Genomic DNA, 126,077 nt, shown 5'->3' on the forward strand with positions numbered 1-126,077 from the left:
TTGCAGATGTTGCACGCTGTGGCACAGGGGGCTTGGTTGCCCCGAAGCCTGCAGAATATGAGTTCCCGGACCAAGGATCAAACCTGCATCCCTTGCATTGGCAGGTGGATTCTTAACCCCTGGACTGCCAGGGAAGTCCCCATTTTTATCTCTTTTGCTAGCTTTTTTTGTTGGCCAATTCTGTTATCTGTTTTTATAGATGTCACATGAGTTTATCACTGAGAATTAAGGAAGCAATACAACTACATGCTTTGCTATCTGTACATAAACTGAGTAACAGCAGGCCAGTGACCAATCACTTATAGATTGTAAGAGAAGTGACGTGATTGGCCACAAAATCATGCTGGTAACAGCATAATAATTTTGTAGACTGAAAAGCTAGCAGCAAAGTTTATACTTATCCAGTTACTCACAGTTGGTATACTGTGGTAACAGTTTTGAACTGTGTTGTAGGGGACTGATGTTATTAAACTATACTGAAATGTGTAGTTTTTGTATATGGTGCCTGAAATATATGCTGACACCGTGCACAACAAGGAAAGTGCTGTGCTTAAGCAGTGCCTGGCATGTGGTTAGCATACAGTACATAACAGATTGTTTCATTTCTATCGTTTTCATTACATTACTACTGTTTCTACTCATCCTGAGCTATAGGACGGAGGGAGGGGCTGGTGCCGAGAGGCGGCAGACAGTGCAGTATTTTCAGTTAAGAGTGTAAAATTGCCGTGTCCAAGGGACACCTTAATCTCAATCGAGGACTCAAGCCAAGGGCTTATTGGCAGCAGTCTGAGCTGGGTTTTGAGGAGCGCCAGCAGGTGGGCAGAGCTCAACAGCAGAGAGCATGGGCAGGCACTGTTCCCACCATGAAGGAGGCAGATGGTGTTTGAGAGGTCTGCTCCCGGATCACAGGACTCCAGCCATGGCTAGAGCAGCAGCCAAGGCCTGCAGAGGGAGGGCACTGGCAGGACCAATGCAGGACTCCGGCTAGGGAGAGCCCACACCTATGACCAGAGCAAGGAACTGGCACAGAAGCCAAAGAGGGAAAGCAGTCATCTCATGGGGAGAAGGAGACCCCAGCATGCTAAGAGTCAAGCATAGGCACAATTGCCGCAGCTAAGGGAGTGGCAGAGAAGAGACAGAGTGTCTGAGCTCCAGACAAGGAGATGACCCATCACTGAGTCCCCATCAGCCAGGGAGAGGGAACTGAAGCCCTCAAAGTCATATTTCCTGCCCCCATGCAGTTGATCTTGGAGCCCAGCCCAGGGAGACCAAGGCCATAAATAGAGCTCGTTAGCCTGTCCCAGGGCTGTAAGTCACTGCTACTGCCCAATGCTGCTGCTCCCTTTCCTTCCAGTCATGTTTATCAGCTTTTATAGACTTTATCTTACCTACTTATATACAAAGTAAAACATTCAAACAAGGCAGGCCCATTGGGTAAAAAATGATAAACATTTGGCTTTCAACCAATAAGAAATAAACATGGAATAATAATAACTCAGATAATTGGAGTTGTGTTGACTAATGACAGCACAAATGGAAAATGCATATAGATCGCATAGGGCTTCATTCAAGCAAGTAACTGAAACCAGACCAGAGCAACTTAACTGGATCCAGGTTTATCTTCCTCACATGGTTATATGCCCCATAAATAGCTCAGGCTGCTATGGTGACTCCTAGAGTCATCAGGACTGAGGCTCCTCCTGTGTTCTTTCTTGTTGTACTTGTTTAGTCGCTAAGTCATGTCCAACCCTTTGCAGAACCTGTGGACTGTAGCCTTCCTGGCTTCTCGGTCCCAGGCAAGAATATTGGAGTGGATTGCCCTTTCCTTCTCCAGGGATCTTTCCAACCCAGGAATTGATCCCGTGTCTCCCAAGTCTCCTGCATTGGCAGGTGGATTCTTTACTGCTGAGCCACCAGGGAAGCCCCATTTTTGCTCAATTCAGTTCTGTTCAGTTCCTTAGTCCTGTTCGACCCTTTGCAACCCCATGGACTGCAGCATGCCAGGCCTCCCTGTCCATCACCAACTCCCAGAGCTTGCTGAAGCTCATGTCCACTGAGTCAGTGATGCCATCCAACCATCTCATTCTCTGTCGACCCTTTCTCCTCCTGCCTTCAATCTTTCCCAGCATCAGGGTCTTTCCAATGAGTCCGTTCTTTGCATCAGGTGGCCAAAGTATTGGGGCTTCAGCTTCAGCATTAGTCCTTCCAGTGAACACCCAGGACTGATCTCCTTTAGGATAGACTGGTTGGGTCTCCTTGCAGTCCAAGGGACTCTCAAGAGCCTTCTCCAGCACCACAGTTCAAAAGCATCAATTCTTCAGTGCTCAGCCTTCTTTATGGTCCAGCTCTCACATCCATACACTCTTGCTCTGTCCTTCTTAATTATCATGTTCAGGGCCACTGAATCACGCAATGCCAGGTCACAGATATTTTCCATTTGCTCATTTGGATCTACACTCCTCTTTAACTTGCTCAGTGCCCTGAGATTGACCTAAATGTATTGCATCACCTCAACTCTCCAGGTCTCTGGCGTCCAGTTGGGTTTGGCCAATGGAAGGCACTACCCACAGAAAATTGTGAGGTTGGGGTAATGAACCTCCTCATCCCTTTCTTGGGGTGAACAGAGGCTGCTTCTCTCAGGCAGCCCTTCCCCCCAGCTGTTTTCTCTTGGTCCTGGTAACCACTCCCTTCTGCCCACAGAACTGGAAATGCTCCCTGCATTGCTAACCCCAGGCTACAGCCTTGACTCTTAACTATGTTCCCTAACACCGACTACACCTTTTCAAATAGCACCTGTTTTCCAAGTCTCCACCATCAGCCCACTGGAGTGAGCTGTGTGTGTCCTGTTGGGGCCCTGGCTGATTCAACATGGTGGTCTCTGCGCACAGCCAGCAGGACCATGGGCAGCAACACAGGGTGGTCCTTTCAGCCACGGGGTGTTGAGATGCCTACTCCACCTCCAGGCTCCAAGGTTGGATTTCAGACAGGAGGAAAGGGCAAAAGGCACCAAACGGCTCTTTGCCAGGAAAACAGTAGCTTTCCAGGAAGTCCCAGACAGCCAGCTTCAGCTCACATGCTGCTCTGGCCGCAGGACCTTGGAGGAGGTGTGAGTACTTTTCACCGGACAATCACCGCTTCAAATGAGTTGGCCAAAAAGTTCCTTCAGTTTTTAAGTAAAAATGAAAGACACATTTTTCATTTTCCCCAAGAACTTTATTGAACAACATATTCCATGTAGGTTTGTTGCACTCCCTTCTACCATTTTTTAGCCAAGTTCATAATTCTGTTTTCCCAAAACTTTTATATTTGAAGGGAAGAAGCAGAGAGGTTACTAAGTAGTACCAGGCTATCAATGTTGGCAACAGTGTATAACAAATGTGGACTTTAAAACAAAAAGTCACCACTCACTCACTGTTACAATGTCTTTCTTTTGTTCATACTTTGAAGTGTGAACACTGCAACAACACTAATAATAGCTTATACCCTAACCCTAGCCCTTAGTGCTTTACATGCATGATGTTTTTTAACCTTCACAAGAAGCTTCTTCATTTAATAGATGAGGAAATTGGGCTTTTTCAGGAATGTGTAAGTATAACACCTGAGCTGACACCTAGATCTCTGTCAGTCTCCAGAGCCCAGGCTGGTAACCACTGCACTTCTCAGGGTGCTCCTATATCCTGCATCTCTTTCTATTCTTGTTTCTTCCACAGGGGAGAATCTATGCATCCAGTGTGGAAATCCATGTCATAGATAATAAGCCTCTTGCTTCCTCAGAACATGGCCCAGCAGAAATAAAGGAGAATCTGCAGTTGGAGGCAGTAAGGGATCAGGCAGAAAGTGTACCAAGAACAATGATAGAGAGATTTGGCTCCATATGGAAGTTAGTATGATCAGCAAGCAGGGTCTATGAAACAACATGATCATTATTTTGGTTCTGAGTCCCCTTCTTGGGTGCTTTGTTCTCATACTCTCTGAACCTCCTTATTCACCACCTCTTCCACTGGGTCAGGCATTTGGCTAAGTGGATGAGAGATGGGAAGGAGAGGAAAACCCAGCCTTTGGAGAAAACTGGACTCAGCAGGTGTGGAGCTTGGAGCTTCTGAAATGGCAGTGGCCAGCCCTGACCCAGGAAATGTTGGTATTTTGTTCATGTAGTTGCAGTGAGGGTTGGAGCAAGAGAACTTAGCCCACAGTACCCCAAGCTATCACCCAGAATCTTCTAACTTCCTGCAGGTGATCAATATATAAAATGTATCTTTGCTGCAACCAAAGATAAATATCTTACAACCACACCTGTTAGCTGAAACATCGAGGAGAGTTGTGGTTTAAAACAGGTTCCTGGAAGTAAAGAGAGAAGAGGAATAGTGTGAAGTCAAGTCTGCTCCAAAAAAAGGTGGCACACTTGCTGGTGATGTAAAGGCTCTTTGCTGTTGTTTACTTACTAACTCTTGTCGGACTCCTTTGCAACCTCATGGGCTGTAGCCCACCAGGCTCCTCAGTCCATGGAATTTTCCAGGCAGAGATACTAGAGCAGATTGCCATTTTCTACTCCAGGGGATCTTCCCAACCCAGGGATTGAACCCAGGTCCTGTGTTTCCTGCATTGGCAGGCAGATTCTTTACTGCTGAGCCACCAGGGAGGCCCTAGTATAGAGTATACAAGAGAATGACACAGGGCTGCCAGTCATTCTCTACAGTGCTTCTGAAGGATGACCTTGTTGGCTTTTTTTTTTTTTTTTTTTAATTTTTGGCCATGCCATGCTGTCTGCAGGATCTTAGTTCCCCGGGCCTTTGGCAGTGAAGATGCTGAGTCCCAACCACTGGACTGCCCAGTAATTCACTTGAAGAATGACCAAGTGAAGAAATAATTATGGATACAATTTAACCCCAGAGTTGCTGCCCCAAATCCTAGTATTTGAAACACTTCTCAAGTAAGAAGCATTTGCAAAGTGCTGAACAGAAATTCCAGTCCCTGCTTCCTTACTATATTGCTGTGGGAGCTTGGACTTTAACTTGCTCAAAGACTCAGCTTGCTCATTTGCAGACTGGGCAAAAGATATCTGTTCAACTTACCTAACAAGAATGTTATACAGATAAAACAAAATAGAAGATATGAAAATGCTTTGTTAATGTTCGAAGTTCTATACAAATAGATCTGGTCTAGATACTCTGACTCTGCAAGTTCAAGTCTGAAACCAGCCCCCACTAAATCCTTCAGAGCCACAGTGTTCCTTATAGTAGCCACTAGCAACACTGACTATGAGAACTTAAAATGTGACTAGTGCCACTGAGGAACTGAATTTTAAATTGTACCTAGTCTTAATCAATTTCAGTTGAGAAACTGATTCATGATCCAGTTACTGGAAAAGTTTGAAGTGTGTTTGGAGCAACCTGAGCCTGCAAATCTATTTTTTAAATCATAAATTTTATAAAATCTAAATACATATCAGTTGTTTCTGATGAAATTTAGTGTTGGAATTGAGATATGTTGCAAATGTAAAAGACACACCAGATTTTAAAGGCTTCATGCAAAACAAAAAGTGTAAAAGGTCTTGTTAATAAGTTTTCTGCCAATTAAATGTTGAAATAATATTTCTAATATATTGAGTTAAATAAAATGTATCATTAAAATTAATTTGACCTCTTTGTGTTTTTCTTTTTTGTGAAGGATTTCTAAAATGCTTTATTTTTAAGTTGGAGGGCAACTGCATTACATGTTACTTTAGTTTCTGCTTTGCAGCAGTGCAAGTCAGCTATATGTACACATAGATGCCCTCCCTCTTAGACCTCCCTTCCAGTCCCCCACCACATGCCACCCCTCTGGGTCATCAGAGAGCAGCAGGCTGAGCTCCCTGTGCTATAGAGCAGCTTCCCACCAGCTATCTGTCTTCCACACGCTAGTGCATGTGTGTCAGTGCTCTTCTCTCAATTCGTCCCACGCTTTCCTTCCCCCACTACGTCCACAAGTCCGTTCTGTGCATCGGCATCTCTGTCCCTGCACTGCAAATAGGTCCATCAGTTCCATTTTTCTAGATTCCACATATACCCGTTATCATACAATATTTGTTTTTCTCTGACTTACTTCACTATACTTTTTTTAAACCAAGAGCTTTTATTTTTTAATTATTGGAAGATCGTGGCTTTACAATATTGTGTTAGTTTCTGCTGCGCATCAACATGAATCAGCCATAGGTATACATATGTCCCCTCCCTCCTGAACATCCTTCCCACCTCCCATCCTATCCCACCCCTCTAGGTTGTCACAGAGTACCAGATTAGAGCTCCCTGTTTAATACAGCAATTCCCTTTGGCTATCCATTTTACACATGGTAATGTATATTTTTCATTCTTACTCTTCCAGTTTGTCCCTCCTCCACCTTCCCCCACTGTATTAACGCACATACATGGAATCTAGAAAGATGGCACTGATGAACCTGTTTGCAGGACAGCAGTGGAGACGCTGACATAGAGAAAAGACTTGTGGACACAATATTTTTCTTAAAGTGACTACTGGAAAATTTTAAATGGCAATGTGGCTTGCATTATATTTCTGTTGGGCAATATCATTTTAGATGGAGGCAGTGAGCAGAGGCAGACTCATTTCCTTGTAGGAACTAGGGAGAGAAGCCGCTGCTGAATACATTCCATGATCCCAGGCAAAGTGCTGGCATGGTTTCCTGGGTTTCTGAGAATAAATGGCAGGAACACAGAACAGCACAGAACTGGGTGGGGCTGATGCACTGCCTGATTCCTTTCCATGTTCAGGCACAAAACACACCATCTAGAAACTTTCTGTCACTATCATTGCCTTGGCAGAGGATACGACAGTTGTTATCTGGGTTTTGACTTGGAGATGAATGCATTCTAATGACAAGGGCATTTCAGGCGACTCTAGTGGCCATGAAGACAGTCTTAAAACTGGTATGCACTTAATTTCTTCACTTCTGCCCTCTCAACATTTACCTGAGACCCAATGTGTGGTGGAAATTCACCCTCCAAGCATTTGCTTTTTTCCAGTTTTGCATCTTTACCTCCAGAGCAGCCTTGTTTTCAAAATGATTTGCGGGCTGCCGGAGGAGGCTGCAAAAGGAAGTCTGGCCCATCGGAGCCAGCCAGCCAAGCACATCTGGAAGTGGTTTCAGAGGCCTCCTCACTCGGCCAGCACAGCGCCTGGATTCCCAGCTGCTTGGAGCAGGGGTGGAAGAAACCCGACCCACTCCAAAGTCGACGCAAGCAAGGGAGGTGCAGTGGGGGAGCAGGACTCTCTTGGAAACGGAATATTGGCCTCGAGGCTCTCCAGCCCTTTGAGATTTCCAATGGGATCTTAGAAGCAGCTGAAGCACCATGAAGGGCAGTACCCTGGGGCCAGCCACGATTTGAACGCTCTGCCCTGCAGCTCTTTGGACGGAGGAACCCAGAACCCTGACCTCACCGCTCACCAGGTAAACAGAAATTTACAACAGGGTGACAGCCTGTCTATTTCACTCTGGCCTGCTGGCAGCTGTCCTTTATTTTGCTGTAGACGCAAGAAAGTAGATCTGAGGTGGACTGTCCCACGCAAACCGCCTTCAGGCGCCCCCAGCTGATGTTTGTAGCATGGCAGCGGAATCTTCATTTTTTTTGCCATCGCCGCAAATCCAAAATAGTGTGCAAGTTTTTCACATCCTGCATTGCTTTTCCAGACCTGGATTTATCTCCATCTCCCTACCCGCCAAAAAGTGTTGATTTACTGTTTTCCTCATATTTTCAGTGTGGAAATCATCGGCTAGCTAGGACTTGATAAATGCTAGCATTTAAAGCAGGTATGTTTCTGAGCCACAAAAGATTTAATTGAGTTATGAATCTTGTTTTCGGAATCCATCCTAGGAAGCTGTTCTGAGAGCTCCAAGCACCCCACCCCCTTCCCCTGCAAAGAACTAGCAATCATATGAAATCTAAATAAGAGCTTATTGTAAATACAGTAGTCGTAGTGTTCAGGCTGAGAAATGCTTTTTAATGTTCAAAAAATGTCCTCTTATGTTCACTTTATGAGCAAGAATAATACATTGGCTAAGGCTGATAAAGACTGATATGTAACTTATGACATAAGTTAAGAAGGGATACTTAATATAAGAGGAAAAAGAGAAAAAGAAAATATGATATCCAAACATCTGAATGTGCTGTGGAAAAGGCAGTCCCTAGCTGTTTGGCCCTGTGCAGCCAAATATCCCAAGCGACACTGGTTTGTTTGTCTTTTTCCTCCGAATGTTTTGGTGTTGCATTCATACACAGAGTGCTTTTGCATGCTGCATGATGGAATTCTGGGTCTCTATCTGACTCAGAGCTGTGCAGGGCAGTGGTGAGAACATGGGCTCTGGGGTCTGACTCACAGAGATAAGTCTTTGCACTGCCACTTAGCAACTTTGACTCTGGGTGACTCTTCTTATTGGTAAAATAGGAATTAAGCGACATCATATGTGTGAATGTGTTGTGTGCTCAGTCTCTCAGTTGTGTCCGACTCTCTGTGGTCCCATGCACTGTCCATGCTCCTCTGTTTGTAGAATTTTCCAGGCAAGAATATATTCCAGGGTATCTTCCTGACCCAGGGATTGAACCCATGTCTCCAGAGTCTCCTGCACTGGCGGTCGCTCAGTCGTGTCTGATTCTTTGTGACTTCATGGACTATAGCCCGCCAGGCTACTCTGTCCATGGGATTCTCCAGGCAAGAATACTGCAGTTGGCAGTCATTCCCTTCTCCAGGGGATCTTCCCAACCCAGGCATCAAATCCAGTTCTCCTGCATTGCTGGCAGATTCGTTACCAGCTGAGCCATCAGGGAAACACCAAGGCTTTGTCAAGTGACAAGTGACTAACACTTTTACTTTCTTGTGTCTGGAAGGACATAATGAGGATCCGCAGAGCAGTGAGCCCTCAGGGAGGGAGGGAAGCTTCTCTAGAGGTGCTGCTGATGATGCTGGGGCTGGTGAACGTGACCACACACCCTGCACTGGGCCATAGCCCCGCTTTGGATACACGGTTCCCCCCAATAGTCCAGTCACCAGATGTTCCTTACATCCACCCAAGTTGTCTCTCCAGGGCCCAACATTCTTCCTTCTCTTCAAACACCTCTCCTTCTTTTTTCCACTCTGCCTCTCTTTAGTTCTCTTGCCTCTTCCCTTGATGAGAGAAAGACACGCTCACCAAGCCACAGCCCTCACCGTTTCATTCCTAGTTCCCAGGGAGCTTGATTCCAAAGCCTTCTTTTATTTCAGCATCTGCCAAAGAATGTTCCAAAGAAGATAGTCCCATGAGGAAAATATGTTCTGTGAGCCACGTCCTCCTCTCAGCACGCTCAAGTCGTGACGGCATTTTAAAAGTCTTAAGAAGTTCCGCAGAAATCTGCTTGCTTGTTTAACACTGCAGTTCCCAGTTGATGCCAAGCCATTTTATCACATCACATAGCTTAACATGTTATTACTCTGCAATATACTATTTTTTAATTTAATTTTTATTTTTGGGCCTTGCCACATGGCATGTGGGATCTTAGTTCCTCGACCAGGTACTGAACCTGTGCCCCCTGCAATGGACACTTGGAGCATTAACCCCTGGACTTCCAGGGAAGCCTTGCAATATCCTCTTCTGCCCACACCTGTGTTTATCTTGGTTCCTCTTGTGGACGTCCCACTTGCTACCTCCCCTGGTGAACACCCAAGATGATTGGTCATACGTGACATATTGATATGTACAAAGTCTGGCCTAAGGTGGGCAGCAGAAATCAGCAAACGGTCATTGCAAAGGGCCATATAAGGGGCTTTGCAGGCCAGGTGGCCTCCATCATGATGGCTCTGTTCTGCAGAAGTAGTGTGGAATCGGCCATGGAAAAAACATCAAACATCAACATCAAAGAATAAGCCTGGCTATGTTCCCACAAAACGTTATTTAGAAAAAAAAACAAACAATGATGGGCAGGATCTGACTGTAGTTTGTCAACACCTGATCTAAGGCCACGTTGTAAAAGAATGCTTGAATCCAATGCAGGAGAAAGCAGGATGGGTCCTCTGCAAAATGAAGACTTCCCTATCCTGTGTATTTTGGTGGATCTGGAGTAAGACCTTCATGCTCCAGCAAAACATAAAAACGCCAGAGGTGTCTTATTGAAGGTCAAATTCTTAAGTCCTGGTTTTGTCCCTTTTCTTCTCTTCAAGTGAACCCCTTGCTCCTGTCCTGTTGATGGCTCTGCAGCCTGCCTGGTTTAAGCTGAAGAGCCCTACTGTGTTTTATGCACCTGTGAACTTCAGAGTCGAGTCTTATAGAATTCTGTGAAATCACAGATCTTCTTGGCAGTTCTCTTTACCTCTCTGAGATTCAGTTTCCTGGGATAAACTAGGAAGAATAACCTTTTAGGGTTGTGGTGGGAATCAATTTAATTAATTTACATGCAAAGGTCTTAGACCAATGTCTGGTTCATGGAAATTACTATGTAAGTAATTATTTTTGTAATGCATTATTTTATCTAATCTGCAAAACAGTCCCATTTCACAGATTGGGTTTTGTAAATTGCCCAAGATTACACAGTAAGAAATGAGGCAGAACCAGTATTCAAAGTCACAAAGCCTGTGTTGTTTCCACTCAGATATATGCTCTGCTGGATTTAAGTCATTCAAAAGTACATTTTAGGAGCCCTAACTTTTTTCTTCCTTTTGATTCTCAGGTCCTTTCCCATTACTCTTTACCTGAACCCATGGCAGACATGATTAATCAATCACAGTGCTCTCTTTCTTTCTTTCTTTCTTCCTTCCTTCCTTCTTTTCTCTCTCTCTCTTTCTTTTACTGAGTCTGGTGATGGCTTTAGACGCCATCTCCATTTATCAATTCTGAAAACTCCTACCAACTGATTAGATTTGGCATGTAAAATAAAACTTATGGGCTCTGATTTTTGGAATACTTTTCTGGAGTCTTTCCCAGTTTTGCCTTTTCTTCTAAGGCAGAGCTAATCCCCTTAGCAACTGCCAGGTCTCAAAACATTCTTTCCAGATTTGGCCACAGCCCCAAACTCTGGCATCTGGTAAACAGTTCTCTATGCAAGATTCTCCTTGCCACCATTCAGGGCCTTTCCTAAGGATTCCCTCTTTCCAACACCGACTGTGAGGTGACACTCCAGCTGCCTCTTTCTTGCCGTCCTGTAGTCAGGTCTATGGGCTCTGAATGTTCAAGGCTTGACTGTTACTATAGGGAAACCACAACACAGAAGTCACTCAGCCTAGGAAAGCTTACAGACGTGCAGAGGATACAGTTCTGGGCATCCCTGTTGTGAAGGTAAGAGAAAGGCCAAGAATAAAAGCAGAGGGTTTGGGTCTTCTTCTTGGCCTTTCTCTTATTTTTCTTAGGTGTGATAATGGCATTGTGATTATACAGGAGGATGTCCTTGTCCTTGAGAATCGCATGATGAAGTATTTAGGGCTGAAGAGCCGTGTGTGTGTGCCTGTGTGCATGTGTGTGTGTGTGTGTGTGTGTGTGTGTGTGTGTGTGAGGGGGGAGGCAGGAAGTGGGGAGAAAGAGAGAAAGGAAATATGGCAACATGTTACCAATTGGTAAATCTGGTGTAGGGTATATGAACATTAATTCTTTCAGCTTTTTGTAGACTTGAAATGTTTCAAGTGATAAGGAAAAGGAAAATCAAACAAAAAATAAGGATATTAAAGCTGAGTGTATGTTTCCAATTAATTTGATATAATTATTAAACAATAAAGATAGTCACTGTGACCACTGTGCCAATGATGGATTGGGGAAGGGGAGGGAGCAGAGATTCCAGAGGTAGAAAGTCCAGGCGGGAAGTTCCTACAGAGGTAATGAGTGAGATGAGGCAGGATAGAAAGGAGAGGGGTTGAGAAACACGAGGTGGAACTGTCAGAATCAGAGGTTGGTTGGATGAGGGGTTGGGAGGAAGCAGAAGAGGATGCTCAGAGAACACCAGAGGAGCTTCTGTGGGGCAGGTGCTGATTTCAGGTGAGAACAGATGATGTTTGATGTTCTTGTGCAGCTTCCTGGAGGAGAGGGCCACTTGTTCATCCCTCCAGTCTGTAATTATTTTTGAGAGTTTATATCTCTGGGCACTTGTGCTGGGCATATGGCAATGAACAAAAACAGACAAAATACCCTACATCTATGGAACTTGTAGCCTATTGTTGGATGTTGGTGGTTTAGTCGCTAAGTCGGTGTCCAACTTTTGCAACCCCATAGACTGTAGCCTGCCAGGCTCCTCTGTCTATGGGATTCTACAGGCAAGAATACTGGAGTGGGTTGCCATTTCCTTCTCCAGAGGATCTTTCTGATCCAGGATTCAAACTCAAATCTCCTGCATTGCAGGCAGATTCTTTACCAACTGAGCTATGAGGAAATCCCCTACTGTTGGAGGGGAAAGACAATAAACCAGTGAAAAATGGGCAGTATGTTGGATGGTTGTCATTGCTGAGAAGAATATAGACTTTCCTGGCAGTCCAGTGGTTAAGACTCTGTGCTCCCAATGCAGGGGGTATTCAGTCCCTGATTGGGGAACTAAGAAGTAATACATATAACTGGGGTTAGGGGTTTTGCCTGAGTCTGAGCAAAGTGAAGAAGTGAGCCACGTGGATATCTGGGAGGAGTGTTCTGGGTAAAGGGAACATCATGCCATGTGCCAGGAGTATAAAGGGCTCTGAGGCAGAAGAGTATCTGGCAAGGAGGGCAGTGTGATCAGGTGAGATCTTATAGGACACTGATTGGACTTCAGCTTCTACTCTAAGAGAAATAGAGAGGCCTTGGAGAATTCTGAACAGAAATCTAATATAAAAAATATTCAACTAAAGGGGGACAAAGACAGTATCATCCTATCAAAGGATGATGCTGATCAGACCAGGGCGAAGGCAGTACAGGTGGTGAAGATTCTGGATGTATTTTGAAGGTGGAACTGACAGGCTTTGTTGTCAGTCCATCTGTAGGGAAGGAGAAACAGAGAAGAGTCAAGGACAAAACCAAGCTTATTTTCATGGAGCAATTATAAGAATGGAGTTGGGAAAGATGATGGTGTGGGAACATCAGGAGCTAAGATTTCGACATGAGGATGCCTCCAAGTGGAGATGCCCACAGACACTTAGCTTTAGGAGTCTAGAGTCCACATGAGAGAAATGGGCTGCAGACAGTAATTTGGGAGTAATCAGCATGTAAATGGTATCTCAAGCCAGGAGGGGCTTCCCAGGTGTGAGGTGGTAAAGAATCCACCTGCCAACGCAGGAGACATAGGAGACAAAGTTTCAGTTCCTGGGTCAGGAAGATCCCCTGGAGAAGGAAATGGCAACCTGCTCCAGGATTCTTGCCTGGGGAATCCCTTGGACAGAGGAACCTGGTGAGTTTATAGTCCACAGGGTTGCAAGGTTTATATGTCCTCAGTTTCGGACATAACTGAGCTACTGAGCACGCATGCATTCAATCCAGGAAACAGGGTGAGACTGCCTAAGGCAAGAGTTTAGAGAGAGAAGAAATAAAAAATTGAATCCTGAGGTGTTCCACCATTTAGAAGTTCTGGAGATGAGGAAATAGCCGAAGAATCTGAGAATGAGCGATCACACAGTGGGTGGGAAAGCAGGCAAGTGTGGGGTTCCATAGGCTATACACAGGTTGTGTGTAGAGTGGGAGAGAGCTGGCAGGTGGTCTGCACGGCCGTGCATCGGGTCCTCGTCCGTGCAGGAATGAGTCTTGTGATGCATTTCCTCACAGGCAGGAGCCATGTTAGCTCAGAAGAGCTCTCTCAGCCTCTGCCCCAGTTTCTCTTGGCCCCAGATCTCTGCTTCTTACTCTGTGTCTTCTTAAGTATCCTGCAGCTGTTCTCTCTAGCTCTTGTCCCTGATCTCTCCCATTGTTCTTCTACCCCTTTACCCTTCTGCTCCCTCTGCCAAATCCACGCCATCAGCTCCTCTCTAGAAGATGCAAACATCTCTGTACCTACTTAATTAGAACGCTTTTGCCTGTAAATATTGGAAACACCACTTTACAGCAGCTTAAATGGAATGTGCCACCGTCAGAGATGAGATGGAATTGTAAAGACAGGGAGAAAGATGCCAATCAGGCATACTGAATCTCTATAACAATCTCATATTCTTTTAAAAAAGTAAACAAAACAGGTTTTTTCTTGGAAACCTTCTCAAGAACTCCTCTCAGCCTTGCATTTCAAAATCACCTTAGAAGTTTTCCTATAAGAATTTGTTTCAGGAATTCCCTTCCTTGACTCACCACTGCTGTACCTTGCAGTTAGATGTGCCATATCAGGTTTCTGAAGCCTCTTATTTTATCTTAAACAGAGTTTAGAGTTGACAACATGCTGGACAGGAAAAGATAGCACCCTTTTCAGATGCATCGATACTTACTCTTTGGTATGACCTTAATAGTTAGAGTAACTGAGCACTCAGGGGAAAGTGGACCAACTTTCCTGGGAGCTGTGAATTTTATCAACACACAGTGACATCTGTTACCTGCAGCCCACCTCCCCTGCCTCTAGGGGAGCCAAAATAGCTCTTCAAGAGTCCTAAAGAGTGGTTAAAGGGCATCAGCTTTGAAGTCAGAAAGCCCTAATTTCAAATCCCTGCCCCACCATTTAAATACTAGCTGTGTGATTTTGAGCAAGTTACTCTCTCTGAGTCACAATTTCCTCGTTTAAAAAATGGAGTTAGTAATATAATCCATCTGAGTTTGTTCATAAGAATTAAAGAAGATAACAATGTACCTAAATGGTCAACATAGATCTGGGCACAAATTAAGCTCTGTAAATTGTACCTGTTATTATCATCTGGCCCCTGCAAGCTTCTCTGTGTATGTGCACACTGTTTTGGTTACAAGGAATGCATTTGTAAGGATTCTTGTTTGCAAGAAATGGAACATCATTTCAAAGCTGTTTAAGGAAAATACAGGAATTTATTGGGTTGGCTGACTGGGATATCCAGGGAGGAGCTGGCCTCAGGAATTCAGAGCCCAGAGCCTTCTGGCCTCCCTCTCATTCTCTCCCATGGTACTAGATGGTTTTGGGGATGGAACAGACATGTGGTCAAAGACCATGTTAGGTTGACATCTCCTCAAAAAGTTAGCTTAACTCACCTCAAAAAGTTAGCTTAACACATATCATCTAGAATAGTAGGTGGATAAAAAGTACCTGAAACCAGTCTCAGAAGAATCATAAATAATGTGCTTTTTGACTCAATTCTTCCTCAAGTTCATGAGGAGAAAAGGAAAAAGGCCATTGCCAATGCACTCAGAGCTCCTGGGTGTGCAGTCTGAACCCCGGGAAAATGAAAGAGGCATTGTAGCCAGTTGTTTACAGTGAATTAAAGGCTTGAGCCAAATCCACGGTGAAGCGTTTCCCCAGATCACTGCCAACAAGTTCTCACAACACTTTGGTTCATAAGGAATCCCTGGAGTACTATGATACCTTGCCTTTCCTGATTTCATCCCTCGGAGTGTCTCTGCCGTTTTGCTAATTCCTAAAGGTTAATAATCTTCGTTTGCCGACTGTGACCTCTGGTCAAATGTCAAGTTCAGAAGTTCCTTAGAAGGAGAAGAATTAAGAAGCATCGCTTTAATTTTAAAATAAACTTTTAATTTTGAAGACAAATTGTTATTTATGGCAAATTAGCTATTTTTCTTTCTCTTCTTCTTCTTTTTTTTTTTTTAAGATAAAGGAGATCAGTTTTCAGCTCCTGGAAAATGCCACAAAGAAATGATTGAATATGTGACAAAGTTTAATTTTAGGTTTCCAAGCTAAAATGAATTTTAAAATCTAAAATTCTAATGATTATACTTCATGTTTTTTCTCATCAAACTTATCCTGCTATCTTCTGCTTCTCTTAATGCCCACTGCTTCTTCTAATGAACATATAAGATATTATGATAAGCATATAGATAAATGGTAAACTGGGACAACCAGGAAGCAGAGTTATAAGAGGTATATTTTGAGAGAAGAGAGTTTGTTAGCTCTCTCAAATTTTCAGAGCACAGACAAAATACTCCAGAATATTGTGCAAAGATAGAATGGATTTGGGGAAATGTTTGGTTGAAACTTTTTAATGATGTATCAGCCCTTTTCCTGTCTCCTTAAGTCTGGTGCTACATGTAAAATGTTGTTGAATATTTATTTGATGATGTAAGTTACTTTTTAGCAACTGATTGCTATCCAGATCTATAATTCTTGTAAAACGCATAGGAGAGAATAAGAAATCTTCTTTAGAACACATGTCATCCTTTAGATTCAAACTCCTTGACAAATTAAACATTAAAGAAAAAAATCAATTCAAGGGAAAGTGTAGTCTTCTCAACAAATGGTCCCAGAGCAACTGGACATTTATATGATTAAAAATGAACTTTTACCTATACCTCAGGCCATATTAAAAAAAAGGACTCAAAATGGAAATGTAAAAGTACAAAACTCTCAGAAGGAAATGCAGGGGAAACTCATCATGACCTTGAGTTAGACTAAAAGTTCTCAGATATGACATTGAAAGCATGATATGAAAAAGAAAAAAGATTGATGAAATGGACATCATCAATATTAAAAACTTTTGCTTTGGAAAATTTGTTATTAGAAGATTGAAAAGAAGAGCCATCTGCTGGAGGAAAGTATTTGCAAATCACATATCGAAGAAAAAACTTGTATCCAGAATATGTAAAGAACTCTCAAAACTCAAAAATAAGAAAGGGACTTTCTTGGTGGTCCAGTGGTTAGGACCCTGTACTTTCAATGCAGGGGGTGTGAGTTCAATCCCTGGTCAGGGAACTGAGATCCCTCATGCCACAGAGTGTGGCCAAAAAAATCAAAAGGAGCAAATTATGGATACATACAACAGCAAGTATGAATCTCAAATGTCTCTTGTTAAGCAAAAGAAGAGTTTCAGGGACTTCCCTGGTGATACAGTGGATGGGAATTCATCTGTCCATGCAGGGGACACAAGTTTGATCCTTAGTCTGGGAAGATTCCACATGCTGTGGAGCAACTAAGCCAGTACGCCACAATTGCTGAATCTGTGCTCTAAAGCCTGAGAGTGGCAGCTACTGAGCCCTTGTCTCCTAAATCCTGTGTTCCGCAACCAGAGAAGCCACTGCGTTGAGAAGCCCACACTGCCACTAGAGAGTAGCCTCCCATTGCCACAACTAGAGAAAAGCCCACTGAGCAACAAAGACCCAGCACAGCCAAAACTAACTAAAGAAGAGTCTCGAAACACTGTGAACTGCGTGATTCCATTCATATGATATTCTGGACATGGCAAAACCATAGGGACAGAGCCTAGATCAGGGGTTACCAGGGGCTAGGTGTCAGGTTGAGTCCATCTGCGAGAGGACAGTGCAGGGGAATTCCTTGGAGGTGCTGAAATTGTTCTTTATCACATTTGCTGGGATTATCACAAGAATTTCTGCATGTGTTAAGAATCACAGAATGATACAATCAGAAAAGTGAATTCTACTGTAAGTAAAAATTTAGACATTAAAAAAAATCAACAAATCAAATTTTGAAGCTGACCTGATATGCCTTTAATCACTGACATGTCACAAGAAGGAAGCCTTTTTTTTTTTTTTTTAAAGGCAAGTATACTGAATTTTTTTATATGTCACCGGTTGTGTTTCCCTGAGTGAAGTGCTCTTTCTCATTATGGAAGTTCACAATCGGAAATTTATGGAAATCTAGGCCACTACAAAGAAATGACCTTGTCAACATATTTCAAGTGTCTTGGCAGAATAGTTCTTATAAGGCCAATTCTTTATTCTTTGAAGAGGTAGTTGCCTGTCCTGTTAAAAGAAATTGTTCCTGTAATATGTCTAGTTGATAGATGGCTTGGAATTTGCTATGCATTTGTCTCAAGCAAAAGAAGTAAGAAGTTGTTCTGGGAGAAGATGAGGCTACTCTGTTGTGTGTGTGTGCGCGCATGTATGTTTAGCTTCTCTTGTACTTAACTATTTATTTGACTGAGTAGATAATGCATTTATGTCATTCAATGTTCTATGGGTGCCAAGGCTTCTGTTTATCAGTCAGAACAGACCAGTGGGACATCAGTGTTGCCCATTTTAACTGATTGGTGTCGAGAGCCATATTGGTTATTTAGTAAATCCTATAAGATTACCAAGTGAAAAGTCTCCTTCTGTTTTGTGTCCTGGGCCCTTTTTTTATTTTCTATAATGTTCAGTGGAGAGGCAGGTGTCTCAACACTGGTCTATATGAAGTTGTGAAAAGATGGATATTGTAATTACTCCTGGCAGTGTACAGCTATGAAAAACAGGCAAATCTTATCCCAGATCAGTCTCTGGCATGCCTCCAGCCTTCCTTTGAGGGCTTTCTTTTTCATTTGTGCTCCGCACCCCTGACAGTCACCTTGAGAGTCAACCTGCTCCTCTCCTACTGTTTGCCTGGGACAATTTCTCATTCTGCAGTGCACAGCAGCCCGCCCCCAAGTTCCTCCCCATCCCATGCCCATTTCCTTGCCCGCCCCCCCACCCCCGACACACACATACACACACACTCTGTGAGTCTGGGGCTACAAAAAGCTACAGCACAAACCTGGCAAATCTTCCCAAAGAAGCAATTTTACTAGATGGTGAAACATTAAAAACATCAGTTTTCTCTGACATCTTAACCTAGCTACCATTGAATCAGCCCCAGAGATTCTGTAATCTTTAACCTGAGATGTGCAGATGCTTAAAGTGTCCATAGGTACATTTCATTTTTAAGGCACTTAGATGAGAAAAAATGAATCTTTAATTTCACTAACCTCTCATTGAAATTGAGCATTTCCTTCCCTTGTGAATATAGGCAACAAACCACAAAAATTGTGGTACCTGTGACTTCATTATCAGTATAAATCAGATGTTTTCATATTACATTACGGTTGTTACAAATATTTCACATTTTTTAAAGTTCATCACTACCTCAAGTTACAGTAAGTATCCTACCTGCTAATATTCTTTGTTATTTAATAAAGAAGTGTGTTTATTGGTAGATCACAAATTTGTCTTTTTCCCCAAATATCCTGATGGCTTGCTTTAAAATTTTATCATTGATTTTCTTTGTAACACAATATATCTTTTAAGCTTTTAAAGATATTATTCTGAGAAGAGATCTGTAGGATTCACCAGACTTCCAAGATATATGTGTCAAAAAAGGTTAAGATTCTAGCCATCTACCATCTATTTGGAGATTCAAAGGAAATTAACTCTCCTTTCCCCAATGGAATATTCCCTCCAGACTTTATACCAGTCCTTGACGGCTTCCATTCTCCTGTCCAGTACCCACAGAGCTTTATAGATCAGTTGCTTCTCTCTCCCACCCTCCATGTTCAAAATAAAGAACGTGCCCTCTTCCCTTGATTCCTCTCAAATACAGCAACGTGTGTCTTTAGATTCATGGGAAAAGCAGTGTGGAGGCAGGGTGGGGCTTAGAAGGTGCAGAGCATGGCAGAGGCTGCAGACTGAGTCAGTTCTGATGACTGGAAATTCCAGTTCTTCAAAATCCTGAGAGCCCATCTGTACAGAGAAAGAAATTCTTTTTGTTGCTGTTAATTTATTTTTTACTGAAGGATAATTGCTTTATAGAATTTTTTTGTTTTCTGTCAAACCTCATCATGAATCAGCCACAGGTATACATATATCCCCTCCCTTTTGAAACTCCCTCCCATTTCCCTCCCCATCCCACCCCTCTAGGTTGATACAGAGCCCCTGTTTGAGTTTCCTGAGCCATAGAGCAAATTCCCTTTGGCTACCTATTTCACATATGGTAATGTAAGTTTCCATGTTACTCTTGCCATTCATCTCACCCTTTCCTCTCCTCTCCCCATGTCCATAAGTCTTTTCTCTATGTCTGTTTCTTCATTGCTGCCCTGTAAATAAATTCTTCAGTACTATTTTTCTAGATTCCGTATATATGTGTTAGAATACAATATTTATCTTTCTTTTTCTGACTCACTTCACTCTGTATAATAGGTTCTAGATTCATCCACCTCATCAGAACTGACTCAAATGCATTCCTTTTTATGGCTGAGTAATATTCCATTGTGTGTATGTACCACAACTTCTTCATCCATTCATCCATCAGTGGACATCTAGTTTGCTTCCATGTTCTAGCTATTGTAAATACTGCTGCAATGAACAGTGGGATACATGTGTCTTTTTCAATTTTAGTTTCCTCAGGGTATATGCCTAGGAGTGGGATTGCTGGCTCACATGGTGGGTTTTTTTCCTGGTTTTTAAAAGAATCTCCATACCGTCTTCCATAGTGGCTGTATCAGTTTACACTCCCGCCAACAGTGCAAGAGTGTTCCCTTTTCTCCGCACCCTCTCCAGCATTTATTGTCTGTAGACTTTTTGATGATGGCCATTCTGACTGGTGTGAGGTGACATCTCATTGTGGTTTTGATTTGCATTTCTCTAATAATGAGCGATGTTGAGCATCTTTTCCTGTGTTTGTTAGCCATCTCTGTGTCTTCTTTGGAGAAATGTCTGTTTAGGTCTTCTTCCCACTTTTTGATTGGGTTGTTTGTTTTTCTGGCATTCAGTTGTATGAGCTGCTTGTATATTTTGGAAATTAATCCTTTGTCAGTTGTTTCATTTGCTATTATTTCCTCCCATTCTGAGGGTTGTTTTTTCACCTTGCTTATAGTGTCATTTGCTGTGCAAAAGCTTTTAAGTTTAATCAGGTCCCACTTGTTTACTTTTGTTTTTATTTCCATTACTCTAGGAGGTAGGTCATAGAGGATCTTGCTTTGATTTATATCATTGACTGTTTTGCCTATGTTTTCCTCTAAGAGTTTTATAGTTTCTGGTCTTACATTTAGGTCTTTAATCCATTTTGAGTTTATCTTTGTGTATGGTGTTAGGAAGTGTTCTAATTTCATTCTTTTACATGTAGCTGTCCAGTTTTCCCAGAACCATTTATTGAAGAGACTCTCTTTGCCCCATTGTATATTCTTGCCTCCCTTGTCAAAAATAAGGTACCCATAGGTGCATGGATTTATTTCTGGGCTTTCTATCTTGTTCAGTTTGTCTATATTTTTGTTTTGTCTTTTTGCCAGTACCATACTGTTTTGATGACTGTAGCTATGTAGTATATATAATCTGAAGTCAGGAAGGTTGATTCCTCCAGCTCCATTCTTCTTTCTCAAAACTGCTTTGGCTATTTGGGGTCTTTTGTGTTTCCATATGAATTGTAAAATTTTTTGTTCTAGTTCTGTGAAAAATGCCATTGGTAATTTGATAGGGATCACATTGAATCTGTAGATTGCATTTGGTAGTATAATCATTTTCACAATATTGATTCTTCCTACCGAGGAACATTGAATATCTCTCTGTTTATGTCATCTTTGATTTCTTTTATCAGTGTCTTACAATTTTCTGTATACAGTTCTTTTGTCTCCTTAGGTAAGTTTATTCCTAGATATTTAATTCTTTTTGTTGTAATGGTGAATGCAATTGATTCCTTCATTTCTCTTTCTGATTTTTCATTGTTAGTGTATAGAAATGCAAGTGATTTTATGTGTATTGATTTTGTATTCTGCAACTTTGTTAAATTCACTGATTAGCTCTAGAAATTTTCTGATACTATCTTTTGGGTTTTCTATGTACAGTATCATATCATCTGCAAACAGTGAGAGCTTTATTTCTTTTCTGATCTAGATTCCTTTTATTTCTTTTTCTTCTCTGATTGCTGTAGCTAGTACTTCCAGAATTATGTTGAATAATAGTGGTGAAAGTGGACACCCTTGTCTTGTTCCTGATGTTAGGGAGAATGCTTTCAGTTTTTTACCATTGAGAATAATGTTTGCTGTAGGCTTATCATATATGGCCTTTACTATATTGAGGTAGGTTCCTTCTATGCCCATTTTTTGCAGAGTTTTAATCATAAATGGGTGCTGAATTTTGTCAAAGGCTTTTTCTGAACCTATTGAGATGATCATATGGTTTTTATCTTTCAGTTTATTAATATGGTGTATCACATTGATTGATTTGTGTATATTGAAGAATCCTTGCATCCCTGGAATAAACCCAACTTGATCATGATGTATGAGCTTTTTGATGTGTTGCTGAATTCTGTTTGCTAAAATTTTGTTGAGGATTTTTGCATCTATGTTCATCAGTGATATTGGCCTGTAGTTTTCTTATTTTGTGTTGTCTTTGTCTGGTTTTAGTATCAGGGTGATGGTGGCCTCATAGAATGAGTTTGGCAGTGTTCCTCTGCAATTTTTTGAAAGAGATTTAGAAGGATAGGCATTAGCCCTTCTCTAAATGTTTGATAGAATTCTCCTGTGAAGCCATCTGGTCCTGTGCTTTTGCTTTTGGGGAGATTTTTGATCACAGCTTCAATTTCAGTGCTTATAATTTGGTTGTTCATAATTTCTATTTCTTCCTGGTTCAGTCTTGGAAGATTGAACTTATATAAGAATCGGTCCATTTCTTCCAGGTTTTCCATTTTATTGTCATATAATTGTTCATAATAGTCTCTTATAATCCTTTAAATTTCTACATTGCCTGTTGTAACCTCTTCTTTTTCATTTCTAATTTTGTTGATTTGTTTCCTCTCTCTTTGTTCTTGATGAGTCTGGCTAAGGGTTTGTCAATTTTGTTTACCTTCTCAAAGAACCAGCTTTTAGTTTTATTAATCTTTGCTATTATTTCTTCATTTTCATTTATTTCTGCTTGGATCTTTATGATTTTCCTTCCACTAATTTTGGGGGTTTTTTGTTCTTCTTTTTCCAGTTGTTTTAGGTGTAAAGTTGGGTTGTCTATTTGATGTTTTTCTTGTTTCATGAGGCAGGATTGTACTGCTATACACTTCCCTCTTAGAACTGCTTTTGCTGCATCGCATAGCTTTTGAGTTGTTCTGTTTTCATTGTCATTTGTTTCTAGAAATTTTTTGATTTCCCTTCTGATTTCTTCAGTAACCTGTTGGTTATTTAGAAACATGCTGTTTAATAAGTTCTAATGTGTGATTGGCATTAGATCCTGTCCCAGGATCTTTCTCCACCTTACATGCTGTTCTTTTGGGGCTGCTGCCAAACCACAGGATTCCAGCTCATCATTTACTCTTAGCCCTCTTCTTCTCTTACCTCTATCCATTCATCTATGCGTAGAAAATCTGGATTTCATAATGAAGAATTTTCTCCCCAAAAAGAGATCTTCTGACAATGAAAGGAACTATTTTTTTTCAGATATTTTTGTAACAGTTTACATGAATTTAAAGGTAAAATGAGAAACTTGTTAGGTATTTTCAACTCACTGTGGATGACTTTGAGTGTCTGCTCTCCTTTATCATCAGAATCTCTGTGGGAATGTTTGAAAAACATTACTTTAGGGATTTAAGGAAGACAAAGGTGGATGAAGGGGGCTACATGCACTTAAAATAAAATCCATACTCCCTTACTGACCCCCGTAGTTTGTCTTCAGCTTCTTCTGCTCAGTCTCTTCCTTAGTCCATTATGTTCCAGCTACATTGAGCCTCCTGTGGTACTTAGGATCCTCAGCCCCATGGCCTTTGCACTTGCTGTTCCCTTTGCCTGGTATGCTCGTCTGCATTCTCTCCACTGGCTCCTGCTCTTTCTCCTGACCAAATGTCATCTCCTCGGCTTTTCCTGATTTGTCTTCAAGATGCTTCCCTACCTCTATTCATCTAGAGGTATTCTAGCAGCTCTATGTCTAATTTCCTTTATGTCTAATTATTTTATTCATAATCTACTGATAATTAGTTTGTTTGTTACATTTTAATATCTGTTTTCCCCACTGAACATAGCTTCATGATGTTAGGGACCAAGGCTAGTTTGTTCATTACTGCATCCCCAGGACATAGCACAGTGCTGGACTTTTAGTAGGATCTCAGTAAATGTTTACTGAATGAATGATTGAATGGGGGTGTAAAGTGTACTCCTCTGAGGATGGTTCTGTTTTCTTAAGGGATTCCTAAAGATGTAGGAGCATCCTTATCAAAGGAAGGAAGTTATGATAGCAGAGGAAAAGGCATGGGATTGATAGTTTATATCAAGGAAACTTTCATATGTGACATTTCTTTTAGTTAGTGCCGTCTGACCTGCTAACCCAGGGGACTCACATGGCTGTTCTTTTTTTATAAATTTGTTTATTTTTATTGGAGGCTAATTACTTTACAATATTGTGGTGGTTTTTGCCATACATTGACATGAATCAGCCATGGGTTATCCCAGTAAACTGGCCTTGAGCACCCTGTCTCATGCATTGAACCTGGAATGGCAATCTATTTCACATATGGTAATATACATGTTTCAATGCTATTCTCTCAAATCATCCCACCCTTGCCTTCTCCCACAGAGTCCAAAAGTCTGTTCTTTACATCTGTGTCTCTTTTGCTGTCTCACATATAGGGTTATTGTTACCATCTTTCTAAATTCCAATATATGCATTAATATACTTATTGCTGTTTTTCTTTCTGACTTACTTCACTCTGTATAATAGGCTTCAGTTTCATTCACCTCATTAGAACTGATTCAAATGCATTCTTTTTAATAGCTGAGTAATACATTGTGTATATTACCACAGCTTCTTGAAGAAGGTAAAAGATTACCATTGGGGGCCTTTTGCACATTTTGTACAACCAGAGAAATCAATCTGAAGAGGTGAGATCTACATTTACAAAATAGTTTCCAAAATTCTAAATTCAGAACAGTTAAGAATAATTATAAAATTTGCCATACATCAAACAGTCAAAGACACAGTCCTTAATAATTATATTATGACTTTTGGGTTGATTATCTATTAAGCAAAATTTTATTCTTTAATCCACAGGTCACAGTTTTTATCCACGAGAACCCACATGGCTTTGTTACGAAAAAGTAAGATTACAAACTTTGGAAAGTTATTATTTAAAATAGATATTTTGGAGGACTGTTTTGATGCTGGGTCTTCTTCTGTGTCTTTTTCTTTTATTTATTTATTTAGTTTTGAAATCTTCTTTGATTTTCATGGATAGTTTTTCCAAAGGCAATTCTTAGCATCATCATAGGAGGATGATTTCTGTAGAAAGTTAAGTGTTTTGTTCAGGGGTAGATTTTTCATGAGTGGTCTGATGGTTCTATAAAAGTTGCAAATATGGTTTATTTTCTCATTTTAAATAAATATTCATGTTTCTGTCTAATTTGTAATTTGTCTTCTTATTCTTAAAGAGTCATCTCAAATTATTTAATCTTATGACACCATCAAAACCTGGATTTGCCTCTGATTTTATATCCAGTTGTTTGTGAATCTAATGGGAAAATAATAACCTAATTGTGTTACTGTTACCCTCAGAGTAGAGCTGCCCAATGTAGCAGATAAAAAGATAAAATATCCAGTTAGACTTGAATTTCTAATAAACTATGAATAATTTTTTAGTGTAAGTATATCCCCAATACTGCATGGGACATATTTATACTAAAAAAGGGTCAAAAGGTAAAGGCATTGGGCTGCTTCCCCAAACTGGCTCTGGGATGGGAATGTTAATCAGTTGTATTGACAAACTCTAAATTTTGTCTCGTCTTCTGCTTCTCTGTATTTCTGTTTTAAACTGAGTATAGTATCTGCTTGTCTCTGTCTGAATCTGATAACCCAGAAAGGCAGAGAGGAGATGGTGGATGTCAGTAAGGCAGAACAACTGAGCTTTAGGATGTAGCTCTGAAAGGCATCCATGAAGACTGTCCAACTCCTTCCTTTTACGAATGTGAAGACAAATGCCTAGGGGCCATAAAATAGATCAGTATGAAGCCAATAAATGAATATCTTGATGCACGAAAATAGTAAATGATAATACATAAGAGTTTTAAAGTCTTTATTGGGCTTTCATTAGCTTTGTTAACTCTCAAAACACCCCTGAAAGGTAATGATTATTGTTACAATCCCCATTTAGCAGGTGAGCAAACTGAGGCTCAGAGAGGTTAAGTAATCTGCACATCAGACTGCCTGGGAAGAGCCCTGTCTCTTCTTAAACTACACCTGGTATCCTTGAGTATCACCAGTATCACAGATTAACCGTTTACTCCACATGCTGTCTGCTTAGAGAAAGGTTCTAGACCTCTACTTCTGTGTATGTCAGAAATGTCAGGGAGCACATGTGTTCACACTGGCTATTGTAAACTTAATCCACAATTTCAGTTTGACAGGTTAGACTTGAACATGTTTCTATCTTTATTTCAGTTAACCAGGTGTTGCTGTTCCTTCTGATTGTGACCCTCTGTGGGATTCTGTATAAGAAAGTTCATAAGGGGACCATGCTCAGGAATGAAGCAGGTATGATAAGTGATGCAAGCCAATTACAAAAAGATGAATACTGTGTGATTCCATTAATATGAGATAGAATCGTCAAATTCATGATGACAGAAGGCACAGTGATGACTGCCAGGAGCTGAGTGAGTTGGGGAGGGAATTATTGTTTACTGGGTATAGAGTTTCTGTTTTGCAAGATGAAAAGTGTTATGGGGATAGATGATACTGATGGTTGTACAACAGTTGTGAATGTATTTAATACCATTGAACTGTACATTTGAAAATGGTTAAGATGGTAAGATTTTTTGTAATAGATTTATTTGGCTACACCAGATCTTAAATTGCAACATGTGAATTCTTAGTTGAGGAATGTGAGATCAAGTTCCTTGACCAGGGATCAAACCCCCAGCCCCCTGCATTGGGAGAACAGAGTCTTAGCCACTGGACCATCAAGGAAGTCCAAGATGGTAAATTTTCTGTTGCATATTTTACCACAATAAAAATAAATATGGAAAAGAATGAAGCAGGTAAGCAGGCATGTAGTCCACCAAGAAGAGATACCTAATTGAGACTTCCCTGGTCCAGTGGCTAAGACTCTGAGCTTCCAAATGCAGGGGGCCTGGGTTCAATTCCTGGTCAGGGAACTAGATCCTACATGCCACAACTAAGAGTTTGCATGCCATAACTGATGATGACCTACATGAGTGGGATGGGGGAGGCGGTGGGAGAGAGGTCCAAGAGGGGATACATGTATATATATAGCTGATTTGCTTTATTGTACAGCAGAAGATAACACTGAAAAGCAGTTATACTCCAATAAATAATAATAATAAAATTTAGATTCTGCATGCCCCAACTAAGACCCAGGACAGCTAAATAAAGGAATGAATGAAATAAAATACTTAAATACACAGTTTAGGTCCTTTCAATAGGTAGGTTCAGAGACAAGCAAAAATTTGGTCAGTTTCCAAGGACTTGTTTGTAGAAAACTCACCAACACTAACATTTTAGTTGTGTTCTAGAGTTATTACTCCTACTCAAACTTTAACACTTATAAGAACCACACAGAGGGTGTGTTAAAACACACTCCTGGCCCCAAGTTTGTTTGGTTGGTTTTTGTTTTTCCCCCCCAATCTATCTTTTCAAAATTAATTATTTTTGGCTGTGCTGGGCCTTTGTTGCCGTGAAGGCTTTTCTCTAGTTGCAGAGAGCAGGGGCTACTTTTCATTAAGTGCGGTGGCTTCTCTTGTTGCAGAGTAAGGGCTCTGTGCTGGCTTCAGTAGTTGCAGTTTGAGGGCTCTAGAGCACAAACTCTGGAGAAGGCAAAGGCACCCCACTCCAGTACTCTTGCCTGGAAAATCCCATGGATGGAGGACCCTGGTGGGCTGCAGTCCATGGGGTCGCCATGAGTCGGACACGACTGAGCGACTTCACTTTCACTTTTCACTTTCATGCATTGGAGAAGGAAATGGCAACCCACTTCAGTGTTCTTGCCTGGAGAATCCCAGGGATGGGGGAGCCTGGTGGGCTGCCGTCTCTGGGGTCGCACAGAGTCGGACACGACTGAAGCGACTTAGCAGCAGCAGCAGCAGAGCACAAGCTCAATAGTTGTGACGCACAGGCTTAGTTGCACCACGACATGTGGGATCTTCTTGAACCAAGAATCAAGCCTGCGTCTCTTGCATTGGCAGGTGGATTCTTTATCACTGACCCACCAGGGAAGTCCCATTTGTCAATTTTTAATCAGCAAAAATAGCCTCATTTAGGGCTTTCCAGGTGATGCTAGTGGTAAAGAATCTGCCTGCCAGTACAGGAGATGCAAGAAATCACTGGGTCAGGAAGATCCCCTGCAGAAGGAAATGGCACCCTACTCTTGTATTCTTGCCTGGAAAATTCCGTGGGCAGAGGAGCCTGGCGGACTACAGTCCTTGGGGTCGCAAAGAGTTGGACACGAGTGACTGAACACGCACAATAGCCTCATTTAACTTAATACTAGGGGTTAGGGCTTCAACATTATACATTTTCGGGATATACAATTCAGTCCACAATAGTATGGAAAGAATGACTCAGTAAATTTCTTTGAGAAAGAGAGAAGGTCATATAAGGTCAAATGTTGTTTGAACTTCAAGCTGTTTACTCCACACATTTCACTTCCTGCCCACAGGCCAACACATTCAGCTGGCTGATCCCACTGCAAACTCGTTTCTCCATGGAAATAAATGAGATGCTTTTATAATAGCTGTTAAAAGAACTGTTAGAAAGCACATATCCTGACTAATTAATTGGCCATATGGTGTTTGGACCACATAAATTTATCCAATAGCACATTTTTATCCCATTCAGTGTTAAAATTTTAAAAAGCAATTGGTGCTATGAAATACTGCCCAAAAGAACACAATGTTGGCATCGAAAGATGGATATCTGTGGTATGTTATATGAAAAAAGCAAGCTACAGAGACTATGAAAGTATGATTTCATTTTGGTTTTAAAATAATACATAAAATTTCATGTAATATTTATACTGTGTGTAGTTTACATGCTTTGGGGGTACATTAAGAAGGGTTTGAGAGACACATACCCACCTGGCAGGAGGTCTGCCTTGGAAATGAGGCTGAGAGGGCTGCAGAAACCGATCACCATTTACTGGATCCTCTTCCGTTTGGGCTGGAGTTTTTCAAGAAGGGCGTGTTGATTTTTTAATAGACTTTACTTTTTAGAGCGGTTTTAGGTTCACAGAAGGTACAGAGACTTCTTCCATTCCTCCTTCCACCACACACACACACACACAAATACATACCTACACACACATACAACAGCCTCCCCCACTATTAACATCTTGCACCAGAGTGGTACATGTGTTACAGTCATTGGACTTACATTAACACATCATTATCACCAGTGTCCATAGTTAATTTCTTTCTTCTTTTTTTTGGTCATACTACAAGGCATGCAGGATCTTTGTTCCCTGACCAGGCATCGAACCCCTTGCAGTGGAAGCTCTGAGTCCTAAGCACTGAACTTTTGGGGAATCCCCACCAGTGTCCACATTAGTGTTTACCCCTGGTGTTATTCATTCTATGGGTTTTGAGAAATTTATAATGACATTTATCTACTATCATAGAATACAGAATAGTTTCACTCAACCACTTAACCAGTGGACCACCAGGGAAATCCCCACATTCTTTTTAAAGGCAAACCCAGTAGTTGCACATATACTGACACCAACATCTCACTGGTCAACACTTGGTCACTTAAAGCTGCAAGGGAGTCTAGAAAAATAGTGGTTGGCTATGTGCCAGGTAAATTTCCAATGTTCTGAGAGAAGGAAAGGTTGGATATTGGAGAATGATGGACAGTCCCTTCCCCACAGTGTGTCTTACCCCATGGAGTGGGAAAGACAAACCCGGACTGTGAAATTCCTTCATGTTCCAAGACTCTGGTTCTGATGCTTCCAGATGATGACTCTGAGACCCCAGAGGAGATGGAGGATGAAATTCCGGTGGTGATCTGTGCAGCAGCAGGCAGGATGGGTGCCGCCATGGCTGCCATCAACAGCATCTACAGCAACACCGATGCCAACATCTTGTTTTATGTAGTTGGGCTCCGGAACACTCTGTCCCGAATTCGGTAATATGTGTACTGTAGACTGGAGTTTTCTACTTCCTTTTTTTTTAATCAATTTTTTTTTAATGTAGTTATTTTTGGTTGTGCTGGGTCTTCACTGTTGCTCATGGGCTTTCTGTTGTTGCTGCGAGCAGAGGCTACTTTCTGTTGTGGTGGCTTCTCTTGTGGCTGAGCACAGGCTCTAGCTGTGCAGGCTCAGTAGTCACAGCACGTAGGCTCAGTGGTTGTGGCACACAGAGTTATTTGCTCTGAGACATGTGGAATCTTCCCAGACCAGAGATCGAAACTGTGTCCCCTGCCTGCACTGGCAGCTAGATTCTTGTCCACTGCACCACAAGGGAAGTCCCTCTACTTCCTTTTAATTGGTCTTACCTTTCCTTATATGGATTCTCTTCTTTCTTGGGTTTGATAAATGTTCTTCAAATTAATGAGAGGATAACCTGAGGTTTACCTGATGGCCTGACAATATGTGTTGCCTGGCTAAGGAAATTTCAGCAAAGCCTCATTAATCTGATAGGGCAGTGCATTGTTCTACAGAAGCGAATTATGTAATGCATGAAGGAAACCCAATCCTTAAGCCATTTACATGAGTCTTTCTTTCTCAAAGTTTCTCTTTTCTCTGCTTTCTTAACCTGATAGGCTATTAATGTAATCATCTAATATGGCTCAGAATCATCATTAATTATAATTCATAAACTGCAAAGTGACTTCTTTCCTATCACACACCATTCTAAACCATAAATTGGAGTTGGAGTTAGAAGAAATAAACAGGAGATAAAATTCTAAATGTATTACTAAATTGCAAGATAGTTGTATAATTTTGGTATGGAGAGTGACTCTCAGACCTCAGGGGTAAAAAATGGACAGATTTGACTGCTAATATTAAAAAAATGTTAACTGATGAAAAACACTGAATGAAACTGATCACACAACTGATTAGGAAAACTGTCTTCAACATGTATTGTAGAAAAAGGATTATTATCCAAAATGTATAAAGAATTCTTACCAAAAAAATTTAAAAAGACAAGCATATAGTAGAAAAATGAGCACAAAATGCAGACAATGCACAGAACAAAAAGCTATAAATGGCCAGCAAACACGAAAAAATGTTCCATGTTACTAGTAGAGAAATACAAATTAAAACAATGACATATAGTTGTCTACTCATCAGGACGGTAAATCTAAATAGGACAGCACCATCCTGTGCAGGAAAATGGACATGCTTATTCCTTGTTTGCACAATGTACACTTCATAAATTACTAAAGCATTTTGAGAGGACAGTATGGAAATATCTAATAGAATGGCATTGTGTATATATTTTGACTCACCATTCCATTTCAACAGCTGGGAATATGTACTACAGAAATTCTAGTACACACTACCAAAATATACGTACAACAATGTTAGTTTCAGAATTATGTGAAATAATAAAAAAAAATTGCAAAGTGCTTAAATGTCCATCAATGGAAGAATATTTAAATGAATTATGGAATATGATCCAGCTATTAACAAAGAAAGAAGGCATGGAAGATCCCCAAGGCATATTATTAAGTGGAAAATACAAGTTGCAGTACTCCTCATATACTGACCCACTTTATGAATGTCTTAATTCATTTGAGTTGCTGTAACCAAATGCCACAGTCTGGATGGTTTGGCTTAAAAACAGAAGAACTTTACTTCTCAGGTTCTGGAGACTGAGAAGCCCAAGGTCTAGGGGCCAGCAGATTCATGTCTGGTAAGGGCTCACCTCCTGGCTTATAGCAGGCTGCCTTCTTGCTGTGTCTCACATGGAGAAGGGATAGGAGAGGTTCACCAGGGTCTCTTTTATAGGAGTACTAACCACATTCATGGGGGTTCCACCCTCAAGACCTAATCATCTCCGAAAAGCCACACCTCCAAATACCACCACACTTGGGATTAGGTTTCAGCATACAAATATGTGGAGGACACAGCATTCAATCTGAAGCAATGGAATGAAAAACCCCAAACTATAAATGTGTACATGTACATGTATGTATTTCTGTAAGAAAAAAAAAAAAGACCCAGAAATACCCACCAGCTCTAAAAAGTAATTATTTTTAAGGAGGATGAAAGAAGTGGAGAGAATAGTGATAAAGAGAAGTTCAAGGTATTTCAAGTGTTGTTTCCATCATTTATAAGGAGAATATATTCATGTTTGATTTTTATAATCAGATTTTTTTAATAGCACCACAGGAGGTACTAAGATATAAAACACAATTGCTCTTTATCTAAACAGTCTTTGGCTGCTGTGGGTTTTTCTGTCTTATTTTTGATTCTTATCATTTATTATTTCAGATTGTTCACTTAGCACATTGTTAACAGCTCTTTAATTATCTGTGGGTATGAAAACCAGGCTTCTCAGGTGGCTCAGTGGGTAGAGAATCGCTTGCAATGCAGGAGACATTTGACTGAAACGCTGCAGTGCAGTAGATTTGATCCCTGAGTCAGGAAGATCCCCTGGAGGAGGACATGGCAACCCATTCCAGTATTCTTGTTTGGAGAATCCCATGGACAGAGGAGCCTGTCACGGGTTACAGTCCATGGGGTCATGAAGAGTCGGACACGACTGAAACGACTGAGCACAAGCATGCATGCGTGAAGAACAGATAACCAAACCCCAAACCAGATCACCAAACTCTTCTCATCACTTACTGTTGCAGATTGTTCCTTAGCCTGTTGTTAACAGCTCTTTAATTACCTGTGGGTATGAACACCAGATAACCAAACCAGAAGGATGGCATGTGTAATAGGAGTGAGGGTTTGTACTTGAACCAGAGGGAGGCAGGAACTGCAGGGCTTCATGACATTTAAGCAGGGACTGTTTCTCAGCTCTTGGTTGTCATCTCCACCACCCCATTTTAAAATATCTTTAAAATTCTTTGTTTTTGACATATAACACACAAACAGAGAATTGTATAAACCCCATGTACAGCTTAATGATCATCTTTGTGGGATCCTTTGGTAAAACGCCCCTATAACACCAGTGCTCGGCATGGTCACTCTTTCTAACTTTGCCATTCTGATGGTGTTCAGGGATATTGAATTGCAGTTTTAATTTGAGGTTCCTTAATTTCTAATGAGGTTGAGCCCTTTCTCCCCACGTTTCCTTACCATTTCGATGTACATGTTCAAGTGTCTGGCCTATTTTTCTGTTGGTTGTCTCTCTTTTTCTTGTTTACATGATTTTTTCCTCCCTAGCTTCATTGAGATATATTTGATATACAACATTGTATAGATGACTGATTTTTATGTTCCAAATTTTGCAGGTCTAAATTTTGTTTGGAAGAGTGAATCCTTCTGTCGATTTTTAAAAATAATTTTATTTATTTATTTTTGGCTGTGCTGGGTCTTCAGTGCTTTGTGTGGACTTTTCTCTGGTTGTGGGGAGTGGAAACTACTCTGCTGTGGTGCATGGGCTTCTCATCGCAGTGTCTTCTCTTACTGTGGAACATGGGCTCTAGGTTGCACAGGCTTCAGTAGTTGCGGCACTTGGGCTCAATAGCTGCAGTTCCCTGGCTCTAGAGCACTGGCTTTGCAGTTGTGGCACACGCGCTTAGATGCTCCTCGGCATGTGGGATCTTCCTGGACCAGGGATCGAACCTGTGTCTCTTGCCTTGGCAGGTGGATTCTTTTACCACTGAGTCACTAGGGAAACCCCTCTTGTTGATTTTTAATCAGCAAAAATGTTACCATGTGTGGTTTTAAAATGTGTGGCCCACATGAAAAATAAAATTGGAAATTTAACTTTGAAATGATTTCTATGAAGAATCTTTACAAATTGGATAAAAGATAGGCAGAATTTCTGTAAGACCGAGCACACATAAGCAGAGAGGGTGGAGAAGAGGAGATGAAGGTGGGGAGCAAAGACAGATGGTTGAAAGGTAAAGGTAAATTTAGGTCATCCTTGGAGTCCAAACAGCAGAGTAACATGATTCAGTCAAAAGATGCCCTGCCTCCTTACAGGGCTCTTACCCCATGGCAAAGAGAACACCAACAACTACAGATGCTGCTTTATAAGAAGGAAGGAACACTGGGACTTCCCTGACGGTCCAGTGGCTAAGAACTGGCCTTCCAAGTGCAGGGGACGTGGGTTTGATCCCTGGCTGGGGAACTAAAATCCCACATGCTGTTGAGCAACAAAACCTGCATGCTGCAACCAAGACCAGTGCAGTCTAAATAAATAAATAAAGTTGTTTTTTTTTTTTTAAAAAGAAGAAACGCTTATTGTTCTTCCAGTTTCCTGCGGAGATATTATGAGGCTCTGGGGAGATATTTGGTTATTACTATTTTGCTTCATTTCCTTTGCAAAAGGAGTTACGTGAATGAAAAAAAAAAAGATTCAAAGCTGAACCAGATGGGGGAAAAATGAGAAGGATTTATAGACTAGAATTGACTAAGGTCTCACATGCTGTATTTTAATTTTCTAAAGAGGCGAGACATTGACTCCAAGGCAATAGGTGTATTGAGGCAAGGTTGGGGGTGTGTGCTAGATGTCGTTCTTTGTTTTTGTTATCTCTTTAGGAAATGGATCGAACATTCTAAACTGAGAGAAATAAACTTTAAAATCGTGGAATTCAACCCTGTGGTCCTTAAAGGAAAGATCAGACCGGACTCCTCAAGGCCTGAGCTGCTCCAGCCTGTGAGTAGGGGTTATACATGTAGGGGATGGTTCTTGGTGAGACGCTTATTCAGGGTGGAGGGCCAGCCACTGGGGTGCACGTGAAATGTTTCTGAAGCCTCGCAGTGTTAGATCTCTACCAAACTCTGCTTTGATCATTTATAAGGCATCTGTTGCAGAAAGGATGTAAGATGGTTTACATAATGAAGGTACATTAAGAAGTTTACATAATGAAAGAAGAAATGAAGCAGAAGCAAATGTAGGATCCTTTTATATGTGTAAATATCCCTAAGGGGTGGTTGGGGTGCCAAGTAGCGACACCAGAAAAATATATTCCCCACCCATTGGCAATTGTGTGTACTGTGACTGGACATTACATTTAGCTCAGAGTATCCTAGCAACTAAGGGAAAAGTTTAACAAGATTGGGTATTTACTTCACAGTATTGACTAACATTTTCAGGCAACACCAACTTTTCCCCTGGCACTAGAAATCTTAAAGTGTTTCACTGCAAGAGTTCTTACAAGAAGGACACTTTCCTGCATAAAAAGTGGTGCTTTGATGGCAGGTTTACAGAAAATTCAGCTTCCTTCTATGTATGATTATTACTTAAATCCATCCTTGAAAATTTACTAAATTCTAAGCCTTCTAATGATATAATCTTTTCCAAATTCTAGATATTTATTATCAAGAGTGCTCACTGAGTTTGCACTTTGCATTATACATTATTATAGCTTCCCACATGGTGCTAGTGGTAAAGAATCTGCTTGCCAGTGCGGGAGATGCAAGAGTCCTGAGTTCGACCCCTGGGTCAGGAAGATGCCCTGGAGGAAGAAATGGCCACCCACTCCAGTATTCTTGACCGGAGAATCCTATGGACAGAGGAGCCTGGCAGGCTATGGTCCACAGAGTTGCAAAGAGTTGGACACAACTAAGCAACTGAGCACACAGCACATTAAAATGTTAGGACACCATCCTCAGCCCATGCATCTCTGGCTTTTCCCTGATTCAAGGAGCTAAGACATTGAGCCTGTGTGTGTGATGTGATGATGTGAGGGATGATGCATGGGTGTGTGCATGTGTTTAAGGCTGTTTCAGTTGACCAGTGTCAAATTACTGAGTATAGAGAAAGGCAGGCAATTTGTGGCCAGAGAGATTAATAGCTTCTGTGGCTTCCACTGTAGCAGTTCACAGCGATGAAAATAATGACAGTCTCAGCAGTGGGGGGCAGAGGTTGGATCTAGAAGAACCTCTGATGGGTGCTGATTTCAGTCCCAGGGCCCCAGGTAAACTGGGCACTAGGAAGCTCAGGCAGGCCTCTCTGCAGTCTCCATTTTATTCTGCTCCAAACCTAGAGCTGAGCCATGGTCATGGTCAAAGCTGACCCATGAGCACCCCTATTAGACACTGGAACTTCTGTCTCTTCCTCACCATCACTTCTTTTCTTGTTTCAACAGCTGAACTTTGTTCGATTTTATCTCCCTCTGCTTATCCACCAACACGAGAAAGTCATCTATTTGGATGATGATGTAATCGTCCAAGGTATACTCGCCGATGCCAAGAATACTCAGAAAAGGAGCAGCTGATAAGTAGAATGCCCATCTCTGTTCAATTTTGAAATATCTAGTGGCTCAGTGATTTTCATGGCTTATTAAATTTGGTAGTATTATTAAAAAAATCAAAGAATATTTTGAAAACAAAGGTTGATATTCACTTTCTGGGACAATCCAGTTGACTCTCTGAGAGCCACTCCCTGTCAAAGTCTGTAATAGGTACCCTGCAACCCTGAAACACAGAGGGATAAAGCCTCACTGATGATGTTATTAGAAGCAAGCTAAACTGTAGTGTTAAATGCTGTCTTCTCTCTTTCCCGCATGCAAAATAAGACGAGCATTGGTGAAGTGCCTACAAAGCCACAGAAATAAAGAAATCTGACCAATGCGGATTGGGGCTTATTATCAAGTGGCTTTTCATATGATATGAGCCATTCTTATCAAGCAAAATGCCAAACCACTTGAAACCACAGATTACATACTTTTCCTCCACAGCAAAATCAGGGATTGTTTATGCTCTAAGCTCTCTCTAATCCTGGAATGAATGCTATACTATTGTAACTCCTGGTGTTTGTTAATTCAGGGGACATACAAGAGCTGTACGATACCACCTTGGCCCTGGGCCATGCAGCAGCTTTCTCCGACGACTGCGATCTGCCCTCCTCCCAGGACATACACAGACTCGTGGGGCTGCAGGTGGGCACCCGTCTTGGGAATCCTACTTTCACTCCTTCTCCTCCTAGCATGTCAGAGCAAGTGTCATCGTTACCTTTGAGAAGCCGGCCAGTCGGGCAGGACTGATGGGCAGCACACAGCCAGGGGTCTGGGTTGCCCATTCACATCCCAGTTCTGCTCCCAATGACTCTGGGTCTTACTTACTTCTGCAAGTCCTCCTTTCCTTATCTGGAACGTGGCAACCATAGCACCTACTTGGTCGTGTTTGTGGGTTGTGATGAAATAACATGATGTCCAAGTGTCCACTAAATGCTCCAGAGATGATGGTTGTTACTTAAGTCACTCGTAACCACACTCTATGGCAGAGACTGGTGTTTTCTTTAAGAGACTCACTGAAACTTTGGTTCTATTTTCAGAGTTTTTACTGTCTCTCCCCCCCCACCCCCTTTCAGTAGAGGAAAATATTGACTTTGTTCCAAGGTAAAGAGTTCCTTACCCTTGTAGGAATGAAGTAAGTCATACCCAGATGTAACACTGAAATCAAAAGAATGGCTTTAAAATAAAAGATGCTATTACAAATTGAATGCTGTTCTTCAAAAAAAAGTTCCAAGCAATAATGACATATGTGTGACATTAAAGTGTGACACATTTTAAGGGCTAGGCCCTGGGCCCAGACCTGCCTGTCAAAATCTTGGCTCCATCACTCAGTAGTTTTGTGACCTTGGGCAAGTTACTTTACCAGTCGTTTTCTCCTTCATTTGTCAAATAGTGGTAACAATAGAACTTCCTGGTAGGGTTATTGGGAGAGTTAACTTAGTTAATACATGTAAGTTATTGCATGCAGCTAATGAGCTAAAGTGTGTGAAGTTCTTAGAACGGTGTCTGCACGTAGGAAAGTGCTCAGATAGTTCCATTATGTCCAGGTCTTTTGAGCATCCCATGAGGCAGACTATGGCAGCCTCTGTGGGTGTTTTGCCTCATGTTACATTCACTCAACAACCAGCTATGAAGTGCTTGCTATGTGCCTGACACTGATTTAGGTGCTAGTAACACAGTAACAAAACTAAAATGTGTGCCTTTGTGTAGCTTCCATTCCAGTGGGAAGAGATGGTCAGCAAACAAGTGAAATATTGAACAGAGGATAAGAGGAGGTGGGGTTGAAATTTAAGTTGGGTGATCAGGGAAGTCTTTGTGGAGACTGTGTTTCTGAGCCTACACCTGAAATTGAGGCAACTATCTTCACAGATATCTAGGGGAAACATTCCAGGAGAGGTAACAGCAAATGTGGAGGCAGGGGAGCATTTGGCATATTAAAGGAACAAGGAGGTCAGTGTGGCAGAGGGGTCACAGGGGACAGTAATAGAAGGTGGAGAGGTAATGGGGACAGGGCAGATGGTGGAGGGCATGGCAGGTATTTTAGGGAGTTTGGGATCTACTCTGAATGAGAGGGGAAGCCACTGGATGGGCTTTGAGCAGATGAGTAACACTGAGACAGAGCAGGTTGAGAGGGGTGGAAGCAGGGCACAGGTTGGGAGGAGCTGGCAGAAATCCAGTGAGTGGTAATGATGGTCTGGGCCAGGAAGGTAGTAGAGATGGTAAGAAGTGGTTGGCTTCTGGGGAATCCCCTGGCAGTGCAGTGGTTAGGACTCCTCGCTCTCACTGCTAAGGTTCGGGTTCGATCCCTGGTGAGGAAACCAAGATCCCACAAGTCACATGGCAATATCCCACAAGCCATATGGTGTGGCCAAAAAAAAAAAAGAAAGAAAAAAGAAGTTGTTGGCTTCTGAATATATTTTGGAAGATGGGACCACAGGGTTGCTGAGATTTATATGGAAAGTGAGTGAGGAGTCTAGGATGACCTCGTGACCCTAAGTTTTCTAACTGGAAGGATGGAGTGGCCACCAAGGTAGGGCAGGTTGTAGCAGAGCAGGTTTGGGATAGGACTGGGATCAGTTTGGGGCTCTAAGGAGACCTGCTTTACTAAGCAACCAGATAGACGAGTTGGCTGATATAGTGGAGCTAGAAACCCAGAGAGGTCCCGGATGTCCCAGATTTAGAGCCAGATGACGCTGTTGAGGGAGTTCGTGCTGGAGAAATGAGCAGATGCCAGACATGAGACTAGGGGCACCCAGCTTTCAGAGGTTGGGGAACCAAGAGAAAACTGGGAAAGCACTGGAAGTGGCCAGTGCCCAGGAGGAAGCCCAGGTACTGCCTAATGGTTTCAAGAAAGTGGTTATTTTCCAGAAACAAAAGATTCCTTGCTCAAAAGCATGTGTATCCTTTTCCTTTATAGAACACATATATGGGCTATCTGGACTACCGGAAGAAGACAATAAAAGACCTTGGCATCAGCCCCAGCACTTGCTCTTTCAATCCTGGTGTGATTGTTGCCAACATGACAGAATGGAAGCACCAGCGGATCACCAAACAGTTGGAGAAATGGATGCAAAAAAATGTGGAGTATGTGTGGGCCTCTCATTTTTTCCATGCTCAGGAACAACATTATTCCATTAATTTTCTATGCATAGCTCAGGGGTTAGAAATCTGAGGTCAGATTTTCTTACAGAGGCGCTGTTGAGAAAAAAGGGATCAGTGGATGAAAAAACTATTCTCAAATGATATGTCAGAGGCAGTGAGATCCTGTGCAATCCCTTATTAATATATACATTTTCTAATATGTTGTTAAATAATGTGATTTTAAATCTTCTCCCAGAATGCCAGTGAACCTTTTCAACTACAAATCATCTTAGTAGAGCTTCTCCTTACACAGATTTAATAATTATTTTATAAAGTTGACTTTGTAAAGGTTGAATTTATTAAATCATTTTTCATTATTGAAATTTTAAGAGATAATAAAAATAACAACCACTGTTATCATGGCAGTGTATATCCTGTCCATCTTTTAAATCTGGATATTTTTAACATTATCATAACCTTGAATTTGTAAGTAAAGTCATTCTAAATAATGTAGGATTAGAATTTGGGATCTTCAATGTTTGGTATAAAAAAGCCTGAGAAGTAAAACGGCAAAATATTGACATTCTGTGAATCAAGGTAAAGCATATAGGAGCTCATGGTATTCTTACAATTTTGGGTAGGTTTAACAACTTTCAAAATAAAAAGTTGGAGAAAAATCAAAGACCATAGGCTTATTATACAGTAAGGGATTGTCTTGTGCATGCTCAGTTGCTAAGTCATGCCTGACTCTTTGCAACCCCAATGGTCTGTAGCCCACCAGGTTGCTCTGTCCATGAGATTTCCCAGGGAAGAATACTGGAGTGGGTTGCCCTTTCCTTCTCCAGGGGATCTTCCTGACCCAGGGGTAGAACCCATGTCTCCTTTGTGGCAGGCGGATTCTTTACCATTGTGCCAAACCTTTTAAAATGATTAGATTCTACTTCATCTGAGTCTGTGGGACTCCAAGCCAACTGTTGCTTTTCTATTCTGTTTCTTAGGGAAAATCTCTACAGCAGCTCGCTGGGAGGAGGGGTAGCCACCTCCCCAATGCTGATTGTGTTTCACGGGAAATACTCCACCATCAACCCCCTATGGCACATAAGGCACCTGGGTACGTATTTTAGAACACCAAGGTACATTTTATAGATGCAGTGAGGACCAAGGTGAGAAGAGTGTGTTATTATACCAGCTTCCTCAATTCAAATCCTCCAGGTGACCTGGGATCTCATCTGGGATACATTATTTAACCTTCACTTCTCAGATTCTGCAACTGCAGCTGATAAAAAAAATGACCTGAGAGATGTTTCTAGGAAAAGCACTTCAGGAAAAGCAACTGGAATCATGCTTAGCATATAGTATGTGCTCAATAAACATGAACTTTTGTTGAGATACAATGTTAACTGGCAGAACTTTCCACATGCCTTTATTGCTCTCTTGCAGTAACCTATAGTGGACAGAACCAAATGAATTAACATAATAGTTGATAATGAATTTAGATAGCTGGCAATTTATCTTTTTTTTTGGCTGTGCTGGGTGTTTGTTGCAGGGCACGGGCGTTCTCTAGTTGTGAAGTGTGGGCCTCTCATTTTCATGGCTTACCTTGTTGCAGAGCATGAACTCTAGAGCACAGGCTCAGTAATTGCAGTCAGTGAGTTTATTTATTACCCTGAGGCATGTGGGATAGTAGTTTCCTGACCAGGGATCAAACCTGTGACCCTTGCATTGCCAGGCAGATTCTTAACCACTGGACCACAAGGCAAGTTCTGTAATTTATCTTTTAGGAAAAAACTGCTTGCTGACTGTATACGATGTGAGTCCCTCAAGTCTTTTATTCACTCTTCACTACAGGAGTACAGGCTCTGGGGTATGGACTGGAATCCCAACTTTGCTATTATCTAAGACCTTAGGCAAGATACTGAAGCCCTCTGTGCCTTAGTTTCTTCACTTGTAAATGGAAGCTAATATAACCTTATTATGTTTTTACAAGGACTAAATTACTTAATATGTGTAAACTGCTTAGAACAGAGCCTGACACAGAAGACATTCACTTTCTTTCAAATGTATGGCCCCAACCCATTTGCCAAACCCACTGGGCCAGACCTGTTTAGAAACTTAGAAATGTTATGAAATTTTAAAAGGTAATGTGCATATACTTACATTATGCAATACACTGAGGGGGTTCTAGATGTTGCTGCCAAAGAAGTTATTAAAAATCCTTTCACTTTCAAACATTTGGGGATTGATTAGTTTAGAACCGGAGACAATGGATTGTGGGCATACACTGCCAAGCCCTGAGCGAGGCCCTGGGGGTTGCTATGAACGTCACTTCTCTCAACAATCCTGCAAGACGGCATGTCTCTTACTGTTCCTTGTAGAAGGAAGGTCAGAACAGTGGAAACTGCATGACTGTCTCCTCTTTATGATGCTGCATAAATAGTTCCTGTCTCCTCACTAGTATTATCCCTGATTTTCCTGAACATCTATATGCACAGAAGAGTGATACGGGGACATTGAGGACACTAATATTTCATTTGATTTGCTTTATAATGCCAGGCTCACTGTTAGGTCAAGTGATGAGTGTGGAGAAAATCCCATCAAAGTAGAATAGCTATAAAATATGCGTAGGAACAGTGATGTGGAGCTTAGACTGGGTTACAGAAGTTAATGATCTTGGAACAGAGACTCAGAATTACATTTTACGAACTATCTAATTTACTGACAAGCAGGAAGAGACAGAACCTTCTAAGGGAGAGGAGTCATTTTTTCTTATAGAACAGAGCCTGCATCTGTGCTGAAGGTTTTGGAATTGGGGATGGTCTGCAAAGTAAAGCTACACAGAAATCATCTGAAAAATGATTCCATTTTAGAGTGTTTTAAAGCAGTAAGCAGTATTAACATTAATGGCTATTAAGTTTGGGTCTAAACAGTTAAGGCTTAAGGTTTTAAAAATTTACAAAACAGTGAAAAGCAAAGCTGCAAGTCCCTACAGAGTCCTTCAGTTGTGGGGCTGAGACTTGCTCTTCTGCTTCCTGGAGATGACCCCTCGTGAAGGCTCCACTCTCCAAATGAGCATTTCCTGTGTAATTCTTCTACATGATAATTATTCCAACGATGCTACTATAGCCCTAACACCTAGCTCCTCTTCTGCAACTACCTACACAACTATGTTTATGAATAACAGAAGAAAGGTTTAGGGGTTTTTTTCCCCCTTACATCATACGTTAAAACTATAATGTTCTAGCTATTCATCCTCTTTTGCCTCAATGGACTTTTAGTTGTTTGAAAATATCACATTCCCTTTCATAGAAAGAAAATGTAACACAACAGAGGATATTTTTAAAAAACTTACATTCACAAGATCTTAACGTACTTCTGGAAGATACACCCTAAAAATATCCTGCATAATAACAATATCAGGGTTATGCATAGTCTCTAAGCAGTTACTTATGAGGCGAAAAATATTCAAATAGAGACAGTTGTTTGATAAAAGCAGATCTTATTCTCAGTCACATTTTATAGGATAAAAATGAGACTGCTTAAAAGAAAATGCTGCCATATTAAGGATAGAAATGCAGAGAAAGAACTCCGGTAAAGTCTGGGCAGGAGAGAAATGATGTAAATTCTTTGGGGGATAATTTGACAATCCCTCATCAAAATTTAAAAGGCACAGACCCTTCAAAGTAGCAATTCCATCTACAAGATTTTATCCTACAGATATATCTGTATAGACATGCATAGAAGGCTGTTTACTGTAGCAATCTTTGTAACAACTTAGCAATCTTTGAACAACTTTTGCTTGTCAAGGGGTAGAACCTAAATGTCCTTAATAAGGAAGTCAGTAAATAATCATATCCATTCTATGCAATTATTAAAAATGATTCAGTGAATTCACATGTGCTGCTGTGGAAAGTTTTCCAAGATAGTAATTTTCAAAAGGCAAGGTACAGTCCTATGGAAATCTAATAACAATGTATGAGATAGAAAATTTTAAATATATGTAGGATATATATACATAGAAATCTATTGAATTATTAAGGACATCATTCAAGATGCTATTATTTTTTCTGTACTTGATAAAATGTTCTCAGAGAAATGTTAATATGTCTCACTATGATTATATATATTTTTCTTTTCCCTTATATTTCTTCTGATTTTTGCTTTATGTATCTTTCTTTGTTGTTAGGTGTCTAACGGTTTATGATGTCTATTTTCTTTGTGAATTGTACCTTTTATCATAAAAATATTCATCTTTGAAAAAAAAGGCAAGGTACAAAAATACACACATAGGTATACTGGTAGAACATTACTGGAAGAATTTCACGAGAAACTCTTTTAACAGTTGTTTCTTTGAAAATCAGGGTTGGGGTAAATTCTTCATTGTATACCCATCAATTTATCCTTTTTTTTTTCTTTACAATGAACTTGTATTCAATTTTTAATATAAAATTTTACTTTTCTAATGAACCTATTATTGTCCCCTAAACAATCAAGGCTGGAATCCAGATACCAGATATTCAGAGCATTTTCTGCAGGAGGCAAAACTACTCCACTGGAATGGAAGACATAAACCGTGGGACTTCCCAAGTGTCCACAACGACTTATGGGAGAGCTGGTTTGTTCCTGACCCGGCAGGGATATTTAAACTCCACCACCCCAACAGCTGATAAAATTCGACATTTAAAATATTTCCTGTACAAATATGTGGAACTGTCCATTTGTAGCCTATTATACCATTGTTCTTTGTGAACAAAACCTGATACAAATGATCCACAAAAACAAAAAACCCTACTGTGTACAAATAGTACCTTGAACCCTATAGGTATTGATTTAGTTCCTTAAATACAAGTGACAATTATAGATTATGTGAGTGAAATATATTATTGCAAAGAAATAAACCGAGCTAGGTTTCAGCAATTTGCTTATTAACTCTGAATGAAAATTACAGCCATAAATTTTAAAAATTTCTAAATGTATTTTTTACCTGTAGCTATTTTTTTAATGAGTTGCCAATGTTGTCTTCTGTAGAACAATATGTTACATTTAAAACGGGAATGTCTATAAAAATAAAATATTCATAGACTTTTAATGATCTTCATAATCTATTATTCTACATGCTAAATATACTAGCAGGTAAACTGATCTCAGATTAACAAGGGAAAGAATACCAGAGTCTTGCTACAGAAAACACTGCAACTTAAGGATAATCATTCTCAATATATTTTATTGTAAAAAACAATCAGACTTTCAAATGAATTTTAAAACTTTTTCAATATTATTTAATGAAAAAGTCTCATATTCTCATGTACAGTGTATATCAACATGTACTATTTGTCTGTCATATTTAATGAAAAACACCATTATTGTATGCTTGGAAAAATCCTTAAAACCCATTCTCTAGTGAGTGTCCACCATAATTTAAAGGATATTTTCTCCACTCAAAAAAAAGAAACAAACCAATCTATGTAAAGACTACAATCATTAAAAACCAAAGCAATACCTAGTTACATGCTTTACATAATTCCAAGAAAAAATAATTAAATTGTTCCTAATCCCTGATGGAAGGCACGTAAAAGCACCCGCACAAAACATCCATGTAAACAGCAATACAGTACATGATTTAAATAACATGAATGACTTTTACATGGCTTGACCTAGACTAAAGGAAAAATAAAATCCATCATGGCTACAGCTAAAAACCATGTTAAAATTCACAAGAATTTGTATCTCTTATTATAAAAAGAACAGGCTATATAATCTTTTAGGAAAAAAAAAACTTCATAAATATTTTCATATTGAGAAACAACATGCTCCCTGGGTAGGAATAAAATCAGAATATTCAGCTGTGATCAGGAGTAAATGCAAATGACATTTCTGAATACTCAGCTTTGATATCCACCAGGCCTAGTAGTCTGGACTATTTGTAGCACCATGGAATATGCATTAGAAAATCACAAAAGTACATTATTTCAAACTAACCTTGACATGAGGTTCACTTAGTCCACAGTAACAAACAGCAATGATGTAGATAATTTTTTAAAAATTACTGGCTTACTTGATTTATCTAGCAAGAAAAATTCTGTATTATTTATTTTAGTATATCTCATGTACATAAAGCACCAGTTTAAATAAGATTATCAAACAACCTCCAGCTTCTTGTTACTCAACCTGAAAGTTCATTTCTCATCATTTCTACGTTACATGCTAAAAGTCAAGGAGGATAAAATTAGAATGGTGATAGATACTGAGAGAGAAGTTCAGGCTTCCTTCCTATCAAACGTTATGTCTCTCAAGTAAAACATAGATGAAGTAGCAAAGTTTAAAAGGTTTTCTGCATTCTCTGGAACTTACCATCTCAGCAGAATAGTTTCTTCCTACTAGAGGATCAGCAGATGGGGGTGAGAGGACCAAAGGCAGGGCTCATGCCCTGGCAGGTAAGGCCGGGTTAACCTTGCTGCTGCAAGGCCATACTCTATATTTCTACTGCAAAACAACCTCACAAATGCTCACCACTGGTAAAGCAAGGAGGCCTGAGTGTGACCACAAGTCAGGAAGCCTATTAAACACTGTGAAAAACTACCAGATGAGACTCCATCAAGGGTTAACCTCATAGATGAAAATCAGCACACGTGTCTCTTTACCAGCAGGAATCTTATTAGCAGCATGCCCTTCTTAGGCATGAAAAGGGAGAATGGTGCATCTAAGTTTACACACAGTTCATAGTCAAGTGTAAAGATGCAGACTCTTGCATTTTTAAATTACAGGTTAAAAGTGACGCCCAAAAGAAAATTAATTTCTTCATAAATGAAATACAGTTTTATAAAAAAGCTGGAATGATGGTTAATTCAAATACAAAAACTCATATACAGAAAAACCCTTTTCCTTCCAAACTACTTAGGTCCGTACAGTTGACTCCACTGTACCTTGATCACAACACCCGAATAAAATATGAATAAAATGCTTCAGCTAGCAAACAGAGGGCCACTTGACAACTGCATTAAAACTGCAGCATTTAAGCAGGGCTGAAAAACACCATCCTTAAAGGTGGTTTCTTTCTTGTTCTTGCCTCCCACAGTGATTACTAAACAAAGGGATCTCGTCTGTAAACGACTGGGTCATCCACTGTCCATTCGGAATGTCACTGAAAGTTGATTCTCCATTGTCAGCAGCTGGGATGGGGGTGTGGGAGGGAGGAGAAGAACATTACTCTATTTAAAAGCTTTAAGTGATATAATTAGGAGATTTTAACAGTTTATTGTAGCAGAGTTGCTACTAAAATAGCTAAGCAAGCTTCTTGAATACAACTTAAATTTCTATTCTAAGATATAGGACTGATAAATTCTTGTTATTCAAGGAGGGAAATGGACCAAGGAGGACTTTGAGTCAGTAACTTCAAGAAAATGAGTTGTAAAAGCCTGTGTAGTTGAACATAAATAACCACTGAATTTTCACTCTAAATCACTAAATAGACTTTTTAAAGATTTTTTTTTAATGTGGACCATTTTTAAAGTCTTTATTAAATTTGTTACAATGTTGCTTCTATTTTGGTTTCCTAGCTGCAAGGCATGTGGGATCTTAGCTTCCCAACCAGGGCTCGAACTCAGGCCCTCTGTAGTGTAAGGCGATATTCTAACCACTGGACTACCAGGGAAGTCCGCCAGTCACTAAATAGATTTTTGTATTTCCATTCCCATTCTTCAGTAATTAACTCTCTCTTAAAAAAACAAAAAAACAAAACCCTCTTTCCCCCAATCCTGGCCAAGTCTTTGAAAGGGACAAACAAGGGGGAGGGGACATACCCAGCCCATTTGAAGAGAATCCACAAGGTTCACCAGGGCAGGGGTTTTCATTGTAAGCACCGCCATACGCTGCTTCATAACCCGGGTCGTATTTTTCTTCCTTCACAGCCATCTTCTTTGCATCCTCTGTGAGGAGGGTAAGAGAGATTTAAAACTGATTTTGTGTAACAATTTTGAAGACAGCTTTATTCAGCAATTTTCAAGAATAAATCTTTTTGTTGAATTTCACATCCACGGAAACAACTTTCATATTAAACTCTTTTTAACATAAACAATATAAACTCCTAAGAACTGTAAAAGCCTATGAGATTTAATTTAGGTGACCTACACTCCTGCTTGGCTTCTCAGCATATGTGGGAACACTCAGATTAGACTGGAAGCCCTTGGTAAAAGGAGATTTTAAAAGTGACTAACACTTGTTATTAGAACACTCTGGCTGCCAATAAATCGTTTTCTTTTCTACTGCTTTTAAATTCACAACATACTTTCTATAAGGTAGATATACATGACACGAACAACAGGACTGACTAATGGTAACGCACCTTGGGCGAGCTGTAGGTCAAATGTATATTGCACTTCTTGAACGTCTGTGTTTCGTTCAATGCCTTTCAACTGATCTCTTAAGTCCTTCAGCTTAATGTAGTAATGCACTTTGTCCTGGGCGCGAGGAAACTGCGCACATCTTGCACTGGATGATGGCATCACATAGCAGAGCTGGAATCGCAACATTTCACAGTTACAGAAACCTTATAATTCCATTGAATCCACTCATACTAAGATTGGCTGCTAAGTCACTTCAGTCGTGTCTGACTCCGTGCGACCCCATAGACGGCAGCCCACCAGGCTCCCCTGTCCCTGGGATTCTCCAGGCAAGCACACTGGAGTGGGTTGCCATTCCCTTCTCCAGTGCATGAAAGTGAAAAGTGAAAGGGAAGTTGCTCAGTCGTTTCCGACCCTCAGCGACCCCATGGAATGCAGCCTACCAGACTCCTCCGTCCATGGGATTTTCCAGGCAAGAGTACTGGAGTGGGGTGCCATCACCTTCTCCGTATTGAGATTAGAGAACTTCTTTTCCTTTGGGTCAATAACTTGATACTTACCACATATCAATATATGCAAAATCAGTAACAGCAGTTGTGTTTGAGTTCAAATTTCTAATATTTACTTATTACAAAGTCAATAACTCAAAACCAATGAGTCTTTCCCCCCTCAGTGTTTGTACAAAAGGGCATATAATTATACAATGAAAAGTCTTTCCTCCTAATTCTGTTTCTATCCACCTAGCTCTCCTTCCCAAAGGCAATCTACATTGTTAGTTCCAGAGATATTCCATGAATTTAGAATCAAATTAAAAAAAAACATACAAATGGTAACATGCTCTACTCCCTGTCCTGCACGCTGCTTTTTCACTCAACAATGTCTCTCAGAGATAACTCTGTATCAGGTGTCTACAGCAGAATAAGTTTCCTTTTTTATAGCTGTGTAGTAGTTTCATAATTTATTTAACCAGCATCTACCTATGGGCATTTAGGCTGTTTCCAATCTTTTAATATTATCAACTGTAGTGAAAAGCCTTGTACATATTTAAATTTGAATATATGTGACTGTATTTGTTGGATAAATTTCTAGAAATGGAATAGCTAGAAAGCAGGGTATTTACATTTATCATTTTGGATGACGGTGACAAACTGTCCTTCATAGAGTATATCAAAATACATATCTTATATATAAAAGAGTGAGACTGCTCAATTATGGACTTTCTGGTTGCAATTTTTTATGATTTTTAAATTGGCCTCTATACCATGTATTATAGAAAAAAAAAAACCCAAACTTTTATTGACTTACTTTGTTTTGCTTATGCAGTATTTAGAAAAGCCTGATTCAGAGGTACAAATGCTACCAGGTTTTTGTAATAGCACATTTTTCCAATCTCAAGACAGCCTTCAATTAAAGTGATCCAGAAACTTGAAAAAGCAGATGTTTTTCAAAGCTGGATCACTAACATCATCAATACCTATGAATATTTCATGATAAAGAGTAAATTTTATAAGACAAATGCACTCACAGATCACTGTAGGAGCCAAAGCTACCTATCTCGATATGATTCAGATTCACTTATTATCGCACTACTGTGATCACACGTCCCAAGAGATATACCAAGGCTCCTCTGGCATTTCAGGGACAATAATGCTCCTTCTACAGGAAGGAGTCAATCATCTCTGCAATTTTACCCAAGGAGACAAGGGTATGCCTTTATTTAAAGAGTGATCAGTGCTACAACCTACTTTATCAATTACACATTTACTAGTTAAAAACAGAAGAAATTATAAATGAAGTTAAAATATATACTGGCGGCAGAAACTGTATTCTGAGGTCTCCACAGAAACTTGTTGGCACACTGGCTTATCATTTAAAAATTCATCTACAGCACAGAAGTCTGTGCATGTGTATTTTTATTTCAGAAGTTGTAAACAAAACTTAAAATTATATTTAAGAAGCAAAATTTGAACCAAATGTCTGCAGAAACTCCACAGAAATTTATATAGAGTTTTAAAACCAGCATGTTACTGTATGATGCCCTTATGCATAAGGACAACAGCACCAAATGCCAGTCAGGTTGGCAGGATGCCTGTCTGCGACTGGGCTGTCCTGTTTATATGGCTCTAACATGAGACTGGGCTGAGGTACACCAACAAAGGGCGATAAGCAGCTTCACTGATCAGGATTGTGTCTATATTTGTTTCATAACTGAATAAGGGACTAAGCCACTAGCATTTGGCAAGAACATCCCATTAAATGTATTTTGAATGCAGCATGTGAGCAACCTCCTCTCAATATTTTGGCCAAATAACGTAACTAATGTAAAGTTATAAAGGCATTCATCTGACAAATGTTTCTTTTTCTAATACAACTGTAAAAGCATCTGAATTAATCTGAAACTATTAGTTTAAGTTACTATGCAGATATTGTTCCACAAAATACAGTGTTCTTTTTTTAATGGCAAAAATTACAAATGAATAGAACAAATAAAAAGGGAAAACCAGCTCGAAAAAAATTTATATTTATCTGATTTGCAAATGCAGTTTTAAGGACTTACAGTTTCTGTATCTGGGATCTTATGGGGTTGAAGTCCAAACTCTAAGTTCTTAACCTTTACTCCAAAAACTTCTTTACTAAAAATTTCGTAAATACCTAAAATGAAATACAAATATATTTACATTGCCCATAATGTTAACTGAATAAAAAAGATAAAATTTAAAAGTAAATCTTACATTTTCCATTAAACACTGCTATTCGTGGCTGATATTTCTGTAATTTCTGCACTAGAATACGTCCTCCTTCACGAAATTCTTTACTAAAATTGAATTAAAAAGTAGTCAAAATATAAATATGGCAGTATTTATAATGTGCTAAATTCAGACAGCTTTCAATAAAAGAGCAAATCATAAAACTGCTATGCTCAGCTTGAACTAGTTAGATACCTAGGATGCTCCTGGAGTGTGTAAGGCACAAGTATGGCCAAGGTTCCAACCTGTTAAACCGAATGTTCCATAATCACCTGGAAAGATCCTTGCTGCCTGGTGTTGTCCTTTCCACCATATTGGTAAATCCAATACCATATTTCCCTGGTAGAGTGTGATCGTCCATGTGACTCAGTTGGACCTCACTCAGCCCTGACATAAATAGGCACTTCCCTGTGAACAAGAGAGTTTAATTTAGAAAAAGTTCAGTTTATTTCTGTAGAAGGTCAAAGGTTTTTCTGCCCCATGAATTATGTGGGTCTATTCTTGAAATCAAAAAAAAAGAAAAAAGATTTAGTATATTAAAAAAACTATAACATAGGTCAAATACCATACCAAGCAGTTATTATGTGCTAGGTACTATGCTAAGTCCTTCATATGGATTATTTCATTTAATCATCATAGCTATCTTATGAAATATCACTATTATTTATGTCCTTTGAATGGGTCGAAGGAAATGCTTGTTGAGTATATAGCTAGACAGTGTAGTAAACTCTGAAACTGTTTAGCTTTTTAACAACTGGAAGTAACACCACCTGTCCCTGGAAAACCCCAAACAGATAAAATATACATCAGTGACTCAGGGCTTCAGACATACTGACAGAGGAGAAAATAAAAAGTGAAGTATCTCTAGAAATTTTTTTTTCAAATAAGGGAGACAACATGTTATTAGTTCTACAAATACATTACTATCATTTGTCCTTAAAGTGTTTTTCTTTTCTTTTTTCTTGGCTGCACTGCATACATGTAGGATCTTAGTTCCCTGACCAGGGACGGAACCCGTGGCCCCTGCAGTGTAAGTGCTGAGTCACTGGACCACCAGGGAAGTCCCCTGTCCTAGAAGTTTTTAAATGGTGCACTGAGATAATCAGCTAATGTCTCCTGATAATCTGTTGCACTCCTGATTGTCTGTAGGCAGTGTTAGATGATTTATATATAAGATAATACGACAGGAGTTATACTTGGTTTTAAAGCTCACTCTACAAGTATGAGGGTCTTTAACACTAATTTCTGCTAGATGGAAATTATCCATAGAGAATGTCTACAATCAGAGCATTTCTTAACTATTACAACTTGATGGCCAATGCATTTCATTTCTCCTAGGAAATAAGATGAGCAGAAATCTGGAAGGGTATCAAGTTTTGTGTCTGCATTGGCATGATTACTGTTAATATTCTGGAGACAACAACTAAAAAAAGAAAAATTGTTTTAGAAAAAGATAGTAAAACTCACTGAAAATAAACAAAAGAGAAAGTATTCCTTTCCATATCCCTCCACTCTTATAAACCAAAATGTTAAGTGTCAGAGGATTTCACACCTTTCATTTTTGTCTACACACACATTGAAAAGATGTATGTATACTTACTCAACCAGTTTCTTTTTAAAAACACATTTTGGTTAAAAAAAAAAAATGAGACAAATCCAAACTATTAACAAGGACATCTAGTTTAAAAGTAAAATAGTAAAAGAAGGTTAACCACTTACAAAAATGGTTTCCAGGCCCAGGGTAGTGATGCCCTTTGTAAGCAGCCATCAGTCCTGGATTTATGCCAATCTACAAAACAAAATGTTTATATATTTTGGTCTTGAAAAGTAGGCTTACGTCTTAGGGCTTCTGTGGAGGAGTGGTGAATTGATTAAAATAAAAATTTAACCCAGCATGATAAGCTTTATCAGTTATCTACTCTTGATCTGAACAAAGTACTGCATTTTGAGGAAAGAGATTTCCTTTATATTAAAGTTTTGCTGATTTTTTTTTTTTTCCTTTGTGGCTGCGTTGTGTGACTTGGGGAATGTTCCCTGACCGGAGACTAACCCTCGGCCCTGAGAGTGAAGGCCTGGAATCCTAACCACTAGGCCAATGGGGAACTCCTTGTTGTTGCTTTTAAAAACCAGTTTGAGTGCCTTATATCCCCAGCACCCTCACTCCCAGCTGTCCTGGAACAGTCAGTCAACCAGAGCTCATGTCCAGCTGTAAGTCTGGTTCTCAGCTCCCCCAAAGCAGCTGCCTCTATATCACCTACACAGTCGTCTACATGCTGATGTTTCTTACAGTTACTGACAAAAATCAAAGTTCAAAATCAGTGTTATCATTCATGGAGAAACCATAGTGTCATGCAACCTAAGTGATTCATGTGGATCATTTCGTGTAATTGCCAGAGGACCCACTCCATCCCATCATCACGCCTGCTTCATCAACGAGCAAATTAAGTGTTCAGGAAGGCCTGTCCATGGACATACACCCGCATGGCAACATCTGAGACCAGACAGCCTTGCCCTAGAGCCCACCTTCTTAAACACACCCGTATGATACAACCTGAAGAAGGTGACACCATTTACCACCAAAAGGATGCTCAGAAATGGTTCTTTTCGGCAAAATGCTCTTTGCAAGGATATGGTTAAGTCACGTTAATCCACCAATGCTACTTATAAACCCAAAGGAGGACAAAATCCTTACAATGACAATGTCCAGATTGAAGGTCAAAATGTCTGGTAGAGTCTTGGTCAGAAGTTCAGCTTCTGAAACACCATTGAAACGGTCCACTTTTCTTTTCACTTTAAATGTGTCTGTAATTTTTTCTTGCTTTTCTTTTGACTTTGTGGACTTGCCAGATTTTTTGGCCTCAGCAGGTTTTTGGGGCTCCACTGGTGTTTTTGGTTCTGTTGTTCTGGGTTTTCTTTTCCTTCCTTTTGGAGGAGTCTCTGAAACACAATGATTTCCAGGATATAGCTGCAGAAAACCTTAACTTACAAACTTTATTCAGCTTTCCCAGAAAAGTCACCCATCAACATCCTTAGCTTTCTCTTCTATTTCACGACATCACTCTCCTCTGTAACGTCTCCCCCTTCCTTCACCGGAGAACTGGGTCTATGTGGTCCCAACCCACCTTCCTTTCTCTGCTGGCAGTTCTTGGGATGAGAGATCCTTAACAATCACAGATTGATTTTCCATACACTCTTACCTGGCATCATGGCTTCTCCAGGGACACAAAGTAGCTACATACCATTTATAAGAATTCTAAATGTAAATACATAAATAATTAAATGAACAAATGAAAGAACAAATAGAAAAACAGGGAGGAAAGGAAACATTTTAACTCAGTTTCCTCGTAATTTCCAGCAGAAGAAAACTTCAAATGGTTTGCAGGCTTCTTTCCCCTGAACTGAGTGTATATTCTGTTCTTCACACAGTCAAAGAGGTGAATTGAGAGATGCCAGGGATGAACTCTCTGGGCTGGCTGTGTTGTCTGGAGGTAAGACTAGAACTCTGATCTCAGGACCTTAAACAGTTTCTCAGCCTTGGCCCTGCTGACATCTTAGGTGGAATAATTTAGCAACAGTGGCCTCTACTCACTAGATGCCAGTAGCATCCTGCCAGTCATGAAAGTGTCTCCAGACAATGCCATAAACCCCTCAGGGGAAAATTACCCGTGGACAAGAAACAGTGACATAAAATTATCCAACAAGAAGCCTTGCCTTTTTACCCACAACTCCCCTAATATGGCTCTTCATCTCTTATGCCCCCACCCTATTCCACTAGTATTTGGCGTTTTCTCATCTGAGCCTTCCATCCATCCTCTTTTCTCCTCACATTGCTTCAGCCACTGCCTGTGCCAAGGGATCCACCTCCATCAGCTTGTAGCTGTCCTAGCGCTTCCTGCCCAGAAAAGCAGAAGAGTTGAAGCAGGGGGACCTTCAATGCAGCGGAGTTGCACGCGCTCTGCAACCATACACTGAAACTCAGCACCCTGCTCACACCACGCTGATGCACGGGGGAAGATCACACCCTCTCTCCCCCATCCACTGCTGAATCTGTCCTCTTCTCTTCTAACTCTCTGTCTTGGTGAATGGTACCTCCTTCGTCCAACTGCCTGGGAGTGACTTCCAGACTCCTCTATCTTCCTCATCCCCCTCCATGAAATTCACTAACATGGCCATACCTCCAAGTCCTGCCCTGCTCTCTACCATCTTACTTTATTTATATTATTAGATATATATTTTACATATCTCTGTTACAGTCTAGTCTCTAGAATATTCAAATGTCAATCCATTTATTAAGTCACTGTTTCCATTCTGTCTCTAGCTTCCTATTGCCTTCAGAATAGAACACATGTTCTTTAGGTTAAACAAGCCTTGCTTGCCCCATATCAAGACTCCTCTCTCACTACTTCTTTGCTCCACTCCAGTTTCCAATGACAGAGAATTATGGTTTTTCAACCATGTCATGCTTCCTCAGCTCTATAGTTTGATGCATGCCGCTCCCTCGGCCTAGAACTTTCCTCCTCCCATTCTTCCTGTACTGCTCCCTCACCCTTGAACTTCAGAGCTCCATGAAGCTGCCTCTGAGCCTCAGTACAAGTTAGGTGCCAGCCCCACAGCATCCTGTGTTCCTCTTCACCACTTGGTGTGCTGAGGAGTTTCACATTCACTTTTATTTTCTCCTATGAGATGATTTGAGGGCAGAAGCTATGTTTTTTTATCCTCCCAAACCTATCAGAGTGCCTGAAACACAGTAAGCACTTAAAAAGTAGGTTAAATTTTTTAACACAAAAACAGAGTTAAAATTCATCATTAAACCCTTTCTTAAATAAGTTGGCTAATGCCATGGTAATTTTCTAAACTATCCTGGCGAAAACTACCTTGTGTGGGTTCCTGAGCAGGTGCTGGGGCTGGAACTTCGGTTGGCATTTCTTGTGCATTCATAACTGCCATATTAGGAACTTCAGTCATCATTTGTTGGAGTGGAAATGCATAAAAAGCTTGAGCTTGCTGAAGAGAATAGCTGAAAGAACAATTAAGGATAAGATAGGAAGACAAAATTACCCAAACGTAAGTTCAAATGATCTGCTCTTAAAAACCCCCAGGATTCAATTATTTCTAACCACACTATAGAATTTATTTAGAGTTGACAACAGGAGCAAAGAGAGGAGGAAGATTATTCCCATATGTACGTTTACCCAATCTTCACCTGGTGCCTACTAGCCAACTATAATTAACTCTCACACTGATGTGTCATCAGTAAAACTTACCAGTCCTGTTAGGCAAGCCTATACTTTCCCTGAAATGAGATCATGGGAATTTTCTAGCAGAACTGAAAGTCCCACCAACCCATACAGAGTTAAAATATCCACAAAAATAATTTGTATTCCTACCTTCAGTATCTAATTCTCCTGTCACAGAACTCCTCTGCAATGTAACCTTTTTATGTTCAGCTTTATTGAGATATAGTTGATACACTGCAACATTGTATAAGTTTATTGTGTACAACAGTGCTGACCTGACACACATATACTACAAAATGATTACCATCAAAGCCTTAGCCAACATTTCCACCAGGGCACCTAATTACCATTTCTTTTTTGTGGTGAGAAAAATTTCAAATCTGCTCTCTCAGCAACTTTCAAGTACATCCTTCAGGATCATTAGGTAGAATCACCATCCAGTACATTTCAGATCCCCAGAACTTGTTAATCTTATAACTTGAGGTTTGTGCCCTTTGACCACCATCTCCCGACCCTACCCCCCGATCTGTTTTTTAATGGTCACTGGATTTTTTGCCATTAAAGAGGGTTAGAAATAGATATTTCTATAAATATCTGTGAATTTATGGGAAAGACCACTCTAAGTTTCCCTTCTGAACACGATTTAAACGCTGTTCAAAGTGTTTTGTTCAATGTAAGGAACACAGGCCTTCACAATACTGCTAAACAATACTGCTAAAAAGTATTTCTGGGGGCTATAAACTACTACCTCAAGCTGTTGCCATCAGCACAAAGCTAGGGAAATTAACACATGTTTTATGAAACTCAAGTGACAGCTGATGCCAAAAAAATGCCATTAAATATGCAGAAGGAAAAGCACTAGGAAATAAAATGAGTAACGACATTTACCATTTGGAGAGAAAAGCCATGTTTTCTCTGACAAGCTACTCTACTTAATGGTTTTCTCTTTCTGTGACGTGTGGAGAAAGAAAACAGGGTGCTCAGAAAGCAGAGGTTAAAAAGGCAAACTTAAAAAAACAAGGCAAACTAGTACATTGTAAATGGGTGAGCTTCACAACATGTAAATCATATCTTAATAAAATGTTTTTTGTTTTGTTTTTTTAAAAAGGCAAACCAAAACATTTCCAGGATAAACTTAAATGGCCCATGCAGACACAGGGTCACAGACTACTGGTGGGGTAGCTAGGCTGGAACACTGGATACTGAAAGAAAAACTGGGGCCCAAACTCAGTGGACAAACCACAGGAGAAGCATTTTAGCTTCAAGCTATCTTTAAGGGGTAAGATGGTAGAGAAAAGGTGAAGGATTAGTGAGAAAGATATTAAACTATCTTAAGAGTTTTATTTCTTTAAATATAGTTTTCAAATTGTACAAAAAATAAAGACAATATGGTGATTTAGTACAGTACAGTACATCAACATGAGAATACTATGCAGTTACAAAAATTAAGTTTATTAATATTTAAAAGCACAGAGAATGTTTACTATAAAGTGGAAAAGAATACAAAATGGCATTGTGAGCCAAGGCTGCAAGTAGAGAAAGCATGTAGGGAAGGACTAGAAATTCAGATGTATAATTGAAAAGAAGCAAAGGGCTTTAAGCTTGCCTGGCACGAAGTCAAAGGTCCTTTTTTTTCACACTTTTCTTAAGTAACACTCACAGCACTTTCGGATGAACTAGTTGTTCCATGTTAAAGACTCAGATATTCTAATGAGGAGCTGGAGATAGCTGAGTTAGTCGAGAGGTCTCGTGTGGCTGCCCTCTGGAAATTCTAGTGAAATATAATGTGATTTTTGACTGTGGCCAGTAACAGGTTCCTGAGACGCCAACAGCCCCATTTAGCTTGAATATATGAAAGAACACTCCTGTGGTCACAGTGAGTGAGCGGCCAAAAGCATGCAGGAAGGTCTGTCCTTCGTTTGTCACAGCGTCATCAAGACGGTGTCTCACTGTCCCCCATGTTTACTGTTACAGCTCTGAGTTTCACCCATTTGTCCCATTTTGAGCACTTCACAAAAATCCACTCCTAAAAATATATAAATCAGGGAAACAACATTCACATTACAAAAGGGCTGTGAACTTAAAATGTGGCTCCGTTAGCATACCATCAGATCATTAAATTCTGAGGTTCAAAAACTGAAAATTGAAGTTTTAGATGTCAACTGGCTGAAGAAAAAGTAAAAAATAAGAGAAAATGTGGTCTTATTTTATTTTATTTTTATTTTTTATCTTTTTGGTCTTATTTTAGAGATGTGTATCAATTTAGAAAAAAAAATTCAGAAACTTGTCTATAATATAGATGTGTCCCTTAATTGTTCTAAAATTATCCCTGGCACTTTATCATAAGATGAATTAGAAAGGAAATATAGAAGGCTATGGATAATAGAGGAGAAGGCAATGGCACCCCACTCCAGTACTCTTGCCTGGCAAATCGCATGGATGGAGGAGCCTCGTAGGCTACAGTCCATGGGGTCGCTAAGAGTCGGACACGACTGAGCAACTTCCCTTTCATTTTTCGCTTTCATGCACTGGAGAAGGAAATGGCAACCCACTCCAGTGTTCTTGCCTGGAGAATCCCAGGGACAGAGCAGTCTGGTGGGCTTCCGTCTATGGGGTCGCACAGAGTCGGACACGACTGATGCGACTTAGCAGCAGCAGCAGCAGCATGGATAACAGAATGTGTAAGTTCTGAGGAAATATACTCTTTCTGAGCATTTGATTTAGCTTCCTAACAATAGTGGAACAAAAGGAAAGAGGGTGGACTACAACAGTCTTACTACTTGGCAGAAGACAGCATTCCATCTGTACAAAAACCTTCATTAACTACAATTCTGGACAATTTCATTTCCTATTATCTAATAAAGGTTAAGTTTGGAAGCAGCATGAACCTATTTCAAACTTAATGTGGATATAATTCCTAAATACATTTGCTGTATATATAAACATAGGATAACTGCCCCTTCGTATCAGAATTCTGCAGTGTTTATAACAATAATTTTCTCTGTATGAGAGACAGCAAAAGAGGCGCAGTCAGTTCAGTCATTCATCCTCTTAGGACCTCCATTCCCTCCCCATGAAAATGAGGGTGAGATTTCTGTGATTTCCACATATAAGGAGAAAGTGCAGGAAATAGGACCAAATCTGTCCAGACTCAGAAGAGGCCATGAAACATTTTAATTTTCTGTAATTCCCTGGTATCCAACTCAGGGGCGTGACAAATGATTTTACTCCCCTGTTGCCTTTTGTCCCCTATCATCTATGTCTGTTCTCATGATGATGGTTTTGCACCTTTCCCCTTTGCCTGCAGTTAACCCTCTTACTCTCTCCTAGCCTCCACTGAACACCCTCTTCACTTGAACAGTGCTCAAAGGACTGGTTTTCTACCACTGTCTGAAATTTGATAAAGTGTGCATTTTTGAACTTTTTCAAAATACACACAAACACACATAGTCGATTAAGTAAGGAGTCCATTTAATTCAGATTTTGCTGTATTTCAAAAAACTAACACTTGGAGGTTTCTCTAAGATGAGTAACTTCTTTAATCCTCAGTCATTTTCCACTGTTCTAAAGATGTAAGTTGAAGATGTAAGTTCAACGGTGAGGGAGGTGGGAGGGGGGTTCAGGATGGGGAACACGTATATACCCGTGGTGGATTCATGTTGATGTATGGCAAAACTAATACAATATTGTAAAGTAATTAACCTCCAATCAAAATAAATTTATATTTAAAAAATAATAAAATAAATGTCATTAAGTTGAACATTTAAAGCTGGTTAAAAATAATAAAAGTTATTTTTAATGTATAATGAAATTAAAACAAAAAAGATGTAAGTTGCTTTTTCCCTAAATATATTTGTCTTAGTCCCTTCAGGTTGCTATACAAAGCACCACAGATTGAGTGGCTTATAAACAACAAATATCTGTGTCTCACAGTTCTGGGGGTTGGAAAGTTCAAGTTCAAAGTGCTGGCAGACTCAGTGTCTGGAGAGTGCCTGCTTTCTGGCTCATTTTAGGTTGCCTCCTTGCCATGTCCTCACATGGTGGAAGGGGTGAGGGGTCTCTCTGGGACCTCTTTCACAGAGACACTACTCCCGTTTAGGTGGGCTTGGGCATCATGGCCTCATCACCTACAAAAGACTCCTTCTCCCAATGTCCACACTGGGGCTTAGAGGTTTCAACGTAAGAATTCTGGATAGACACAACCAACACAGCAACGTTTTATTACCTTCATTTAAACAAGTGTATATAACACTGAACACTTACAAAATATCAATGTTGAATAAAACAACTGCTCAACCAAAAGGGACTATTACATAAATTATGATGAAATACTATCCTAGCTATCTAAAAGAACACAAACAAAGCTACGTGCCAAAGAATTGATGCTTTTTGAACTGTGGTGTTGGAGAAGATTCTTGAGAGTCCCTTGGACTGCAAGGAGATCCAACCAGTCCATCCTAAAGGAAATCAGTTCAGAATATTCACTGGAAGGACTGATGCTGAAGCTGAAAATACAATACTTTGGCCACCTGATGCAAAGAACTGACTCACTGGAAAAGACTCTGATGCTGAGAAAGAATGAAGTGGGGAGGAGAAGGGGACGACAGAGGATGAGATGGTTGGATGGCATCACCAGCTCAATGAGTTTGAGTGAATGCCGGGACTTGCTGATGGACAGGGAAGACTTGTGTGCTGCAGCCCATGGGGTTGCAAAGAGTCAGACACGACTGAGTGACTGAACTAAACTGATCTAAAGTCTACATTCAATATTGCTAAGTGGGAATGTGTGTATTCACGATGCGTTGCGGGGTACTTGCTGTGCAGAGTCTATTTAGATACTGTGAACTCAAAAACAGAATGAGCCAGAACCCCCAATTTATTGAACTCTTCTGCATACAGCATAATTTCAAATTTCCTCACTATAGGATCATTTTTCTGCAGCTTAAGATAAAATAAAAATGCTCCATAGCCTCACTGATCTGAAACTGAGCAGGGTGATCAAATTCTTCATTCTGGAGACACATAACAAAATCCATTACATTAGCTTTCCTGGCACCCACATTATACTGTTGATTCGTACCGAGTTTACCATCAGTGAGAACTGCCCTTCACTGCTGCTCCCTCATCTCACACTAAAAGATGCTTCACATTCTAGTCAGTTGGGACTAACCTGGATTCTGACTCAGTCTATCAATTCCACAAACCCCTCCCAGAGTTGGGTCACTCAAATATTTTATCAGCATGCCATTAACACCTCAAAGCTGTTAAACTGTGAAAAGCTGGGGCAGGAAGACTACATGGCACATCAGTATAGACCTCGCTCCCATCTCCCTTTGACTCTTGGTAGTAAAGCAGTTTTGATTTCACCCAATATGACCACCATTGGCAACATCTGCTGGATCATCGAAAAACCAAGAGAGTTCCAGAAAAACATCTATCTCTACTTTATTGACTATGCAAAAGCCTTTGACTTTGTGGATCACAATAAACTGTAGAAAATTTTGAAAGAGATGGGCACACCAGACCACCTGACCTGCCTCTTGAGAAATCAGTATGCAGGTCAGGAAGCAACAGTTAGAACTGGACATGGAACAACAGACTGGTTCCAAATAGGAAAAGGAGTACGTCAAGGCTGTATATTGTCACCCTGCTTATTTAACTTATATGCAGAGTACATCACGAGAAACGCTGGGCTGGAAGAAGCACAAGCTGGAATCAAGATTGCCCGGAGAATTATCAATAACCTCAGACATGCAGATGACACCACCCTTATGGCAGAAAGTGAAGAGGAACTAAAAAGCCTCTTGCGAGTGGAAGAGGAGAGTGAAAAAGTTGGCTTAAAGCTCAACATTCAGAAAACAAAGATCATGGCATCTGGTCCCATCACTTCACGGCAAACAGATGGGGAAACAGTGGCTGACTTTATTTTTGGGGGCTCCAAAATCACTACAGATGGTGACTGCAGCCATGAAATTAAAAGACGCTTACTCCTTGGAAGGAAAGTTATGACCAACCTAGACAGCATATTAAAAAGCAGAGACATTACTTTGTCAGCAAAGGTCCGTCTAGTCAAGGCTATGGTTTTTCCAATAGTCATGTATGGATGTGAGAGTTGGACTATAAAGAAAGCTGAGCACCGAAGAATTGATGCTTTTGAACTATGGTGTTGGAGAAGACTTGAGAGTCCCTTGGACTGCAAGGAGATCCAACCAGTTCATCCTAAAGGATATCAGCCCTGGGATTTCTTTGGAAGGACTGATGTTGAAGCTGAAACTCCAGTACTTTGGCCACCTGATGCAGAGCTGACTCATCTGAAAAGATCCTGATGCTGGGAAAGATTGAGGGCAGGAGGAGATGACAGAGGATGAGATGGTTGGATGGCATCACTGACTCAATGGACGTGGGTTTGGGTGAACTCTGGGAGTTGGTGATGGACAGGGAGGCCTGGCGTGCTGCAGTTCATGGGGTCGCAAAGGGCTGGACACAACTGAGCGACTGAACTGAACTGAATATGACCACCACCATTCCATCCTCATCTTCCCACAAGAGGCAGTGGAATTAGACTTTCAAGTTACACTGCCTGGATTCAAACTTCAGCTCTGCCACTAACTAGCCCTGTAGCCTCAACCTTTTCATATTCTCGCTTCCACATGTGTAAAATAGGAAGAAAAGCACCTAATTTATTGATTGTGAGGATTAAATTAGTTAACACATGTAGAACACTTAAAACAGAGACTGGTAGGAAATTCCCTCGTGGTCCAGTGGTTTGGACTCAGCTTCCACTGCCAATGGCACAGTCTGGGGAACTAAGATCCCATAAGCCATGTGACCCAAAACAAAAAAGCAAACAAAATCCCCAAACAGTGCCTGGTATATAATACATTTGTCATAACAAAAACAAAGGAATAGGAGATGATTAAATATTTTAGGTACTCCTGTCATCTCCTTCTGATGCTATCTAACCTAGTATCACTATCAAAAGGGGAAAGAACCTAGCTGGGTAGGTCTTGCTTTATTCAACTCACACTTTTGCCTAATGATAGGTATCCTTTTAAATATGCTCAATAACCACTGAGAAATAAAAATTTTATTGAGGATCAAAGTCAGCAAATTCCATGGCAGAGTCTACCTTTGGAAAATAAAAGGGACCCATGTGTTTATATTTGGGCTTTAGGCCCCTCGCCTGTTTTCTACAGATTCTTAAAAGAATGTTGTGATCTTGCCTCTCACTTGAAATACAACTGATTTGGGCCAGGAAACATGATTTCTGCTAGAGCAGCTGAAACTTCTCTTAAATGCCCTCATTGATCTTGAGCTTTAAATCTCTCTTACAGACATCCATTTGCCATTTTCCATCTACACTCAATTTTCTTAACATGAAATGAAAAAGCAAAACCATAACTAAATGCTTATGTTTTTTGTCATCTAACAACATGTCAGTGAACTAGGAAGAAAACCCAAACCTTTCTTGTCCTTCTTGTTGTCTACACTAATGAAAACAAGTTCTTAGTCTCTTTAACATTTCTAGAAAGTTCCAATCTCATTTAAGGGTTAATCTTTCCTGTCTGTATTCTCAGTGGTCTGTTTCACACCTTTCCAGTTACTGATTCAGCATCCTACTTCCCATCTTTGGTAAATCTCTTTTTCATGCTTGAGCTCATTAGAAACATACACAGGTCCTCTTCTTCCTTTTCTTCTCTCTGGTTAGTACTTTTTAAGACTCTTGAACTCTCTCATTCTTAAAAAAAGGGTCTACATCTATAATATGTAGTTTTTTGAAATTAACCTCTTCCAAAATAAAAAGGAAATTAACTATACGAAACATTCCATGATGAGCACAAAGACAAGGATGGCAAAGCACTACTTTCTCAGGATTACCAGGGGCCTGAGTCATTTCTTTGCCGACTAAGGTCCGTCTAGTCAAGGGTATGGTTTTTCCTATGGTCATGTATGGATGTGAGGGTTGGACTATGAAGAAGGCCGAGCGCCGAAGAATTGATGCTTTTGAATTGTGGTGTTGGAGAAGACTCTTGAGAGTCCCTTGGACTGCAAGGAGATCCAACCAGTCCATTCTGAAGGAGATCAGCCCTGGGATTTCTTTGGAAGGAATGATGCTAAAGCTGAAACTCCAGTACTTTGGCTACTTCATGCAAAGAGTTGACTCACTGGAAAAGACTCTGATTGGGGGCAGGAGGAGAAGGGCACGACAGAGGATGAGAAGGCTGGATGGCATCACCAACTCAATGGACGTGAGTCTGAGTGAACTCCGGGAGTTGGTGATGGACAGGGAGGCCTGGCGTGCTGCGATTCATGGGGTCGCAAAGAGTTGGACACGACTGAGCGACTGAACTGAACTGAACTGAGTCATTTCAGAATCCCCAACAAAATACTCCTTAGAGTATTAACACAGTTACCCATACTTCCCAAAGTGAAAATGTTACAAGTCAGAATAAAAAATGGTCTATAACCCAATGGATTCAGTTAAGACCAAATAGAAGTCAGACAGTTTTGAGCTAAACATTGTATCAGAGAAACTTATTACTTTGCTGTAAGATACTCCCTGCGTGCATTCTAGAACCTACATAGTGGCCAACTGGACTCTGCCATTTTTTTTAAGGTACTTGAGCATACAGATTTTGGTGTCTCCAAAGGGCCTGGAACAAATCTATGGATACAAGAGAGATGACTGCAATCTATTTGATGGTAGTCGTTTACCCAGGTTTCAATTCTGATCGGAATGAAGATCATAAAGACAGGAGCGATTTCCACAAGTTTTATTTGTAAAGTTCTTTAGGGAAAGAAATGGAGTTCTTTATTTCAGGATTTGATTCGTAATGTCAGGATGAAGTCTGCACTTTACCTCCTTCCCTAAACTCTTAAGACAATCTCTGTTGGTTACTAAAGCACTCCCCTTCCACCTAACACTGACTCACAGCATGTCAGAACCAGATTCCACAGAGGCCCTATTTTACAGACATCAACAGGCCCAGAGAGCTTCAGTGTCTTCCCCAAGTTTAGAGCCCCAAATCAGGATAATTCTTAATGAGGTCTAACAGTATTGTATTCCAATGTAAACTTTTTTTTTCTTTTAAAAGACTCTGTCATTATACTTAGTTTTTCATTTGGCTTTCCATCAGAGGTTCCAATTTCGAAATCTCTGCTTTTGCAAAACTCCCCAGGCACCTGACATTCCCCAAAGGGCACATGACAAGTAAGTACTTAAGATCGTGCCCAAGACCACTAGAAGACAATTTTAGACGACTTATTGTACGGATTATTGCTAATTTCAGAATTCAAGAGCTCTAGAATGGCAACGTTATCCACCTCGCGCCCCTTAAGTACACCGTTGAGGAAGAAAGCCACAGTAAACCAACAACTCTGAGATGAAAACTCCTAGAGTGATACAGAGTCCCCCGTAGCTTAAATGGGTAGAGAATCTGCCTGCCATGCAGGAAACCAGAGTTCGATTCCTGGGTTGGGAAGTTCCTCTGGAGAAGGGAATGGCAATCCACTCCAGTATTCTTGCCTGGAGAATTCCACGGACAGAGAAGCCTGGTGGGTTACAGTCCGTGGGGTCGCAAAGAGTCGGACACGACTGAGCGACTAACGCACGCACACACGCACGCGCGCGCGCACACACACACACACACACACACACACACACACACACAGAGTGATACAGGTGACACTTCATCCTTACAGCTGCGCATGATAATGGAGGGTGAAGGAAAACGTAACCGAGAAAGGCAACCGGAAAGAAACATTAATTGGAGACTGCTGGTTGCTTACGACCGTATTTTAATGTCAGCTAAGTGTCTGGAAGGACTTAGGTGAAAAGTGGCCTGAGCGGGCCGCCAGTGCGCATGAGCGGCCCGGACCTTGCTACAGGGATCACGGCCTTAAGGAACCCCTGCGTGCGTGCGCGTGTGTGCGTGCGTGTGTGTGCGCGCGCGCGCCCGCGGCCTGCCCCGCGGCGAGGGGCGCGGGGGGAGGGGCGGTGTTCCGCCCCGGCCTTACCTGCCCGCGTTCTCTGTTTCCATTCCCTGCTGCCGCTCGCGCGCGCAGCTACTCGGACCCGGCAACCCAGCGACTCTGTAGTACCGCGGCGCACGAGTGGCGGTACGGTAATAACCAGACACTCGGACTCGATTGCTGGCAGAACTCGGACAGTGGCTGGTGCACAGGCTCCTCCCCCAAGCTTCAAATTCCCCCTCCCCCACTAGGCCAGCCCCACCCTCAGCGCTGTGCTTCCGTCTGCTCAGAGCCAAATCCCACGCCCTGTGGTTATCACGTGATGCCCGGCCGTCCAGTCACGGTCGCGCTCCTCTCGTTGGTTCTTCTGCTTGCCAGTTGGCCTTTCGGGAAGGGTGGAGGATAAAAAGGCTGGGACGGGAAACACTCGGCTGATGTAAGCTTTTGTCCTGCTGACTGTTCGATGATGGCCGGGTAGGGCGGTGCTTGCGAGTTGGTGAAGTCCTCGGCGCTGTGTAGGTGCGGATTTTATGCTTGTTAGAGCTATCCGGGCCTTTCCACCCAACATTTTATTATGATTAAAAACAGTGCTTTGCATTAATTACCAAGTAATTACTGTGATGTAAGAGAAAGAAGAGATTTTACAGTCAGAAAACTTGGGACTCCTGGGCACTGTACCATATTGGGCCTCAATATGTGAAATGACGGTGATTGTAAAAGGGTTTCGTAAAATGTGAAACTTTACATAAGCTGTTCTCTGCTTTACTTTTAATGTATAGAAATATAAAAGTTCGAAGTCTATGAGAGTAGATGGCATTCAAGTATGACTTCCTCCTTTCAGCCTTCTGGGCTAACCCTTCATTCCTTGATGACTTTGCCCCTCATGTTTGTTTCATTAGTTCTCAAGTTATCACTGGTTTTTGTATAAGGACTTTATTAACTTTTCATGAAAATAGGCTTTGCTGTTTTTCTAGTTTGCATGATGGGAGACGTGGCTGCTCTATTAGCTTTCCATAGGTTATGCTGTCGTACTAGATGAGTCCAAAATCTCAGTGGTTTACAGCAGGTTTTTTGTCACTCATTGATTAATATACGAGCCGGGAAATGGTGGAAGCTCTACTGTTTCTGTCTTCATTCTAGGATTCAGAAAAGGGCTTTCATGAGTAAATACAGAAATATTGATTTGTATTATGAATTGCTTAAGTGAAACTTCGAACATTTTTAAACCCTTCAGAACTTACATGAATATTCTGCTTATTGGTAGCTATCACTCAGAACCTGAGTTATGGGCCGTATTCAGTGACTATCTGTTGAGTGACTGAAGTAGCAACAGCCCATCCTCTTTTTCTCTCTGGGTTTGCTAACTGCTCTGGAAAAGGTTTAAAGCAACATCTCTTAAGGTATTCTTGTATTTTTTTTGGCTGCCACAGCATGTGGAATCTTATCTCCCCCATGGGGATGGACCCTATACCCCCTGCAGTGGGAATTCGAGTCCTAACCTGTAAACCACCAGGAAGTTCCGCATCCTGAATATATTTTTAAATGCCTGAATTAGGTGAGAATATTGTGAAAATTAAGTAGAAGTGCAGGTTTTTAATGGGAAGCTCAAGAAGTAGGAATTTATCATCTTGGATAGGAGATCATCTCTGATGCTGGCAGGCAGGGCTAGCTTTATGGGTGTGTGATCTGTGTGGTTGAATTTATTGTTGTCTAGCTGCTAAGTTGTGTCCCACTCTTTTATGACCCCATGGACTGTAGCCGGCCAGGCTCCTCTATCCACGAGATTTTCCAGGCAAGAACACTAGAGTGGGTTGCCATTTCCTTCTCCAGGAGATCTTCCTGAGCCAGGGATTGAACCCATTAGCGTTAGCAGGTGGATTCTTTACCACTGAGCCACTAGGGAGGCCAGAGTAGTTCAATAGGGCCCCATAATTGAGTTAACTGTTCCGCTACTGCCATCTTGAAATTATTCATTTAACAGGGGCCTGCATTTTTACTTGGAACTGAGGTTTACAAATTATTAGTTGATCCCGTTGACAGGTGTTAAAGAGGAAGATTAAATGTGCCACTGTCGCTGTGGAATAGGGTGGGTCTTGGAGGGTGAGTGGGTACTAAAGACAGCAGTTATATTGATAACAGTGGTAATGATGATGGTAGAACTTAACAGCAGCATACATTTACTGACTGTACTGTGCACTGCTTTAAGTGCTTTGTGTGTATTAATCCTTATAATTCTCAGGAGGAAACTCTTGAACAGATGTCACTGAAGAATCTAAGCTACTCTATTTTGTTAACAGAAAAACTCCATTTAGTAAGGTTCCGGGAAAAGAGCCTTTGGAAATCCCCTGACCTCACCCCACCTGACTTAACGCTCAGGAACTTGTGGTCTACCTAGACAATAGGGACCAATCAAGAACCAACACACAACCCTTCGAAAGAAAGTGACCAATCAGACGTCTCCCTACCTAGAAATTCTTTTTTTTCATGAACACTCCCTATATAAGCAATGTAATCCAAAACCCAGGGCTCCTCCCGATAGCCGCAGCGTCGGTATCAGTGGGAGCCCCAGCTCGGGCTTGGTAATAAAAACTCTCTTGCTTTTGCATCGGATATCGGCTCCCTGGTGGTCATTGGGAGATTTCGCAACTTGGGCATAACAGTCACAGCTCAAATTTGAAGGCTATCAGACTGGAGAACAGGAAGATCCAACGCTCCAGTTCAAATCTGAAGGCCATCTGCTTGAGAATTCCTTCTGTTCAAGCCATCAACTGATTGAATAAGGCCCACTCACATTATTGAGAGAAATCTGCTTTGTTAAAGTTGTAGGATAAAAGATCAATATAGGACAATCAGTTGTACTCCATATACTACCAACAAATCATCAGAAAAACACCATTCACAATAATACCAAAAAATATGAAATACTTAGGGATAAATCTGGTAAAAACTTTTCCCCCAAATTACAAAAATATTGCTAAGTTAAGTAAGACCTAAATAAGTGGAGAGATACATTGTGTTCATAGATCAGAAGACAATATTGTCAAAATGATTACAGATTCAATATTATGACAATCAAAATTGTTACAGCCTTTATTGTAGAAATTGACCAGATGATTCTAAGTCATACAGAAACTCAAAGATCTAGAATAACCAAAACGTTCTTTATAAAGAAAGAACTGTATAATATCACTTATGTGTGTAATCTAAAAAAAAATAGAACAAAATAGTGAATATAGCAAAAAGAAAAAACTGGAGGACTACACTACCTGGTTCTTATTATAAGGCAACAGTAATCAAGATAGTGTGGTATCACAATAGATAAAAGTATATCAATGGAAAATATCCAGAAAGACACATACATAGACAATTAATCAGCAGATTTTCCACAAAGGTACAAAGGCAATTCAGTGGAGAAAGCATTAGCATCTTTTCAACAAATGGTGCTAGAACAATTGGATAGCCATATGCATACAGGCTTCCCAGGTGGCTCAGTAGTGAAGAATCTGCCTGCCGTGCACGAGACTGGTTTCAATCCTGGGTCAGGAAGATCCCCTGGAGGAGGGCATGGCAACCCACTCCAGTATTCTTGCCTAGAAAATCTCACAGAGGAGCCTGGTGGGCTACAGTCCATGGGGTCGCAAAGAGTTGGACAGGACTTGAGTGACTAAGCACACACATGCAAACAGAACAAAACTTGGGCCCACACCTCACACCAGACAAAATGTTTTGCTCAAAACGGATCATAGACCTAACTGAAAATCCTAAATCTATACAACTTCTAGGAGAAAATACAAGAGAAAATCTATGACCTTGGGTTGAATTTCTTAGATATAACAGCAAAACATGACCCATTAAAGAGAAAAATGGAAATGGGACTTCATTAAAATTAAAAACTTCTGCTTTTCAAAAGGTTATTAAGAAAAGTCAAAATATAGACTGGGAAAAAGTATTTGTAGATCAGATCCATCTTATAACTCCAACACTGTAAATACACTATTAGTTTATAATACTATAATATTTTGGCCACTTGATGCAAAGAACTGACTCAATGGAAAAGACCCTGATGCTGGGAAAGATTGAAGGCAGGAGGAGAAGGGGACGACAGAGAATAAGATGGTTGGATGGCATCACCGACTGGATGGACATCAATTTGAGCAAGCTCTGGGAGTTGATGTTGGACAGGGAAGCCTGGCGTGCTGCAGTCCATGGGGTTTCAGAGTCAGACAGGACTGAGCAACTGAACTGAAGTGATCCATAATGTATAAAGAATATTCAAAACTCATAATTTAAAAAACCCAGTTTTAAAATGTGCAAAAGACTTGAACTTATACTTCCCCAAATGGTTCTCAACATGATTATTCATGAGATATCATTACCCACCTATTAGAATATCTAAAATTTGAAAAGAGTGCTACATTGTGTTGAAGAGTATGTGGAGAAACTAGAACTCTCATACATTGTTGATGGGAATGTACAATCATATAACTACTTTGGAAAACAGTTTGGCAATTTCTTAAAAAGTTAAGCTACAGACCCACATTGGCTGCAGCCATTCTATACCTAGGAATGTATGCAAAAAGCAGAAGCATATATTCATAGATCTGTACACGTTTTTCTGGCACTCTTCACTGTTCAGAGCAGTTTTTATTAATATTAGCCCCAAACTGGAAACAACCCACATGTCCACCAAAGGTGAATGGATAAGCCAATCATCGTATAAACATACTCAGCAATACAAGAGAGTCAGCTGATACATGCAACAGTGTGGATGAATCTCAAAATAATTGTGCTGCATGCATGAAATAAGCCAGACCAAAAATAGTACATTCTGTATGACTCCATTTCTTTAACATTCTGGAAAGTGCAAACAAATCTATAGTGACAGAAAATAAGATCAATTGTTTCCTAGGAAATGAGGCTGTGTGGGCAGAATTAGAGGTGCAAAGAAACTTTTAAAGCTGATGGATGTGTTCATCATAATCTTGATCCTAGTAATGGTTTCACAGGTGTACAAATATGTCAGATCTCATCGAAATTGTATACTTTAAATATATGCAGTTTACGGAATGTCAAATATACCACCATAAACTTGTTTTTAAAAATGTGACTGTATCACGATACATATTATACATAGAAGGTTAATTCTTTGGATTGTCTTTCATTAACCTTTTGCTTAATGAAACAAAACACAATCTTTTGTTTTACTTGACATTTACTTGATTTATAATGCTGTGTTAGTTTCAGGTGTACTACAAACTGATTCAGATAAACTCAAATATATATAAGAATATATATTCTTTTTCAGAATCTTTCCCATTATAGGTTATTACAAGATACTGAATATAGTTCCCTGGGGTATACAGTAGGTCCCTGTTGTTTATCTATTTTATGTATAGTAGTGTCTGTTAATCCCAAACTCCCAATTTATCCGTCCTTCCCACCCCTTTTCCCTTTTGGTAACTATAAGTTTGTTTACTTTGTCCGCAAAACACAATCTTAAAAATACATAGGCTAAATGTTGATTTCATTCTTCCATTTTTCCAGTGGCACCACGGCACAATGTCATAGCTGTAAACTATGTGTAGGGTACGGGAGTTAGAGAAGGTAAGGTTCCGAAAAAGAACGAGAGGGGCACTTTACAGGAACAGATCACCTTTAATGAGGTGAGATTAGTGAGCTGCTGCACTAACCCAGTCCCATGGACGGAGGAGCCTGGTAGGCTGCAGTCCATGGGGTCCCTAAGAGTCGGACACGACTGAGCCACTTCACTTTCACCTTTCACTTTCATGCACTGGAGAAGGAAATGGCAACCCACTCCAGTGTTCTTGCCTGGAGAATCCCAGAGACGGGGGAGCCTGGTGGGCTGCCGTCTTTGGGGTCGCACAGAGTCGGACACGACTGAAGTGACTTAGCAGCAGCAGCACTAACCCAAGAAATGAGTAAGTATACATAGTCATATATGTAGACATTTACTGTCTTAAGGGGGCCTGTTCGTCTCCAAGGTTGTTCCGGCTAGTTATCTCTTAACCGGCTGGGGCAAGGAATTCTGGAGATTAGCCAGAGGCTGGGACCGGCTGGGAGCTGGGTGTAATCAACCTTAATGTCCATTTTTTTTTTTCCCTTCCGGTGAGAGAGTTCTGTTTTGCACAGAATGGTGGGGACGACCCGGAGGGAAGTTTTAACTCCAGGCTATTTTGAGCCGTGTAACTTTCCTTCATAGGAAACAACAGAGAATGCTTTTAATTTCATTTGCTCCACAGTGGCCTCACCTAAGCACGCATGGCTCAGTACGCGATTCTCCATCCACTCGTGAAAGGTAGAAACGGAAGCAACCTCCTTTGTGCGTGGGAAAGCACACACGATGCAACAGTCCAGCCAGAGCTCAGCTCAAGACTCGACATCTGCAAGGAAAATTCAGTTATAAAGAAAATGATGAGGGCGCCCAGATCCTGGGGTCCAGAAGGGTTTTGGGGGAAAAAAAAAGGCGCACGCTCTGGCCTAAAGCCCCACTTCCGTCCGGTTACGTTCCCGCGCCGGCAGTGACACTGCTTTCCGGTCCGGCGCAGGCCTTATTCCCCGCACTTTCGGTCCGGCCCGCGGCCACCCGTCCGGCTCCTCAGTGTCCTTCCGCTGTCCTCTGACCCGCTGCCGAGCGCCCGTGCAGCAGGCGGTATAGTCTCCCCCGGGGCGCACCTGTAGGCTGGGCAGTGCGGTCTGTAGTCCCTCTCCTCCCTCGAGTTCCAGGGGCGCGGTAAACCATCTGGTGCGGAACCACCCGCTGCGGCCTTCCGCTCGCTCGGCTAGAGCCGCCTTTGAACTCCGAAGGCCGGCTGCCCATACTGCGACCCCGTGGAGGGCTGATCGTCCGCCTCTAGGGGGCGTTCGTGCGCCCAGCGCCCTCTTCATCATTGAGGTCCCAGGTGTTTTGACTCCGCCGCTGCGCTGCAGTCGGGCTCGTTTCCTCTCACGGCTTACTCAGGACCTTCTAACACGGCTGCTTTCCCTCCCCGTCCAGCTAGCCGAAGATGCCCGCTGGTGTGTCTTGGACGTCTTACCTGAAAATGTTCGCCGCCAGCCTCCTGGCCATGTGCGCCGGCGCCGAGGTGGTGCATAGGTACTACCGACCAGACCTGGTGAGTGCTGGAGAATCCTTGCCCCTCGCTCCTGGATCACTTCATTTTCACAGCGGTAAAATTCAGTTCAGTCGCTCAGTCATGTCCAGCTCTTTGCGACCCCATGGACTGCTGCACGCCAGTCTTCCCTGTCCATCACTAACTCCAGGAGCTTGCTCAAACTCATGTCCATCAAGTGGTGGTGCCATCCAACCATCTCATCCTCTGTCATCCCCTTCTCCTACCTTCAGTCTTTCCCAGCATTAGGGTCTTTTCCAGTCAGTGAGTTCTTTGCATCAGGTGGCCAGTGTATTGCAGTTTCAGCTTCAACGTCAGTCCTTCCAATGAATATTCAGGACTGATTTCCTTTAGGATTGACTGATCTCCTTGCAGTCCAAGGGACTCTCAAGAGTCTTCTCCAGCACCACAGTTCAAAAGCATCAATTCTTTGGTGCTCAGCTTTCTTTATCATCCAACTTTCACATCCATACATGGTTACTGGAAAATCATAGCTTTGACTAGACGGACCTTTCTCAGCAAAGGTATGTCTCTAGTTTTTAATATGCTGGCTAGGTTGATCATAGCTTTTTTTCCAAGGAGCAAGTGTCTTTTAATTTCATGGCTGCAGTCACCATCTGCAGTGATTTTGGAGCCCAAGAAAGTCTCTCACTGTTTCCATTGTTTCCCCATCTATTTGCCATGAAGTGATGGGACTGGATGCCATAATCTGAGTTGTTTGAATGTTGAGTTTTAAGCCAACTTTTTCACTCTCCTCTTTCACTTTTATCCAGAGGTCTTTAGTTCCTCTTTGCTTTCTGCTGTAAGGGTGGTGTCGTCAGCGTATCTGAGGTTATTGATGTTTCTCCCGGCAGTCTTGATTCCAGTTTGTGCTTCAGCCCTGCATTTCACATAATGTACTCTGCATATGAGTTAAATAAGCAGGGTGACAATATCTTGCCTTGACATATTCCTTTCCCAATTTGGAACCAGTCCATTGTTCCATGCCTGGTTCTAACTGTTGCTTCTTGACCTGCATACAGATTTTTTAGGAGGCAGGTCAGGTTGTCTGGTATTCCCGTCTCTTGAAGAATTTCCCACAGTTTGTTGTGATCCACACAGTCAAGGGTTTGGCATAGTCAATAAAACAGAAATAGATGTTTTTCTGGAACTCACTTGCTTTTTCTATGATCCAGTGGATGTTGACAATTTGATCTCTGGTTCCTCTGCCTTTTCTAAGTCCAGCTTGAATATCTGGAAGTTCTTGGTTCATGTACTGATGAAGCCTTGTTTGGAGAATTTTGAGCATTACTTTTATAGCATGTGAGATGAATGCAATTGTGCGGTAGTTTAAACACTCTTTGGCATTGCCTTTCTTTGGGATTTGAATGAAAACTGACCTTTCCCAGTCCTGTGGCCCCTGCTAAGTTTTCCAAATTTGCTGACATATTGAGTGCAGCACTTTCACAGCGTCATCTTTTAGGATTTGAAATAGCTCAGCTGGAATTCCATCACCGCCACTAGCTTTGTTTGTACTGATGCTTCCTAAGGCCCACTTGACTTCGGACTCCAGGATGTGTGGCTCTAGGTGAGTGAGCACACTATCGTGGTTATCTAAGTCATTAAGATCTTTTTTGTATAGTTCTTTTGTGTATTCTTGCCACCTCTTCTTAATATCTTCTGCTTCTGTTAGGTCCCTACCATTTCTGTCCTTTATTGTGCCCATCTTTGCATGAAATGTTCCCTTGGTATCTCTTAATTTTCTTGCAGAAATCTCTAGTCTTTCCCATTCAATTGTTTTCCTCTATTTTTTTGTGTTGATCACTTAGGAAGGCTTTCTTATCTCTCCTTGCTATTTTTGGAACTCTGCAAAAGTGATGTTGAAATTAGGATTGCATCTGCCTGGGGCCTAAAACCTTACAGTGGCATCTCGTTGCCATTAGAGCAATACATGGCCTGCTCTTAAAACAGTCTTATGCAGTTTTGAGGTTTTACTGGGTCTGTCACTTGCCTGCCACTGACCTTATCTTCTCCTCTTTCTTCTTTGTTCCCTCTGTTGCAGCCACACACACTTCCTTGCTGTTTCTCCAATTCATCAAGCCTGTCCCCACCTTAGGGTCATGCTCTTTTTTTTCTCCGAATGCTCCCCCCCCCCCCCCCCCGCCAGATTTTGTTTTGGTTTACTTCTTCAGAACTTTAAAGTCTCTGCTCAGATCTGATCTCCTCCAGTAATGAGTGTTCTTTGTATGGCCCCCCAAAAATTCCTCTTGTGCTCTTCCATCTTAGTCCTTCGTTTCGGATAGAGCACTTGTCACAATTTGCAGTAATCTTATTCATTTGTCTCTTCACTTGTTCTTTGTTTCTTCCACTAGAGTATAATTTCCAGGGTGGGGAGACTGCCTCTCTGGTTTGCTCTCCTGTCTCAATCATCTGGAAAAGATCTTAGAGTGTAGTAGATGCCCGGTAAATATTTCTTGAATGAAGGAGTGAATGTAGGCCTTCAAAGGAGGGAGGAATTTAATAACCATTCTTTGGATTAGAACTGGCAGCTGGAGATACTTCTGAGGAGTTACAGTCCTGGGGTGATGGAGGCAAGAAGTACAGTGCAAATAATTACAGGAATGTGCTTGGTGTTTTATGCTATGGATGTGAATGGGCTTCCCTGGTGGCTCAGTGATAAAGAATCCACCTGCCGTGCAGGCGACACAGGAGACCTGGGTTGGGAGGATTCCCTAGAAGGGGGCATGGCAACCTACTCCACTATTCTTACCTGGAGAATCCCATGGACAGAGGAGCCTGGTGGGCTACAGTACATAGGGTTGCAAAGAGTTGGACATGACTGAAAGCAACTTAGTACAGCACACAAAGACTAAAAGTGAAAAATCCCCCCACTGACGACCCCCTTTCTCCAGTCTACTCCCCAGTGTAACTACCATTTGTTGGTTGGTATAGTCTTCCAGACACACACACACACACAGTGTAACTACCATTTGTTGGTTGGTATAGTCTTCCAGATTTTTACACACACACACACACACACACACACACACACACACACACAGAGTTTATGGGGTGCTTTTTCCTCATATAAATAGAAACTCATATACATGTTTCTCTGTGGATTCCTTGTTTTGATTAATGACTGTATGGATAGATTTGTTTATATTAATAGCTTTTTTTTTCCTGGTCATTGAATAGTATTTCATAGTATAGATATTCCACATATTATTTACTCAATTCTCTGCGGACATTTAGTTGGTATCTAGGTTTTGTGCAAACAATGCGGCAGTAGCTCTTTCTTACCACTTTAGACTGCTTCTCTTGAATTTTAGGGAATCATCAAGGATAGGTAGTAGAGACAGGAAGGGGTAAGAACCTTCCACAGAAACGCATTTTGTTTGGTCTTTAGCTTGTGCAGGAATAGACATCAAACAGGTTTCACAAAGAGAGGAATGCCTGGGAATTGACCCCTCATTCTCCCATCTCATCAGCAAGAATGTTCAAGGATTGTTACCAGCAGCTGCCTGGACCTTGGGAGGAGGTGGCATGGGACAGGAGTCTCTAGAAGGGGCATATTGACGTGTCCCAGGCCACCTCATCCGGACTGGGTGGTGACATGGGCAGTGGGGGACCTCTGTAGGGACTTGATGACCAGGGCTGGAAGGCTGTGTGTAGGAGGCTGTTGGCTTTACTAACACTTAAGGGATTTATGTTCTTTTATCTGTGTCTGTTGGTATTGTTCCAGCAGTTATTGTCACTATTGTAACTATCACCAGCCTTTGCAGGAGTCTTTCAGCCTATACAGCTAGAAGTCGGGGTGCATTTCAGAGCAGAGGAGACCAGGAGGGCTGCCTGGGGCTTGTGCTCAGTGCTGTCTTAAGGCAGAAGCTCTAAGGCAGTTGTCCCTGAGCTCCAGGCTTTGGACCGGTACCTCCTGTCAGATCAGCAGCAGCATTCGATTAAGAAATTAGGTGCACAATAAATGTAATGTGCTTGAATCATTCCGAAATCATTCCCCACCCCCCAACTCCCCACCTGAGCTGTGGAAAAATTGTCTTCTACAGAATCAGTCCCTGGTGCCAGAAAGATTTGGGACTGCTGCCTTAAGGGCACCTTTTCCTAATTGTCCAGTCCAGGAGCAGATTCAAAGACTCAAGGCAGATGTTCTCTCTTGGAATTGAGTGTTTTCTCCTCAGGCTTCCCTTTTGCATTTCCTTCTCCCCTGGCATTACTTTTACTTGTTCTCTTTTTCTTAACTTATCATCTGTTTACTATTGGAGTCATAGTAGGTCAAAAGACAGTTTCTGGACTCATTTTAAAGCACTATTTTTTTTTTTATTGTTGTTGATCATATTTTTTTTTCATCCTGAATCATTTTAAGTAAAGTGCACTTTAGACATTTTGAATTTTATGTTTCTGAATTAAAATATTGAAAACCTTTCTCTACACCACTTACTATGATATTTTCTTTTTTTGACATCTTAATTAATTTTGTTTTGGAGTGTAGCCAATTAACAATGTGATAGTTTCAGGTGGACAGCAGAGGGACTCAGCCATACATCTACATGTATCCATTCTCCCCCAAACTCCTTTCCATATATTATTGAGCAAAGTTCCTTGTTAAAGCATTTATTTTGGCTGTCTCCAGAAATAGCCATATATACAAAAACTGCTATTTAGGACCTGTGCCAACATTGCTAACTTTTAATGCCAAAATCATATTAAAATTGGTTATGTATTTAGTATGTAAATAAGTGCTTTCTTTTAATCAAAGTTGAATTGTCACTTTAGCCAAACAGTGGAAACAATTCAAATAAATATCCATTAATTGGTGAGTGGATAAATAAATGGATACATTTATTTGTATCCATGTAAATAAATGGATACATGGTGAGTGGATAAATAAATAAAGACAATGGAGTATTTTTTGGTCCTAAAAGGAAGTATTGATATAGGTGACAATATGGATGAATCTTGGAAACATGCTAAGTGAAAAAAACTAGTCACGAAAGACTGCATGTTGTATGATACATTCATATGAAATGTACAGTACAGAAGAGGCATGCCTATAGACAGGGCAGTGGCTTGGTGATGGTGGTGGTGGTGCGAGGGTTGTGTGGAAGTGGGGATGACTACTAATGGGTTTGGGGTTTCTTTTTGGGGTGATGAAATGTTCTCTAAATTTATTGTAGTGGTGGATGTGCAACTTTGTGGCTATACCAAAGGTACTGAATATTTAAATAGGTGGTATTTAAACCATACCATACCAATATTTAAACCATACCATGGTTTGTGAATTGTTATCTTACTAAAGCTGTTACAAAGTTTTGAGAAGTCACCTTTCTTGAAGGCAGTGTTGTAATTTTTTTTGCCTACTGCTTTATGCTTTGCACATAATAGGCACTGTTTCTTAACAAATGAATTGATTCCTAATACCTGTTTTCTGACCAGGCGTGTTAGAGAAGTCAGTAAATAGTGCAGGAAAGAATTTCCCAATGTGGGAAACCTGGTTCAAGTTTGTGGCCTGTCAATTGATATTGATGCAAACTTTCTGTGAGTCCTTTAGTACTTAAGCTGTAGCCATGGTGATATCTGTAAACAGAGGACTAGAAAGTAACTTAGATCAACAGCAGGTCCTCATAATATTTATCATTGAGTGGCAGGGAGCTTTTGTTCTTTTTTACTTTTTACTTTCTTTGATGTTTTTCAGGTCACATTCACAGTGTAAAAAGCATGGCTATCTGTATATTTTGTTTTTGTATTTTATAGACAATACCTGAAATTCCACCCAAACCTGGAGAACTTAAAACAGAGCTTTTGGGACTGAAAGAACGACAACAGGAACATCAAAATTCAACTCTGCCAAGAACTCTGTGAATGAGAATTAAATATATTTTTAGAATTTAATGAGTGAAATTGTTTGTGTTTAAGCACCTAATACAAACTGCAGGAGAAGTGCTCAGTAGATGTTAACTGATTTAGTTATGGTTTGACCAGGTAATCTTGAAAACTGCCAGTTTATATCATCAGCTTTTGTAGTTTGATTGATAGATACTCAGAGTGTAGTTGCAGTCTCTTGCCCTTATAATTTTGGCTTATTTCTCTGAATAAGTTTGACTATAATGGCAAATGCAGATTATAAATTAACTATAATAAAAGTTTGACCACTTCCAATTTGCCTTGATTCATAGACCTGACATTCCAGGTTCCTATGCAATATTGCTCTTTACAGCATTGGACCTTGCTTCTATCACCAGTCACATCCACAACTGGGTATTGTTTTTGCTTTGGCTCCATCCCTTCATTCTTTCTGGGGTTATTTCTCCACCGATCTCCAGTAGCATATTGGGCACCTACAGACCTGGGGTGTTGCTCTTTCAGTATCCTATCATTTTGCCTTTTCATACTATTCATGGGGTTCTCAAGGCAAGAATACTGAAGTGGTTTGCCATTCCCTTCTCCAGTGGACCACATTCTGTCAGACCTCTCCACCATGACCCGCCTGTCTTGGGTGGCCCCACTGGCATGGCTTAGTTTCACTGAGTTAGACAAGGCTGTGGTCCTTGTGTGATTAGATTGACTAGTTTTCTGTGATTATGGTTTCAGTGTGTCTGCCCTCTGATGCCCTCTTACAACACCTACCATCTTACTTGGGTTTCTTTTACCTTGGATGTGGGGTATCTCTTCATGGCTGCTCCAGCAAAGCGCAGCCACTTCTCCTTAGGTCCATGAATCAAGGCAAATTGGAAGTGGTCAAACAAGAGATGGCAAGAGTGAACGTCGACATTCTAGGAATCAGTGAACTAAAATGGACTGGAATGGGTGAATTTAACTCAGATGACCATTATATCTACTACTGCAGACAGGAATCCCTTAGAAGAAATGGAGTCGCCATCATGGTCAACAAAAGAGTCTGAAATGCAGTTCTTGGATGCAATCTCAAAAATGACAGAATGATCTCTGTTCGTTTCCAAGGCAAACCATTCAGTATCACAGTAATCCAAGTCTATGCCCCAACCAGTAACACTGAAGAAGCTGAAGATGAATGGTTCTATGAAGACCTACAAGACCTTTTAGAACTAACACCCCAAAAAGATGTCCTTTTCATTATAGGGGACTGGAATGCAAAAGTAGGAAGTCAAGAAACACCTGGAGTAACAGGCAAATTTGGCCTTGGTATATGGAATGAAGCAGGGCAAAGACTAATGGAGTTTTGCCAAGAAAATGCACTGGTCATAGCAAACACCCTCTTCCAACAACACAAGAGAAGACTCTACACATGGACATCACCAGATGGTCAACACCGAAATCTTTGCAGCCAAAGATGGAGAAGCTCTATACAGTCAACAAAAACAAGACCAGGAGCTGACTGTCACTCAGATCATGAACTCCTTATTGCCAAATTCAGACTTAAATTGAAGACAGTAGGGAAAACCACTAGACCATTCAGGTATGACCTAAATCAAATCCCTTATGATTATATAGTAGAAGTGAGAAATAGATTTAAGGGACTAGATCTGATAGAGTGCCTGATGAACTATGGAATGAGGTTCGTGACATTGTACAGGAGACAGGACCATCCTCATGGAAAAAAAATGCAAAAAAGCAAAATGGCTGTCTGTGGAGGCCTTACAAATAGCTGTGAAAAGAAGAGAAGCAAAAAGCAAAGGAAAAAAGGAAAGATAAGCATCTGAATGCAGAATTCCAAAGAATAGCAAGAAGAGATATGAAAGCCTTCTTCAGCGATCAATGCAAAGAAATCAAGGAAAACAACAGAATGGGAAAAACTAGAGATCTCTTCAAGAAAGTTAGAGATACCAAGGGAACATTTCACGCAAAGATGGGCTCGATAAAGGACAGAAATGGTATGGACCTAACAGAAGCAGAAGATATTAAGAAAAGGTGGCAAGAATACACAGAAGAACTGTACAAAAAAGATCTTCATGACACAGATAATCACGATGGTGTGATTACTCACCTAGAGCCAGACATCCTGGAATGTGAAGTCAAGTGAGCCTTAGAAAGCATCACTACGAAGAAAGCTAGTGGAGGTGATGGAATTTCAGTTGAGCTATTTCAAATCCTGAAAGATGATGCTGTGAAAGTGCTGCACTCAGTATGCCAGCAAATTTGGAAAACTCAGCAGTGGCCACAGGACTGGAAAAGGTCAGTTTTCATTCCAATCCCAAAGAAAGGCAATGCAAAAGAATGATCAAACTACCACACAATTGCACTCATCTCACACGCTAGTAAAGTAATGCTCAAAATTATCCAAGCCAGGCTTCAGCAATACGTGAACCATGAACTTCCAGATGTTCAAGCTGGATTTAGAAAAGGCAGAGGAACTAGAGATCAAATTGCCAGTATTGCTGGATCATCAAAAAAGCAAGAGAGTTCCAGAAAAACATCTATCTCTGCTTTATTGACTATGCAAAAGCCTTTGACTGTGTGGATCACAATAAACTGTGGAAAATTCTTCAAGAGATGGGAATACCAGACCACCTGCCTGCCTCTTGAGAAATCTATATGCAGGTCAGGAAGCAACAGTTAGCACTGGACATGGAACAACAGACTGGTTCCAAATAGGAAAAGGAGTATGTCAAGGCTGCATATTGTCACCCTGCTTATTTAACTTATATGCAGAGTACATCATGAGAAACGCTGGGCTGCATGAAGCACAAGCTGGAATCAAGATTGCCGGGAGAAATATCAATCACCTCAGATATGCAGATGACACCACTCTTATGGCAGAAAGTGAAGAGGAACTAAAAAGCCTCTTGATGAAAGTGAAAGAGGAGAGTGAAAAAGTTGGCTTAAAGCTCAACATTCAGAAAATGAAGATCATGGCATCTGGTCCCATCACTTCATGGGAAATAGATGGGGACAGTGGAAACAGTGGCTGACTTTATTTTGGGGGGCTCCAAAATCACTGCAGATGGTGACTGCAGCCATGATATTAAAAGATGCTTACTCCTTGAGGGAAAGTTATGACCAACCTAGATAGCATATTGAAAAGCAGAGACATTACTTCGTCAACAAAGGTCCGTCTAGTCAAGGCTATGTTTTTTCCAGTAGTCATGTATGGATGTGAGAGTTGGACTGTGAAGAAAGCTGGGCACTGAAGAATTGATGCTTTTGAAGTGTGGTGTCGGAGAAGACTCTTGAGAGTCCCTTGGACTGCAAGGAGATCCAACCAGTCCATTCTAAAGGAGATCAGCCCTGGTATTCTTTGGAAGGAGTGATGCTAAAGCTGAAACTCCAGTAGTTTGGCCACCTCATGTGAAGAGTTGACTCATTGGAAAAGACTCTGATGCTGGGAGGGATTGGGGGCAGGAGGAGAAGGGGACGACAGAGGATGAGATGGCTGGATGGCATCACGGACTCATGGATGTGAGTCTGAGTGAACTCCGCGAGTTGGTGATGGACAGGGAGGCCTGGCGGGCTGCGATTCATGGGGTCGCAGAGTCAGATACGACTGAGCGACTGAACTGATAATACAAGTGACATTGACCATGTGTGCTTAGTGAGAGGTTAGTATTTCTAGGGTTTGGATTCTTTTGGAGTAAGTTTAGGTTTATAGGAAAACTGCCAAGACAGCAGAGTTCTCAAATCCCTCTCCATTTCCGTGAATGCCCTCATGTAACATGACCGTGGTACAGATCACACATGCCAGAACTAGGTCTGATTCTGGATTTCCCCAGCTTTCATCCATCCAGGTTACTATGACATTTAGTTGCCATGTCTCCTTAGTCTCCTCCTGTGAGGCTTCTTTCCTTGGTTTTGACCTTAAAAAGTTTGGAGGAGTACTGTTCACATATTCTAGGTTAGGCTGAGCTTTTGAAGAATACCAGAGGTGAAGTACCCTCCTTCACACGTCAGGGGATACATGGCATCACTGGCTGATAGGAAATCACTTTGTTATTAGGGTAGCATCTGCCGAGGTTCTCTCCTCTAGTTACTGTTTCCCGCTTCCCACACTCTAGAAGACAGTCATTAAATCCAGCCTACCTTCAAAAAGATTCAGCTCCACTTCCTGTAAGGGGGAGTATCTACATGTACTGTTTGGAATTCTGTAAATAAGAGTATGTCCCTTCTTTCTATGAGTGATTTTTAAGAGTAATTTTAAAAGCCACTTTTCTTAAGTATGCATTACTTTTCTAAGAAGAAAACTCAGGACATAGGATCTAAGAACTACTTTATTTTGTATCTATATGAGAAGATGGATATTCACTACTTGTATCATTTCCTGATGTACGTAAGTCAAGACATTATGCTGTATATCACCAAAAAACTGGAAGAAAAATCAAGTATCAGGGAGCGCTATACAATTAATTATAAAAAGACAAGCAAGACATTGGATATTTGGGACCTTTTTTATTTTTATACACATGACAAGATTTTACACCAAGAATAGTCAGTTAAATAGTACAAATTTACATTCATGAGGAATGTTAAAAAAAATTCAACTAAAAAACCCACTTCTTCCTGTGACCACAATCCCAACATTTTACAGTGCGGAGGAGAAGGGGGCTGAGGGCATAGGGGTGGGGGACACATCCAAAACAAGTCTCTCCCCAAAGAAATAAACTTCACATTCCTTCTCCACACAGGATCCAAATGGCAAGGGTATAATTTACAGTTCATCTTTTTCAGCTGTAGATTTCTGTGAAAACAGAAAAATCAGAATACATTAAAAACTAGCACAACAAACCTTTGCTCATCCACAGTTCATGTATGGAAAAAATGGAAATAGATCCAGCCTGTTTCCATTATCTGATCTATAGGCTAGAATCTCAGCTTGCTAATCTGCAAAATAACCTAGAATCCAATAAGATCAATAGTCCCTGAACAATCAAAAATTTAAAATAGATTAATGTTACTGTAAGGCAGAAGCAAGTGGCAAAGAACATGGAAGCACCATGGACTAAGGAGTAATCTGCTTAAAAACACCTCAAGAATGGATGGCCTGGGCTTCCCTGGTGGTTCAGGAATAAAGAATCCATTTGCCAATGCAGGAGACACGGGTTTGATTCCTGAGCTGGGAGTATCCCACATGCCACAGAGCAGCTGAGCCGCAACTGCTGAGTCTGTGCTTTGGAGCCCGGAAGCCCTAGCTACTGAGCCCATGTGCCGCAGCTACTGAGGCCCCTGCTCTGCAACAAGCGGAGCCACCGTGATGAGGTGAGTAAGCGCCTGCTCTCCACAGCTAGAGAAAGTCTGCACAGCAGCAAAAACCCAGCACAGCCAATAAAAAGATTAAATAAAGTTGCAGCTGCCAGTCCCTGCCTCTCTAGGCTCCTTCCCTGTTCAAAAATAGAAAGAATGGATGGCTAAACTAAGGAAGTAAAGGCAGTGGGGAGGATCAAAATACACACTTTAAATAAAAAAGTGATTTGTTCCAGCTTTTGAATTTGATATTAGATGCCCATTTCTTGACTTTGGCAATAGTTCTGACTTTGAAGAACTAAAAATGCAAGTCCCCCTCTTGGTTTGCTCTACCTCTGCTGTTTCTTGTTCTTCCTCATCTGTTCCTGCATCCATCTCTTCCTCTTCGTCCTGCTCTGTGTCTTCTGCAGTGTCCTCTGTTGTTTCCTCAGGTTCTTCTTCGGGTTCTTCTTCAACCTAAGGGCAACATTTATGAGCCCGTCAATGCATCCAACACCTTGGCTCTGTGTTCATTTTGTTCATTTAAATGTGTAAGATCATAATTAACTTTACTTTGGATAATTCTGTTAACTACAAAACTATAGAGGAAACCCTATAATTAGAGTTAACAGTCACGCTAACAAAGGGAGACGGCAAAAAAAGAAAATGGATGCAAAAGGGGAAATTTCTCATTCATTTTTAGCACAGTGCCTAATACCAGGACTCAAACGTTCAGTAAGTTACTTCAAACCTTTGCATCAGGGTCGATGTTTAAGCTGAGGCGAAGCATTCTTTCTATTCTGTCTCCATATGCTTTAGTGTCTGGTAAAAGATACCCTGACCGCAGTGTTGCTGTTTCAAACAAAACCACAGCAAGATCCAAAACAGTTTTGTCATCTTCATCTTCCTGAAATGAAAGGAGTCACACACTTTATTAATACTAAAGGGTCTAAAGAAGTCAAATTAAAAGAGGAGTAAGGCCGTGATATTGCTCACCTTAACTCTTCGAAGCATGTCTCTTATCAGTGGGTGTCTGGGGTTAATTTCAAATGTTTTCTTCTGGCTGGCATAATAACTGTTACAGAGTAAAAATGAACATTAACAAATGTATCAAATTTGAGAGTCCATACATTTCCCATATTCTAGTATAACTTATGTAATTACAGATAACTTACTAAAAATCAAGACATGCTTATATATTGTTAAATCACGCTTTCCCTTTTAAAGGGCAATGTACATGGTTAGATCAAATAGTACAATAAAGAACTACTTTATTTACTAATGAACCCCAAGTGCCTTTTGTTCAGTGGATGAACTGATTTAATGTCCTGTTCATCCCCTCTTAATGTATTCACTATCATAGCTGCAGCTGGGTCTCCCCAGAGTTCTGGAACAGAACAGGCTCTGGGTGCTGCTCAAGTAACACCTTCTCCATGATGCCTCAACCAATATGGTTCCAAGAAAAATGGCATCTTTTCACTAAGCTTGGCGGCAATACATTTTGGGTATACCTTCATCACTGTTAGCGTCCTAGCTGTCCTCCATGACTGCTCTCCTTCCTACAGTTGCAGGCTGAGGACAGAAGAAACCCTTCTCCCTACATCTTGGCATACCTATCATACACATAGGACTTACAGAATTATGCCTTGATTTCTCTATCCTGACTAGTCTGAACATTGCAAAAGAGAGTGGTGATGTTTACTGTAGAGCATCAGTATATAGACACATTAGGTACTCAAATGTTTATTGGATAGAAAGTACCATCCTGTTAATGACTGAAAAGAGGGACTTAAATGGCTACTGTACTGTTGCAATGTAATATAAACAGAAACCCATTTTCCATCTGACATTTACAATCTAGCCAAGGTACAAGACAAATAAAACAGCACTTTGGCATTTGATTTTTATAAATTATAACACTTGAGCCATGCTAATTATGAAATATAGGTATCTTTTAAATGGAGTTTAGGGATTGTGACAATGTAAACTACACTTAGGAGGAGAATCCTTAAGCTATACTTGGAAAAAAAAAGTGTGACAATAGGTAGCTAGTAAGAAGATAGTCCAGGTAGAAGAGAGAATAAAAGCAAGGAAGAAGTCATTTTCAAAACTATTGTTGTTACATTCAAATATAAACCTGAAATACATATTTCTTAAAAATAAAGGGTACCAAAGACCTAGTGTACCTCCAGTACTTGGTCCTTGAATTCAATTGCTGGTTGTGCATCTTCTACCCCGTATTTAGTGGAGAATACTACTTGGGGGTAGAAGGGGTAATTAAAAAGGATTTAACTCATTTAAGGAATGTAACTGTCTTTAACTTCATCTTTAACTATTATTTGAAAATGTAAAGGCAGTCCAGATACTAGGCCAAGCAGAAAATCTAATGCTGAAAGACATTATATGTAACAGATTAAGAAAATCTCCATCTATATATAAAATACTAAATATAAATCACAAGTGCAAAACCTTTTCTTTAGTAATCTAATCATATTGTCAACTTCTCTATAATGGAAGGTGGTAGACACTTAAAACCCATTAGTTCTTGTGTAGAAGCTGTGTTATCTTCTAATGGGAGGCTGGGCGAGAGCTTACATCCTGGCAGGGCCTTCCCTGAGGATGCTTACTTGGTTGAGATGTCCTTGCCTGTCTGGTATGCCTGGGCTTTCATGATCCTTTCCATGTTGCCAGACCACCCGTACTGGCTGGCTACCAGAGCACATGGAGATTCTGTCAGGCGCTGAGACACCACAGCCTTCTCGATCTTTGGAGGAGAAAGCAAAAGTTAGTTATCTCTAAATATCAACAGTAAAGGTCGTCAAGTAATTGGCATTTCAACTCCTGAAGGACTCATCACTTAAGATCACAAACAGGCAGATCAGAAAAGTACCTCTCATTCAGATTCTTAGGAAAACTATCATTTCATAACTGAATTTCTTAGTCAGAAATACTTAAACACAAACTTTCAAAAACATATACAACTTAAGTTTAACCTGTAAAATTTTAAGCTATTGTAAAAACAGTATTAAATTATGAAAAACTTTCAGTTACAAAGGAAAAAAAAAGTACCTACATACAGAATAATCACATATCCCTGTAATTCTTCACTTCAATTTTAAGCTTGTCCTCCCAATAATATAACAGTATTAAGTGTTCTGTATAACTTTTAATGACTACAAAAGTAACCAGTTACAAAGTTTAATTTGCTAACAAAACAATTTTTTAAAACACAGATGCTAAAATTTTCAGTGTTTCTAATTTCTAGAATACCTTGTCCTTGAGGGCTTTATCTTTCATCCAGTTTAGCAGAGGCTCAAATTCTTTCTCAACTGCTTCACGACTCTCCTTACTTTTCTCACTTTCATCAAACTTCACTCCTTCTTTGGCAACATTTTGGAACCTCTTCCCGTCAAACTCGGGAAGAGCCTGAATGCAGTATTCATCCACAGGTTCTGTGAGATAAATCACTTCATAGCCCTTTTTCAGAAGTCGCTCAACAAAGGGAGAAGATTCGGCCTACAAAATTGAAAGAAATAACACAAATTTCCAGTTTGGCCTTAGTATGTTTTCTTTATCCAAGTAGGTACGTTTATAGAGTACCAACAATCCCGTTTTATGGGTGGGGAATTAAGAGATGCAGAGAATACAAATGACTTTTTTCCTGTCACTGACTGACCAGGTCTCAGGACTCTTTCATTTTACAAATTTTCCTTTTTTTCTCTCTCAAGAGTTGGCTATAAATCAATCCCTAGCTACATAGCAGACCAGTTGAAGTTTTCTCACCTCTTTCCTGCTGGCCCCAGCCATGAAGTAGATTTTGTCCTGCTTCTCCTTCATTCTTTCCACATACTGGTCTAGACTAGTCATGTCACTTGGATGATGAGAAGATTGGAATCTAAGAAGTTTGGCAAGACGTGTTCGATTTGAGTGATCTTCTATCACACCAAGCTTGATGTTGGTACCAAATTCTTTCCAGAAAGTATCATTGTATTTTTCATCAGCAATCTTTTTGATCATGTCCAGAGTTTTACGGACAAGCTTCTTTCTAATCACCTAAACAAAATGATAGAATAACTCATTAGAGAACTTCACCACAAACTTTTGAGAACCTACACTATGTAAGGTAGTAGGGGAGTAGTGGAGAAAGATACAAAGACACTGGTATTTATCAAGGAGGCAGGGAATGGCCAAGTATTCCTGTGTCAGAATGAATGGAAACTTAAGTTGTCAGTGGCAATAGTTACAAGATTGCTTTCACGTTTATATTCTAACTTTAGACCAGATAGTACATATATATGGGTGCTCACTGGACAGCTCTTTCAACTTCTATGTTTGAACATTTTTAAGGCACTCACCTTAAGCAGTTTATGTTGCTGAAGAGTCTCACGGGAAACATTCAAGGGGAGATCATCCGAGTCCACCTGCAGACAGCAAAAGTTCAACAAGCAATACAAACATCAGAGAAAAAGAAAACCAACCAACCGACCAAAAAACCCCACTTTCAGACCCCCAGTCTACTCCCCTCTTTCCCAAATAACCTCCAGATACTTACAACACCCTTGACAAAATTCAGGTACTTGGGCATCATATCATGGAAATCGTCTGTGATGAATACTCGGCGCACATACAGCTAAAGTGGAGACCAAAAAAACCAAAGGTCACTTTCTGGAAATCATGCTTCCAAATTTTAAACTCAGTTTGTACTATTTAAAAACTCACCTTAATGTAATCACTCTTCTTGGATCCATATTCATCAAACAGACCACGTGGGGCAGATGTGGGTACGAATAAAATAGACTTGAAGGTAACTTCCCCTTCAGCAGTAAAGTGGATATATGCCATGGGGTCATCGCTTTCCTAGAAAGTTGGTATCTTGGTCATTCAAAAGGCACAAGGAAAAGGCAGTGTAAAGGCTAAGCAACATAGGGTGTGGTACACGTACAGTTTAACAGTCAACTAACAAAAAAGTTCCTTTACCAAAAAAGTGAAGGGGAGAGGAAGGCAAAGAGGGAAGAAGAAACAGTTAAGACTGCACTTCTAACTGGCTGTACACGGCTATTCTGATGTGGCTGTTAATAACGTTTCTCTATTGCCTACCCCTGGGAAGGATGGCTGAGTCTAGGTTCTACATACGTGTGAGGATAGGGCAGGAAAACCACCATCCTGTCTAAATGACAAAATGACTTAAGAAATTTTGTGAGTGTACTGTTCAACTAAAAAAGTACTTAGCAACAGATTTCTTCCAAGAAACTTGGACTGCAGCAGTGGATCCAAGAGATATGTAAAGACAGAAAATTCCTGTATTATCCATACTGAGCACCTGAAATGTAGCTAGTCCACACTGAGATGTGTTGGTCAGTGTAAGACATACATCAGACTTTGATAATGCAGCACCAACAAATATCCCACAAAAAACCCCAATCAAACAAAAAACCAAAAAGGATCAATTTTTTGTATTGATTACCTGTTGAAATACTATTGGGTATACTGGGTTAAAAAATATATATACTATTAAACGTTAACTTGGCCTGTTTCAATTTTTTTTTAATGTAGCCTCTAAAAGACTTATAATCACACAGTGCTCACATATTTCTAATACAGCTGTTAAGATGAAAGTACCTCTATATACGCTAGGATTTTAGGTTACACGAGAATGAATAAGGAGGCAGAATCAAGGGAAAGTTTTTGGAGGTAAAGCTTAAAGAGTAGTTGGGTGTTATCGTAAGGGAAACAAAGGTGAAGTAACAAATCAGCAGATGGAATAAAGAATAAAGAACAATCAGAGTCCAGTAGTGAGATTTAGACCAGGGGTTGGCAAACTCTGGTTGCCACTCACAAGAAATTTCATCAGGACACAACCTCCTCATATACTGTCTATGGCTGCTTTCAAACTACAGATAGGAGAGTTCTGACATGTCACAGATCCTATAGTTCATGAGCTGAAAATATTTACTAGCTGACTGTTTAATTAAAGGTCTGCTGATTCCTGATCTAGGCTAAAAATACAGATTAGAGAACCCCGAGAAGGAGCTGGAGCCTGAATCTACAACAGTGGTTAACACTGCATGAAGGACACAGTTTTCTCTAGCCATGCTAAGTTCATTAAATTGTTCTATTTGTACAAAATGCTGTTTGAGAAAACATTAACTTGAAACCATCTTAGTCAAAGCTAGTTTTGGATTCTAAGAGTTATAAGAAATGATCAGTTAAAAAAAAAGAAAGGCAAGGCAACAGATTTAGTCATCATTTCTAGGCATGGCCTCAAAATAAATGTTTGATGTTGTAAACAAGCCTTTAAGATTATGGTAAAAAGCCATTCAATAGCATGATTTTATGCCTTATAGGTTCTGTAGCGAAAATCAAGCATCTACTGACGTAGGTGGTTCTTAATCATTTTTGTAGCATAGACCCTTGGTGATCTAGTCTGCTACTGCTGCTAAGTTGCTTCAGTTGTGTCTGACTCTGTGCGACGCCCAAGACAGCGGCCCATCAGGCTCCCCCATCCCTGGGATTCTCCAGGCAAGAACACTGGAGTAGGCTGCCATTTCCTTCTCCAATGCATGAAAGTGAAAAGTGAAAGTGAGGTTGCTCAGTCGTGTCCAACTCCTAGTGACCCCATGGACTACAGCCTACCAGGCTCCTCCGTCCATGGGATTTTCCAGGCAAGAGTACTGGAGTAGGGTGCCAGTCTGGAAGCCTATAAATTCCATCTCAGAGTAAAGTTTTTAGTGCATAATATAAAACACACAGGATTAAAAAGGAAACTGGTTGTGCTGAAATAGTTATAAACCTGTTTTTAAACCTATTTTTGATATAGGGATGTTTTCTTATCACATTATTTTAAAATAACATTTACCTTCGAAAATGATTTGTAGAAAGCTTTGTATTCATCCTCCTCTACTTCTTTCGATGGTCTCTGCCATATGGGTTTGATATCATTCATCAGTTCCCAATCCCAGACAGTTTTTTCAACCTGAAGTTACAGTATTTGATTAGTTTCTCCTAACAGTTACACCAATGGTATCAAAAGTTATACTATAATAACTACAACTTTAAAACATTTCAAAATAACATTAATATAGGGTATCTCTATTATAATATGGTTCCTGACAAATGGATCAAAAATTTTTTTAAAGGGCTTCTCTGGTGGTCCAGTTGTTAAGAATCTGCCCTGCAATTTAAGGAACACTGGTTTGATCCTGGTCTGGGAAGATCCCACATGCCACGAAGTAACTAAGCCTGGGTTTCACAATTGAGACCCATAACAGCCAAATAAATAAATAAATATTTAAAAGTAAAAACAAAACCAAAAAAATTTTTAAAGTATCTTTCTAAATATTTAAGACTGATATTTAATACAACAAAGGCAAATGGTTATCATAATAATTGGTAACAATCCAATTAAGATTTTTTTCAGTTATTTTTAACTAGCTAAAATGTTATTTCTTGAATATATGTTTTGAGGTTACAAGGATATAAATATTATGTATTTCTATTTCATGACTTACAGAAATCCAACATCTTATATATTTCTCAAAATTCACCATTACTTCTACCTACTCTGCTACCTGAACAGACCAGAGAATCAATTTAATAGTTCATATCTATGTGACAAAAGAAGATGCAAAAAGATTTCAAGATTTTAAAATTCAAAACTTATCATAAGCCACCAGTCCTGGGCAATATATAGAAGTCAGAGAACTATTCATAAAAATGATTTGCATTTGCTACTTAAAACTTTCTAGGGAGAGGAAACACACACAAACAGCTTGGATTTTAAAAGCTGGGCCTGCAGACTCCTTGAAAAAATAAGACCATGAAAAACTGAAGCTTCCATCAGTCTGTGCATATCTGGGTTTCTGTGTTTTTTCTAACATAATCTAAAAAATATTTTCCACCTTTGTTCTCCCCCCTCCCCTGCCTTGGTTTTATCAAGATACAATTGAGATCATTACTATACGAGTTGCAGGTGTACAACATAAAGGTTTACACATATTGTGAAAATGATGACCATAGTAAGCTAACCTCCATCATCTCATATAGATGAGAATAAAAGAATAAACAATTTTAAGAAATGGACCAAAAGAAAAAATCTCCTTATAATGAGAACTCTCAGGAATTAAGACTCTTTGACAGCTTTTCCATGTATCACAGACCAGTGTTGGTTCCATCACACTATCTTACATCCCTAGCACTCATTTATAACTGGAAGTCTGTATCTTTTGGCCACCTTCCTCCGACCCAAACCCCTCTCCTGCAACAAGAAATCTTACCCCTTTTCCTAGGAATCTGGTACCTTATAACCTAAACAATATTTTAAGTAGGAGGATGAACCGGGCTTACTTTTTTAGTTTTTGGTTTCTTTTCGTCGTCTTCTTCTTCTACTGCAGCTTCATCATCAGATTCTTCTTTATCTTCTTTTGCTGCTTCTTCTTCTTCGGCAGGTTCCTCAACTGTTTCAGTCTGTTTATGTAGAAAATAGAATGATGGTTAAGCTAATGTTTCATAATTCTTGATTTTATCTATAAGATATGAAACCAAATTACAGCTCAAAAAAATAGTCTTCAGTAAGAAAATACTGAGTATCCTGCATTAGAAGAACCACATTTAATCTTCATTCTTTATGTGTTAAATATTTAAATATGTCCAAGGTAATATAGATATATAAACTTTATTCATATAAATTTACCTTGCTGCTCCATACATAAATAGGAAAGTTTATGAACTGTGAATATTTTTTCACGAGGTTTTTAACTGTATCCAATTCAAGGTAATCAGATGCTTCTTCTTTTAAAACAAGGCTGCAAGGAAAATAAGACATTTAGAGACACGTCATTATTTAAAAGTTCTGATTATAAATTTGTGTAAATACTCATTTGACTATAATAGCCAACTGTGCATAACCCACAAAATCCCCATTATTCATGTTAAGAACTCTTATCACCAATAAAGGTTTGTGAGCTAAATATACCAAATATGGGTATAGTAAAAGGAAGAATCTTTCTTGCACTCCCTCCCTCATGTGGAAAACATTCTTCATTTATAAGCAAAAAATGAAAAGGTTTCCAGCCTCCTCAATGTGCTGGATTTTTTTCATTTGAAGAACAGAAATCTTAAGCTAGCTGAAGGTGGGAAGTCGCTGCAATATTCTGGAGAAAAGTAGACTCATACACATTCTACTAGCTTCCCTAGAAATCAACTGATTACATACTGTAGACAGTTAACCCCTAATAAAAACACGTTCCTTAAGAAAAAGCTAGAGGGCATCTCTGATGGCTCTGCAGTAAAGAATTCACATGCCAATGCAACAGTCATGGTTTTGATCCCTGATCCAGGAAGATCCCACATGCCGTGGAACAACTAAACCTGTACATCACAACTATTGATCCTGTGCTCGAGAGCCTGGGCACTGCAACTAATGAGCCCACGTGCCCTAGAGCCCATGTTCTACAACAAGAGAAGCCACAGCAATGAGAAGCCCACGCACCATGACTAGAGAGTAGACCCTGTTCACCGTAACTACAGAAAAGCCTGCGCAGCAACAAAGACCCAGCATAGTCAAAAATAAATAAATGAATTTATTTTAAAGTAATAGCTAGAACATTAATCTGAACTACTGTTTATCTGCACTAGACAAAACAGGAACCACCCACCTGTTACAGGTGACTATTTGTTAATAGTTAAAAGTCAGTTATAGTCAGTTATAGTCATAACAGTTAAAGTCAGTTCTTCAGTTAAATCGCCACATTCCAAGTCAACAGTCACATGTGGCAAGTAGCTGCCATACTAGAGTAGTGAACGACCATGCCACAGAAAGTTCTATCAGGAACAGCACTGACTGAGATTATAATTATAGTACCCAAAACTGCAGCACTGCTTCCTCTTCTTCCTTACCACCCTTTCTGCAAACATCTCCTCCACCCACCAAAAATAACAGCCACATCATACTCTCAAACACAGTGGGTAGCCCCTATCTTGATATCTGTGCTCCCAATAAAAATGGAGAATAATTTTTTTAAAAAATGGAGAATCCATGGTCCCCTCCTTGCCTCAAAAAGCGTATAGGAGTTTCCAGCAAGTACACAGTACATGATGACACAGCCTAGTGAGGGGATTAGACCTCCGGTCTTGGAGTATACATACTAGTGAGCCTAGGTTGGTACCAAGTTGCATCAGTTTTAGATGCAAATTGAAGCTGATGATTAGACATCTTAGTCAGGTGTTGAAGAGGTAATTAGACATATAAGCCTAGAACCCAGTAGCAAGATCTAGACCAGGGGTTGGCAAACTCTGGTTGCCACTCACAAGAAATTTCATCAGGACACAACGTCATCATATACTGTCTATGGCTGCTTTCAAACTACGGATAGGAGAGTTCTGACATGTTCATAAGCTGAAAATATTTACTAGCTGACCCTTTATTTAAAAGTCTGCTGACTCCTGATCTTGGCTAAAAATATAGATTAGAGAAGCCCGAGAAGGAGCCGGAGCCTGAATCCACAACAGTGCTTAAGACTGCATGATGGACACAGGACATAGAGGGCTAAAACTGAACTTCTGAAGAAAAGAGACCATCAACATTTAAGAAACAGGCAAAAGAAATTAAAAAAAAAATGATGCTAGGTACTGAGTGAATTGTTTTAAGGAGTGAGCAGTAAAATGCAAATTATGTTGAAAACACAAAAGAAAAACTCCAAAAAAAGAGAGAGAGAGAGAGAAGCTATTGCTGGGGATCACAGCAACTAAAATAAGCCTGAATCCACTGGATTTAGCAACAAGGAATACTGGTAATTTATTTCCATGGAAAAGTGGTGGATAAAGTCAAAATACCATGGGCTGAGGGGGGAATAGAAGGTGAAGTAGCAGCAAAGGCAAGTATGCTTTTTCGAAACGCCCAACAGTAGGAAAGAAAACGAGAGAGCACGTGCCTGACAGCAGAACGGTGCATCACCTGCCTGCCCCCTCCTTCTCCTAGAGAGACTTCAATACATTTACACTTTGATGGCAAAGAGGAAGGTGTTCAGCAAAGGCTGACTTTAAGAGATGCACTAGTAATTAATTCTCTCATCTCTGAGGAGATGGCGTGAGAGAAAACAGATGAGAAGCAGTGACTGGCTTTAGGGAGAAATGCAGAATATGCCCTTCATGATAGGAGGAGGGGCAGAAGCCATCTTATGTTAGCATTTACAAGATGCTGATTTCATGATCTCATTTATGCTTCACCAAATCTCTCCTAAGTGGTGGCTCATTAAGGGTAAGAACAGGAGTAGGGAGGAAACAATTGTCTGACAGTCTCTACTTTACTGGTCCAATATTAAGATGAAGTAACATGTAGGTAGGGCAAGATCTTGACCTTGCTACTTCTTTGCTTTGCTCTTTTCCTTTTGGCCATTCTAGACCTTCAGTTCCTCAAATGTGCCTCTGAAACTGTCCAACGTGCAGTGCTTGCTGCCTAGAATGTCTGACCCTAACTCAAAACCATTTCAGAAAGACCTTCTAATAAGGGGGTTGTCCCTTAGCTTCCTTTCTGGCATTTGCCATTCTGAAATTATTTCATGTGTTTTCCTTCTTAGTTGAATGGGCCATGTGAAAGGAGCAACAGTCACTGTCTTACTCTCCACTGTAGCCCTAAACTCTAGCAGTTAATAGACTGCTAATAGCAAGTTAATAGTAAGTGTCCACTGAGTGATTTGGTGGGGTAAGCCTTGAAGAAAAAAGGCAATTTTGCCCAAGGAAAGGAGAACTTGTTGTAAAGTTTCATTTACTGACCAACCATCCATACTACTTCATGAAAACTGTCCTGATGACCCTTATCCATTCATACAAATATCTGCCAGTCACACATTAGCCACGGGGAATGGAGTATCAACAAAATGTTTGCTCGTGTGGAACTTACATCTAGACATCTCACCTGTCTCTTAGTAACACAAGACATGAACACCTCTTGGGACATCATTTTCTATCTTTCTAGTTAGGAGATGTGATTTACCTGTATTCTCCTACCACCTAACAGAGAGGGCACTTGGGTATAACTATCAGTGATGCCTCCTAAAGAGATCAGGATATGTGAATGTTAATAACAAAGGGAGGGAAAGGTAAGTTTAGAATGAAAAATTACTAAAAATACCAAAATGCAGTTGTCTAGTTTTTATTAAAGGAAAATTTGTGACAGTGAAGGCAAAAAATGTCTTCTGGGATGAAGAAAACATTGAAATGATAAGATATGTTTGTTTCCGACTTGCATATTTAAAAATCAGTTATATTGAGAAAATTTTAAACTGAATTAAGAAAAAAAGGAAAAAGCAAGGCTGTGGGCACATTTTCACTTGGCAGAACTAGGTAAGTCAACTGACTTATAAATTGGAATTTCTTTATCTCTATGATGGAGAAAAAAAAGCAAAGGCAAGAAAGCTGTCCTGTCTCCTGTCTGCTTCACACTTCACAGTGCTGTAAGCACTGGGAGATACTGGGCCTAAGATCTGCCTTGTTTACACCAACAACAGTTACTAGTTTGGGATTTCCCTGGAGGCCCAGTGATTAAGACTCCAAGCTTCTACTACAGGGGATGCGGGTTTGAACCCTGGTTGGGGGCAAGAGGAAAAGGGGATGACAGAGAATGAGATGGCTGGATGGCATCACCGACTCGATAGATGTCCATCTGAGTGAACTCCGGGAGTTGGTGATGGACAGGGAGGCCTGGAATGTTGCGATTCATGGGGTCGCACGACTGAGCGACTGAACTGAACCAGGCAACTCAGATCAGATCCCACAGGCCTTGGGGCAACTAAGTAACTAGAGAGCCCATGCACTGCAACAAGAGAAGCCCATGCATGGCAACCACTGAGCCCATGTGCTTGAGAGCCTGTGCTCCACAATAAGAGAAGCCCTTGCAACTCAATGCAACGCCCCTGGCCCCACAAAGGTGGCGACTTAAATTCCACTTCAAATTTGATGACTTGTAACTCTCCTCAGTCATGTCTGACCCTCTGCAACCCCATGGACTGCAGCCTGCCTGGCTCCTCGGCCCATGGGATTCTCCAGGCAAGAATACTGGAATGGGTAGCCATTCCCTCTCCAGAGGAGCTTCCCAACCCAGGGATTGAACAAGGGTCTCGGCATTGCAGGCAGATTCTTTACCATCTGAGCTACCAGGCAAGACCTAACTATCCTCCAGTGAGACATTTTCTTTCAGAGAATTTTCATTACTCTCTTTCAAGTCCTTTACCTGTTCTCTCTAACCCGCCCCCAACCCTAGTTACAATCTTGAATATTTTCAACGGTTACCCAGGTTACTGAGACTCTCTTCTCAACTGGCCCTGCCATCCTCCACACCACCTTCAGAAAACTTTAAAAACTTCATTACAATTTCAGTGAGTAACTGCCACTGCCTGATTAAATGCATCCCTTGAATCTTGTGAACACATTGTATTGCCATGCCCTTATCCACAATGCTCCTCAGACTGCCACCACTTTTCTGAGTCCTGCTTCCCTGGAAAACCAGGACAAGCCACCTGGCTGTGAGTCCTCTGATGCGCCTTCAGCCGGAAGAGCTAACCCTTCCTACTTGATGCCCTCCATTGACAGCAGCCACCATAACTCTGGGTCTGGTCCTTACCAAGGTCTCAAAATATTTAACGTGATGAGAACTGGTCTCACATTCCTCATTTTTACAGGCAAAGAAATTAAGGCTCAGAATAGGCCATTGGCTCAGAGAGCTAGAACTGGAGAGTCCAGAGCCTGGCTATGGCTATTAACTCTCATTAGGAGTGAGTAATACTCACGTAATGGTTGTTCCCCGTCCGAGAGTGTTTCCTCTGGGGTCAGCGATTACAGAAAATTCATTGGAGTCGGACTCCCAGATGTGTTGAGTGTCATTGTTGTGTTTCGATGTGACAATAACTTTATCTGCCACAAGGAAGGCAGAATAGAAACCAACACCAAACTGACCGATCAGTTCCGACGTTGACTGGCCATCTTCCTGTGCCTCAGTCATTTTGTTTAAAAACTCGCTTGTCCCAGACTTGGCTATGGTGCCAAGGTTTTTCACTAACTCCTCCCGGGTCATTCCTACACCAGTGTCTGTGACGTGGAGCAGGTTCTTCTCCTTATCACACTAAAACCAAGAACAAGACAATTACACTTGCTTAATACTCACAATATGGAAAGGAAATAAATACTCAGCTATATACTGGGAAGCTATCAGCTTTGAAGCACATCAATTCCGATACAGAAAAAAAACTGAACTCCTTCCCTCCTCCAGAAGTGTTTTATAGTCTTTTCAAAAAGCATACACCTTAAGTACATGCTTCTCTTTACAGAGAAGAATTTTAAGTTTAGTGTATTTGATAAAAGTATCGATCAATGTAAGAGGGCAAGGACCGGTCTAAATGTCAATGGGCAGAGACAGACCTAAGCAGAACAAGTTATTTAAGGGGGGGGAAAAAAAAAATCAAGAAAAATAAAATCTTATGTTTTCTCTATTTCAGTGATAGAAGATAAAAGGATCTGAAACTTAAATGATTTCTGTCTTTGTAATCTGTGGGAATCAATGTTCTTCACTAAATATTCCCAGCTCTCTGCCTTCCAGAAATATTACCGGAATGTATTTCCCTCACTGATAGTTGGTTAAGGCCATGTGACAAGTTCTGGCTAATGAGTTACAAGTGGGAATCAAAAGCATGGCTTTCAGGCTGGAGCCTTTAACTGGTGTGAGACCCCCCCCAAGCTTTCTTTGCACCATGACAACCAGCTACACTCCAGATGGCAGCTGCTCCATCAGCTTGTGTCCTAGGGTGAGGATGATGCAAAGCAGAGGCCCCAAGGCAGCCTGTAATTAATGACTTAAGCCAAGGGTTGGCAAATTTTTTCTGGAAAAGAACCAGAGAGTATCTTAGGCTTTGTAGGCCGTACGGTCTCTGTCAAAAGCAGTCACAGATATTTCACAAATGCGCATGGCTACGTTCCAATAAAACTTTATCTATAAAAACAGGCAGCAGGTTGGATTTGGCCCACAGGCCATATTTGACTGACCCCTGATTTAAGTCCCTGACAGTTGGTAGTTAACTGTTACTGCCCCTAACCTAGTCTACCTTGACTGACGATGGATTCCCTATCTCTAAGAGTTCTTTCTACTTTAAAATTGTTCTAAGCTTACCTTAATTTTAACCGTCAACTCCTCATTTCCAGCAAGAGCATTTTCATCAGTCAGTGATATTAGTCTTATCTTATCTAAAGCATCAGAAGCATTTGAAATCAGTTCTCGCAGGAAAATCTAAATGGAAGTCAGATTTAATACACACTTCGATTAGCCTCAAAATACATGACATCAAACTTAACGTCAAATTCACTTCTCCTCTGTACTCTGAAAAAACTCTCTTTAAGGACTAGACTTATTATGGTACAAGGGTGGCTTTACTCTCTTGGTAAAAGGAGATACAGTTCTTTACACAAAGCACTGGAACAACTATATGGAACACTTGAACTGGTTAGAGTAGTTACTACTCTATTTCCCTTCTTAGTGACCTTATTAATGTATTCAATACTTGAGGCTCAGTTTGTATGAATGTCCTTAAGACTCACAACTATTCAGCAGGCCATGAACACAACTGGAGGGGAAAGGGAGAAAGAAGGAAAAATGTCTGTCCCCCTTCCCACAAATACAAATAGGTATCTAGTAGCCATTCGTGCACATGCTGGGTCTTTAGACTTTGACAACTAAATGCTTGGAATTACTATTATGTAAGAATATTAACTATTGGCTTTCTTGGTAGTTCAGTGGTAAAGAAATCTGCCTCCAAGGCAGGAGTTACAGGTTTGATTCCTGGGTCAGGAAGATTCCCTGGAGAAGGAAATGGCAACCCACTCCAGTATTTTTGCCTGGGAAATCTCATGGACAGAGGAGCCTGGTAGGTCACAAAGAGTCACACATGGCTTAGGGACTACACAACTAAACAGCAACAAAGCACATTAACTGTGAAAATCATCAAATTAGCTCCCATACAGAAACAAAATTACATCATAACCACGGGCTGCTTACCTCTTTATTTTTATACAATGAATTGATGATGAGTTTCATCATTCTGTTAACTTCAGCTTGGAAGGCAAACTTTTCTGATTTCTCTCTGAGTTCTCTTATTTGGGATGCATTTAATCCATCCAACTGAATAGCTTCTTCCTCTCTGAGGAAAAAGATTTGATCAACTAATACTGCATTACTTAGTTCCCTCCAAAAATACAGCATCTGTGATGAAAGCACAACGGTCTTAAGGGTTCAAAGGGTAAAAAGGAAACCTTTATATTACCAGTCTACCATCTCACTATTATTTTCCCACAATGATAGGTTACTTTTAACACCAAGCTGGAAATACTCTATGCTTAAAACTGTCAGAAAAGTGAACCCAACTTTCCTCTGCTATAAAGCAAAGTCACACACATTTCTGTTCCCCTCACATGGGACACATGCCGGGGAGACTCTGGCTTCTAAGGGTCTACAAAGTAGTTTTAAGTCCTAAAAGGCTGAATGAAAACGTTGCTCAACAGACATAAATTTTTTTAATTACAAAGTGTACACACTTACTGAGTATAAAACCAAAGTCTTTTTTTAAGATCTTAGCAAGGCTATCCTGCTAGTATTCTGAAATAGTTGTCAAAATAGTTTTCAAGGGGATTAATTCATCTTATTCTGACCAGTCATTCTTAGGGGCAAAGTCAGGAGATATTATGTATGCACACAGTTGCTACCCCTAAGGTCTTTTTCACTTATTTAAATTCAGAGAACTTCTGGGCCTTTGGAGAAGAGATACAAAGAAGCTACTTCCTTCCAGGTTCCCAAGGGGTTTTATGTATAGCTTCAGAAGAACACAAACCTCTGTACTACTTCATCATCTGTCCTTGAGCCTTCTCTACTTTTACCCAGATCTTCTTCCACTGTCCCATCCACATCCACTTCATCGTCAGCCCGCACTGACCCTGAAGGAAGATTTAACATCAGAAAACTTTCACACATCGTTGCTTCATGTACTTCTCATGAAGTGGCAAGATGGAACAGGGCCAGGGTAGGGGTTGCAAAATTCACTTGGTAAATACTGGAGCAGGTGATGGAAGAATGGATCCACTGGTTTAAATAACCGATGTAAACCCAAGTCGGCATATTTCTTATTTCAGTTCAGACACTGAGGTACCTCAGGAGATGGAAGCGTCCATCACCTCTAAAAGGGTAGCCCCGGGATCCTTTATAAATACTGTTTAGCCGACTTGATACCAGGTCTTTTCTACATTCACACGTGTTGCGCGCAGGCCGAGACAAGGCCTCCAAACTGACCATGCCAAAACTTAGGCCTTCAATATCACAGGTCAGAAAGCAAAATGGGTTTGTGCAACCTCTAGCGAGGAGAACTGAAATTGGCCCCAGGGGCCTGAGAAACGGAACAGATGATAAGAGATTTTAGGACCTTAAGGAGCTAGAGTAAAGTGAATCAAACCGCTGACACCGCCGGTCTGCTACCCCAGGGCCCCACGCTCCAAGCCCAGCAGCTAAGAAAGGAAACTCGCGTTGGCCAGGAGACTAGGGGCGGCGGGGGGATGCCCTCAAACTCTGATGATCAAAGGTTGCGGCGTCTGACAAAAGTCCTCCGGAAAAGGCACAAGCGATGCTCTTGGGGGGCGCGAGCCCGAGGGAGGCCCCACCCCGAGGAAGCTGAGACTGCTAGGAGCGGATACCAGATCTTAAGGGATTTAAACGACTCCGGGCCCCTTTTATGCTTCCAGAAAGTGACAGAAAAGGAAATCCGCCGAAACTCTTTCGAGGAAGAGCGATGGACACCCCATCTGCTCAAACCCTAACCCTGTTATCCCCTTCTCCCAGGCTCAACGCCCCCAGAACCTTCGAGAAGAGGCCGCGCTTGAGGAAGGGGGGGGCGTCCCGGGGTGCCCGCTCCTCTAGGATCACTCACCGAAGGTCAGCAGGACGCAGCAGAGGCCCAGCACCCACAGGGCCCTCATGGCGCACGGCCGGTGAGTCTCAAGTCCCCTTTGAGCTCAGGAGCCGCCTCCGCCCCCCCCACGCCGGAGTTCCGAGGCTTACACCTCAAGCCGCGCGATCCGCCCACTACCCCCCGAGCAGGTCCGGCCGCTTTTCACCCCCACTTCTCGCGGGAGGGGGACGGGAAACACGAACCCACCAATCGTGCCGCACCACGCACCCGCTGTACCCAATGGGGACTCGTGGGGGGGACCGCAGTTCACCAATCGGAGCTGTCCAGGTGCGGTGCCCGATGCCCGAAGCGTGGCTCCTCCCGATTGGTCAGTCTGGCCCCTCTTCTCCAATTAAATGGTTCCGCGGGCCCCGGTTGTTCTGGCCTCTAAGGGAAACCGTCCAGTGAACGTCAGCACAGAACTCATCCCCGATTGTGGGGAGGTCGCGCGGAACCACTTCCGGATCCTAGAGAGCGTTTATTCCGTGACCAGGGGAAGCGGTAGCCATGGCAACGAGTTCTCCACCTTTTCCGTGTCCACGCGTGGGGTCACGTTGGGAATGATTCCAGAGCGACTTTTCGCAGTCAGCTTTCCATTTGGCAGTGCTTCTCGGTAAAGAGACACACGTGAGAGGTTGGAAATACCCCGAAGCGCTTTTCCATGCGAGTGATGAGGAACTACAGTTCCCAGCATGCAACGTACTAGAGAGGAAACTCCGTAGCGCCTGCTGGGAATCGTAGTCTTTGATCAGCTGCGTAGTTTGGCTCTTCCTTCTGCATTTCTCCTTCCGTGTCTTTGCGGGAACTCTGCGCCGCGTGTTTTGGAATTTACCCCTTACCCCTTATTCCCATTGCCGTAGAGGTCTGTACGTATTCCAGACTCTCCAGTGTACATCCTTTAGAAGCGGGCCTAGAAAGCCCCCAAGGCCTTGGCCGAGACCCCTCCGTGTTCTCCGGGGCGGCCTCTCTGAGTTTGGCCCCAGCCTCGTGCTCGTTCGCAAGCCTTTTCCGAATCTGCCTTCCCGTGCGTCACTTGGGCAGCCGGAATCCCTATTGCGTCTGCTCCTTTCACGGCCGGAATCCCAGGCCTCCAGATTCGATTTCCAGAAGAGAATAGCGGGGCTCCCTTCACCTTCCCTTGAGGGAAATTGCGAGCAACTTTAATGCCCCGATTCCCTCATGAAGTTCAAAGGCGGTGACTCGATGGTCCCAGAGTCCCTGCTGTAAGTGAGGTGGAGAGCGTAGTAGTAAAGTCCAGTCTAGCACAAAAAAGAAGAAACACTTTCAGTTTGACGTGCAGGAGGATACACCTGCAGATCTTTGAAAGCAAAACCTGTGGGGCTGCAAATGAGAGAGGGAGTACAGCTTTGTAACTTCGTAGAAGGACGGAAAGACCAGGTGTCTTTCGCGTGAGGGAAGTCCCTCACCCTAAGCTTGCGCCTTGGAAAATATTTTCTCTGTCCCTTTAACCTAGTCTTTACATAACCCCCACCCTGACTCGCACTCGTTTCTGACAAAAACACTGCCTTCCTTACTGCTTCCTACAGGGTAATTGAACTTCAAATTTGTTTTCAGATAATCATGCGAATTCCTGAAGGCAAGTTTTCAATGACAGGCTATCATATTTATTTATAACTTCCCCTATTTAAGTTTGCCAGTCTTAAATCTGTGGTCAGCACTTACCCATTGTGGTGATGCTTCATTTACATCTGCCTAAATTACCTGTCTTTGTTGTTAGTAAGAAAAGTTTAGCTTACAAAGCTTTTGTCATGCTTCTGTGCTTTCATCTTTTTTTTTTTTAAGGGTATACTAGGGTATGAAGTACATTCAGAAATCTCAATATTTGTGTTTTTGTGTGTTTCAACTCTTGTTTATTTTTTATTTTTAGAAAAAGCTGAGTGCCTTGACTTTTCTGCATTTCATAACATTGCTTCACCTTTTTCTCTAGTTCTGAACAAGTAAGCAACCAGTTCTGAAATTGCAAACTACATCTTAACTGGTCAGTGGTGGGTCACTTGTGCTGCACCTGGAGGAAACTGAGAGTGAGATGGGCCCTCCAAAATAGATCCACTGCTTGTGGGCACATGTTTCTGCAAACAATGAATGCACAAGACAGAACAGAAGACAGACTGGCGGAAAAAGATGGTTGGTTGTTGTCAGGCTCAACTCTGTCCCTTTAAGACATGATTCATGGCTGTGCACCCTGTCCAAGGGATGGGCAGCTTACCCTGTTTCCAGCCTCTCTGTTTCTCCTGTGTGGTCTCCACCTCTCCTGCCACTTGACGCATGATTGATCCTCAGGTCTTATCTTGCACTAGCTTCTCCAGAACTTACACTTCAGATTCTTATTAAGCTCCTGACCTTTGGATCTGAGTCCTTTCCTTCCTAATTTTAGTTTTTCCCTTTTGACAGTGTCCACAAATACTACTGAAAAGGCTACCATTGTTGTTTGTGTTATTGTTACTGTTGCTGTTGTTAAGCTTTTTCTTGAGCACAGTTAACTCCACTAGATAGCACATTCCTTTGTGGTTGAACTTGGGAGAGAAAAACCAAACAGGTACAGGGGTGTCACTAGGAACAATGGATAGCTCACCTGGTTGACAGGGGTCGTCTAGTGCTGAGTCAGGGAGAATGCAGACTGGGGAGATGAAGACAGGATAGCAGTTGGCATCTGAGAGCACTGACGTGAGGAGCTGAGCTCCAGGGTGAATTTCTAGGTTCATTTTTTGGTTCACTCTTTCATTTATTAATTCAGCAGTGTTGGAGACCTGGTATGTCCCTAGGATTATGCAAAGTGCTGGCAGTATAAGGGAGAGCAATATAGATATGGTCTCTGTGCAGAACTTGAAGAAATATTAGCATCATCAGTGCATGCATCTTATTTAAACTGAAGTAAAGATATAAGAGAATGCAAAAGAATGTGGGGGAATTTTGAGGGGTGTTGATGGAAATGCTCTTGATCTTGATTTTTGTTGTGGTTGGAACTCATCAAACTGTAAACTTTGAAAAGTGTGAATTTCGTCATATGTAAATTATACCCCAATCCAAAAAACCCTAATTGCAACTATTAATTTAAAGAACAACAACAACAAAAAAATCTAAAACAAAGAACACTAAAACCCATTTCAGTAGGAAGCAGGAACCAGACAGAGATGCCCCCAGTTGTCAGTATTGTCCCACACTGTGTATAAGTGTCTGAGACAAAAAAATGAAGTGGGCTTCCTGCGTAGCTCAGTCGGTAAAACGTCGGCCTGCAATGTGGGAGACCTGGGCTCAATTCCTGGGTCGGGATGGCAACCCACTCAGGTATTCTTTCTTGCCTGGAGAATCCCATGGACAGAGGAGCCTAGAGGGCTGCAATTCATAGTTAGCATTAATTTTAGAACAGTTGTGGGCTTTCACTTTAAAATTCCTTCTCACTGGTGAAATAATTGCCTATCTGAAAATTCAGGAGGCTCTAGCTAGGGGGAAAATAAGCATCAATAGACTTACCCTAATCTTGCAGAAAACACAGAAATGGAAATTCTAACACCTTCATTCATATTAGAGACCAAAACCGTAAAATACTTAGGAATAAACTTGAAAGACATAGCTTCAACATGAAGGAAACTGTAAAATCTTATTGAAGAATATAAAACGAATGGAGAAGTTGAATCTGGTGCCATACCCTATAGGGTATTATTGCTGTGTAGCAAATTACCCCAAAACTGTAGTTTAAAGAAATAAACATGTATTATCTTGCACAGTATCTATTGTGGGGAATGTAGGAGTGCTTAGCTTGGTAGTCCTGATTCTGGGTCTCTCATGAAGCTGCAGTCAAGATGTCAGCATCTGCTGCTGACATCAAAGGCTTGGCTGGGGCTGGAGAACCTGCTTTGTGATGACTCACATAAGTATTTACTGGAGTTTTCAGTTCCTCACTGCTTGGCTTTCTCCCTTGGGCTGCTTGAGTGTGCTCACAGTATGGTAGCTGGCTTTCCCCAGAGTGAGTGATCCACATCAGAAACAAGGCAGAAGCTTGTGATAACTCATAACTAACCTCAGAAATCACACACTGTCATTTCTACAATTAACTCTCTTAGTGAAAGAGGCGATTATGTAAAGAGGTGAATACCAGGAGTCAGAAATCACTGGGGCCATGTTAGAAGCTGGCTGTTACCATACCCTAGCTGCAAGAGAAGCTGAGAAAGGTTCTAGCTGGTATCTTCAGCTTCTTTTGTGAGTAATAGGCTCATGAAAGCGGAGGGGGGGGGGCAAGAGCCAGAAGTGGGGATTTCCCCACAAGTAGGAAGAGGATTCAGATGCTGCACAATGAAAAAGGATGATACGTATCCACTACATGTTTGAATAGACAAACAGAACAATGTAGGTAAAGAGAGAATCCAGAGATAGATTGTTTCAATTTAATACATGATAAAATAGATATTTCAGTTTAGAGGAGAAAGGATGGTTTGTTTTATAAATGATGCTGGCCTTGACTGGTTATCCATGTAAAGAAAAATAAAGTTGACTCCTATCTTATACCATATGAAAAAGAAATCCAACTTAGGAGAAAATAAGAAAGGCTGTGAGTACATAGTAGGAATGGGGGAGACCTCCTTAACTAAGATTGAGCATCCATTTTTAAAGGGGTCGCAAAGAGTCTGCCATGACTTAGTGAGAAAAATTAAATTGAAATTAAATCCTTATAGACAAATAGAATAAGTTCTTAAAATTGAAATGCTTGATAAAAATAAATGAACTGTGTTTAAAGGATTTTGATACCGATAAATTACACTCTAGGAAAGCTGTACCAGTTTACATTCCCACCAAATTATGTTTTAAGAATAAAAAGCTTTAAAAAAAAAAAAGTGCAGCTTGGGGCTGTCAAACTAAAATTACTAAAGTTAGATGCTGTGATCATGAAGGGTGGGGGTGGGGCATGTTATTTATATATAGACATTTCTAAGCCTAAGCATATTAAGAGAAATTTCTGGAAAAAATAAAAAGCAGAGGGAATTTTCACCAGTTTGTAAATAGTCTCTTGCAGTGATAAATAGATTGATGCTACTTTGAGGCTACTTTATCACAAAATTTGAAGTCAAACCTTTTCTGTAGAGGTAATGTTAACACTGACAACAGCAGTAGGAATAGCAAACATTGATTGAGGACTTTATATATACCTTGCAGATTCTAAAATGTCAACTAAACAATGATGATTGGCTTAAGAAATCTGTTGGGAAGGCTCTTCCTTCCTTCCTTCCTCCGTTCCCTCTCTCCCTCCCTTTGTCTCTTCATTTCTTTTTGGAAATAAGAATAGGGAATTTATTGAAGAGATGGTGAAGCAGTTCATAGAGTGGAAGGAAAAGCTGGACACCAGGCCTCAGGATCAACAGGACACCCAGGGCAGTAATGTTCATCTAGGGCACTGGAACAGGAGTCCTCAGCCCTTACCAGGGAATGTGTGCTTTCTTAGTAAGTTCATCTTTGCAATGTTTAAAGAAAACAAGTTTTTTAAAAAATGTTTTATTAGGTGGCTAGTATGCAGAGTCTCATTTAATCCTGCTATATCGGATGTGGTCATTGTTTTCAGACTCACAGCTGCAAGAGCTACCGTCAGAGTGAGATCTTGGGGGAGTTTATGTCACTCCAGAGCCCACATTCAACCTCTGTATCCCCAGCAATGTGGAAGGTGCCACTCTAATGCCACTTGCTGCTATCAAGTAGGCCAGGGACAGATATTAAGTAGCTTTGGTTCTCTGGCACAGTTGTTGGGCTCTCTCAATTCTATTTTAGTCTTCCTGATTATGCCAAGAGAAAGTCAGTTTGGTCCAACTTTGTCTTAAATAGCTCTCTAATAAGCACATATTAGTCTACCTTTTCCATAAAAAGAGGAATGTATCTAAGAGAATTTATTCAATGCTGTTTGCTATTAAAAAAATTTTTTTTACTTTTTAATTTTGTATTGGGGTATAACCAATTAACAATGATGTGGTAGTTTCAAATGGACAGCGAAGGGACTCAGTCATACATATACATGTGTCCATTCTCCCCCAAACTCCCCACCCATACAGGCTGCCAGGTAAGATTGAGCAGAATTCCCTGTGCTATACAGTAGATCCTTATTGGTTATCCACTTTAAATATAGCAGCACTGTTTGGTTTTTAAGGCATTATTTTTATGGCTATTATCTATGTGATGTGTGATAAGGGTGTTCCACTTTATAGTAATGATGAAAAGTTTGTAGTTAATTTTTTTTGCGTACATTGTTTTAAAGTAAAATAAAAAAAAATCATGTCCTACTTTTATCTTTCCACTCCAAGATAACTTCTACTTCTGTCCACCTCCCCACTCCTGTCCCCATTAATCCTCTATTTCTGCAAAAACTGGGAAGGTTCTTTATTAGCAGTTGTGGAGTTATTAATATTATTACTTGGGTATACCACAGGGATCTTAGTTCCTTGACCAGGAATCAAATTTGGGCCATCTGCACTGGAAAGATGAAGTCTTAGCTACTGGACCACCAGGGAAGTCCTAGTTCTCTGATTTTAAGGAATCAGCTCTATTTTTGCTCTAATTTATATAAAATACACCCATTTTAAGTGGTCAGTTGGTAAGTTTTGATGAATGCCTACACCTAACTACCACTATGATTATGATAGAAAACATTGCCAGTGCCATAAAGAGTTCCCTTCCCAGTTATTTTCTCCCCACCCTCCACCAGGTAACTAATGGTCTATTTTCTGTCACCATTTGCTGGTCTTTTTTTGTTTGTTTGTTTTTGTTTTTGCTTTTCTCTTTGACTCATGAGTTATTCAGAAATGTATTATTTAATTTCCAAAATTTGTCAATTTTTCAGGTATCTTTCTGTCATCAGTTTCATGTTTAATTCCATTGTGGTTAGAGAACAGATTTTATATGTATTTAGTTCTTTCAGATTTGTTAGAGTATTGGTTTATGACCTTGGATGTTTATGACCTAGGATGGACTTCAGCAAACTTATTGCTTAAAAGATCAAATAGAAAATATTTCAGGCTTTGTGGGCCAAATAATCTCTATCATGACTACTCAGCTCTGCTGTTGTAATATGAAATACTATAAGTGAAAGTGGCTGAGTTCCAGTAAAATGTTCTTTATAAAAACAGGAAACAGGTAGGCCTTGGCCTTTAGGCTGCAGTTTGTTGAACTTTGGCCTAGAAGCTGGTTCATTTTGGTGATTGTTCTATGTGCACGCGAGAAGAATCTGTATTCTGTGCTTTTGGGTGAAATGTTCAAAATCAATTTGCTTGATAGTGTTTTTCAGATCTTCTACATCTTTGCTGATTATCTGACTACTTAAACTATTGATTACTTAGGAGACGAGTTTTAAACTAACTTGTATTATGGGTTTGTCTATTTCTCCTGTCATTTCTACCAGTTTTGCTTTGTGTGTTTTAAAACTCTGTTGTTAGGTGCATGCACACTTAGGATTATTATGCTTTCTTCGTGGATTACTTTGTCATTATGTAATGTCACTTTCTATTACTAGTGACACTAGTTCTGAAGTCTACTTTTTCTGATGATAACTCCCTTAGTTTACTTCTCTCTCGGATCACACACTTTGTACTGCCTGATGTATAATATCTGAAAACAGCTAATTCATATATTTTGTCCAGTTTTCTAATATTTTGAAGAGAGGTAGGGAAGTCTTATCCCTGTTATTTATCATGGCTGGAAGCAGAAGCCCATAATTTTCTTTTTAATATATATGTATATCGCTTGCCATCAGTGATTGTACTTTTACCCTCTTAGTTATGTCATTTGTGAAGCCATTTAGTCTTTCTTTTTCTATTTTTTTCTATCATAAACAATGCAGTGAATACCTAACAATTATAGTTTTTCACTATTTTGATTAGTTCCTTGGAGTGATTCCCAGAAAGTAGTAATATATTTTGAAGTACATTGCCATTTACTTTCCAAACATACCTTCTAATAGCTTTCCAGAATTACCAGTTTACAATTCCATAAGAATTTCACCAATATTTAGATTGTTATTGTTGTTCAGTCACTAAGCTGTGTCCAACTGTTTGCGACTCCATGGTTTCGATAGCTATACTTTCAAATATCTGTTATCATTGATAATCTGTATAATAATATACAGATAATTGATAATTTGATACAGATATCAAATATCTGTATCATTTTAGATTTCTTTGAATTCTAGAAGGGTTAAATATGCTTTTATATATATTCTTGTATTTTTTTAATTTATTTGTATCTTTTGCTTGTATATCTACTAGGATGTCAGTATTTTTCTTAGACTAAAGATAAATTTATTTGTGGCAAATTTTTTTACAGTCCATTGTTTGCCTTTACGTCTTTTAAAAATGTGGTTATTATTTGTACATCTTTTGTGATTTCTTCTATAGCTTAAAAGTTTTGGAAATCTTTTCACAGTTTGATTAATATTTAATTATGTTTTCTTTTCATTTAAAAATTATACTAAATTCTTTTGTTCAACAAATATTCACCTGTCACCTACTCTGAGCCAGTCCTTATGCTGGCTGTTTGGGACCTGGTAGAGACCAAGATATAAATTACCTCTGATCACTTGGAAATAGGAAAAAGTGGATATTTTCAAGTACTGATAATCTAATTCTAGCCTCCTACATGGCAGGCAACAAGTCTTTTAATAAAGTGCTCATGATGCCTCTTCAGTTATCTTTTAGATTTTGCTTGTGTGAGATTAATTGTTTCAAATGGTCACCTACTTATTACAGTATCATTTATTGTATAGGTGTTTTCTACGCATTGATCTATGGTATCTTCAAGACCTAGAGTTTTATCCATATAATCTAGAGGCAGTATAATGCACATGTCCTGGAGTCAGGCTGACTTGTTTTTAGTTCTGGCTCTTCACTTAATAGCCAAGTGACTTTGGACATGTTGCTTGTCCTGTCTGAACTTTTGTTTCTTCATCAGTGAAGCAGAGTAGTAATATTATCTATTGTATGATTGTTACAATTAAATGCAAATGGGTTAACACTTTTTCAAAAGATAATGCATTATTATATTCTCGTCAGGTGATCTTGATGGAAAATTACCCTATTCATGATAACACATTTTCTCTATAGGTGAAAGCAACAAACAGTGAAGCAACATTTGGTAAGGAAATGAGTTGCATCAGGAAAAAGCTCATAAAACTAGGTACTTTTCATTTAATCTTTTGCTTCTGAGCAAGATGCAAGCATATCTACCTCATTGTTGGAGGGTGTGTGTTTTTCCATTAGCTCAGTGGAATTGAATTCACAGTGCATGTAGGTGAATGGAATGTCGTAAGAGCCTGCACAACTTGAGATAGAAATAATCACAGTACTCCATGAAGTTCTTAGATCCAGACTTCCTTGCGTCTCAGATGGCCAGGTGCATTATTGGTCTTGGGCCTTATTATATTGCTATTTTGATTTATTCCTCTTTCCTGGCCTCAACTTCATAACAATTCTCATTCTTGCTTCTGGTCATAGTCATGGGTCTTGGCTTATTCTGTTGCTAGGTATGCTAGGCTCCTTTTCTGCATTTGCCTTCCTTTTCACACTCTTTAGCAAGTTCCCTTGCATAGACTCCAAATTAACAGGGAGGGCCAGAAGGAGCAGGTAGCAAAAGGAACACTGGAAAGGTAGGATGGGGGGTACTGAGGCAAACAGGGAGAACTGTATTCAGTGCCCACTTAGCACCTGTGGATCTCAGCTCTTCAGCAAAAGCTTTGGGGAAACAGAGGATCAATGAACTTCCTGGAATCCTAAAAAGAATTTTTTTTTCTTTTTCAGTCCTGACTTAAACTCGATTGTTTTTCAAGTTTGATCTGTGCATTGTTTGCCATCGCTCACATTATAGTATCTATAAGAAGACATTCTGGGGAAAGATTTCAATCTGTTTATAGCAAGCATAATTAAGAGAAAGTTGTAGAAGCAGAAGAGGTTGGTGGCTGCTCCAGAACAAAAATTGTTCTGTTTTAAGGGTTATGTCATCTCTGAGCAAAGTGAAATGAAGGCAAATGAGAGTGAAGACAGGTCTGCCCAATTCCTTTTAAAGCCACAGAAACCCATTCAGCCTTACATCTGCTCGACTCTGAGTGATTTTGAAGAAGAGAGAGACTTTTTGGCAAGCTACATCTTCCCTCAGCTGAATGAACTCTGCAATTCCCGGGGCACGTATTTCAAAGCTGTGGACCTGAGGTGGTCAGTGTTGGAGGCTCAAATACCCTCACTCTCCAATCTGTTTAGACAGCAATTTTGTCTCCAGTCGCAACACCTGAAGCTCTGTCTCGACTACGTGAACAGCTGCTTTCCTTTTTTCATCTGCTTGCTGGGTCAGACATACGGGGACTTTCTCCATAACTACTCACCTGACATCTTCTCCAAGGCAACTGACTTGTCAAGTTTATCCAGAGTGGAACAGAATCTCTATGTTGCTGCAAAAAACGGTTATCCTTGGGTCCTGGAGTATCCCACCTGCAGTCTGATGGAGTTAGAGGTCATCCAAGCAGCATTTTTGAATGAGTCTCAATTTCAGTATTTTTACTTTAGGAGGGGAACCATGCCTCTGAAGACTTGGGATGAAGAACAGGAGGAGATGCTGTCTTCAGGTTGTCTGACTGATGATGAGGAGAGATTAAAGATCGGAATGCTGAAGGCCAAGATTATTAGCAGAGGGCTCCCTGTCAGGTTGTATAGAGATCTCCATGAGTTGGGTGAGCTGATTCTCAAGGACTGGTTGGTCGTGATAGAGAAACTTTGCCCAGCCACTGTAATGACAGAAAATACAGGTTAGTAAATATGGAGATAGCTAAGTCTATTGTCATAGGTTCATGTGTTTTGTGTGTCTTCCTTGTGAAAGGAATTTTAAAATGGTTGAAAAATGTTATTTATGCATTTAAAATTGTTAGCATATTCCTGTAACATTCACTTCATGTGAAGATTTTTGAAACTAAGAGTAAATAGTAGGTCATGGAAGATGACTTAGGAAGTCAAGGAGCTCAGGGGAGACCTAAAATATTTGGCAGTTAATGTGTAGATCCAGAGCAGAGGTTCTAGACCAAGGATGACTTTACCCTAAAGGACCTTCTGGCTACATCTGAAGACATTTTCGGTGTCACAGTTAGGGGTGTGCTACTGGCATCTACCAGGTGGGAGTCAGGGTCACTGTTACACATCCTCCCGTGCACAGAACTGCCCCTCGTCATAAAGAATTTTTCAATTCCAAATGTCAATAATGCCAAGGTTGAGAAGCCCTAGTCTAAAGGGAAGAGAACTTTTATTGTCAAGTGATTTTTGCATGTTATCACTTTTAATCTTTAAGATTTAGACCTGCAAGGTAGATGCTATAATCGCTGTTTTACAGATGAACCAATGAAAGCTGTGTAGCAGTTAAGTGACTTACCTAATGTCACTTCACCAGTGAGGGATCATTCTAGGATTTGAACACAGGTCCTTTCGACTTCAAAACAATGCTCGTTTGCTTTCACCGTTACTATTCAGAGTCAGTAATCTGTGGACTGGTAGTCTCAGCATCACCTAGGAACTTGCTAGAAATGCATTCTGGGTCTATTGAATTAGAATTTACATTTTAATAAAGATGACAGGTGGGTTGCGCATGCATCAAAGTTTGAAAAGCACTGCCTGACATCATATTGAAATGATTATAGTTATTTTGAAAGCAGTGTCTTGTAGACATGTATAGATTAAAAAGGGAAGAACAACATCAGAATAGGGTGGAGATTCTTCACCTAGAATCTCGAATAGATTCTTCACCTAGAATAGACTTTGGGAGGGATCTGCGATGCCCTGAAATTATATGAAAAATAGAATGTTTTAATGCATATGTGTGTTTGGGGGCCGTAGGAAGACATCAATCAAAGGAAGACACTGTCTTTAATCAAAAAGGTTTAATGACACAAAAAAGATTATGAATTACCATTGTAAGGGCCCAAGTAGTGTGGGAATGCGGAATGAGGGCATTCTCAGATGCCTTAGGGACCAGGCAGGCAGAGTCCTTGTAATATGATAGGGAGCGGATCTGTGGTCAACTGAATAGGAGGGAGTTGACCCACCTAAAGTCATTCACATTCATTTTTGGGGGTGAGATGTGAAATCCCACCGTGCTGGTCAAACTAGACTCCACTTACAGACCAAATCATTTTGGGGTCCTAGAAAAGAATATTGTATCGCTCATTACTCTGGGTTGCAAATGACTTACACTGGCTTCAAGAGAAAGAGAATTTATTAGTTTATATAACTTGAAAGCCTAGAGATAGGTCTGTGTTCAGCTCAAGCTGCATCCACTTGCTCAAAGGAGGATTCCAGGCCCTTGTTTCTCACTGTTTCTCTGATGGCTCTGCTGTCCTCATGCTGCCTCAATTCTTTGGCTTCTCCATTATGGAGGGAAGATGGCTGTAGCAGCTCCAGGTTCAAGTCCAGCAGTAAATGACTCAAAGTCCTACCATTAAGTCTTTCTGTTCCTGATTAGCGGGACTTGGACTATATGCTTGTATCTGACTCCATCTCTGGTATTGTGATTGATGTGATGTGATTCTCTGATTTGGCTAATCCTGGGTCCTATACCACCTCTGGAGGTGCAGGGAGACGGACCCACTACATTAACATGAATTGAGAGTTGAGACAAGGTGGGACCCAAAATGATAGTCTGTGGCTCAATAGGGTGTTGAGCAGTCCAAAATATCTTGAGTATTCACTACAGCCTTGGAGTTTTAGAATGTCCAAAGACAGACATGTTCTCAGATCCAAGATTTTTCAGTTTTTAGCTGTGTAACCTTGGGAAAATGACATAATATTGGTAAGCCTAGGTTTCTTCTTCTGATTTCTGGTTAGCATTAATCACCTTGAGAGCAATAACATATGTTAAGCACCCGAAATGGAGAAAGCAGTGGCACTCCAGTACTCTTGCCTGGAAAATCCCATGGACAGAGGAGCCTGGTGGGCTGCAGTCCATGAGGTTGCTAAGAGTCGGACACGACTGAGCGACTTCACTTTCACTCTTCACTTTTCATGCATTGGAGAAGGAAATGGCAACCCACCCCAGTGTTCTTGCCTGGAGAATCCCAGGGATGGAGGAGCCTGGTGGGCTGCTGTGTCTGGGGTCATACAGAGTTGGACACATCTGAAGCGACTTAGCAGCAGCAGCAGCAGCAGCAGCAAGCACCCGAAAACAGTGCCTGACATGTATTATGCTAATGGGGATGAATCATGAAAAAATGAGTCCTGGGAGAATATAGTATATATTTTACTAAAGTCTGAAGTATATAGTTCAGTTCAGTTCAGTTCAGTTCAGTGGCTCAGTCGTGTCCGACTCTTTGCGACCCTATGAATTGCAGCACGCCAGGCGTCCCTGTCCATCACCAACTCCCAGAGCTCACTTAGATTCACGTTTGACTAGTCTCAGTGTGAAATGCATCCGTCAGTTAATGTTTACTAACATGTTAAAGAATCAAACCTTTTCGTGTATTTGGGTGAGAGACAAATTGTTTCTCTATAGTTTTCTCCTTAGTCTTGATGTTGGTTACTATTGAAAGATTAGTTTGTTTTAGACTTTAGTTTTGAGTATGTAATATATGGACTACATGTCTGCAGTAGAAGGTACAGAATGTATGAATTATTTAAAAATCTTTAGAAAAGAAGGCTAAATTCTTTTTGTTTTGGATCTTCAATACCCTTTAATCACCCACATAGTTCCAAAATCTCATAGCTGGGGTAAAAATAGCCCATTTGGGTAGCTGATGGTTATCATAAGGAAATGTTGAGCTATCAGTTCACACTCTTGACTTTTAGAAGCACTTCTGAGGTCCTTGGAGTTACCTGAGACTGGTGAGTGAGGTTCATGGTGAGCTAAAGAGACCCATTAGGTTGTGGGATCGTCTCCAATTCTGCCTAAGATCTTGAAATTTGAAGCTGACTTTGGCCAAACTGTTGGTCCTCTAGGTCTGTTCTTGTCCTAACCTGAACCGGAGGGCAGCCCAGTTAACTATGGAAATATAAGATGTCTTGAGACCTTACCAGGTTAAACCAGAGATATTCATTCTCCTGCCTCACATCGTTTAAAAAACAACCCCCTCCCAAACTCTGGAAGATGTAGGATTCTCTAGAGATGGGGGTACATTTTGGCAGTCCAGAATGCCTTGACTTTAACAATGAGCTTAGAAACACAGTAAATTGAAGCTAGAAGGAATCTCAGAGATCCAGTTGTCTGACTGCCACTTATTTTACTTGAGAGTTTAAGGGACTTGCCCAATGGCAGAGTTGAAACTGTACTCGTGGTTATCATTGTATTAGGACATCTTATCCTAAAAATACACCCCACTCCCTCCCCCAGCCATTGCCCTGGATAGAAACACATATGCCATGAGATTGAATTAGGTAACTTATACTTAGCTAACAATCTAAAAATACAAGAGGATATATGTAGCAAATCCAGTTTTTTTTTTTTCTTTTGCCCTCTTCATTGTGAGGTCATGAAATAACTTGGAATCCTAAGTAGGATTTCAGATACAAGTAGCATTGCTTGCCTGTAGCTTCCTTGCATTACCATGTACAGTGGGTTATCAAATATTGTGCTAACATAGAAAGATGGTGGTAGGGACACAGAACACTTTCCTGGGCATTCATAATAACCATGTGAAATGGAAAATGCTAAACTACAAATCTAAGACGTTAAAGTATATCTTTTTGTCTCTAAAGACTTTAAGCACAACTTTGAACGTTTCTATCATGAAGAGCTCACTGAGAAGTGCAAGGAAGTATTTGTTATTTCCAAGGAGTCTAGCAGGATCTTTGAAATCTTGGAAAGATTTGCCTTAAAGGATATGGAATCTGATTTTAACAGTCCTGCAGCACGCTCCAGCTTAGACTCTGTTCTCAGGTACGATGTCAAGAAATCCCAAGCAAAGCAGTCTGACTTTAGTGAATAGACTCCTCCAGTTTGGAATATCTTCCTTCCCTCCCCTTTTCTACCCCTGGCTGCAAGACAGGCTTCCTAAAAAAGCCACCCCCGGGTTAGAATCTCCTCATCAGAACTCACTCTGCAGCTGCGAAATTTTCCTGACTGTTTCAGTTTCTTTCTTCCAGTCTCCTCAAGAAGATTATAAACCCTGGAGAACAGAGGGCTCGACTTCTGTTCTAATTCCATAGTCCAAAGTTTGTGTCAGTCATTCCTAACAATGATGTAATGATTTTAAGGAGAAAAAGTTGGGTTGGGAAACATGAATAATGCATCTGTGCAATATTGCATAATTTACAAAGAACGTCCACATACATCATCAGCTCGTTATTGATTACTTTAAGATATTCAGCCAAAACTTGTTAATGGCTGACTACGGGCCATAGCTTTGTGTTTGTGTGTAAGGAATTGAGTTATCTTACCCAAAGTTTGCACTCCTTCACTTTTTTCAGTGTTCTCTTCATTCAGACAAAGAATCCACCTGCAATGCAGGAGACCCTGGTTTGATTCCTTGGAAGGAAAGATCCGCTGGAGAAGGGATAGGCTAACCACTAGAGTATTCTTGGGCTTCCCTTGTGGCTCAGCTGGTTAAGAATCTGCCTGCAATGCGGGAGACCTGGGTTTGATCCCTGGGTTGGGAAGATCCCCTGGAGAGGGGAAAGGCTACCCACTCCAGTATTCTGGCCTGGAGAATTCCATGGACTGTATAGTCCATGGGGTCACGAAGAGTTGGACACGACTGAACGACTTTCACTTCACTTCACCCAAAGTTTGCACTCCTTCACTTTTTTTTCAGTGTCCTCTTCATTCAGACCCCCATATCTTTTCCTTTTCTGGGTGGTGATGTATTCTCTTCACCACTCACAGGCATGAAGAGGCTGGGGCATGAAGAAAGACCTGGGGTTGTCTGTGGTGTCCTTCCCAGTTTCAACCCTAGAAATAGGGAGGTTCCTTGGACTGTTTTATTTCTTCTATCCTCATCGTCCAGTTCTTACCACAGGTATCATTTATTCTGTGAGGGTTTCAGGATTTGAGATAAACCCACAGTGGCTCAGGGCTGTGCTTCACCGTCTCTGCCCCAGTCTCAGCACCCACTATGACTGCAGAGCTACCAACATTCTTATGGTTCCTGGAACCCATGCCAAGAGGAAGACAGTTTATTTGGTTAAAACAACATGGTGCTTGAGGGACTTCCCTTGTGGTCCAGTGGCTAAGACTGTGCAACAAGACAAGTTATACTGTGCTCATGCCAGTTCAGAGAAGTCATATTTATTCATTATTACAAGCCAAAACACCCCCATGGAGCAGCTGGCTACTGCTCAGTGAGTCACTGACAATTGTGGTCATTTTGTTGCATTTCTAATGTCATGGTCATCAGGATTATGGGAATCCTTGGCGTATGAGTGTTTTGATTTTTTATTCTCTCTCCTGATGGTGCAGAGTCTCCCTTCCAGGATCTTTGGGCAGGTTGGGCCCTTGACGTAACCCCAGGTTCATGTTGGACAACCCTGGAGTCTATGGTAGTTGGAGGAGCCTTCCAAGGTTACCATCTTTCCACTCTCCTAATTTTATATAAGACAGAGCTGAACCCAGAGAGAGAATGACTTGTTTGGAAGCAAGTGAGTTCACAGTGGAGAGACTGGAATTTCTTTAACTTTTAAAAGATTGGAATATAACTGCTTTACAATGTTGTGTTAGTTTCTGCTGTACAATGAAATGATTCAGCTGTATGTATACATCCCTGGAGAAAGAAATGGCAGCCCGCTCCAGTATTCTTGCCTGGGAAATCCCATGGACAGAGGAGCCTGGTGGGCTATAGTTCGTGGAGTTGCAAAGAGCTGGACATGACTGAACACACATGCAATATGTATGCATATATTCCCTCCCTCATTAAGCTCCCTCCCAGAGAGACTAGAATTTCATATCTCTTAGAGACAAATGTATGCAGGAAAAGTTTCCCTCCCTCCCTTTTTTTTGGTAGTTATCCTTGACTACGTTTCCCCCGTTTGTTTTTCAGAATAAATCCTCTTCCAGCTTACAAGTCTATTTTGCTGTTGTCTGGAGAACGTGGCTGTGGCAAGTCCACTCTGCTTGCCAGCTGGGTGGACTATTTCAAGAAGAAATACCCGAACATGTTGCTGATCCCTCATTTCGTGGGCAGCACCTGTGAAAGCAGTGACATCATGTCCGTGATCCATTACTTCATCACAGAATTGCAGTACAAACACTATGGTAATAGAATCAGACTTTGAAATTCATTCAGAAAAATTTTGTTTAAAAGTGATCATTCCGTCTTCTGCCCATGAGGCTATTTTTCTCTTATTCCAATCTAAACCTTTATATAGTCTTGCCTATGTATCCGCCCACCTCTTCTGCTCTCAGAATTGTTTCTTTTCTTCCTTTCTTTCATCTTTCCTTCCCCAAAGGTGAACTGAGTGCCTTATATACCAGTGGGGATACAACCGTGAAAAAAAATGGACAGAATACATTAGCCTCATGGGGTTTTCCTGTTATTGGAGAGCAAAGGGGACAAAGAGTTAATGATTAAAAAATATAGAATGTTTGGAGGTGGTTAAGTTCTATGAAGAAAAATAAATCAGAGAAAGAAAGTAGGCAGTGTGTATGTGTAAGGATTTCAGGACTTTAAAGGTATCATCTGGGCAAGCTTCACTGAAAAAGGGGCATTTGAATAAATACTTGAAAGAGAGAGCCAGGCAGATTATCTCAGGGAGAACATTCCAGTCAATGGGAACGGTTGCAAGGGCTCCAAGGCAGGATGTGCCTCTCAGCTATTGCTCAGGTTCAATTCAGTTCAGTTCAGTTGCTCAGTCATGTCTGACTCTTTGCAACCCCGTGGACTGTAGCATGCCAGGCCTCCCTATCCAACACCAACTCCCGGAGTTTACTCAAACTCATGTCCATGGAGTTGGTGATGCCATCCAACCATCTCATCCTCTGTTGCCCCCTTCTCCTCCCACCTTCAATCTTTCTAAGCATCAGAGTCTTTTCAAATGAGTCAGTTCTTCACATCAGATGGCCAAAGTATTAGAGTTTCAGCTTCAACATCAGTCCTTCCAATGAATATTCAGGACTGATTTCCTTTAGGATGGACTGGTTGGATCTCCTTGCAGTCCAAGGGACTCTCAAGAGTCTTCTCCAACACCACAGCTCAAAAGCATCAATTCTTCAATGCTCAACTTTCTTTATAGTCCAACTCTCACATCTATACATGACCACTGGAAAAACCATAGCCTTGACTAGATGGACCTTTGTTGGCAAAGTAATGTCTCTGCTTTTTAATATGTTGTCTAAGCTGGTCATAATTTTCTTTCCACGGAGTAAGCGGCTTTTAATTTCATGGCTGCAGCCACCATCTGCAGTGATTTTAGAGCCCCCCCCTGAAAAAATGTCTGCCACTGTTTCCACTGTTTCCCCATCTATTTCCCATCTATTTGCCTTGAAGTGATGGGGCCAGATGCCATGATCTTAGTTTTCTGAATGTTGAGCTTTAAGCCAACTTTTTTACTCTCCTCTTTCACTTTCATCAAGAGGCTGCCATAGTTCTTTGTTTTCAGCTATTGCTCCTCCCGTTTAGTTCAGTAGCTCTCTACTAAGCATGTTTATTCACTCATTCATTACAGAGTATTTATTGGGTGCCTGTTCTGTGCCTGTCATTGGTTTGGGTTCTGGGGACATAGCACTGAGCCTGGCAAGTAAGATCATGACTCCCATAGGTCTAATGTTCTGTTGAGAAAGGCAGATGACCAGTAATCAAGAGATGTTTCAAATAATGATGAATGCCACGCAGAGTGATGTGCTGAGATGATGGGCTGGCTGTTGAGGTTGAGTGGTCAGGAACTGTATCTCTGTATTAGTTGGAATAACTCTGGCTGCTGTTTATACATCCCATTTCAGTGGCTTCTCAAAGTTTATTTCTAGCTCGTGTTTGTGTTAGTCACTCAGTCGTGTCTGATTCTTTGAGACTCCCATGGACTGTAGCCTGCCAGGCTCCTCTGTCCATGGGATTCTCTAGGTAAGAATACTGGAGTGGGTTGCCAGTCCCTTCTCCAAGGAATCTTCCCAGCCCAGGGAACGAACCCAGGTCTCCTGCACTGCAGGCAGATTCTTTACCATCCGTGCCATCTCTAGCTCATGCAACAGTTCAGCTCAGGGTTCCTCGTTAGAGAACGAGTGGCTTTTCCCCACGTGGTGGTTTGGGGCCGCGGGCTCTTTCCATCTTGAAGCTGTGTCATCTTCTAGGGCCTCAGAGTCATCTGCCTTTGGCTAGAGGAAGAGGAAATCGAGTGGAAAAGGCACACCTTTCCTTAAAAGTCTCAGCCAGGTTGTGAAACGAGTCACTTCCACTCCCATTCTTTTGCAAGAAGTCAGCCACCCTGGGCTCCCATGGCCACACTGGGAGTCAGGTAGGAATGGAAAGCTACCCCCACGATCTTTAAGGGGGAGCATAAACTTTCACAGGACAGGCCGCCATCTCTGCTATGCTCTCAGGAGATCTCAGAGACAAGAAGGAGCCAGCCATGTGGAGATCAGAACATTCCAGACAGAAGGGACAGCTAAGGTCACTAAGCTGGAAACAAAGTGGAGTGAGTCAGAAAAGGAAAGAAGGCAGTGTGTCCAGACTCTGGTGGGGGATGCGGGGAGTGCTACCAGACGAAGCAGGGTAAGGTAGAGGATGGGCCACTTTGTATCTGAGTTTTGTAGAACAGGAACTTGGATTAGATTCTACTGCGTGCAGTGGAAGGCCAGTGGAGGATTTTGAGCATGGGCCTGGCATGATTTGGTTGGTATTTATCCAAGCTCGAAATCGTCTCCTGTGCAGAAATAGGTGTGGGCAAGTCAGCACAGTGGCAGTGACGCTTGTTAGAGGCCGTCACAGTGGCCCAAGTGGGAGGAGGTGATAGCTTGGGGGCGGGGAGTAGCAAGGGGAGGCATGAGAACACACTGAGGAACTGAATGTGAGAACTGAAGGACAGGGAGAGATTACGGATTCTCCTAGTTTGCGGCTTAAGGAAACTAGGTAGACGGTCAGGGTGGTTCACTGAAATGGGACAACATTGATGGGGCAGCAGGTTTTGAGGGTAACCAAGAGTTCTGCTTTGGTCAGGAGATATTGAAGATGCAAGGCTTACATGGGCAGAGAGAACAATCCTATGGGATCCACCTCTGTTCTAGGAGCTGCTGGGGAGCCCAGGGGCTTCTATTAGCTGTGAGACTTGGGCAAGTTATTTTAACTCTCTCTGGCTCAGTTTTCCCATTTGTAAAATATGGATAGGAAGGAAAAAGATGTCTTATAGGTAGTTGAGAGGACGAACTAAGATAAAGTCTGAGAAATAAAGACACTTAACACAATGCTTGGCATATAGTGCTGTGCTGTGCCTAGTTTCTCGGTTGGCCTGACTCTGTGACCCCGTGGACTGTAGCCCACCAGGCCCCTCTGTCTATGGGGATTCTCCAGACAAGAATACTGGAGTGGGTTGCCATGCCCTCCTCCAGGGGCTCTTCCCATTGCAGGGATTGAACCCAGGTCTCCAGCACTGCAGGTGGATTCTTTACCGTCTGAGTCACCAGGGAAGCTCAAGAATACTGGAGTGGGTAGCCTGTCCCTTCTCCAGGGGATCTTTCCAACCCAGGAATTGAACCCGGGTCTCCTGCTTTGCAGGCAGATTCTTTACTGGCTGAGCTACCAGGGAAACCACAGCACCAGCAGATATTAGATATTATTATCATCATCATTAGGTGCCTTCTGTGTATTTGCATGTTGGTATGTGTCTGACCCTTCCTGCTTTGGAGACTTCATCCCTTCTCACCCGGGGCTTGTACCCACATGAGCCTCTGGGTACTGAGCGAGCATCGGGGCCCTGGGTGAGTTTTGATGGGTGTAGATCATCTCTGGATGAAGGGACAAATATGTGAGCTTCCTTCTGCATGCGTGTGTGTAGGCGTTTCTGTGAGTAAATAAAGTGAACACATGGGCGTGAGTTTTTAGTGGCTGCATTTCTCAGAGTGCTAAGTGGGTAAAGTCAAAGTCAGTAGCAGCAGGTGTGTCTGATTCTAAGAGAAAGCTACTAGTACCACTCAGGCTCATCCCAAAGGTGTTCATTCTGGCAAGGCTGATGATTAGATGCTCAACTGTACACATGCAATTATGATTTTATTCCCCAAATAAATTGCTATTTTCTTGAGTGTCTTTTTAGGTATGGAAAGCGCCTAATAAAAACAGTTGCTGTCTTTCAAAGAAACAAATCTTTAAGCTGACAAAGCAGAATAAATTCATTAACAGCCTGTGAACACTTGACAGTCAGGCAACACCTCTCCTTGTTAATGGAATGGCAGTGGTTCTGGACTTGGCCCGTCCAGATTTTCAGTTCTGGCTCCGCTATTTACTAGCTGTGTGATCTTAGGCAGTTCACTTAAGCAATCTATGCCTCAGTTTCTCATCTCTAAAATGGGGATGGGAATAATAGTACCTACAGAAAGCTGTGTCAGGGTTAACAGATGATACATGTAAAGAACTTAAATGGGTCCTTACCACAGTTTGCTGTTATTGCTTTTGTTATTATTCCTCACTGAACTGGAGAAAGAAGCAGGGAGTAGGGGACAGCTGAGGGAAACAAGAAAGTCCTATTCATTATTTAGACTAAGGGGAGCGAGGATGGAAAGCAAGAAAGTTGGTAGGTGTTCTCTAGTGTCTCCACGGTAAAGAATCTGCCTGCAGCACAGGAGATGTGGGTTCAATCCCTGGGTCAGGAAGATCCTCTGGAGAAGGAAATGGCAATCCACTCTAGTATTCTTGCCCAGGAAATCCCATGGACAGGGGAGCCTGGCTGGCTACAGTCCGTGGGGTCACAGAGTCAAACACGACTGAGCACGCATGCAGGCTACACAGAAGCCTGGGGGAAGCCAGGATGAGCAGGGCTCATCGTTTAGCATCACTGCCTTGGCTCGGAAGCTGGACCTGGGGGAGGTGGATGTGGGAAGAGAAGGAGCCACTGCTGAGAGCACAGCCAGGCCTGAGAGGTCACATGAAGATTCAGGCAGAGAGCATTTTCTCGTACCCAACTTAGCTGTCCGCAGCTGCAGCGCCTGTGTGGGCTGTGAGCCCTGCCCTCCCTCCCCATCGTGGGGATGCTAAGATGCCCCTGGGCGAAGCTGACATTTCTGCTCCTCCGTCCCCACCCCTGCTGGCCAGGATATAGCGATCTACCAGAGGAGAACTGGCCACCCATGGCCAAGTCTCTGACCCAAGTGCCCTTCCTGCTAGGCAGCTGCAGCTGACGTCCCCTTCATGACAGGCTTCACAGAAGGTCAGAGAAGAGCCTCCGCCTTTCCTCTTTTCATGTTTCCTCACTGTATTACTCTGGACCCTGGCAGCAGCCCTGACTAACAAGGAGCTCCTTTTATCAAAGGCTTTCTGGGTGCCAGATGCTGTGCTGAGGGCTTCATCAACATCTCATTGTTTTTCCCCAAGAGGTCTTTCTTGATGTTAGCACAGTTTTGCTTCTGTGTAATACAGTTACTCTCCCTTCTTGGACAAAATAGAGCAAATCTTTAAAAAATTAATTAATTTTTGGCTGTGCTGAGTCTTCGTTGCTGCCCCAGGGATTTCTCTAGTTGTGGAGAGCAGGAGCTATTCTCTAGTTGCTACGTATGGACTTATTGCTGTGGCTTCTCTTGTTACAGGGCATAGGCTCCAGGCACGTGGGCTTTAGTAGTTGCAGCATGTGGGCTCAGTATTGCAGCTCAAAGGCTCTAGAGCACAGCCTCAGTAGTTGGGGCACATCAGCTTAGCTGCTCCAAGGCATGTGGGATCTTCCTTGATCAGGGATCGAACCTGTGTCCCCTGCATTGGCAGGTGGATTCTTAAATAGATTAAATCTTCATATACTTAAGAAACTTAATCCAGTCCAGTTGCTTTGCATAACTTGATTTCTAGATCCTAACAGGTCTTAATTTATTTGAAAAATATTAGTTTTGAAAATCAAAAGCAAGGCAGAAGTTGTATGTCACAAAGTGCTCTTAGAATATTAGGTAGGTGATTACCATTTTGGGTTGCTGCTAGTGTGTCACTTAATCACATCCTGCAAGTTGGTCCTCTCAAATTACTTCCTTAGTCTTTGCTGATTCATAACTTAATTCTCCCTAGTAGTTTCCAGAATCCAAGGTCTGGAGTCTATTACTCAGGGTAGAGTAATTTAGGATCAATTGTGTTAGGTTTAAAATGAGCCAGGACCAAAGAAACTAGGTGGTGGGTGGGAGATGTTGTGTGTGTGTGTGTGTGTGTGTGTGTGTGTGTGTGCGTGCACACAGCTGGACCCCTAGAGTGGTGGCTGTGACCCCTAAACAGGAACTGATTTAAGGGGGTGCAGAAGCTTCACAGATCACATAGCCTGACTTCTCTTTCTTCCCATCCAGTTCTTTGTAACATGATCAATTTTTGCATTTTGGAAAGTGAGAGTAGTGCTTTGGATCATACATAATATTTTTTATATAAAATCCTGAAAATATATAGGAGACATGTGGTGGTAAATATCTTTACCCCTTTAGGGTTGAATATTTTGAGACTGCTAATCACACATACGGCCTTCCCAGGTGGCTCAGTGGTAAAGAGCCTGCCAGCCAATTCAAGAGACACAGGATACTCGAGTTCGATCCCTGGGTCAAGAAGATCCCCTGGAGAAGGGAATGGCAACTCACTCCAGCATTCTTGCCTGGAAAATCCCGTGGACAGAGGACCTTGGTGGGTTACAGTCCATGGAGTCGCAGAGAGTCAGACAAGACAGTGACTGAGCACGCACACGCCATCCTACACCATCTGCGTGTGTCACGCAGCTGTGAGCAGCACTCATTATTCCCAACCCCTTCTGCTTCCCCAACTCATTAACATATTTTAGCAGCGACGGAAACATTTTCACCTAATTTGAGCACATTTCTATGCTGCAGGTACCCAGCTTGAAACTGATATTCTCAATGAAGATGCAAATATCTTGGCCTTTTCACTTCTTGTAGACATGTTCATTGCTTCCATCAATGTAAAGCCATGTATACTTGTACTGGACGGAATTGAAGAATTGGCTGGCATTTATGGGATTTCAGGAGAGAAGGTAATCTCTTTTCAAAATAATATCTATTTTTTTATTATTTAATAAAAAGAAAACCCCTTAATTAATTTTTTTGAACTTTTTATTTTGTTTTGGGGTATAGCCAGTTAACAACGTTGTGATAATTTCAGGTGAACAGAGAAGGGACTCAGCCATACATATACATGGAGCCATGTATATGGCTCTCCTCTAAACCCTCATGTATATGGCTCTCCTCTAAATCCACATGTATATGGCTGTCCTCTAAACCCCCATGTATATGGCTCTCCTCTAAATCCCCATGTAT

At 41.1% G+C, this 126,077-nt stretch overlaps 5 protein-coding genes across 9 annotated transcripts in view; 3 read left to right on the forward strand and 2 right to left on the reverse strand.

Moving 5' to 3' along the window:
• Positions 1–7,220: 7,220 nt before the first annotated feature.
• On the forward strand, positions 7,221–44,926 carry GLT8D2 (glycosyltransferase 8 domain containing 2). Of its 2 annotated transcripts, XM_040234835.1 has the most exons (10): positions 7,221–7,441; positions 24,788–24,834; positions 26,171–26,263; positions 29,695–29,866; positions 34,407–34,524; positions 35,960–36,044; positions 36,639–36,751; positions 39,024–39,190; positions 40,186–40,298; positions 43,679–44,926. In XM_040234835.1, exons 2-10 carry the CDS (start codon positions 24,816–24,818, stop codon positions 43,849–43,851), a joined length of 1,053 nt encoding a protein of 350 aa, XP_040090769.1. In that variant the 5' UTR covers positions 7,221–7,441; positions 24,788–24,815; the 3' UTR covers positions 43,852–44,926. The 2 variants fall into 2 exon arrangements, with proteins under 2 accessions (XP_040090769.1, XP_040090771.1); XM_040234837.1 differs by lacking the exon at positions 24,788–24,834 and having other exon boundaries at positions 7,223–7,441.
• Positions 44,437–65,859, reverse strand: TDG (thymine DNA glycosylase). Its single transcript, XM_040234833.1, has 10 exons — positions 65,525–65,859; positions 55,145–55,287; positions 52,963–53,207; positions 51,990–52,059; positions 50,543–50,678; positions 50,256–50,338; positions 50,081–50,175; positions 47,526–47,697; positions 46,984–47,109; positions 44,437–46,353 (listed from the first exon to the last, which is right to left on the reverse strand). Exons 1-10 carry the CDS (start codon positions 65,545–65,547, stop codon positions 46,223–46,225), a joined length of 1,224 nt encoding a protein of 407 aa, XP_040090767.1. The 5' UTR covers positions 65,548–65,859; the 3' UTR covers positions 44,437–46,222.
• Positions 65,860–65,912: 53 nt separating this feature from the next.
• On the forward strand, positions 65,913–78,495 carry CUNH12orf73 (chromosome unknown C12orf73 homolog). 4 transcript variants are annotated; one of them, XM_040234843.1, is made up of 3 exons: positions 65,913–65,998; positions 72,495–72,612; positions 78,358–78,495. In XM_040234843.1, the coding sequence occupies exons 2-3, from the start codon at positions 72,505–72,507 to the stop codon at positions 78,463–78,465; spliced, it is 216 nt and encodes a 71-aa protein (XP_040090777.1). In that variant the 5' UTR covers positions 65,913–65,998; positions 72,495–72,504; the 3' UTR covers positions 78,466–78,495. The 4 variants fall into 4 exon arrangements, with proteins under 4 accessions (XP_040090777.1, XP_040090778.1, XP_040090775.1 ...); XM_040234844.1 differs by having other exon boundaries at positions 65,922–65,994; XM_040234841.1 differs by lacking the exon at positions 65,913–65,998 and adding an exon at positions 72,003–72,149.
• A 4,452-nt stretch (positions 78,496–82,947) lies between these two features.
• Positions 82,948–101,901, reverse strand: HSP90B1 (heat shock protein 90 beta family member 1). Its single transcript, XM_040234828.1, has 18 exons — positions 101,685–101,901; positions 100,599–100,701; positions 99,770–99,911; positions 98,888–99,004; positions 97,515–97,846; positions 92,423–92,534; positions 92,077–92,196; positions 90,590–90,706; positions 88,453–88,590; positions 88,286–88,363; positions 88,089–88,154; positions 87,517–87,786; positions 87,004–87,249; positions 86,361–86,497; positions 84,730–84,808; positions 84,485–84,640; positions 84,088–84,210; positions 82,948–83,251 (listed from the first exon to the last, which is right to left on the reverse strand). Exons 1-18 carry the CDS (start codon positions 101,731–101,733, stop codon positions 83,222–83,224), a joined length of 2,415 nt encoding a protein of 804 aa, XP_040090762.1. The 5' UTR covers positions 101,734–101,901; the 3' UTR covers positions 82,948–83,221.
• A 9,450-nt stretch (positions 101,902–111,351) lies between these two features.
• LOC120858651 (putative tetratricopeptide repeat protein 41) overlaps positions 111,352–126,077 on the forward strand; it is a 73,231-nt gene continuing 58,505 nt past the window's right edge. The window contains 4 exon segments of the mRNA XM_040234845.1: positions 111,352–112,488; positions 116,414–116,594; positions 118,654–118,904; positions 125,634–125,794. Of these exon segments, the coding sequence (XP_040090779.1) occupies positions 111,708–112,488; positions 116,414–116,594; positions 118,654–118,904; positions 125,634–125,794 (1,374 nt within the window). The 5' untranslated portion in view covers positions 111,352–111,707.

This window comes from Oryx dammah, unplaced genomic scaffold (assembly GCF_014754425.2).
Source record: "Oryx dammah isolate SB20612 unplaced genomic scaffold, SCBI_Odam_1.1 HiC_scaffold_29, whole genome shotgun sequence".
In the NCBI taxonomy this organism is placed as follows: domain Eukaryota; kingdom Metazoa; phylum Chordata; class Mammalia; order Artiodactyla; family Bovidae; genus Oryx; species Oryx dammah.

Excerpts from the sequence above, each read along its gene's own strand:
- GLT8D2 (XM_040234835.1), top strand. Across the intron at positions 39,191-40,185 it reads TGGATGCAAAAAAATGTGGA|GGAAAATCTCTACAGCAGCT; the intron begins GTATGTGTGGGC and ends TCTGTTTCTTAG. Across the intron at positions 40,299-43,678 it reads ATGGCACATAAGGCACCTGG|GCTGGAATCCAGATACCAGA; the intron begins GTACGTATTTTA and ends TAAACAATCAAG.
- TDG (XM_040234833.1), bottom strand. The coding sequence starts at position 65,547 with ATGGAAACAGAGAACGCGGGCAG. Across the intron at positions 47,698-50,080 it reads AGATCCCAGATACAGAAACT|CTCTGCTATGTGATGCCATC; the intron begins GTAAGTCCTTAA and ends TTGCGATTCCAG. Across the intron at positions 46,354-46,983 it reads ATTCTCTTCAAATGGGCTGG|CTGCTGACAATGGAGAATCA; the intron begins GTATGTCCCCTC and ends CCCCCATCCCAG.
- HSP90B1 (XM_040234828.1), bottom strand. The coding sequence starts at position 101,733 with ATGAGGGCCCTGTGGGTGCTGGGCCTCTGCTGCGTCCTGCTGACCTTC. Across the intron at positions 99,005-99,769 it reads CATTGTATAAAAATAAAGAG|ATTTTCCTGCGAGAACTGAT; the intron begins GTAAGCAGCCCG and ends ACTTCCATTTAG. Across the intron at positions 87,250-87,516 it reads CTGGGGCCAGCAGGAAAGAG|GCCGAATCTTCTCCCTTTGT; the intron begins GTGAGAAAACTT and ends TCAATTTTGTAG.
- CUNH12orf73 (XM_040234843.1), top strand. The coding sequence starts at position 72,505 with ATGCCCGCTGGTGTGTCTTGGACGTCTTACCTGAAAATGTTCGCCGCC. Across the intron at positions 72,613-78,357 it reads GGTACTACCGACCAGACCTG|ACAATACCTGAAATTCCACC; the intron begins GTGAGTGCTGGA and ends TGTATTTTATAG.